The 140,617-nt window shown below is 54.4% G+C and overlaps 1 protein-coding gene across 1 annotated transcript; it reads left to right on the plus strand.

Annotated features, from left to right (window-relative positions):
- Positions 1 to 61,468: 61,468 nt before the first annotated feature.
- BCOR (BCL6 corepressor) lies at positions 61,469 to 99,577 on the plus strand (the record flags this gene model as incomplete). Its single annotated transcript, XM_082004921.1, has 14 exons — positions 61,469 to 61,554; positions 63,070 to 63,148; positions 64,056 to 66,884; positions 67,577 to 67,630; positions 68,087 to 68,270; positions 76,269 to 76,550; positions 76,935 to 77,288; positions 82,810 to 83,138; positions 83,446 to 83,715; positions 89,418 to 89,584; positions 96,629 to 96,774; positions 97,957 to 98,034; positions 98,244 to 98,394; positions 99,283 to 99,577. The coding sequence occupies 14 exons, from the start codon at positions 61,469 to 61,471 to the stop codon at positions 99,575 to 99,577; spliced, it is 5,304 nt and encodes a 1,767-aa protein (XP_081861047.1).
- Between the last annotated feature and the right edge of the window lie 41,040 nt (positions 99,578 to 140,617).

The raw sequence follows: 140,617 nt of genomic DNA on the forward strand, positions 1-140,617 counted from the left end.
AGCCTTCTGTGACTGGGGAGATCATGATCCTCTTTGCACTACTATAAAAGAAGCAAATATGGTACATCATTATTTAGTGGGGGTCTTAAATCGTTGGCAGCAACTAGAGAGGTAAAGAGCAGAGCTCGTTTAAACATAAGGAGCAAAAGCCCCTGCTTGAAATCCGGCAGCCCCGCTTTTGCAGGGCGGGCTGGCCAGGCGCTCTCCTCTGGCAGCCAGATCAATGCTTCCAGCCAGGCGCCGTGCTCAGAGCAGTGCTTCCCAGCAAATCACAAGGCTCCAAGAGAATCTCTTTGCTCATCAAATACTCGGCTTTTTCTGCCAAAGTTTCCCCAAAAGATACCGGTTGTGATTATACGGGCTACCCAGTTCAGCTTAGCTCATTTAACAGAAACCATAAGTTTAAAAAAACTTTCAGGTGATCCTGGACATGAACTTACTAGTGCACAGGTTAGCAATTACCCAGCATAAGAGCCGATTTGATAGCCTCCAAGAACCAGCGTCAACCTTTCCTGTGACTGGGATGCTGATTTCTGCAGATTGTGGGAGACATTGGATCAAGCCAAGAAATCCTGCATCTGCTAAATGTTACTTGCAAGGTGCCAAGTATGGCTGGGGCACCGTTGGCGTTACCGGGGCTGGACCCCTATGCACGGCACAGGAAGGGTCCACCGTTTTGGGGTCAGTGTTTGACCAGGCCTCCCAATTGCATCAGAGGCCAGACGTGATGGTGATAGAGAAATTGAGCACACAAGATTGTCTGAACCAGGTGCCCGGCATGGTTGCTGCTGCAGGGACTGCCGACAGATAAAGTAAAATAAAATAAAATAAAGTAAAATAAAACCATAACATAGTATAACATGGAGGTACATAACACAAAATAAAATAATAAAATGAAATCGCTTGCGTGCTGGGAGGGGTTCCCATCCCGCAGGAAAACATTTTTCCAACAGGAGGAGCTCTTTGCTTTGGAGAGACGATGCAAAGGCGTGGCCACAGTTTTACTCCAAACCCCCCTCCTCCTCCTCCTTCCCCTCCCGCCCCCCTTTTATACGAGAGCGGCAGCTTAATTGATTTGATAACAAAATAAACAGCAGCCGAGGGCTGCCCGCGGGAGGTGGCAGAGCAAGGTGATGGATTCCCGTCGTGCCCCATCGCGACTTTCCCCCCGGTCGTCACCCTCTAGCCCCGGGGGAAGGGGTGAGGGGCGGGGAGCGAGATGCCAAATACCCCTGCGCAGCCCGGTACCCCGCTTCAGCGTGCTTGGCACACCGCGGGGGCGCAAGTTGCTCCTGGCTTGCGCACGGCTTGTGGCCCGCCGGGAGGGATGCGAAAGCGGTGCGGAGCCGATAACAAGGCTTTCCCGTGCCCCTCCTCCCGGAGGGAAGTGGGGGAGGGCAGAAAGCAGAGGTAGGCTCAAGTCCTGGGGCTCCTGAGCGGAGCGAAGGGTCAAAGCCCGGGCTTTCCCGCAGCGCTACGTGCGGGTTGATGTTTTAGGGTGCTGGGGTCCCCCCGCTGCGCCGAAATTTACGGGGCGGGGGGGATAACGAGCAGCGCTGCCCGCACGTCTTATTAGTCGGGGGGGGGTCCTACCGAGTTTGCAGCGTAACTCGCCTTCGGGGCGGTCTCTGCTGCCACCTTAAACTTGGGGTCTAGAGGACCCCAGACTCACCGCGGAGAGAAGCTGCCTCCCCTTAAATTCGGGCGCCGTGGAGCTCGCAGCCGGCCTCGCATCTCCCACCTAATTTCCCACCCGTGTAACATATACACACATGCACCCACACCCCCCTCCACCCCCGCTGTCGAGCAACGGACTTCGCAGCACAAATTAAACGCGCGGCCATCAAGGCGGTTCGCTCTGTTCTGGGAACTAACGCACCGAGCGCACTGGGCAAGGAGCCCGCTGAAGGCTTGCCGCGGAGGGAAGCCGCCGTGGGGGCCGAGCTTGCCCGCGGGGCGTGTTGTGACGGGGAAACGCGGTTCCCCAGCAGACGCAAGAGGAAAAGCTGCCGAAATAACTGCGCTGAGCGGCGCTCCCGTGGGGACTGGCCGCGACCCTCGCCTCCCGCGGGCACCCCGGGCTGCCCCCGCCCTCCCGGAACAGTCCGTACGCTGGCCCTGGGGAGCCCGTCCCGGGCGCGGGAGGGTCGCACCGCGTGTGTCCACACACACACACCCTGCGGTGTCCCTTGGGCAACCGCAGCGCCGCTTGGAGCCCCGTGACCTTGGCCGGGGGCTGGCGGGTTCCCCCGCGGCTGCCCACGCGTGTGCGTGCCGTCGGGCGGGGCGGGCGGGTGCGGAGTCAGAGGGCAGGGCGACGGGCAAGGCAGTTATTTGCTCTGGCCCGCAGGGATTAGCGCAGCCACGAGCAGCAGCAGCGCGGAGTTTCCAGCGCCTTGTCCGCAGTTTCGGCTTGTTTTTCTTCCTAATTATTTTTTAAAGACTCGATGACTTCTCTGTGTGGGGTGGGTTGTTGTTGTTGTTGGGTGGGTTTTTTTTCTGGTTTTGTCTGCTCTTGCGCTGCAATGGGGATTTTGAGCTGTAGAACCCGAAACCAGGAACCGTGACTAATTTAGGGGTGTATTTCTTCAGTGAATTCATTTTAAGGCTGTAAAAGTTAAAAGATGGGCTGGAGGGGCTATGAATCGGAGAGAGGTGGGAGCAGACTGCTGGGGCTCCGCACGAAGTGAGCCACGTACACGGTCCATGTGTGGGGCTGGGGGGCGAGGCGGGGAGGACACACGCAGCAAGTAACGAGCAGGTTGCCGTATGATTTAGAGCCATTATGAGGTTTATCATTTGAACGCTGATGAATTCAGGGAACATGAGAGCTGCAATCGACATTCCTAAAAACAATTAAATCGGTGGGGAGTACTGCTGGAAAATCGATACGGCCCAGCGTAACACGGTTTGACTATAAACAGATTCCTCCTGTAGTAATAAACCACGAAGTGAGTGTGAACTACCGCGATTCCTTGGCTGGAAATGGGTCTTTTCTTCCCCAAAACACATGCCCCCTCGCCCTCAGCGATGCACCCCGGCTCCCGCGGGGTGCCGAGGCGACGGTGCCAAACACCCCTGTGAACTTCTCCCGCAGCAAATCTTCATAACCTCGAGGGGAGGTCGGGGGCGGGGGGGGAGCATTGAAATAGCTTCCCGAATAAGTAGCGAGCGCCTTTGGTCCAGGACGAAAATAAACCGGGAGTTAAGCTTTAAATATCCAGGCTTGATTTAAGAGCAAGATGCACTCGGCTGAGTGCGCTCTCAGGGTGGCCCCCCCCCGGGGGGGCGGGCGCGGAAGGGAAGGGGAAAGGGAACTGTGAAGGGAAGGGATGGCGAGGGGGGAGGAAGAGGAAAGGAAGGACGCCCGCGGGCCCCGCTCGGGCTGTGCTGTCCCCGCTGAGCGCGGCGGGGACGTTTCCCGCGCCCGGAGGCGGCGGCCCGGTTTGGCGGGGGAGGGGGAGGTGTCGGGGACACCCCCGCTCCCACCGCCGCGGCCCCGCGCTGCGCGGCGGTTTCCGACAGGGGGCGAGGGAAGCCCGGCTCCGCGCCGGGGGCCCCCGCGGGACCGCAGTCGGCGAGTGGGTCCGGGTAGGGTTCTCGCCTACCCGCCCCCGTCGGCGGCTCCCGGGGGCGTTTGCGGAGCTGGCTTTTATTTCGGCTTCGGCCGGAGAGCGGGGCGCCGGGGCCGGGGCCGCCGAGGCCAGCCCTGCCGGCGGCTTGGCGGGGGCGGACGGAGCCAGCTGCCAGCGCCGCGCCGCCCTCCGGGAGCTGCCGTCGGGCGGTTTAGCGAAGCAGCGGCTGCTAGCCGGGGGGCCAAGCTCCGCCAGGGACGCCGGGCAGGGCCCGGGGGCCGCCGCCGTGCGCCGGGCGGGAGCGGAGAAGCGGCCGCTCCCCGCCGGGCTGTGAGGGAAACGAGATCCCGCTGCCGGGCGCTGCACGGGAGCCTGTTCCTGGCAGCCGCCGGCTTCCCGGTGCCTTCACGGAAGAGGATACAAGTTGAATATTGTTTGCACGGCCGGGACAAAATATCCAGGGCTGGTGGAGGGGGAGGCGGGGAGGGATTGTGTTCGTCGGCCCGTGATGAATAATCCGGGACGGCCTCCCGGCTGTGGCGGCCAAATCGCTCTCAGAGCTGCCAAGAGATCAGCCGCTACCTCTGCCCGCGCCTCGGGCGCTGTTGGCCTGTCCCCGGCTGGCTACGGCAGCGCGGCCGCTGCGGCCGCCGGGCGCATGGCGCTGCCTCCGCCCGGGCCGCCCGCCCGGGGACCGAAGCATCGTCCGTGGAGAGATGGGGCGGGGGGGCGGCACAAAGATAAAGCGTGGCAGCGCAAGGAGAGCGGGGCGGGGGTGTCCGGCGGCAGGTGGAGCCCCCGCCTCTGCCCCGCGCCCCACGGGCTCCGCGCCCCGCGGGGCCGGCTGACCCTCCTTCCCCCGCCCGCCCGGTGGGAACAAACACGAGCTGTTCCGGACCGGGGCCGCGCCGCCGGCCCGGCGGCAGCGGTGGAGCGCTGCCAAAGGGGCCACGGGGGGAGGCCCACGGATTTCCCGCAAGCGCACACAGGCGGCCGCCCGGGCACGGCGCTGGGGCCGCCCGCCGCCCCGGGCGTGAGCGGCTGAGGCTGCGTGTGTGCGTGCGTGTGTGTGTGTGCGTGGGCGTGTACGGGTGGCGACGTGCCCGGGGAGCAGCCGGGGACGGCGTGCGGCTCCGTGTGTGTGGAAGTCTGTGCGGCGGCGAGCGCCTGCGAGACGATACGCGGTGGGGGGCGGGGAGCGTGTGCCTGCGTGGGAAACCCTGAGCGTGTGCGATGGCGTGTGGGGCGTCAGTGTGAGTGTGTGTGGCTGTGCGACAGAGTCCCGAGTGGGAGCGAGGGTACGTGTGTGGCTGTGCGCGAGCTCCCCGGCGTGTGTCGCGGGTGAGCGAGGCGGTGAATGTGTGAGAGCTGGCGTGCTCCCCCGCGGGAAGAGAGAGGCAGCGAGCGTGCGTGGGAATCGATGCGCCTATGTCGCGGATCGTATGCGTGACACGGCGCGCCCGAGAAGAGGCAGTGTGTGTGCCACGCGGAGCGTGTGCGTGACACGGTGCGCGAGAGGCGGCATGCCCGTGTGACTCAGCGTGCGTGCGTGTGAGTGCACGCGTGGGCGAGAGCTGCCGAGTGGCGCGGGGGGCGGGCAGGGCTGAGGACGCCGGGCAGAAGCCCTGCCCCACTGCCGTGCCGTGCCGGCTCCCTGCCCGGGCGGCCGCCGCTCCCGGGCCCGCCCGCGGAGGCCGCCTCCCGCCGGCGGCCCCGTCCCTTTGCCGGACGGAGTCCCCGGGCCCCTCCGCCCCCGCGCACGGCAGCGCGGCCGGCGCCCGCCGAGGGAGGGAGCTCCCGGGGCAGGAGCCGTGGGCTGGACGGGCAGCGAGCCACGGAGGAGGGACCCCACGCCCTTCCCCCCCCCGCGCAGCGCCGAGGGCCGCTCTGCCCGTCCCCACCTTGTTTGTGCGCGGCAGGAACTGGGATTTTCCATCTGCCGGCTGCGCCGGTCGCGACCCCCGCGCAGGGCCTGCCCGCACCAGCCCCTCCGGAGCGAGGTCGGGCAGGGGGAGCTGCTGCCGCGTCCCCCGCGGAGGCAGCTGCTCCTCGCACCGGCTGCCGGTGTGAAAAGAGAGCGATGTCAGCGGCGGGGGGAAGGGATGGATCTGGCGGTGGGAGGCCCTGGAGACCTGCCCTTCCCGGGGAGCCCTGCCAGTGTTGTCCTGCCTCTGCACGTCCAACTGCTTCGGCACAAGTTTGCGCTTTCCCTGCCCGATCCCTCCTGCCGGGGACAGCATAGGCCCTTAAAGGGGTTTCGGGGTGGGGGATCCCCAGCTTTCCTGCTCCGGAGGGAGTAGGCGACCCCGCGGCGGCTATTGGAGCACTGCCGGGACGGAGGCCCTCTGCTCGGCGCCGGGGGCTGCTCCTGCTCCGCTGGATCCCAGAAATCACGGGCTCCTCCGTGGGAGAGATGCCGCGCCGGCGCCGGTTCCCTCTTGCAGCTGTGTGACCGTCTGCCCGAGGGGGGTGGTGCGGGGGGGGGGACACGGCACGGACACGGGTCCCCGCCGCCAGCGCCGTGCGGGAGCGCCCAGGATCCGCGCAGCCCCGCCGGCCTCCATGTCTCGGATCGCTCCCGGACACGGGCGAGGCGGCGCTGCCCCGCCGCCACGCTCACCCCGGGGGTCCCCCGGGAAGCGGCCGCGGGCGCGAGGGGTGCTGGAGGGCTTGGCCCGGAGGCGGCACGGCAACAGCCCTGCGAGGGAGCCGTGGCTCTCCTCCTCCTGCGCTGGAGAGCAGAGGCTGGCTCTGCCTGAGCAGCCGGCAGCGATAAGAGCCGATTTACAGGTAGGGGTGAAACGTGCTCGGAAAACCTCGTGACGCTTTCCTCCGGTGGATTCAAATAATATATAAAGACCGTGAGGTGGCGATCTCCTGGGTAGCTCCTAGGATGCGTGGCGTTGTTGTTAACACATGTTTCAATTTTGGATTGAGACTGTCAATTACCCGCTGAGCTACGAGCCTTCGCCTCAGGCGGGCTGGGGAGAGCGGGCGGGTGTATTTATTAACCCTCAAGCCTGGCAGAGCAGCGCTTCCAGCCTCTCGCTCGGGCTTTCTGGCACCTTCCCCCCACCCTAGCCCGGTGCTGGCCGCGCTGCTCCCGCTGCCTTCGGCAGCCGTACTTTGCCTCCCCCGGCCTCTGCGGGGGGGCTTGCAAGTCCTCACGCCAGCAGAGCCCCACAGCTGCGGGGGGAAGGCGGCTGGCCCTGGCCGGGGGCGGCTGTCTTGGCCAAACCAGTCCCGGACGGAGCGGAGAAATGCAAGGGCAGCGTTTCCCCGCTTCCTAAACGCGTTGTCTTTCAGAGTCGGAAAAACAGGCCGGCTCTCCTGGGCATAGCCCATTGGGTTTAGTTGTGGGTTTGGTGTTGTTTCCTCACCCCAAGAGGAAGAGACCCCCGTCTCCGCCGGAGCAGACCGCTCCGCGAGCCCGCTCCAGAGGCAGAAGCAGAATTGCCGACAATTACGATTCCATCTGGGAGCGGGGAGCTGCAGGCAGATCGTTCGGGAAGCCCCCGCACCGCCCCCCTTCCGCACCGCGGCTGCCGAGCGCTCCGCGCCGCTTTCGGAGGGAGGGGGGGTGTCTTTCTGGAGGAGCCCGCCCGCTGCCCCCGGCCCTGCCTCGCACCGCCCCGGGGACCCTCGGCCGAGAGCAGCCCGGGCAGGCCCCCAGCATCGCGGTTTGCCCTATTTTCGCCTCCCGTCACCTGCAAACCAGCCCCCCTAACTGCCTAAACGCGGCGCCCCTGCCGCTTGCCCCCTCCCTCGCCGCCCCGAGCTCCCGAACTTGGCTGGCCGGGGTCGAGCCCGGCGCCCCCCACCCCACGGCCCCGCACGCCTCTCCGTGCCGGGAGCCGCGAGTGTGCCTCTCCGCACCGAGCCTCCGTGACGAGAAAGGCATCGTAGGCAGCCTATAAATAATTTCCATTATGTTCAGCTGACAGCGCGAGGCGATTAATTTTAATAGCTGTATATTTGCCTGTTTCTCCTAATGCTCTGTAATGAGATGAGAAGCCATCCAACCCCAGATGGCTCCAGCCGCCTCGTTATTTATTTATTTTGTGTGTGTGTGTGTGTGTGTGTGTGCAAAAGAAGGGAGGGAGGGCAGCGGTTTCCGCGGGGCCGGCAGCCCCCCCCTCCAGCTGCCCGCCGCCCCCGGTGCTGCCCGCGGGCCGTGGGAGCCATCATGACACGGCACATTTCAGCCGCCGGGGAGCGGCCACTCGTGCTCACCTGCAGGGCCGGGGGAGGCAGGGCCAGGGGCCGGCACCGGCCGGATATTTCGGGGGTATTTGTTTATTCTCTCGGTCGCGCAGAGCGTGACTGCGGGAGCGCCGGGGGCCGATCGGCCGCGGCGAGTAAATGCAGCCGGATCGATGTCGTTCGGGGTGATGGGAGGGCGAAGGGGAGCACGGATCAAAGCCCATCCCATTAACCTAAATTTCGGCTCTTGCGTGGCCTGCCGTCCGGGGGCCGGCGGGAGGGGAGAGCTTTGTGGGAACCGGGAAAGGAAACGCGCCGCCGGCACCAGCCCGCGACGCGGCGGCGTGACAAAGCCCGGCCGCGCCGAGCAAGCTGTGTCCCCCCGGGCGGGGGAAGGGGGGTGAGGGGAGATTTCGAAATGTTAGGAACGGCCGAGCGAGTCCCAGCTTCGGGGATTGCAAAGGTGTATTGGCAGGGGAGGGGGTGTTCATTCCCTGGTAGGACGAGACTGCTTAACCAGGTAGAAGAGCACCGAGGCGAGCACCTGTGTCTTTTTCTAAAAGGCGTGTACTGATAATTACGAGAGTTAATTGCCTTGCTTTGAAGGTCATTTGAAGTTACGGGGCTGTGTTTTCTTTTCAGGCTAGCAGACAATGCCCGTGCGCTGTTTTAAATGTAAATCAGAGGGTATCCGCATAAACCTGTATTGTAGGATCGAGGCGTAATGGATTCACTCCGGCTGCGCCGGAGCTCGCCACAATACAGCCGAGCCGCCGAGCCGGCAGCGCGCCGGGGTGTCTCTGCGGAGAGGCAGTTGCCGAAGAACATGAAAAGCATTAAATCGTGACGGGGAGGGGGCGGCGGCGGGGGGAGGCTCGGCACCGGAGGGTGCGTTGCGGCGGCGCAGCCACACGTCGCTGGCAGCCGGGAAGTTTCCCACCTCGAAGAGACACACGGGGCCGGCGTGTCACGCACCGGGGCACCGGCGGGGGCGGTCCCCGCACCCCTCCTCCCGTGGGCGGGGGGGCACGGTCCCTTGTGTCCCGCCGTCGTCCCCCCTCCACCTCGGACACGGCCGTTCTCAAAGGCTGCTTGCTCGCAGGAGGCGGGGGGGTTGGTCCCTCGCCTGGCTGGGAGACGCTTGTCCACGCCGCCTCCTCCCCGGGGAGGGGCGAGGCCCGGCCCGGCCCGATCCGGAGGAATGTGGCACAAGGGGGACCGGCCCGCAGCCCGTCCCCGCTGCCTCTCGGCCTTCATTAATCGCACCGCCCGGGGCCCGGGCGTCCCGCCGAGCTGAACTGCCAGGCGATTAACCCGCCGCCTCGGGGTACGGCTCTCCTCGGCGACGCCGCCAGCCCGGCCCGGCCCCCGCCGCCCCCCGCTCCCGCAACTGCGGGCGGCTCCGCCGGAGGCGAGGACGTTCAGCACCGAGCCCGCCGAGAAGCCTTTCCTCCCTCCCCCTTTCCCCGCTAATGACAGGGCATCGCTCGGAAGACGGTCGCGCCGCACGGAACAAACGTTCATTGATTTCCACCGCCAGGCTGGGGAGGGACGCGGGGCGCCCGGGGAGCGGGCAGCCGTGCCGAGCCGTGCCGAGCCGTGCCGAGCCGGGGGGCGTGGGTACCCACCGGGGAGGTACCCGACGGCATGCCAGACGGGAGGGTGCCTTCCCCCGGGCGCCCTGCGCCCGTCCCCGGGGCCGCCTGAGGGGAGGACGATCTTCTCCCCAAAGACATGCCGGTGACTCCGGGCCGCCTCCCAGGCGGGCAGCCGGTCGGAGGGACCGCGGGGCGAGCGGCCGGGGGACCGCCGCAGACGGTCTGTCCCTTCCCGCGACACCGGGCCACCCTTGTGCGGATCGCGCCGTGTCACCTCCCTGATGGCAACCGCCACCCGCCTCCCCAGAAAAGCCGTCAGCCCGGTACCGCCGCTTCCCCCGTTGTCCACGGCAACCGGCGTATCTGATTGAACCTCGTTGTAGGCAGTGACACCCGCGTAATGGATCATCCTGTCAGAGCTTTTTTATCACAGGCATTTATTTTGGTCACGGCTGGTGATAACTTTGGTGTTTATCCCTTGTCTTTTACCGGCCCGGCCGCGGTCTCCCTCCCGCTTCCCCGCTTCGCGGCGGGCGAGCGGGGGAGGACGGGGGACGGGCCGCTCTGGGGCGGCGGGGACCGCGGGTCCCTCCGCCTGCCCCCGCCCGGGCGCTGCTGCGAGGGGCGCCCCTGACACCCCCCCACACATCTCGGGCTCCCGCGGACCCGTCTGGGGACGGATCGATCTGTTTGGTTTGGTGAAGCGCCCTCCCCCGCTCCCCCCGGCGCCGGGTTATTTTGGGTGATGCGGAGCGCCGCGTGCGGTACGCGGCTCCGGCGGTGCAGGGGGCGACCCAGGGGACGACGGTGCCGTCCGTCGGTCCAAAAGACTTCAAAAGTAAATAACGCAGGGCCGAGCCTCCCGGGAGGGGGGAGACGAGGCCTCTGACAGGCGACTGTCCAGGGCGGAGCCAGGGCTATTTCCAGCCCGGGAATAACAACGCTTGGGCTGCGGTGGCTCCGACCCGCGTGTCCAGGAAAGACCGGATCGGGGTGTTTGTTTTTGTTTCTAATTATTATTTTGACGGCGGGCTGGCGCAGCGCAGGCAAACAATGACCCTAAGCCGCCCGAGAGGGGCACCGGGGGGACAGCGCCGCCCCCAGCCGGGGGGGGTGGAGAGCCCAGCGAGGGAGCGGGCGTGGGGCCAGGGTTGCTGCCCCTGCGCCGGGGCCGGGGCCGCGGGGGCCGGGAGGAGCCCGCGGGGGCGCAGGCTGCGGGCCGGGCCGGGAGCGGCCCCGCGGGGAGGCAGCGGGCAGGAGGGTCTGGGGGGGAAACCGGGTCGGGGGGGGAGTCTGGGGGGGGACCGCTGCGATTATCTGGGTCAATAGGGTTAGAGGGAGCGGCTGATAGGAACAGAGGAACGGAGCTCCCGCTGCTGCGAAGATAGAGCCGCGATACGGGCCAGGCAAGCACCAAGCTGGAGGAAGGGCGGCAGGGAGGGAAAGAGGGAGGAGGAGGAGGAGGCGGCGGCTCGTTCCGGCTCCCGAGCCGAGCCCAGGTGCGCTGTGGTTTCCCTGCGCTCCGCGCTGTGCTCGGCAGCCCCCCTCCCCTCGCTCCCCATCCCCCGTCCTCCCCCTCCCCGTCCCCCTCCAACATTTAACCCTTTCCCACCTCCGCGGGGCTGGAGGCTGAGGCGTGCGCTGGCCCGGCCGCGTCCCCCGCGGTTCCCCACTCCGTGGCGGAGAGTGATCGCGGTAGGGAAAAAAAAAAGGGGGGGGGAGGCTGGCCTTGTGGTACCGAGCACCGCCCTCGGGCAGCTCCCGGGACCCGGCTTTGTACACACACACAAGCGCGCACACACACCCAGCTGCGCCGAGCCAGCCCCGGGGCCAGCCCCCGCCCGCCGCCGCCGCCGCTGCGAGGGCGGCCGGTCTCGGTTACAGTCAGCCGCGCAGCGGGGTTTGCTGCTGCAGCCGCCGCCTTCCTCCCCCTCCCCGGTCCCCGCCGCCCTTTTCCTTCCTGCTGGGGCTGGGCTGCCCCGCAGCTCCCCCGGCACGGCGGCGGCGGCCGGTCCCCGCTCCCGGGCCGCCGCCGGCGGGGAGGGGGAGAGGGGCGCCCCCACCGCGCGCCCGGCCCTGTAATCAATTTCACCCTATTAATTATTAATTTGACGCCAGTCAAGCTTGCCCGGGAGGGGCGGGGGGGGAGGGGAGGCTGATGTCAGCGCCAGGCTCCTTGCTCAGCCCCGGCCCGGCAACTTTCGGCTCCGCTGGTTTCGGGCAGCCCCGGGAGCCGGGGGAGGCGGCGATTCCCATTCCGGTGGATGATGCGGCCCCCCCCCCACACACATGCTCTCCCTCTCTCTTTTCCGCTCCCTCCCCTTCTTTCCCCGCCCGCCCCCCGTGTAGACACATCCATACAAGGGCCCATTGCATCGTAGCGATGATGGATCGTGCCTGGCGGGGGTGATTTGGTGTTGATCGCATATTATCACGGGCAGGTTGGACTGGTTGCTGATGGACGGCTTTCTAGCAAGCCGCTCCTTCCGACGCTCGGGGAAGCAGCTCGATCGAAAAAGCAGCTTTTGCTTTTAACTCCTTCTCTCACCAGCACGCGTAGGGCAAAGCTTAGCATCTGTCACAACAGCTCTTCGGGCACTTTTCCCTCCTCCCACTCCGTTTTCTCCTCGGCAGCCCCGCCGCCGGCTGGCTCTCTCCGCCGCCGCCGGGCGAGCACCGGGTGCTTGGGCGGGGGGGGGGTGGCTGGCGGCGACGGCCACCCCAGCTCTTCCGCGGGCGAGCTGCTTTGCTGAGCGGCGGGGTGCCTCCGCGGAGGGGAGGCATGGGGGGGATCACCCCGACGCCCGCCCGGGGAGAGCCCCCAGCCCCCCGCCCCGCCTCGCCCCCCGCCCGGGGGGTCCGCTCACTCTCCCTCACCTCCTCCTCGCTTTTTTTTATGTAAGTGCATGCAGATACAAAGGCGGTTTCGTAATGCCTGCCGCCTGCAAGAGTCGGGGACCTTGGCTAACCTTTCGGAAAACTGGTTGCAAGTGCGTGCTAACAGTCCGTACCGACCCCACGGGGCACCAGGGGAGGGTCATCATTTCAGTGACAGGCAGCGGGGTAGCCATAGATCCACGGCGAAAGGCCTGCTCGCAGCCTGCCTCCCCAGAAAGGCTTCGTGCGAGCGCTTATTCTCTGGCGAGAGGGGAGGGCGGTGGAGGGGAGGCTTAACCCTTTCGCTCCGCGCCGCCAGCCCGGGGCCCGGGCAGCTCCCGCCGGGGCCAGGGGCCAGGCCCGGCGCTGGCCTGGCACAAACTGTCCCTTCCCCAAGTGTTTGTGCACGACGAGGAGCCCCGATTTGCATTTTTCTTTTTGTGTGTGTGTACACACAGGGCTCGAAAGAGAGGGTGCAGGGAGAGGAGCTGCCGCCTCATCTCTCTTCGCTGCCGGTTTAACTCCTTCCTGCAGCCCCAGCGCAGGTTCCTCGGGCCGGGGATTGTTTTCTGTTTGGAAACCGGAGAAGGGGGGAGGCTATCGGCGGGGAAGCAATAGCTTGCTCTCTCTGGAGAGCTGCTCTCCAACAGGCAGCGCCTTGAAATCTATTTAAAGAGAGGGAAAGGCGGGGGGGGGGGGAGAACAAAGGGGGAGGAGGGGGCCGAACCAGAGCCAGCGAGAGAGGGAGAAAGCGATGGATCAGCCTGTTTGCAGTGTACATCAAGCTATCACATCTGTATATGCTCCGGTCGATGAAAAGGATGGATAATATTTGTCAGCTGCAGACCTTTTTCTTCTCACTTCCCAGGGAAAGGACGGGGCGGGAAGAGAGGTAATAGGGAGCTTCAAGGCCAGAGGGACTTCCCGATACAGCCAAATAGAAAAGAAAGGCTGGGCATTATTATTGTTATTAATTATTTTTATTATTCTACCGCAGCCAAAGGGACGATCAGGGGACCGTGCAGCCCTCTCTGCCCAGTTCTTCATGCTCCCACTCCTCTCCCCCCCTTAATTCTTTCTTTTTTCTTCATTATTTTGTTGAAACTCAGCTGCTTCCTTGCCGGGCTCTGAAGATTTAACCCTTTGCCCGCAGAGGCTTGAGGTGGGTAAGCACAGAAGCAGATTGCGAAAGCCTTGGACTGGAATAAAAAAAAACACAACACACAAACCTAACACGCGCCCAGCGAGAAGTCAGTAAAACGCACCGTTACACACACAGCGACGTGGTTTGGCTTTAGGGAAGACGAGAAAGAAAAAAAAAAGCGAGCAAGAGACGTAGCCTCTCTCTCCACCGCCCCCCGGCTCTGCCAGCCCCTCGCCTGGTGCCTGCAGTTGCACACTGAGTAAATAGTTCCCACACATGGTCCACATTTTGCACAGCAGCAGCGTGTTTCCTCTTGGTCTCTCGTTGCTGCTCTCCGAGCGGGGGGGGGGGGGTGGGGGTGTGTGAGAGAGAGAGAGAGGTTTAGAGGAAGTTAAAAATCAGGCGAGCTGAGAAAAGACTCTGTGTTACACATATCCTGAATGAAAGCGAAAGCCCGGCATTTCGGCCCTCTGAGCGCCAAGCTCTCACCTCCTTAGTAATGTCGCTAACATCCATGTCAGGCACGCCACGGCGACTGCTCAGGCCCAGCGAGGCGGACACTCGGCCGCTCTCGGCAGCTGGGTGGGCTGCGGAGCTCGGGGGAACTGGCTGGGCTGCGGCTGCCCAGGGGAACCGGGCTCCTTCCCCGCTGCTGGCAGATTCCTTGTTCCTGGAGATGGGAGTGCCCAGCAGCCAGGCCGTGTTTGCGGGTGTCCCAACCCTCCTGGCCTTCGCTTTCCCAGGGTGTCCCTGGAGGGGCGGCAGGACAGAGGGAGAGGGGATGCCGGCGTGCCCTGTGGTTCCCCCCGAAGGTCGCGCCTGTCCCCTGCCCTGAGGTGTGTGTCCCCCCGGGCCTGCAGAGGACTGGAGGGCAGGGTGCTGGAGCGGTGTGCGCCGCTGGGAATCCATTATCCAGTGTCCTCCTTTTCTTCTCCATCCAGGCCCCGGCTCCGTCCCTGCCCGCCCCTGAGCCGGGATCAGCCCGATGATCCTTCGGCTGCTGGCTGAGTGGCAGCCGCTCCGTGGGCAGCACTAGGGCTCGGCCACTCCGCGCTCCTGTGACCCCCACTGCGTCTCGCTCCCTCCATCGCGGCCTCCCCGGAGCCCGGTGCCCCCTCAGCTCTCGCTGAGTGATATTTAAAAGAAGGGTTGCATTCTCCCCAAGAGAAGCCCACTCGTTTCCTTGTTGCCAGGAACAAAGCGTACATTCAGAGGGGTGGCTGTTGACGGCTCCCTCTGTATAGCACTGGAAAGCGGGTGGCCTTTGGTTACTGGCAAGGAAAATTCTAATCAGGGTGCTTGTAAGCGGGGCTTTATAGAAGCTTAGTTACAAAAGGCTTACACCAGAGTAATGCAATAACTATAATAACAGCCAGGGAGCCCTAAAGAGGGTGGAATGTGCTTGTGTCTGGATGATTTTCCCCGCTAGCACAGAGAGGGACTGTTTACCGCGAGTGCCATTAAGTATCGCTGGAAACTCACCAACCGCAGACTTATTTCAATATACTTTATTGTTGTATCTGCGCTAAAAGCAGCTTGCTTCGGACAACTCCTCGATCGTCCTAGAGGAGAAGGGGAGAGAGGCCGCTCTCGGAGCGGAGGGGCAGTGCCAAGGGTGAGGGAGCTGCGGGCCGGGGCCCGGCCAGGGCAGGATGGCCGGAGCGGCTCCTGGTGGGCAGCGCCGCCGCCGCCGCCGCCGCCGAACAAAGCGGCGAGGCGAAACGGCCCCCGCCGGCACAAAGCCGTCGGGCTCCCGCCCCCGGGGGTGGGCAGCGCCGTCGCCCCCGCCTGCGGCTGACGAGGCCGGTAAGGGTGAGGGGGCGCCGGCGCGGACACTGGCGGGGTGGGGGTGGGGTAAGCCGAGCATCGCCCTCCTGCCGCCCTGGCTCATCCCGGTTTGCGGCGCGTCTAATGGGATCGGCCGCTGCTCGCCGTGCGCCAGCCAGTTCTGGCTACCGCTTGGCCGCCGGTGAGGGGCCGAGGCTCCGGAGGGCAGGGAGCGGTTTGACCGGGGAGCCAGGGAGGTGACCCCGCCCCGCCGCGATCCCAGGACACGGTGGCGGCCCCGGGCCGGACGCGTGAGGCGGGCACCGCTCCCCACCCCCCCATATCACCCCCCGTATCACCCCCCGGCACCCCCGAGCAGACTTTGCAGCGCTTTATTTTAACGGAACAAGGGAGCGCGGCGAGCAAACTGCTGCTCCGCGCAGGGCAAGAAAAATGGGTTTTTAATAGGCGAGGCCGGCGTGCTCGGCAGCCGGGCGCCGCGGCCGGGGAAGGCACGAACAGACGAGCCGCCGCTTCAGCCCGGAGCAGCAGCCGCACTCCTAGCGAGAGGAGCCGCGGCGCGGCCCCGCGGGGCGAGCATACAAGCCGGGCACGGAGCCGCCGCGGCGGGCATCTCCCGCATCGCCGTGCGGTGGGACGGCGGCTGCCCCGGAGGGTTTTCTCGGCGAACTCCGCCGGCCGGTCGGTCGGGCTGGGCGGTGCACCGGCCCCGGTGGCCACGCCACGGGAACGCCGCGCTCTCGCTCTCGCTTGCGGGCTCGGTGCCGAGCGGTCCCGGCAGCCGCTCACCGGCCTCCCCACTGCCTCCCGCCGCCGCCACCCTTCCTCCCGACCCCGCAGGCAGCGGGGCAGCACGGACCCGCGCCCTCCCCGGCGGCGCTGGCCGCCTTCGCCTCTTGCCGCCGCTCGGGATGGGGGCCTGGGGGGTTCCTCCGCTCGCCACCTCACGGGCCCCTTGCCAAGCCCCTTTGCCGCACCGTCCGCTGCAGGCCCACGCATGGCGAGAGGCGCCCCCGCCCCCCCCCGGGCAGGGGGTGTGCAGCCCAGTGGCCCGAGGCGGGCTCGGCGGGCACAGCCGTCTCTTTCTTTAGCACCCACCGACAAACCGGGCCGGAGGAGCTCCGCCGCCCTTGGGGGGAGGGACTGGCCCGGCGTGCCCTCGGGAGAGGAGGGCGAAGGGAGCCGGGACAGGAGAGCCGAGAGCGAAGTCCAAGCATGGGGAAGCTGGACTAGAGTTCGGGGAGAGGCCGGCAACCTCCGCCCCGGCGGCCACAGCCCTTTCCCAGCGCAGCGGGGACAGGGGAGCACCTTTTGCCGCTGCCCTTGGTTCCCACTGGAGCATGGCTCAGGCTGGGGCCCCGGTATGCCGGGAGGAGGCAGGGGGGACGAGCCACGCACCCCCAAGTTCCCACGGGGCCGCAGCCTGGGCTCCCGGCGCTGCTCCATCACCGCCATACCATGGCCACTCCGCAGCTGCGGGCAGAGACCCCCCCAGTCCTAAGTGTGTCCCCCGCCGCTCTCCGCTGGGCGCGGAGGCAATGGGGACTGCGACCGGCACGGGTGGCGGGCAACGCGGCGGCGGCTGCCAGCAGCGCTCCCGCTCCTCATCGCCTGGGCAGCTGCTGGCTTTTTGGCAGATCACTCGGCAGCCGTCTCCCGAGGCCTCCTGCAAGGGCTGAGGGGGGTCACGGGGAATAGCTGAACAGCGGCGAGAGGCCGGGCAAACGGAGGGCAGCTCAGCCGGGCCGGGGGGAGTGGGGACAGGCCAGGTGAGAGGTGCAAAGAGCCGGGGGCTGTGGGGGGGAACAGGCAAAGCCACCAGCCGGCGAAACGCTGAGCTGGCAGCATGCCGAGGAGCCGGGGAGCACTGCAGTCCCGAGCGCCAGGGAGGGGGCGACGAAGAAGCAGCCTGAGTGGGGCAAAGCCTGTCTTTTACAGACCTGGCGTGACCCATCGCTTAAAAAATCTGGCTTCCTCCTTCTAGTGCCAGGGTGTACCTGCAGGGTAGTCTCTGCCTTTCTGTCTCCCGTCCCATTATTCCAGCACAGTCTAATCCTTGTGTTGTGACCTACAGCAGCGCTCTGATTTATTTTTAATGCGTTCCGATTCCTGTTCCGTTGTCAAGAGATGCATTGAGATTCATTTTCCATCCCCTGCTTTTCAGACTTCTGTTCTGCTGGAGGGACCCACCAATAGAGTTTAATTCGATTTGATATGATTTAATGAACACCTTTATCTTTTGTTTTTAGCAAGAGGATAAAGAATACAACCGCATTCAGCTTTGGCTAAATCAGACACGTTTCCCACCGAAATTCTATCTGGTGACACACACTAAACTGTAACATTTCATTAACAACCCCCTTGATATATTGATTTTTAATATTTGTATTAAATGTTGTGTAAAATTGAACTCAGGCGTTAGAAGAGATTGTGCAAGTCACAAGACATGACTCCTACTTAATTGTTATTTTTTTCGGTCCTGGAACAACAGTTGGAAAGAGGCCAGCGGGAGGGGGGGAATAAATGTAAAATAAATTCTCCACGGGGGGAATAAAGGGCAGTGCCCGGGAAAGCGTGGAGGAGACAGGAAGAAAGCGCAGCCCCTCGGGAGCGCGGGCAGCCCGGCGCGGCCGTGCCCCACAGCCCGTCAGCCCCTCAGCCCCCGCGGGGGCCACCCCCGCCCGCCCCAGCTCCCCGGGTTGCGGCCGCCCGGCTCCCCGCTCCTTCCCCGGCTCGATCCGCATCGCCTCCCTCCCTCCCTCCTGCTCCATATGGTTTCTCCCCTCCTCCTCCTCCTCGGCTCCCCCCTCCATGTTGTCTCCGTGACTCTCCCCGCTCCATCTTACGCCTCCGGCCCACAGGGGAGCGTTTCCCCGCCGCGGCGTGGCGGGGCCCCACAGCGCGGCCCGGCCCGGCCCGGGCCAGGTTGCCTGACAAGCTCAGCCAGGCCAGCACGCAGCGGAGGAAGACCGGGGGTCAGGAGAGGGCCGTGGGGAGGTGTGCCAGCCAAAACTCCCGGCCAGAGAGTTTCCCGGGTGTGCGGGAGAGGAGCTTGAAGAAGTTAATCTCCCTCATGCTCCCCCCCGTAGCTGTTTTCTTTCTCCCCCCCCCGGAATACGAGGCATCCAGAGATCAACATAATTCACCTGCATCAAAAAAAAAAAGGAAAACCAACCTCGCGAGCTATAAACCAGCGGCTGATCCTCCGCTTAGACTAGTGTTTAGCCGTTCATGCATCATGAGTGTCAAATAAATGCCTGATTGAGGCCCTCAGCGGAGGAATTAGCTTTCCTTGTGCTGGAAATGCATAATAGAGAAAGTGCTGAGGCATCCTCCCCGGAGTTTCGGGAGCTCTCCCCCCCCCCCCGCCCCTCCCTTATCAGCAGTCCCAGCCGGCCAGGGGCGAGGGGAGCCCCCCGGGGTGTCCCGGACCGAGGCGGGGGCACAGGGAGCAGCCGAGCACCCCTCCCGGTTCCCCCGCCGCCGGTACGACCCAGTCCTGAAGTTTGGTGGCAAAAGGGGGCGGGGGGGGAGTGAGCCAGGCTGCTGCGAGCGCCGGCCGCCCTCCGGGGCCTTGCACTGGGCTCGCTGCCCGGGGCGGGGCAAGCCCCCCAGGCGGCGTTGAGCTGACGGCCGGGGCAGACGGGGGTGACCGCGCCGCGGCCGGGAGCAGCAGCTCAAGTGCCCGGGTTTTCAGGCCTCGGTGTCTACCGTTTTAAATTAAAGAAAAAAAAAAAAAATAAAAAGCACCCAGCCCGACCATGCACCAGTGACCTGCAATTTCCCCTTCTTTTCAAACAAATATGGCCAAACTATCTCCAAGTTAACGTAGGGGCTGGGGACGGAGGCGGGGGAGGTTGGGGAGGAGAAAATCGCTCTGGGTTGAGATCTCTGTGTCAAGTTTCATCCCCTCCTGACACTTCTGGCTCCGCGCCAAAGTCCTGAAAATGGAAAATTGGGGAAGGGCGGGCGGTGGGGAAGGGGGGTGGAAGTGGAAGGGGGCTGGGGGGGGAGAGCGGGCCAGAGCTCTCTGCGGAGCGGCAGTAGCGAGAGGCTCTGGCCAGGAGGGATGCATGAGCGAGCCCGGCTGAGCGGAGCGCGGCGGCATCTTCCGCCATCCGTTCCGCCGCCCCGGTGCGGGGAGAGCCGCCGGCCGCTGCCATTGTTACCGGCGGGCGATGCGAGGACGGGAGCCGCCGCTCCAGCGAGAGAGAACTAGCCCCTGAGAGCGCCTCTTCGCACCCACAGCTCAGCAGATTGCGCTCGGCGGACGGCCGCAGGTCTGTGTCGCTCCCTTTGGCGGGAGTCCCTTTAAATCACCGCTCTCCCCCCCCACCTCTCCCGGGGGATGCTGGCGACCTCCCCGCAGCCCCGCACACCCTCCTCTGCTCGCTCCCCCTCCCGCAGACGGCTGCGGCCCCGCTGCCACGGCTCGGCACGGCTCGGCACGGCGCGGAGCCCCGCCGAGGCGGGGAGCGAGGGGGAAGAAAAGTCTCTGCTGCAATACTTTCGGCAAGCAGCGCCGGTGCCAGGAGGGGTCTTAGCGCCGGGTTTTGTGTCTTGGGGCCTTCGCCTGCTTTCCCCGAGGTGGCTGGCGGCTCTTCCCCGGGAAGAGCCTCCGGAGAAAGCACCGGCGCGTCCCGGGCTGCGCCGCGGGCAGTAGCGCCCCGGCCTCCCGCTACCGGCCGGTGCTTCCGCAGGCTCGCCCGCCTCCCGGTGCCCCTCTCCGGCCGCGGGAACCGGGGGGGCTTGGTGTAAGCCCTGCCCCCCCTCGAGCTCCGTCCTGCCCGCGCCACCCCTTCGCGTGGTGAGCGTCACAGTGGCCCGAGGGGGGGGGTCCCTCGCCAGCCGCGGTGCTCCCTTCCACCGGCCATCCCGGAAAGGGGGCCGGGGCGAAACTCCGGTAGCCAAAGCGCTACTTTCCAGCTCCCCCCCCGCCCCGCGGCACTGGGGCGAAGCAGTCAGGCATGTGCGCCCCGGAGCCACTGGCACCTCTCCGGGCTGCCTTCCCCCGGGACGCCGGGGAACGCCACGTCCCCCGCGGGCGCTGGCGGGCGGCTCCGGCGTGAGGCGAGCCCGCAGTTTAATTTTTTTTCCAGCATCCCTTTCCGCCTGCCCAACCGAGGCCGAGCCGGTGTGTGTGCGCGTGCGAGGCAAGGCTATCGCCAGCCCGCGTCCAGGCCGGCTGCCGGGAGAGTCTCTCCCCGGTGGGGCCGGTGCGGGCGGCCGGTAGCCGAGGAGACAAAGGCGGGAGCCCGGGCTGCTGCCGGAGCCCCGCGGCGCGGACAAGTGCCGGCTCGGTCCGGCCCCCCCGCTGGCGGCGGGGCTCGGCCGGAGCCGTGGGATGCCGAGCCGTGGGGTGCCGGGGCCATGGGGTGCCGGGGCTGCCCAGTGGAGTGCGGGCTGGGTTTTCCGAGCGCGGCTTTCCAGTTACATTGAATGCACTTTTAGGCGATTGTTTTCCCTTTCCACTTGTTTGTCTCCTGCTAGCCTCGTAAACTGCCTCATGATTTATTACCTAGGCTAAGTGCTTAATTTGTGAATATGAAACAGATTAAAAGGAGATCGGCGTATTTTAGCAGGCAGGCCAGAGCAAAGCCCGGCAGCTGTTTCGAGTTTGTAGGCATCTCCAACCTCGTGTTAAGCAGGCCAGCCTGCTAGTGATCAAGGGGGTATCCCCAGGCTCCCTCTGAGAGGCCCACCGCCGCCGGCTCCCTGTGCACACGGCTGGCGCGGAGACCGGCCGCGGGATGGGTACAGTGGGTTTTTTTTTTTTGGGACACACACACCGATGCCATCCGTCAAAGCGACACCCACGGCCCTGGGATTCGGGACCCGCTGCATCCCCGCCGAAGGCGGGCTTTGCCGGCGGAGAGCTCGGCAGGCACGCAGAGGGTTAACGACGACTCTGCCCTCTCCTTCAAAGGACTCACTCGAGATAGAGTAAATACGGTCGGGGGGGGGGGGGCGCTCAGGCCACATGATGCAAAAGTAAGACAAGCACACTCTGGAGAACAAAGGCTTCCTACCCCCTTCCTCCCCCTCCCCCCAAAATCTGTCTTAATTCTGCAAGTAAACTTGAGCAGCTATAAAACAAAGGGGGACGATGGAAATTATAGCCAAGGGACAAGCAAAATAAATGCCTTTGATGCAGTCCAAGCACGCACTCAGTATTTTCTGGAGACACCCCCCACCCCCAGCCACGCGGGACATCGCGGGCTCATGCCTCAACAGGGTTGACGTGCACCGCCGGGGTTGAGACTCGGCCTGATTTTAGGCCACGTCCTGCAGGCCGGGGAACACCCGCTGCCTGGGGCCAGCACCACCTCGCAGCCCTGGGGGAGGCGGGCTGGGCCGGGCGTCCCACGGGGCCACCTCGCCGGGAGGGCTGTGGGGCCGGGAGATGTCCCGGTGAGCCGTGCCCAGGTCCCCGAGGAGGCCATGAAGCACGGCATGGGGCTGGGAGTGATGTCTGGCCCTGCAGTGAGCCATGCCCTGTCCCGGTGGGAGCCCGACAGGAGCCAGATGGGGTGATTTGCCCCCCGACCCAGTGGTGGCCCCAGCCCCAGGTCACGCAAGTGACACCTCCCTGCCCACGACCCCCTGCTCCCAACTGCCCTGCCTTTGCAGAGCAGGCCAGCCACTTCCATGCTTGTCACCAGCACCCTGGGGCAATTCCCAGCCCCACTGCCCCACCAAGCCCCCGCCTGCTCCCTCTGCCCTCCCAGGCTCCTTGGCCCCCAGGAGGTTTTAATGCATCGTGGAGGGCAGGGGAAGCAAAGGGGGAAAGCAGTAAGCCAGCAGCCTGTGCAGCCGAGCAGACAGCGAGGCCTGCTGAGTACAAAGCACCTCTCCTAAGCCTAAAAGCAGAGAGAGGCAAAATTCTATAACCTGCCTGGTACCTCTGAGTGCCGCTTAAGAACCGGGAGCAAGAGCACTGTGTCACTGCCTCCAGAGCACAGCAGACAGGGCTGGCTACGAGGAAAACGACTCGTGCGCTTGTTACACCTCAAGTGGTTGCTCTGGCGCTGCAGATGCGGCTGGTGTTGGAGCTATGGAAGAAGTGGGAGATGGGGAAGGACTCTGGGCAGAGCATGGGGACCTGGTGTGGGGTATCACATGTCCAGGCAGGCTGAGCTGCGGTCTGCCAGGGAGTGGGAGAGCAAAAGACCATGGACACGGCATTCAGAAAGATCCCTACCTCTGTGTGTGCATGGAGATGTTAAGAGTAACTCTTGTCTGGGGAAAGCTGAATATAGGCTGTGGCTGGGAAGCAGTCCTTTAGGTACATGTGAGTGAGGGCTTGGGGTCACCCCCTCCCACAGCAAGGAAGCACCTGAAGGAAGAGTGCAAGAACGAGACAATAGCGGATATGTGTGCGTCTACGCAACTGTTTCAGGTTGGCTTGAGACAAGGTCCCGCTTCCGTATTTGGGGCAAGGTTTGTGGCAAACTAATACTGGAAGCCATTTCCCAGGGGCCTGATAGGGTTTGGGTGTAGTTGATGGGTCCCTGCCTTGTGACAGGGGAGATACTGCATTGGTATGATACGGCACTGCTGTTTCTAGCCCTGGGCCTTGTTGTTCACTGACTGAAGGTAGGACCGAAACTTTTGAGTAACCTGAAGAGCAGTAAGCAAAAGTGGCCCCAGGGTCTCTGCACCTCCCTGTCAGTTCTGCACAGAGCTGTTCTCTCGCTAGGTACCTCCAGCATTTTAGCAGGGAGAGAAAAACACAGGCTTGTGTCATGATGATAAGATACAGCGCTTTTCTCTTCCAGCAGTATACGTAACAAGAAGCCGGGAAAAAAAGACAGTGGCAGTGGGAAAGGGAAAAAAAACCCTTTCCAACTTGTTCACTTGGCCTTTGCAGTCATCCCTACCTCAGGGAGGGCTGTGGCCGCAACGTTAAGCCTTGGTTACGCTACTGAAATTCACCGCGCTAAAAGTCACCTGGTCCCTTGAGCGCTCTTGTAAAGCACTCCAGGTCCCCACAGAAAATGGTTTGCGTGTGCTTAAAACTATGTGAATTGGATTTGCTTCCAACAGCGCATAATGCCAGTTTCAGCCTGATCCTGTCTGGCTTTCACTGAATTAACGCCTGGATGGATCTAAGTCCAAATGTCTCAGACCAAAGTGGTTCAGATAGTCCTCCTGCTGCTGTCCCTCGCTGCCCCGAAGGCATTTTAAAATCTCCTTGGAAGTGCTCTTATGTGGCGATGGCTAAGCCTCAGAAACAAAGCAACGGAGCAACACTACAAAAGCAGAACAGGCAAACCCCAATGGCTTGGAGCAGCGGGCAGGGACACTGAAAGGTATGAAAACTGCTTCAGTTTGGAGCACAGGTGCACCCAGGCTCCCTGCATAGCCCCGGCCCTTTCCTGCCAGCAGTAGCTGGCTGCAGGCACCCCATCCCTGCCAGCCTGCACCCCTTCTTGCAGCCGGGCTTACACCTTTGATGTTCGCCCAGCAAAAGTTTGTCAAGTTGCAACGTCTCTCTTTTCCACCACTTCGTAACGCCTCACCACCTCCAGAACGCTCCTGAGAAGGGGAAAAATTACTTCAAAAGTCCTGTCGCTGAAAACTCTACATGACCACCTAAACGATGTTTTCATATTCTTATAACCTCTTTTTATGCTGCCTGTCTGGGCTCTGTTTAGACATGGAAACTCTTTGGGGTATGACTCTGCCTTGCATCATCTAATGTACTGTGGCTATCATCTAAACACAAAACAGCGGGGAGAAGTTTTGGACTGGGGTAATGCTCCGGTTGTGTAGAGATAAATGGGGGGGATCAACGCACGCTAAGTTTCAGTGCTATTTTATCTTCCCAGGTTCACAAGTATTGTGTTACCTGACAGCAGCTTTAGAGTGCTGGGCACTCTGTATGCACAGAAGGCGGATTGTTCCTGCCTGCTCAAAAAAGGGAAGCAAAACTGTGAAAGCTACAATGGCAGGTGACCAGGAGTGTGATGCTGGTGGTACAGGGAGGCAGGTGAGCTCCCGGCTTTGGCCGCGGGCTCCTTTGCTGCAGCTCTCCGAGGCCACCGCTCCCAAAACCCGTGTCCTGCAGTTAGAAGAGAACAGTGTGCGTTTGTATGCGCGTGTTCATGTGAATGTAATTTTGTTTCTACATAATGTGGATTATCTTTCTCTTAGCAGCAAATCCGTTCAGGGGTTTGGATAAAAAGAGAAATCCTGCAGTCCTCCCCTCCCTGGGAAAGGGCATGTCTTCTGTCACTTTCTCTGGTCCTTTTCCTGAGCGGTCCACAAGCATCATTTTTCCTAGCTCAGCATCCGATCTCCCCTTGAGAGCCTGCCCACTCCCAGGGTGAAGTGCTTTTAGGTGGGTAACAGAGAGAAAAGGCGAGGAATAAGGCACAGCAGGCAAGGTGCTGCTCGCATGAACAGAAGGAGAAGGGAAGAGGGGTGTAGGGCATAGAAGTACCCCCCAATGGCGTTGCACTGGCTGGTGCGATGTGGGGGTTACACCCCCACAGCCCCCCAGGAAGCCCCCCGGCAGGGAGCTTGGTTGTGCTGTAGGTGCAGAGCACGTAACAGGCTCTCTTCTTCTGAACCCCGGTAGGACTGCTCAGCTTTACAAAGTGTGAAGGCAACCTTGTCGGGAAAGAGAGCTCCATTGATTTAAATGCAAAATTACCCTCCTGCAGTTCTAATTTCCCAGGCGAGGGCCATGCAGGCTCTGAAAACATGAAAGTTGTTGATGTATTGGTTCAATTAATTTTTAAAATAAGTTTGAATGCCATTTGTTTCAGATTCGGTAGGAAAGTGCTGTAGATTTTTGCAAGCAAAGACTGAGGTGAGGGTGAACGGGCTGTGTATTTCGCATAGCCTTGAAAAGAGGGCTTAAACAAGGCGTTCATTTAGTACCAGGCCTCCGCGCAGCGATGAGTGAGACCCACGGTGAAAGAAAAAGACCTGAACATCTGTATTTGCTAAGTGGCACCGGCAGCAGTCAGCCAGCTCGCAGAGAAGAGCAGACATGCGGGTGTGAGGCTCAGCGGAGACTGCTGGGTCCCTGGTGCTTTTTAAAAGGAAATAATAGCTTGTGGGGGAACCCTTTCTGGTGGCCTTGGCTCCTGTGACCCCCCCTCTGATGTATGATATTTAAACAAGGAAATGTCAATATTGGTTTTCCACGTACAGCCTCCTTCTGCTCTCCATGAAAACTAATGGCAAACCCCTCGGAGAGTTAGAGGAGAGCAGACCCCGAAACAGTCGCTCAGAACCAAATACTGTTGGTCGCAGCGGCCTGGAAGGAAGAAAGAGCAAGTTGTCACGAGCGGCTGGGCGATGTGTGCTTGCAGGTAAATTAGAAAGAAGAGAAGCAGTCCCGTCCTGCGGTACGCAGCGCCTCAAAGCTGCAGGTCTGATGGTTTGAATGATTACCGCTTTTTAAAATTATAAATTGCATTTTGGTACCGCGAGTGAGGATAACCTGCTGCTTACCAGAATTAAGTGCAACTCAGGGGTGTTTTGTTATAACAAAGGAGACTTCTCTGCGCTCGCTTTTTCATTGTCGGGACTAACGGAGAATTCGATTTGAACCCGATGGCTATCTAGCAGTGGTTTTGGAAAGGAGTGATGCCAATTGTACGAGAAGGTATCCATAAACTGGGCCATCAGATATATCTTCTGATATGCGCGTCCTCTGAGGTAGGAAAGTGTAAGTCATAGGAAGAGAGGGCAAGTGTGTCTGACTCATAGTAAAACGAGGGCATGTGGAAAGTACAAATGAAGGGAGGGCTGCTGCTAGTAGGACATGAAGGCTGTGCCATGTGTCATGGGAGAAATAATTTTATTGTGGATAATTTAAGCTTAAAGGGGCAGTTGTGGTGCGGCTGCGTGGCACAGCACATGAGGTGGGGCATATACCTTAATCCTGTACTACCCTCCTCTTGGCACTGGTTTATGCAGGCTGGGCCTCTCCAGGTGCTGCAGTAGCAGCTTCACGGTCCTCTAAAATAACATGAACTTCATCATAGTTGACCCTGGGGCAAAAAGCGTAACTACACGGGCCTTACGCTGTAGTGGCACCACGTCCCTGGAGGCAGTAGCTGAGGAAGTGGTGTACGAGTCCCTTAATCAGCTCTGTGCAGATGGAGAATCACTCCTACATGGGGAACCGCTTTCCTGGGCAGGAAAGCTAAAAGGTGCACCCACTAAAAGGTGCCCATGGTGCAGGCCCACTCCGCTCACCCGGGCTCCAGCGTGTGCCGTGACCTCTCTTCGGGCAGAGATGTCAGGGGGTACAGCCTGGGGAACTGAGCGAGCTAGAAGACGCTGTGGGCCAGTCCACTCGCCATTGGCAGGAAGAGCACCTTTGGTCTGATGCGTGACGGCGACATCATGATTAATGGGAATCTGCAGCTGGGACTATGGAAAAAGAGCTATTATTTGGAAGGGAAATAAATAAAGGAGTGTTCCTCGGGTATGAGCCCTGCTAGGAAGCATGGGGGTCATGTATGAAGCTTGTGGCCCAGCCGTTTCCAAGACTGTGTTTGTCCTATACAATTTTCTGCTTTTGAGGATATGAATGATATGGAACGAGATCTTTGGGGCACAGACTGTTTCACCCTCATTATACGAGGCCCAGCACAGCGCAGTCCTAGCTACAGCTGAGGCTTTTGGGAGCCAGTCTCACCCGAGTAATCCAGAGCATCTTGGCTACAACTCAGGCCACCTCTCACGCAGAACAGGGTCCAGGCTTGCAGCACACGGTGCAATGGCACTCACTGCATGCAGCGTTGACTGGTGTAGCTCGAGAAGATCAGAGATGAGGACAGTGCTGGAGAGGTGGAGTTAATGCATCTGTAACACATGGTCCTTGGTGCTCCAATGTCCTGCAGTTCCGCACTGCCTTTGCACAGCAGGGCTGTCTCAGAAGCTGAGACAGGCTGAAAAATGGATGGGCATCACCAGGATGGGCAGAGGAAGAGCAGCTCCTATTTCTTTATTAGAGGACGTGTTTCATCTGGTATCTAGTGGGACAGCTCTACCCTGCTTACCATCCGCCTTTTGGAGCAGATGTTCATGTGAAGGTGGATGGGGAATGGGCTCAGGTGTGACAACAGACCGCTGGGACCATAGTTGAAGAAGCCCTAATGGAAGCCGTCTATGAACTATCTGGGGGGGAGTGTCTCAAAACTGAGCCCCACCATGGCCACTGACAGAAGTACTCAGAGTCTTGCTGGAACTTAACTGGGGTCTCCAGTGCTGCAGGAGAGGAAGAGGGAATGGTGCCGTGGAGCCCTGTGTATGTGCTTTTCCATTAGTGCATGGCTGGGACTAGTGCCGTTGTGAGAATATGCAGCAGTTGCTTCTTACAGACAAAAGAAAAAACAGATAATGAAGCCCTACTGAAGGCTAGGGCTGATGGAGCGCTGAAAAAGCCCCAGCGAGAAAAACTAAGCTAGCTCTGCAGTTTAGTCAAGTGATGCTCAGTGTTGTGAATTTGATGAACAACGCTAGTCTGCGTGAAGACAGGCGACTTTTTAAATGGTTTTTTAATAAAGTCAGTATTGCTAAGGCTATCTATAAAGGTAATCTGCATAGGGTTTTAAACAAGTAAACTTAATGATGCCATTAACGCTTCCAACATGAATGAGACCATTGCTGGAATACTGTGTCCGGCTCTGTTGTGGTGTTTGCATGTTATAAAGTGCATTGGCAAATTAATACAGGATCAGAGAAGAGCTACAAGAGTGGTTCAAGGTCTGGGAATCGTGTCTTATTGCAAAAGACTAAAGAAATCCCATCTATTAATTTATCCAAGAGGAGGCTATGACTTGGTTTGATCATAGTCTTTAAGTGCCCTAAGTGTCTCTATGGGGAGATTTCTGATAGTAGAGATCTCTTTAATGTGGCAGACAAAGGCATAATGAGATCCTATGTTGGAAAATGAAGCTCCATGAATTCTGAGCAGAAATAGGTGCATTTTTTTTTTATAACCAGTGAGGGGACATAACCACTGGAACAACTGAGGCAAGCAGTGGGTTTGCTGTTACTTAAAAGTCTTCAGAGCAAGATTGGATGCCAGGCTAAAAGCTCAGCCAGAATTTATGGGTCTGATACAAGAACGTCTGGCTGAAATTCAGTGGCCCATGATATGCAGCAGGTCAGACCAGCTGATCACAATGGTCCGTTCTTGGTTTAAAAAAATCTATGAATCAGGTATTTCAAGTCCCCCGAGCCCTGATATTACTGGAGGTCTTGAAGGAATGCATTATAAGCTGTCATCGTTTACTTGTAAGCAAGCAGGGGGATTGCCTTTTTTTTTTCTTTTCATTAATAAAACTTCTTTTCCAAGAGCTTGTTAGGCACCAGAGTTAAGCATCTGTTAACAAACATGACAACATTTTTTAAACTAATTCTCCTTCTCCCATTTGCTCAGCTTTATTTTGCAGCGGCACAATTTCATTAATGCTGCATCTACCAATGCTTCTCTGGACGAAATCTTAAATCCCAGCAAAATAAAATGATCTACGGACTTTGAGTAGCCCCTTAACCTGCCCCGTCCTTCACATGCATCCCTTCGTCTCACAGGTAACATTCCAGGCTTTCTCTCCACAGCATACATGAGCAGAGCAGGGAAGAAGTCCTTCCTCATTTTCTGGTGCAGGCCCCTCGGATAGGTGGGAATCCATTGTCTGTCACAGGAGCCGCTTGGCCTCCAGAGCTCCTGGCTTGTCTGAATGAATGGCAGGGAAAGGGAAAAAGGGATTAAGGAGACACCTGGTATTTCTGAAATTATGCAAGCTATTAACCTCCTTGAGGTTGCATAAAATGGCCTCCAGCAAATGGTCAGAATGTTTTTCTTACACGGGAGGAGCAGTTTGCAAGAAGGCACAAACTTTCTTAATATCTCTTCGAAGGGGAAAAAAAAAAGGGGAAAAAAAAAAACCAAAAAATCCCAGTCATGGCTCTCGGGAGCCTTGAAAACTGTATCCACGGTTGCATGGACATACTAAGCCTCTGACACATTCAGTGCCTCGTTAGTCTCCGTTATGAAAACTGAACCAAGCGGTGGTAAGGAGCGCAACAAAAGATGGAGTTTGAAGTCGCTCGGGGACGGCGCTGCCGTCGGCGGGAGCCCTCACCCCCTCCCGCCCCCTCCGTTGCCAAGCCCCGCTGCGTTTGATGTGCGGGCGGTGAACCGGCTGGACGAGGCACCGGGGCTGAGCGAGCAGCTCGGCGGGGCGGCCGGGGCCGGGCCGGGGGGCGCCGCGGCCTCCCGGGGCGCGGGTGGGGAGCCCGGCGAGGAGCCGAGCAGCAGGGTGAACCCGGAGCCCAGCAGGGCACAAAGCCATCAGTCGCACATAACTTGGGAAGGCACTTGGCCTCGCCATGAACCGGCGGCCCGGGCGGCTCCCGCGTCCCGCCACCTCCCCCGGGAGCCCCTTTCCTGCCCCTTTCCCGGCATTTGGGGAATTCCGGGGCTGGAGGGACGAGCCCGGTGCGGGTAACAAAAGGGGATGAAAGGATCTCTGCAGTTCACTTTATGCGCCCGAGAGGCATGTTCCTGCTCCATAAGGAAAAGGGATCGTTCCAAGGAAGTTTAGTTCAAAGGGGAGAGGACCATCCCGGGCATTTGCATGATTCGCAGATTTCGGACCGTGGGCAGCCGAGGGGCAGCTGGCCACCCTGGGCACCCCACTGGAGGGGCTGCTCCTCGCCTCGCTCGTGGCCTCCGGGGAGAGCGGGGGCTGCAGGGCGTGCCCCCGCGGGGACGCCTGCCCCGGCGGCGGGGATACGGAGACCGCGGGGCGCCGGCGCGGGGTGCCGGGGCACGGCCCCGGCACCCGACGACAAAGGAGCTCTCAAGGGGCTCACCTCAGCTGCCCCCCCGCTCCCGCTGCTGCCGCTGTGAAGGCGGTGCTGGTGGGGACCGGCTTCCCGCTCCCGCCCGGCGACATCTGCGCGGCGGAGCCAGCGCGTCGCCTCTCCGGGCGGCTCCCGGCCCGGCGGCCCGCACCGCCACCGGCGAGCAGGGATAAAGGGATTAACCGGCACGCTCGCTGCGCTGGGCGGGCGGGGAGGGGGGCCGGGGAGGCCACTTGGCACTTGGCTCCAGCCTCCCGCTCCCTCCCTCCGCCTGACCGGCCCCGGCAGCCGGGGAGCACCGGGGCGCCCGCCGCCACTCATTGTTCCTCTGACCCGCCGGGGGGGTTGCCGCGGGCGGCGGTGGGGCTCGTCGCTGCTGCTACCGCGGAGGGGAAGCCCGGAGACACCCTTTTCAGCCATTTTAAAGCGGCAAAACTGGCCTCTCGCTGCGGGTGTTTCCCCCCCCCGCCCCGGCGGAGGCCACTCCGCGACCGGAGATGCGGGGCTCCTCCCCGCCCCGGAACCGACACCTGCGGTCCCCGGGCGAACATCCACCCCGCCGCTCGGCAAGGACATCGGGCTCGCCCCGCGACCCGCGGATGCGAACAGCCCCGGGGCCCCTGCTCCTGTTCGGATGCAGGCGGCTCCTGCCCCAGCCCCGGGTCTCGGTCCAGCCCCGTCCCCCGCCCAAACTGCAAGCTGGGACGCACTCTACCCCAAGCCCGGCTCGGGGTGCAGCCAGCCCCAGGCCGGGGTGCAGCCTCCTCCTGCAGAGCCGCCGTGTCCCCCCGCACAGCCGTCGCCGGGGAAGCGAGGTTAGCCTCAGAGCTGGCTGGCGGACGGTATGGTGATGTGAAAAGCGAGCGGGGAAGTCAGATAGGAGCGTACAGGTTCGCCCCGTGACTGAAATGTGTTTATCTGGCCCTGGAGGAGCTGGGCTCCCCGCGGAGGCCAATCTTGCTTCCACGGCACAGCTCCCGTGGCTGCGGACGGGGCTGGGCCCGGCGAGAGAGCAGAGACCGCTTCTGTTTGCTTTTGCTGTCGCTTCAGCTCTTATCATTTGCCTTGTCATTCATCATCAACCTCTCCCCCTCACCCCCCCCCGCCGCCTCCCCCAGGGGTCAGTCGGGAAAAGACTGGGAATCCATCTGAGAAGGGAGACGTGGGAAGAAGGGTGGGATGGAGATGGGGCTGGGGCCGGGGGGGTAAAAGCAGCTGCATGCAGAACAAAGGTGCTGGAGGGTGGGTTTTGGTGGTGGAGCAGAACCTCGTAAACGGGAGATTTCCGTTCGCAAGACTCCGCTTGCACAGTTTCTGTCCTGCCCTTGAACTGACAAGCGAGTATCTGCATCGCAACCAGAAAGTAAATCACAGCGAGCCTGGCTCGGGGAGGGAACGCACGACGCTTCAGTCGGTTGCTAAGTGCGAAAAAGTGGAGGATTTCAGCTTCCCAGCGCAGCTCCCCTTCTCCCATGCAATATTTACTTTGGGAGCCCGGCGAAACGCGCCCGGGGTTTATTAGGGAGAGCGCCGGAGCCAGCCCGCGTTTGCGTGGTTAGCAGCGAGCGGAGGAGCGGCCGTGGTGCGGAATATCAAAGCGAGACCGCCTTGGCAGAGCTCCCGGGCGGGGCTTTACCGGCACCCGTGGGATTCCGCGGGGCGAGGGCGAGCGCGGCCCGGGTGGCTGCCGCTCCCCGGGCATGGGGGGGTGAGGGGGCAGCAACCCTTCGCGGGGGGGCCAAAAGGCAACGTCGGTTCTGCCGTGGGCTCCCCGTTAACGAGGGCGCAGGGGGCCGGGTCGGGCTCTGCCCGCGGGCTCAGCGCTTCGCAGCATCAGCTGCGGCCAGCCGGGCGGTAATCTCATTAGTGCCGTCGCGTTTAGGGAGAAAAGCGCCTGCCCTCCCCGCCCGGCCTCGGGAGAGCAGACAAAGGTCTGCGAGGCAAGGCCCCGCGGCCGCGCTGCGCCGGGCCAGCCCTATTAATGTTCAACCGGGAGCGGGGGAGCCGTGCCTCTCCTCCCGCTCCGTGTCCCTGGGGAGGGGGGGCGGCGACCCTCGCCCACCGGTGCCAGCCGAGCTGTGCTGGGACACCGGTCCACGCCACGCTCTGTCTTGCCCCACCGGGATATTTTCTCCTTGGAAGTTATGCTAAAATAACATTTGTGTGCACGTTAATGATTTATTTATGTGGCTAATAACGCTGGCCTTCTCGCCGATATTTGTCTAGGCGAAAGACCAGCTGCAAACTGCCCCGCAGCTGTAGCCAGTGCTAGAACAGAGTGCCTTGGAACCAGAAATCAATGCTCCTGCAATGAACAAGTGGACAACTTATTAGGCTCAGTCACTCCACACGCCGTCCCCTGATAACGAATAGATGAAGTAGGTGCTTGGAGAAAAGGACGTGTCTGGGAAGGCCACACATGCCCACGCCTTCATGGTGAGGCCGGGTGAATTCCGTGAGGTGCAGCCGGCCGCACGGACGTCCCCGGGCAGGGCAAGGGGCTTCCAGGGGTTAGATGGCAAGAAATACAGCGAGCGCCCGGGAGAATGGCTCCAGGAGTCATTGATAAAAGTGTCCGGTTTCCCTGCTGCTCCAGAAAGCACAACCGACAGGTTCAGTGGGATCACGTAACCCTGGCATCTCTGCCTAGAAACAGTCGTGCTAATTTTGCATTTTTACCATCCGCGGGAAGGAAAAATACCTGTCCTCCCGCAATGCAAATCCTTAGGCGAACAGATCTGCGGGTGCACAGGAGGCCGCTGCCACCCTGACCTCCCAGCCAAGAGCCGCTGGCCGTGGGTTCAGAGAGGCCGACCGACAGCAGCAGGATCGTGCAAGCACCTCGGCAGCCCCTCACAACTCGCTGCTGGCTGAGAAGTCTGACCAGGAGCCTGCGGTTAATCTCCGAGGCCTTCATGCATCCCCGGCGAGCAGCGCCCCAGCGCTAAGTGCAATTAACATAACAGACACTAAAATAGGAGAGCACGGCGCTGAATTTAATTTGCAGGCTTTAAAAAAAAAAAAAAGGGAAAAAAAACCCCAAACAACAATTTAGCACTTGGAGCGGCCTGGTGATGAAGGCTGTGAGCCTGGGGGAAAGCAGCGGAACAGCCCTCCCGTCTCGGAGAAGGGCCGCGGCCAGTCCCGCGGGCCCGCTCCAGGAGCCGGGACCCCCTCGGTGCGCGCAGCACCGTAAAACATTTCTAGACAGGTAAACTCATCCGACGGGGATGCCTCCCGTCGCCTCAGCGCCGCTCCCCCTGGCCCCACCAGCGGCGGCCGCAAGTGCGGCCAGGTCGCCGGCGCGGCCAGGAGCCTATTTCTTGCCTCCCCGACGGCGCACACACCTCGAGCCGGCTCGCTTTCCTGCCTCCGCTGCCTCGGGGGAGAGGGAGGGACTAGATGGGGGGGGGAAGCGGCTGGGTAACCCCCTCCCTGCTTTTCCTTCCCCCCTGCCTCCTGCAAACTACCTCCCGTTAAGCTGCAGAAGTTCACAGGAGAGCGAGACATAAAGAGAGGGAGATCAAGATTTCCGAGAAAAGGGAGAGGCAAAAATAGCGAGATAGCGATTAAAAAAAAAAAATCGTCGCAGCCGAGGGACCTACCGATCGGCCGGGAAGCGGGTGGTATCCGGCCGGGGGAGAGGGGGGGAAGGAAGGGAGAGAAGAGGGCTTTAAAAAACTGGAAGGCAAAAGCTGTTGGGGAGGAAGTGTAAGCCGAGAGGGAGGCTGGGGGAGGGGAGAGAGCGCCATCTTTTCATGTCACAGTCGCAGAGACAGCGATGGGCTCGGCCACAGCGGCTCGGTTTCTTTTTAACAGCGGAAAACGTGCGATTAGCAGGCAGACGGGCGGAGACTGCCAGCACTGCGCGCACACACAGCCCGCAGCTCTGTCTCCGCGCCGTGTAATCCCAGCGCTCAGCCCTGCTGCACCCCCTCATTAAAAACCCGGAGATTTCCTCCTCCTCCTCCGTTCTCCGAGGAAAACAACGCCTGCCACCGCCGGAACCCGGGCCGCGACGCCCGCCCCGCCCCGCCTGCCCGGGGGCCGCCCAGGGGCCCCGCGCTCCCCGTCGGCCCTGCCCGGCCCTGCCCGACGGGCAGCACGCTCCCCGCCGCTCGGCCCCGGCCTCCACCCCCCCGATCCCAGAGGGCTGCCCCCGCGGGGACCCACCACTACCGCCCTCCCCGTCACCGGGGGCGGCTCCTGCTGCTCCCCCTGCTTTATCCACCCCGAGGGCGAGGGTGGGGTGCGCCGAGCTCGCCGGACCCCCCCCCCCCGCTGGGGCCGGCGGCGGGGAGCAGCGCCGGGATCCCCTCGGGAGCTGTCGACGCGGCGGCGGAACCGGGAACCGCCGCCCACGGCCCCGTGAAGGGCGCTGTATTCCTCCGCACCGCTGAAACCCCTCATTGTGTTCGGCGGAGTCACCTGCCTCCTCCGCAGCCGGGCGGTTAATTTAACAGAGCGCCCTCCGTCCCGGCCCCTCCTCGGCCGGGGAGATCCCCGCCGGGCGCTCTCCCCGCCGCCGCCGAGCGGAGGAGGGGCACGGCGGGCTGGCATCCTCCGAGCACCAGCTCTCCCGGCAGCTCTCGGGGAAAATCTTCCCCGCCCGGTAGCGGCAGCTCCGGTCGGAGTCGCAGAACCCGCCGCCGCGCAGAGCTCGCCCGGTGCCCGGGGAAGCGGGGGGGGGGGGCTGCGAGGCGGGCGGGGACCGAGCCGTGCCCGGCGGGGGGATTTGCCAGGTCGTTGGCTGCACCGGGGGAAAGGCGGGCGGGGGGGGGTTGGCTGCGCCTAGCGATGGGGGATTTGAGAGGGAAGGGGAGGGGGCGGCTGGGCTGAGGGGGGGGGGCTGGCTGCCGCGACTGCTGGAGACGGCGGCTGTTATTATTGTTGTTATTATTGCTGTTATTGTTATTTTTAGGGGGTGGCGGTGATAGGAGCGAGGGGGGCTATGTGGAAAGGGGGGCCGCCGGCTGCGCCCGCGGAGGGGGGCATGAGGTGAGGGCGGTGGGAGAAGCGTCTTCTCTGTTTCTAATAAAGGAAACGACTTTTATTGAACGATAAATGCAGGGGAACGAAAGTCGTGTGGGTGCGCCTGGTGGGAGCGATTGATTTGGAGGAGGGAGGGGGGGACGTCTGCCCCTGCTGGCGCGGGGTGTTTGGGGTGGGGGGTGCGCAGGGGCGAGGGGCCGGCTCGCCTCGGCCGCTGCTGCTCGGGGGGGGGAATCTCGGGGAGGGGGCGTTGGCCGCCCCGCTGAAAGGGGGCTAAGGCTGCCCCTGTTGCTGGGGGGGCTGGAGAGGGGGAGAGCGGGATGGTCACGGTGGGGGGTCTGGGGGGGGGCGTACGCCATGAGGTGGTGCCGCCTGCCCCTCTCGGGCGGGTGGGGGGGGACTGAGGGGGAGGTGTCGGCTGCGCCTTGCCAGTTGGGATTTGATAGGGGCGGTAGGAGACACGTCTCCTGTTTCTAATAAAGGAACCGGCTTTTATTGAAGGATAAATGCAGAGAACCAAAGTCGTGTGGGCTGCAGCCGCCGAGCCTCGTTAGCTGCCGATGTGACTGTGAAGATAAAACGCTCCACAATAACTCGAGCGCGGAGAGCGCCGGGGATGGGGACGCGCCCCGCCCCGCCGGCCCCGGCCCTCCGCCCCCGCCGCCCTCGGGCCCGGCCCCGCGGAGGAAGGTGCCCGGGGAGCCTCAGGCCGTGCTAACGGCTAGGCCTTGGGACTTCGCCAAGTTTCTCTGACTTAGGGGAACTCTAGGGATGAGTAATCGCGCCAGGCTAGGGTTTGGGAGGGTGGTGGGTTTTCTTTTTTTTTTTCGCTCGCTCGCTAGCTCTTCTTTTTTTCCCCTTGTCATCAGCTGCTGACCCACTCACTTCGAGAGCACGGCACCGACGGGTTTCTGAGAAGGGCGGCGAGAGGAGACGGGGGATGTGGCGAGCCCGGGGAAGCCCCCCCTCCCTCCCCATCCCGGCTCCCCGCCGAGCCACCTTGGCTCTTCTCCGGCCCCCAACACATCGGGGCTGCGCGGAGTCCCCGCTATCCTGGCTCCCGTGCGGGGCCCTGGATGTGGCTTTGCCGCGGAACGAGGGGAAGCGCGCACGCCTACGCCACACACCTCCCGCTGCCTCGCGTGGAGGTTTCCCAGGGCAGCGAGGACACGGCGTGGCCGCGCCTTGCCCTCGGGGAGGTGTCGGGAAGCCTTTTCTGCTCGGCATCTCGGCTTATCGCAGGCGGCGACGGCTCAAGGACGGGAGGGGGAAAGCGCGTGGTCCTGGCCGTGGCGGGCGTGGGCGCGCCGAGCCCCGCTGCCCGGCGGGCGGGGAGGAGCGGCGCCCGCATCCTGCCCGCGGGCCGCGGGGTGGGCGCGGCGGGGCCTGGCCCGGTGCCGCGGAGGGCAGGCCCGACAACCGTCGGCTCCGGCCGCCCGCGGCCTTCGCCTCTGCCGGCTGGGAAGCGGCCGGGGAGGAGGGCTCGGGGGGGCGTGGGGGGCTCGGGGAGGGGGGGGGAGAAGCGACTTGTAGCAGAGCGCGGCCGCCCGCAGCGGATCCTGCGGCTTTGACGGGAGGGGAGCACCGCCGCCCCGATGCCGTCGGGGGTGCCGCAGTGAAACGTCGTGGAAAAGGCGGCCCGGCTCTCGCTCTGCCTCACCCGCCGGCGGCGGCGTAGAGCCGGCGCGGGGCTCTCCCCAGCGCAGCTCCCTGCCTGCTTGATGGGCAGCGCCCGGGGAGCGCGGTGCGCGGCTCATCTCGGTGGGTGTCAGTTCCCCATCACCTGCGGGATTCGGCTGCCGAGCGCCGCGCCGGGAAGCGGCTGCGGCCCTGGTTTGGGTACCGCGGCGGCGGGGGCGGGGGGGGCTGAAGTGAGGACGGGGTTTAAAAATGGCATTTCTGAACGGAAAATACTTTTATTTTCCCTCGTTTTTTTGAAGCTGCTTTCGAAATGAACATTTTCTGCGATAAGAGGTGACCGATCAGAATCGCTGGGGGGAGGTTGTAAGCAGACGTTTTGCCCCAGCTTACTGTTATCTTATCTTTCACACTTGCAGGGCGAAAAAGTGGCTTATCTTTATACCCACCCCCCTCTCGCCTTAATTGCTAAAAACACTGTGAAGTGTTAAGTACAGGACTAAAGAATCTCTCCGCGTGTCTGCCATGCGAGTGAAGGGGAGGGGGAAAAAAAAAAGGAGCCGATTTGAAAAATTAGGGGCTTTTCTCTGGAAAAGTACACACGTGTACACACCGAGAGCCCCTCCCTGCCCCCGCTCCGCTGCCGCTTTGATGTTGGAGGCTCTCATTTCGTATGCCTGCACCCCGGCGAGCCACCCGCCGCTGCCGGGCTTCCAGCCGGGGCGCAGATCCCGCTCCGCACGCCCGCCAGCCCCCGGGGCCGCGCCCCGGGGCGCGGGCGCGGAGGGCGACGGAGGCCTCCACTGTCACCTCTGGGGCGGAGTGAATAACCCCAGTGTTTACGAACCCGGGCGCGGAATTGGTATTCAGCGCCGAGCCACGGCATCGTCTCCTCGCTTTCTCTCCCCACCCCCTCCGAAACAAAACACAACACAAAAACAAAACCAGAAGGAGGACGGAGGTGATTCATCGACTGTATCCAATTATTAACATACAAGCTGTAGTCTGCACAAACACACCTTCAAACCATGGCGGTTCCCCTGGCCGCCGTATTATATTTAAACTCGGGAGCGTGGCGGCTGCCGCCCCTCCGCCGAGAGCCGCCGCGCGCTGCCGCTCCTCGCGGGCCGCCGAGGGACGGGGAGCAGCCCGCGGCCCCCCGGGGCTGAGGGACCCCACCGGGAAGAGGGGGGTGTAGCCTTCAGAGGCTTTCGCTCAACCCGGCCCACACCGCTCTCCGGCCGGAGCCAGGGTTTTGTCTGGCTTTGCCTCCTGGCCTCCCTCAGCGCCCGCCCCGCCGAGCCCCCCCGCGCCGCCCGCTGCGCCCCGCCGGGTCGGGGGGGTGGGTGAGGGCGAGGAGGACGGCAACCTCTCCGGCGCTATTTTTACTCCTCTCCAGACTTGTGCGGCTCACGCCCCCTCCCCTGCAGGGCCTTGCCTAGCGGCTGCATCTCCCCGCTGGCAGGAGCGGCCGGTGGCCCTCCTTTCACCTCCTCCCGCCAGCCCGCCCCACCGCCGGCAGCCGTGCGCCCGGGGCAGCGCCCCACAGCAGCCCTCTGCGCCAGGGGACAGTGTGGGGCCGGGGCGGGGGGGAACGGGACACACAGGCACGCCGCAAGCAGACAAAATGGCCGAGGTATTGCAAGTGGGAGAGGTAGAGAGGGCAGCTCGCAGCCAGCCTGCCCTCCTCCTGCAGCGGGGCAGGGGCCGTGCCTCCAGCCGGTACCCCTGCGGCCGCCCCGGTGGGCTCAACGCTTCGCCTTCCCCACCCGAGCTGTGCTAGGGCCCGGCGAGCGCTTCCCACGGCCGCGGCGGCGGTCGGCAGGCCGAGCTTCCCGCCGGCGACTACGCGCGGCTGTCCGTCTGTCTGCCCCTGCCGGGCTGTCCGCTGCCGAGCAGCAAACGGGGGACCGCGGGCACCTCCGCTCTCTTGTGGGGCGGGGAAAGGGTGCGGAGCAAAGCAAACGCAACCGGAGCGGTCTGTCATTCGTCTTTTGTAAGAAAGACGGCGGCGCTTAGTCCGTGAACCGAGCGGGTCTCGGGCTCTTCCGGGGAGAGGGAGAGGAAATAATGGATCTCCTGTCAACAGAGTAGCCCTGAACTACGAAGTAAAATTATAGCGCTTCTGCCACGCAAAAGCCCCGTGATTGTGCGGCGGTGTGACAACGTGCTGGCGCCGTGTCGGGCCTGAAGGCGCTGCAGACCCCGCGTAACGCCAAGCCAGGCTTGTCTCGTTTTGTTATTCAGATTTCGACGCTTCCATTAAAAACAGCCTTACAATAAGCAATGATAAAGGTCTGATTTAAGACACACTCAAGCAGGGCAATTCAGAGCTTAGGACAGTGATCTGTTATTTATAGGCTTTTCCTAGCACTCATCACCAGGCTGGCTGAGCACCTCGCTCGCATTAATTCATTTTACCTCCCCAGCGCCCACCTCCCCTCGCTCTCGTTTCCCCTGCCCGGGAGACCGGGTGCCGCGCGGTGGGCAGGCGAGCGAGACGTGGAGGGGGCCGGGGGCCCGGCCTCGCCGCTCCTGCGGTTTAACCCCCAACTTTTTGTGGTGCCCGGGCCGGGAGCAGCCGGGGAGGGGGGGGAGGCTTCCAATTAGAGGCGGTGCTGGAGGTAAATGAGAGCCCGCGTAAAGCCATCCCACTTGGAAGCCTCCTGCGAGAAACGCATTCTGCCATTAACAATGGATTTGTCTTTACGAGGAGGTTAAGTACTGAGCATTATCGGAGCAGCCGTTTTTGCGAGCGCATCCTCGCCCCGGCTCCACAGCCGCAGCGCGGAGCGCCGAGCATCTGCGCGGGGACCCCCCCACCGCTCTCGGGGAGAGAGCAGCGTGCAGCGGCCTGACCCGGGGGTCAGCTCCCTCCGGGGCGTGGGGGAGTGTGTGTGGGGGGGAAGGCGGACCGGTAATCTGTAAGGCAAGAGCATGCGATGAATTTTCCGGGGTTAGCTCGGGGGTGCTAATGGAAAGGGGAAGGCAGTGGGGCGCGCAGCCGGGCCGAGCCAGGCCGCAGGAGGAGCGAACTGAAGCCCCAATGTCTTCGCCGGGAGCCGCCAGCCTCCCGCTGCAGAGCTCGGGGACCCGGGGAACAAAAAAGGCACAGAGGCGAACAAGCACGGTTCTGTTCCTCCCTGCCACGGAGGAAACTGCGTTCACACAAAGAAAGTTTAACTACGGTTAAAAATAAAAGCGTAGCGAGTTTACCCCGAGATAACTTGAAGTCACTAGTCAAAGGAGAAAAAGAACAACAAAAAAAGGCAAAACCGAAAACCCAGCCCCAACCAGCCTGCTGTAGGCGCACTCGTGTGAGCTGGAGTTTGCAGCCCGGGGGAAGGGAAGCGGGCGACTTCTGTGATGCAAGTGTGGGCCGATGGCACCGCGGATCCAGACCCGCGGGGAGAGACAAAGCCCAGACCAGTGCAGCCGCGGCTGCGGCCACCTCGCCGGGAGACGCGACAGTTCTGCTTTCCTACCGAAAGAAGCAATTTTAATGAGGTTTTCCCTAGGAAAGGGGGAAGAAAAAACAAACCCAAAACAACGAGGCCTTTCCTCCAGCTGTGTGCCTGTAACTCACGTGTGTTCAGTCTAATAACTTTTAATGTCTAGCCCTGAAACATCTTTATAAAAAATAGCTTTACAGTGTAATAGACCAGGTGTCCTTCTGCTTGTTATGGGAGAGTAAAAAAACGTGTGGGAGCCGTTTCAGATGCGTGGCCCGGCCGTGCCGGGGGCAAACCCTGCCGCCGCCCGGGGCCGGCTGCCCCGCCGGCTGCCACCCTGGGACCGTGGCCCGGCCGCCGTGCTCGGCGGCTCTCCGGGCTCCCTTGCGAGGTAAGCCGGGCTGTGCGGCTGGAGTTTCGGATTTCAGATGGTGGATATTTCACTTCTGCTTTGAGACGGGCAAGTTTTTTTAAGAGAGACGTAGCGAAAACCCAAAGCCCCATGATGGTAGTTTCACGAAATGCCAACCCTGTGGCCGTGACCCGGCTGTGTGTGTTTGTGTCTGTGGGGTGTGTGTGTACTCTGGGTCCCCCTCCCCGAGCAGCTGGCAACCCCCGCATTTTTTCCAGACGTGGCTTAGATTCTCGGTTAAAAACTTTTGGATTTTTTGGGGGGGAAAGGGGGAGCGCTTTGGTAGGAACGACTTTAGGTAACTCTTGCTTTTTCCGTCTTGGGAGCTAAGCAGCAGCGGTGGGGAGCAGGCAAGCAGCCCCCGCAGTCCTTGCTCTGGCGCTGGATACTCACCGCCCTGCTTGCTGCCTGTGCGCTGTCGGCGAGGAAAGCGTTTGCAGCTCGCAGCGTCTCCGCAGCCTTTTCGCGCAGGGTTCTGGACATGGCGATTAAACTCCCCCCCCGCTTCGGGGGTGTGGGGGGGCGAACTGTCCGCTCCCGCACGGAGCAGCGGCGGGAAGGGCTCGGATGCAGAGCCGAGGTGGCAAAACTCCCCTTTCCCCGGGAAGGCGCCGGGCGGTGCGGAGGAGCTGCGGGGGAGCCTCCACGCCGCGGGCTCCACGGGACCAAACCCGGGAGTATTCGGCGGGATGGGCGTTATAAACGTGAAAATTTACGACTCGAGCTCGCCGAGCCAAAAAGTTGTCTTGCCAAAGTAAATAGATGTAGCCGATAACTACCAACCCGGAGATTAAAGGGCTCCTCAACCCGGGCAGAAATCTTAAAGCAGCCGTAGAAATGCCAGCGAGGGAAACGGCGCTTCAGTCTCCACCCCACCCCGGGTTTCCACACCGCTCACACGCGGTGAAAAAAAAAAAAAAAAAACCGCGTGAAGGGCTGCCAAAGCCGGATCAGGCGAAACCGCTCTTTAATAAGGCCCCCGCGCCCCCCCCGCAATGCAGACGTTGACAAACGAGTGGTTTTTTTTTTCCACCCCGGCTGAGAGCCCGGAGAAGGGGACGGGGGGGAAAGCGCGAATCAGCGCGGCCGAGCCGCAGGACCACGCGAAGTTGGGGGTGGCGGGTGGAACCGCAGAAGGGCCCCGGAGCGAACGGACTCCCCCCCCGCCCCGGGTGGGAGGCTGCGGGCGAGAGGGTCCGTGCTCTGTGACCCGTGCGGAGGGTCGGGACGACTGCGAGCTCCCGGCGGGTCCTTGGGCGGCGGGGATGCCCTTGCGTGACGGGGGGGACACGGCACCCGCAGCCGGTGGGTCTGGGTGAGGGTCGCGGGCTGCACAGCCTCGGGGAGGGGGAGGGGGGCATCCCGGGCGGCGGGACCGGCAGCTGAGCCTGGCAGCGATGTCTGGCAGCCCCGCCGCCGCCGGGGCCGGGGTTTTGACAGCTTGGGGGAGCGGGGCTTTATGGTAATTGCGGTTCTCTGCTGGCCTTGTGGGTAGCGAGGAGGGGAGCCTCGGCGGGGAGGGGGGCGGCGTTCCTCTCCCTGCCGGTCGGGGGGCGCGGAGCCCCCCCGGGACCCGCCGCCCGGCAGCGACCTGTGCCAGCCGAGGGGGGGAGAAATCAATTAGGGTAAGGGGCGGGGGAGCCGGGCGAGCCCTGCCTGGGCAGGGAAGTGCAGCCAGGGGAGGGGGAAACTTGCAGAGGGAAAAAGCGGCGGCGCTGCCGCCGCTGCTGCCGCTGCTGGCGGCGGCTCCCTCGGTGCAGCGCCTGCCCGGGGGGAGGGGAAGGGAGGGGAGGCGGCGGCTGGAGGAGGAGGAGGGAGGGAGAGGGAGGGGGGATGCGAGGGGAGCGCAGCGTGCAGCAGACGGAGCTCGGTCTCCCAGCGGCAAGGTGAGGAAGAGCGGCTTTCCCGGCGGACTGAAGGCGGGGGGGGGCGGGGGGGGGAGAGGAAGAAAAAGAGAGAGAGGAGGAGAAGAGGAGGAGGAGGAGAATTAAATCCCCAGCCACACACACACAAAGCCGCGGCGGCCAGGGCACGGGAGACGGCGGCGCGGGCGAGATGTGGGGAGCGCCGCGCTCGCCAGCGCAGGAACTTCGCCCGGAGCAAGCCAGCAACATGGCGCTGCCAAACCAGAGCCGGCAGCCGGAGTGAGCTCCGCGGGCCGTCGCTCCCGCCGCCGAGCCCGGCCGAGCCCTGAAGCAAAGCCCTTCCCGCGGGCACCTGCCCCCGCGGCGCAGGCAGCGGCCGCGCTTCTGCCCCTCGCAGCTCCCCGCCGGCCCGCACCCCTGTCCCGGCTCGCCCGCGCCGGGACAAGCCGCGGCACACGCACCCCCACGGAGGGAGATCGGGGAAACTTTTCTCGCCCCCCACCTCTCGACGGGGCTGCCCTTTCCCGGGGGAGCAGCAGAGCCGCGGCGGCGGTGTGGGACCCGCGGGGCGGACCGCGGACGCCGCAGCCCCGCGGCGCGGCGGGAAGGTCAGTGCTCCGCTCCGCGAACGGCTCCCGCGGGGGTGGCGGGTCGGCCGTGGGGCTTCCCCCTCGCCCCACCGCGGGGACGGCAGCGTGGCGGCGGACCCGCGGCCCAAAGTTACGGCGCGGGGCTCGGGCGGGGGTGGCGGGGGGAGAGTGGTCTGCCGGTGCACCTCCGGGGCTGCGGTGGCGGAGGGGAAGTTTGGAGGCAGTTTCTGGTAAAGATGCCTGTTTGGGGCGGCGGGGGGGGGGGAAGCTGGCGGTCGCGCTGTCGGCTCCGGTGCGCCTGTGTGGGTGGGTGGTGGTGGTCGTGGTGTTCCCCATCGTCTCGCAGTTTGCCATCGGTGCGGGGCTGCCGGGGGACGGGGCGAGCGAGGAGCGGCGCTGGGGGCGACTGCCGCGGCCGAGCCAAGCGGGCAGGTGAGCCGCGAGGAGAGCCCGCTGCCGGCCGCCTTCCCCCCGCCGGGAGAGCCCGGGGCGCCGCTCCCCCCCCTCGCCCCGTTCCCTCCGCCCCGGCGGGGCGGGAGCCGCCGCGCACGTGGGGCAGGGCGGCCCGGGGCTTTCCCGTGCGCGGAGCGGTGCTGGCGTGGGGTCCGGCGTGACACGGAAGTTTAGTCAGCCCTAAAATGTAGCGTGGAGTTGGAGAGCGAGCCGGCGGGAGGCTCGGCGCTTGCCATCAAAGGGCCGGCCAGGCAGGGAGGCAGCGGAGGCCGCTTTGTGAGGCCGGGGCCGAGCGAGGCGGCTCTGCGCAGCATATGAGGCAGGCATTTGATGTTCGCGGAGCGAGTCCGGGGGCGAGGGCTGCGGAGCGTTCACGTTCCTCTTTCTTTCTCGATGTGTGTGCGGCATTTCCCCCCCCCCCCCCTTTTCCTCCCTCTCTCTCGTTTCCGCGATGTCTGTTGGATCCCGGACTTGGTGATGGCGGAGGGGGCGAGTGTGGAGGCGAAGAGCACCTCCCCCCCTTCCCCCCTCTCAAAAAAAAAAAAAAAAAGCCCCGACCGTAGTGAGTGGTGTAAAACTGACAAAGTATGAGGACTGGCTTTAATGGTAGCGCCTCGGAGCTCCTCGCAGTATTAATTCCCGCTAATGAATCTTTTCCAGAAACTCCGTTCATTGCTTTCATCTGCTCTTTGGAGCCTGCAGCTTTTGTATTCGTGCTTGTATTAAAAAAGGAGGGGGGCTCGGGGGGAGTCCAGCCCGCACCACGTAGCCCCGTAGCCAGGCCCGGATTTTCCAAAGGTTTCTATTAACTTCCCCCCCTACCTCTCCCCGTGGCCCTGCCGCGGGGGACGGTCGGTGCCGGGGGGTCTCAGCCCCCGGGGCCGCTCCCGCACCCCCCCCGCCGGTGGTTCTGCCGGTCGCCGCCGCCGCCCGCGCTTCTCCCGCAGCTTTGTGCGCGCCGCTGCGCGCCGTCCCGCGTCCGCCGCCGCCGCTCTCGCCTGCTTGCGTCCGCGAGACGCTGGAGCTCGCCGGTCTGGCTGGAGCCCGGTGCCGCCGCGCTTGCGACACACCGGTGCATTTTCTTTCGGTTCCGCTGCCGGAGCCGCTGGGTGCGTTGTGTTTATTTTTATTCCACCCCCAGTTCGTTTTTTTTCTTCCCGAGCGGTCGCCAGCGTAGCGCTCACCCTAATTGCTTTTAGGGGGATTAGGAGCAAATTCCTCTCCCCCCCGCCGCCCTTGTGTCCGTACCCCCCGTCCCCGTCCCCCCCCCGGTTGCCTTCGCGCGCCGGGGTTGCAGTTTATCCCTGGTGCAGTTCTTTGAATTGCTGTCACAAATAGGTGACTCAGAGTTAATTAGGAAGTATGCACCGGATCAATGGGCTGCACAGCTCATTAGTTATTCCCCAGCCTTTTGCAGCGTTGGACCTCCGGCTCCTCTCCCTGTACGTACACCTCTTTAATACGCTACCCGGAGGGCTGGCAGGGACCAGGGAGCACTTCGGGTGAGGGAGGCTGGGTGCGAAGGGGCGTGATGAATACGGACATTGAAGTTTCCAGGTTGGGAGGTTGCATGTGGACGAGCGGCCGGGTCCCCTCTGGCTCTCCTCCGCCCCCCCCGCCCCCGCCCCTCCCGCCCCGGCTATCAAACCTGCCTCCCCGCGCGGGCGTGGGGGGCCCTCGCCCGCCCCGAGGTCGGAGGGACGAGCCCGGAATGTTACCAAAAACAAACAGGCACCAAAAAAAAAAAAGTGTGTGTGTGTTTATTGGAGCGTACGCGGAGAGAGCAGACAAAATCTCATTTGTCAGGCATGAAGGTGGGCTGTGTGGAAGGCTATAAATACACCGGGGAGGATTGTATCGCGGTCACTTTTCTGTTCTTCGCCATTTCTAAGGTGAGTGGCGGAGGCTGAGGGACCGGGCAGGGGCTTCTCCTCGTATTGTTTGTCCGTCTGTGATAGATCGGTCTAGACAGCCGCTCAGGCTCCCTGCGAGCTCAGGAACCGGAGCCTGAAAGGGAGAGTGGGGGAGTCGGAGAGGAAAAGGTCACCGCGATATTTTTTTTCTTTCCTTTTTTTTTTTTTTGTTTTTGGTGGCGATGGTTGTTAACCCTTAAAGCCGAGAGAGGATCGCGGCCGGCTGCTCCGGCCTGGAAGGATGCGGGAGCAGCCGCGGTGGCAGGGATGCTGCCGGCGCGGGGGGGACACGGGGCAGCGCGACTCGGGCCCCCGGGGCTGCCCCGTCCATCGGGTGGCTTTAGAAGAGCTGTTTCCCACAACGGGAAAAGAGTTCACGAGGCGAGCGCTGGATTATTTCGTTCCCGGGAGTCTCCTCTCCCTGGAAACTCCGAGGAGCGCTTGGAGCCGGGGTCTGGCTCGGTGGGGCCCCGGGGGTGTCCGGACGGGTGAGCCCCGGCGACGGGGCGTCCCCGGCGGCTCTCGCACCTCCCCCGGCCCCGCCGTGCCCCCCCCGCCCGCGGGCTGCAGTGGAAACCCCGGGGCGGAGGTTCCCGGCCCCGCGTGGGGAGCGAGTTTCCGCGGCTGCCATCACGTCCCGTCAACTTCTCCCCCGGCAGCTGGGCGCCCTTCGCCCCACGGGGCCGCGAGTGTGCTCGCGGCGTGGGGCAGCCCTCGGCTCGTGCCTGTGCGTGCCGAAGCCGGGCGTACCTCTGCCTCGGTGTGTTTTGGAGACCACGGGGGCACGGACACGAGGGCAGGCGGAGAGCGGGGTCTGCGTTGGGGCTCGGATGGGTCGTGGGTTATTTGCAGCTCCTGCGTGCGTGCGTGTGCTTCCTTTTGTACTGAGGCGTCCTCGGTGGATGAGATGCGATCCTGGCGTGCAAGCCTGGGCGGTACAGATTAAAAGCAGTTAAAGCTTTAGAGCGATAGATAAAAGCTGGTTTTGTTGGATTCGCCTGCAGCGCAGACCATTCCCATTCCTCTTTGTCTGAGCCCTGGTTCCGGGCGCTAGAGCCTTATTGGAAAGGCTCCCGAGCAGCCCGCGCAGGCAGGGCAGCAGGCAGCTCCCCGCTTATTTACACGTCACATCTAAATACATCTCTAATTAGATAGAAGCAACGCCGGAAATGGCAGATTTGTTGCATATCTAATAGAGACCAGTGCAAACAGACTCGGCAGGGTTTCCCTCTGTTCCCCCTGCCCGCCCCAGACCAGCAAGACCAAGCTAGTAATCTGAGACCGAACAGAAATGACTTCTCCCGTTTATCAACCACGTTGGCGAATGTCTCTATTCTAATATTTAAAGCAATACTTAGGATGTGTGAACTGAATGCCCAAATATGGACTGGGTCTTGAAACAATACTGGTGCCTTGGCTTTATTCCTGCGCTGGTGGACAATCCAGGCTCCGTGTCACGCACGGTATCAGCCTTTACCAGGATGTGCTGAGAGCTCCAGCTTCTCAGGCAGTTTGAAATTGTCGTCCCTTTCCCCTCCTCTTCCCCCACCCGTGGTAATGCACTTTTTTTAACGGTGATAAGCCAAGCTCCTCTAACATGGATGCCAGAGGCAAGGCGACTGAGCTCCAGGGGCTCCTGTACAGTCCGTGCAAGCAAACGGCGTGGATCCGTGCAGCTGCGAGACCACACAAAGTTGTTGACATGCTTTCGGGTCTCCGTTTGCGGAGAAAATGGACCCAGGCCACCGCAGCCCAAAATAATGAGTGCTGCGCATACCGAAGTAGTCTTGGCAATCTGTGGCTGTCGTTTAAAAGGTCTCTCAACTTTGACCGGTGAGTGGCCCCTGCAAAGATGGGCAAAAGGCCTGCTCCAGCTCAGGTCGTTGCTCTAGCAGCCACGTTGGCCTTGGAGTAAATGTAGCTTGGAGTAAATTGTTGCTTGGTATGGAGGAGAAGTGAGCTCTTAATTTCGGCACGCCTTGACAAAGGTGTGGGGTCTTGGTGGGACTCCGCAGCGTAGTTGGGTTGCACAGGTGATTTGCGATGTGCTGTCTTTCCCCCGAACACTGCAATAGATTACATTTTAGCGCAGGTTTAGAAAGAGCAGCATGAAACTGAGTTTAATACTTCCTCCTTAGGCTGATGTCGCCTCAGAAATAATTGATGGCCAGAGCGGGCCTGCTCCGCTCTTTCTTGGTCTTGCCTTAACCTGGACGGCAGAGTCGAGGCGGCTGGCTGGGGAGAGCCGGGCTACCCCCTTCTAACGACGCTGAGCCGCTCTCGCCGGCCGTGTGTGTGCGTGCGTGCGAGCGAGCGGGAGGCAGCGCGGAGGCCCGGGCTGCAGGCAGGGGGAGTTCCCGTGGCCGTGAGCAGCTCCCCTTAATCCTCGTGTCCTTCCAGGGAACCGGCTTACGGCAGTCGCTGCTCCAGAGGCGACCTTTCCCTCCGACCTGACCCGCTCGGGTCCTGAGGCTGCGGCGGGCAGGGGCGTCTCTCCCGGGGGACTGTGTCTTCCGTGGGGGTTTCTCTGGAGTGGGCAGCCAAGCGCTCCTTTGAGTGGCTGAGCAGACAAGGTGGGGATGGAAAGGAGGCGGACGAGAATTCGTTGCAAATGTGGATTTAGGAAAGTTCTGCTGCTTTCCAGCAGGGAATTAATTTTTCCCTGTTTGCTGGACAGCAGTTCTTGGCTGAGCAGAGAATTTTTTTCCCCTCGTCTCTTCCACCACTGGAAAAGTTAGCGAGTGAGAGAACGCTTCAGTACCTGCCCGCCTGTTTCCCTAAACTGTTGTCTGAATTATTTGGGACTCTCCTTCTGCACGCGAGCACTCCTCGCACCCCAGACCTACCTCGTGAGCTAATAGATTCGGTGCCGTGTGATTAGACATGCAAGGAAGTCCGCTTGGAGAAGATCCTGACAGCATGAAATATAATTTGTGATCTGAAAGACAGTTTCCAGTATAATCTCATTATGCACCACAGACTCCCGGTGTTATTTTGTAGAAGGCGGACAATGATCAATTTACATTGACCTGGGGCTGGGCGAGCTTTTAGATGGTAATTGCCATATTGATTTGCATGCAAAAAGAAGACCTGCTAAAATTAAAGACCGGAAGCGAAATTAAACTAAATTTATTGTCTAGGTGCAAACTAAAAAGACTTGTTAAACTCTAGAGTAGGCTTGGAAAGCTGTGAAATTCAGAGAAAAATGATTCTCATCCTGATCGCGCCGGAAAATGAATCTACATGACGGAGACCAGGGCTGCAAAGACCCCATTGTGAGCGGAGGCACACAAGCCGGGGCTGTTCCGTGTAAGCCCCGACTCTCTAAACAATCGGAGAATGAAATATCTCCTCTGTCCAATGAAAATCTCGGCCTGAATGTTGGGATTGTCGTGCTAAGGAAAACAAAGCTTTATTTGGCTAAGACAATTAAAGTGGAAAGCGCAGAATCCACCAGCCACACTGGGAATGGCTCGTATAAAGGACTGAGTGTGTTCAATAGAGCGCTGGGGAGAGGGGGAGGCTCGGGGCTGCGCTCAGCGGCCGAGCCGGCACTGGGAAAGCCTGGCATTGTGCTTCCTCTGCCTGCTCCTTGGCTGGGAGGGGCGAGAGTGCTCCCAGCCAAACGTGCTCTCCTTTCCGCGGCTCCCTCTGCGCTCGAAGCGCTCTCCCACGGCTGGGACCGCCACCGGCGCGACTGCGGCACGGCCGTTCGCCGTGCACCTCCGGACAGGCCTGCGGTGGGGTTGCGGTACGCCGGTGCTGCCAGCCAGCGCGTTCTTTCTCGAGAGCGTGTTGTGCTTTCCTTTTTCAGCTGGAGCAGCTCTTGCGCTTACCCCAGGTGTTGATTTAACGCTCGGGAATATCTCACCTAGGGGCCTTGTACGTCTTTCAGTATTTGCATATTACAAAACATTTGGGCCTGTATCCTCGGTTATAAAAGTCAGATCTCCTCCTCCACGGGAGTATCGGAGTAGCTGGCGCCTGGCACAGTTGATAGCGGAGAGAAGTATGCCTGTACTTGCATGGGCGGCAGGCAGACCCCACGCCTGGGACAGCCCGATGGCTGTCCTTGTGCTGGCATGGACTGGGTGCTGTGGAGCTGCCTATCCCTTGCCCAGTTGTGTTTCCCCCATGCTCCTCAGGAGTGGGGCAGCACTGCAGCTGGGGGGTCTCCTGGAGGGGTGTGGGAGAGCGTTGCGGGGCTCATTTAGCCGCAGCTTGAGTATGGCATTTGTGCGTGGTGGCAGGTAGGGACAGAGAGGTGAAATCAAAGCTGGAGAGGCGTATTCTCAGCTCTCCTTGAAATTCAGAGAGAACTCGCTAATGGCACGAGAAGAGGTCGGCTGAGCGCCTCTTCTTTCTGGGTGTAAATTCCCTCCCTGAGCCAAACTTTCTCTATGTGAAAGCTCCTGGCTATGGAAAGACCCGACAGGGACCCCTGAATCCCCAGGCAATCCCCTTTGCTCCCATGTCCCGGCACACTGGGTTGCACTCTAAGCCTCTCCAGCTTGCCCGCAGCAGTAGGAGGCCGAGCTGGGCATTGGGGGAAGCCCGTCCCCCAGGCTGCGGTCCCTCTGGCTCACCTTGCTCTGGCCTGGGCGTGCTCCCTGCGCGGTGTTTTCCTTTCCTCCCGTTTCAGTAGTCAAGCACAAAGTGGATTAGCAAAGCCCCGTGCAGAATTAAGCAGCCTGGTGCGAAGTTATGCTGAGCTCTGCCGGGAGAATTCGCCTGCCTTCCTCCCGCAGACCTCCCGTGCCGTGCCGTGCTTTGCCGTGCCAGGGCAGGCCAGGGCGAGCAGGCGGGGGTGGATGCTTCCCGGGGTCTCCATGCCAGCGGTGGGTGAGGAGAGAAACAGCTCCTGCTAAAGTTGCGAGCGGCAGGGGAAGCCGGAACCATACTTGCAAGCAGGAAGTGATCTCCCGGGGTAAACGTTTTAATGGAAGTGTAACCTGGCATTGCACAAAAACCCAACCCAGGGCGGCTGCTGCCAGCTGGGGAGGATGCAGGGCTCGGGGTGACGCGTGGGAGGCCGTGCCGTGCCGCGCTGCGCCAGGGGCGCCCACAGCGGAGCCGTGCGTGCGGAGCCGGGGGCGGCTGCGGCGCGGCCTGCCCTGAGCAGGCGGCTGAAGGTTGTCTTATTTTAGCTCCAGAAATATCTCTCTAGATCCGTTACTGCGAGATCTCGTTTGCAATAAACTGCATTGGCTCTCCTCTTTATACAAATTGCTGGTATGAAAGAAAACCCAGCCTATATGCATGGAGGCAGGCATGAGCTAGTGAGATCAGGTTTCCTACTGAGCTCCCGGAGGAGAAGTCAGCATTTGATTGAAGCTACACTTGGTTCTCGATCCCAGGGGACAGCAGCCCTGAAACACGAGAGCCCTCCCTCCTTTTTTTTTTCCCCCCTTCTCTCTCTTCTTCCTCTAAAAGCCTTTGTGCGGAAAGAGCCTCAGTAGGCACGAATCGCCGGTCTCTCACAAGAGTGCGTTGCAGCCTTTGCTGACATTGTTTTGTTAGCGGTGGTTTTTTACCAGGCCAGCAGATTTCTAGCTACGTATAGGCAATGAATAGTCGATGATACTGACCTGCAAGTACGTACTGGCATCATTTGTCGGTGAATCCGATTCGGAAGTCGATCGGAGATGTATCGCGTTGGTGTGAAGCATGTTACCTGCCTGGGGAGCACTGCCCTTTGGCAGGAGTCAGGCCAAGATGGAGATGCGCTTCCAATGAAATTGGCTATTTTCCCCTCGCTGGTGCCGGCTCCCAAACTGCCTGTAAGCACCTAAAAAGTGTGCTTCCAGCTCCTGTGGCCTCTTCAAGAGTTGGTGCGGCACCCAAATTTTAGAGCAAATTGCCCTGTCGTGGTTTTCCATTAGAGATGTACAATTTGGGTAACACTGGGAGTCAGACTGGGTGAGGGGAGGTTTCCTGGAGTTGCTTTATTTTTCCCTTGCTTCTGTTTGGTAAATTCCACCTCTCCTCTAACTTTGCCTCTGATACAAAAATAAGTAAGGGCAGGGAAGGAGGTACGGGGATTTACACTCAAATTCCAGCTGTGCCCGACAAAAGGCCCGCTGCGAGCGTGCCGCACACGCTCCTTTGCTGCCAGGTGGTCGTATGGCGAGTGAAGCCGGACTCACGTTTTAGGTTATTGGGGGTGTGTGTTCTTACTTTTTTCCCTTACGAGGGAAAGGGCTGAAGGTGGAAATGGGTCCCTGCCGGCCGGCCCGCTGCGAGTGGCGGGGCCGTGGCCCGGGGCAAGGCTGGGGCGGCCCCGCGGCGGGAGGTTTGCTGCGGTAACGGCTCGGGCGCTGTTGCCGCCGGCCCGTCCCGGTGCGGGGCGGCAGGGCAGGGGCTGCGGGTCCGGGAGCCCGGACTTCCCGGGGAACGGCTGCTCGGGGGCGCGCCGCGGGGGCGCGCCCGCCGTGTGCCGCGGAGCGCTGCGCAGCTGCCGGCGCGGCTTTCCCCGCTGCTGCGGGGCTCCCCCTCGCCCTTCCCAAAAGCCAAACCAAGAGCGGAGCTCAACTTCTGATAAGGCTTTTCGTCGGAAGGGGTGCGGATTGCAAAGCCCTCCTCGCTGCGGAGCAAACCCCCCCCCCCCCGATCCCGTCCCGCCCCGCAGAAACCCCCCAGAGAGCAACGGGGCTCCGCCTGCCCAACCGCCGGGAACAAGCACGTTTCTGGCCGCGGGGCGGGGGAGGTGGGTAGAGGGTGTTCCTTGTTTCGAGTAAACCAGCTGCAGTAGTTGATGGTAAAGCAGTGAAGGCAGACACAATGCTGCTGTTGTTGGTTTGATCTCTAACTGGGGATTGTTAGTCTGGGTTTAACTCTGTGGCGCGGAGGGGCGGGGGGGGAGGCGAAGGCTGTTTACAGCCAGTGCAAATAATGTGACAGCTGTTGGAGCGCGGAGAGCCCGCGCCTCGCCGGCACTCGCACACAAAAGCTCTCGCCGCGGCCGGAGCAGCCCCGGGGCCGCCCCGCCGCTCCCGGAGGCACCGCCCGCCGCGGCGGGGCCGGGGAGGTGGGGGCTCGGCGGGCATCCCGGGCGGCGGCGGCGGGGCGCCGAGCCTCGCTCCCCTGCCGCGGCGGCGGCGGCGCTTAAGCAAACGCCGCGGGGCGGGGAGAAGCCGCCCCCCGCTCCCCTCCTCCTCCGCTTGATCTCCAAGCTCCCGCAGGCTGCGGGAGGAGCGGCCGGCTCCCCGGCCGGCTCCGGCGCTGGGAAATCCTTCCCGGCGGTGGAAGCGGCGGACGGGTTTTGCGCCGGTCCCGGCCCGGTGACTTTGCGGGAGAGGCGGGCGAGGCGTCCCGAGGGCCCCGCGGGAGGAGAGCGCAGCCTGCCCGTTCCGAGCTGCTGCCTGGCCCCGGGCAGGACAAGGTGTGGAGCTGGCAGCTGTGCCTCCTGAGTATGCCTCGGCGGAGCAGAAGTTGTCACCTCTTGAGAGGGCAGCATGCACCCCCCGATAGCCTGGATGTGCAGGCACCCCTGGAGTAGGTCCGTGGTGAAAAATCCCTCCTGCGTAAATAGCCTGAGCGGTTATTTTCTTCTCCAAGCTGCTGCATCTTAAGCCCCTCGGTTTGCCTTATGAGCATAGGCTATAAAATGCTGTCTGTTCTTGAAGTTTGTGCCGGTACCCAAAGTGATCTCCCGGCCCGTTCAGAAGAGCCTCTGGAAAGTCGAAGGGACTTGGAGAACTGGGTTCCGGCCTATATTTTGTACCTGACATAGTTTTGCTACCTACGAGAATCGCTATGTTTTATATAGTAAGCGTCCTCTATGTGCTACTGTCTTTTTGATGGGGCGACTTTGGGGTGGAAGGCAGGTAGGAAGGAGGGATGCTTAATTCCTCCCCCACCGCCCTTTTTGTAATTTTGGTCGATGGGTTGGCCTTTATCTGTTTCTCTCTAGTCAATCTATTTTTTTCTCTTTTGGCCTTGACTGTCCCCTCGGTCCTTTATGGATTATGCTGTGCTATTAGTGGCGAAAGCGCGCCAATAGTCATTCAACAATTTTAGCATCAGTTCCTATAAACTGGTGTTTTATATGACATGTGCCATTTCTCTGCAAGAATACTGCTTGCGAAACTAGTTTCGCCTTGGAGCAAAGGCGGAAAGATAAACAAGCGCGCATAGCCAAAACACTGGCAATCTCTGCCTCCTTCCAAATCTTTTAAAGTCACGGAGTAATATTTTCAGGATTATGCTGCTGCCTCTGAGGAGGGAACGTCGCTGGTGTTTAAAGAAAAAAAAAGAAAAAAGAAAAAAAACTAATGCAAATTAGAGAAAAATAATTTTCTTTCAGCGATATGCAATGTATTAGTCACTTGTTATCATGCTTAGAGGCAGACCTCATTTGCGCGTCTGCCAACTCGTTCACATCTGCTCAGAGCTGTTCAGGGCATTTTAACCTTGGCGGTGTCGTGTCGTAGTCCCACGGATCAAGAACGAGTAATTAAAGCTCTAAGCAGCAGCAAAAAATTCATAGCCGCCCATCTGCATCGCAGTTGATTCGCTGCTTTGTTTCGGTGCGGAGCGCCGGGATGGGAAGGCGGCGGCGGCCTCCCCGCTGCCCTCCTTCTCCGGCGGGGCATCGCCGCCACCGGCAACTTTATTTCCTTTTTTTTAATTTATTTTTTTACATGGGAAAACTGAGCGTTGTTGTTGGGTTCGCTCCTCCCCCCCGCCCCGCGGTGTTATCCGCACGCCGAGACGGGCGGTGCGCGGCGCTGGCTGTGCCGGGCCCTGGACGTGTGTTTTCTTCTAAAGGTCTGGAGAAGGTGATTTGAGGCTGGGACGACCCAGAGTTGCGGAGCCGTTTGCCGAGGTGCTTGTAATCCTGCTTTCGTAACCCAGGGCTCGCCAGCGCTTTCCAGAAGTGCTCGGGAAAGCGTTTCCCATCAAGGAGAAACGTTAGCGCCGTAAAACCCGACATAAACTTTGGGGCGAGGCATTGCATCTGATGCATTGTTTAGCAGAAACCGAGCTGTTTGTTTGTTGTTGGGAGGAGGAAGGAGGGGGAAAGGAGGAAAAAGCCCCAACTTCCCAAGCACTTTTCCTTACATTCGGCCTCCGGAGGTCTCCGTGCATCCGGGGCGGCCCCGGCCCCGCCACGGCTGTGCAGACAAAGCCCTGCGGGGAGCGGGAGGCTTTCAGGCCGGCCGCGGTAGGTAAAACGAGAGACGAAGGCACCTAAGTTTAATATTTCGCTGTTGTGCGCCGGCCATTTGCTGCATAAGGCGCGGAGCCGCCGTCCCCCGGCGGGGCTGCCGCGGGGGGGGGTGGAGTTGGGGGGAGCGGAGGGAGCGCTCCCCATCCATCAGCCCCTCGAAGCTGTTGCTCCGTAAATGAGGGAACCACAGGCCCTGTCAGCCGCAATTATGCAAAATGAAGTCGTCCGTGATCAATATCTCCCAACGTCCCCGACGGATGCGTGGGGGGGCCGCCCCCGCCCGGCGTGGCGCGGCGGCTCCGCGCCGGGGAGCGGTGCGCCGGGGTGGCCGGAGGGAAACCAAGGGCGTACGTCCCATTAATCACGGCACACCCCCCCGCCCCGCCGGGAGTGCGGCGGGGGCTGGGGGAAGGAAACGGGGGCCGTGCTCCGGTATTTCTGCAAGGATAACGTTGCGGAAGTGAGCGCAGGCTTTCGCCCGACTCGCACGAGCGCTGGGACTTTTGTATTCAAGGGAGGGGGGGGACACGATACCCCTGTAAGTTTCCCGGGCTATCAGAGGGGCAGGGGGGCATGGCGGGGCTCGGCGGAACCCGGTGAATGGCGAGCCCGTGGCGCTGCGCTCGCCCAGCCTCCCGCGGCCGAACAATAGGGGACGGGCGGGAGGAAGGGGCTGGCTTGGTGGTATTTTTCTTCTTCCCCCCCCCCCTTTATTTTCCTCCTTTCTCTCTTTTCTTTCTGTCCCCCTCCTGAAAAGCAAAAGCCATACGGAATAAAAGCAACAATGAAGGGCTCCCGGGGCGCCCGAGTGCGCGGCGGGTTAATGGGGTGGGGGCTCGCAGGCCTGCGCTCTCCTTTCCCCGCGCCGGGATTGCGGCCTTAAATTACCTGAAATGCACATTTCTGCCCGGGCCGTGGTGCGTGGGTGTGCGTGCGTGCGTGTGTCCCTCTCCCGCTGCTGCCGCTGCTCCTCCTTCGCAGCCCGGGCTCGGCTGCTGCCTGTTGTCTCTGGCAGCAGCAGCGGAAACCTCGCTCCCGTGCGTGTGTGTGTGCGCGAGTGTCTGTGTGTGGGTGAGTGTGTGTGTGTGTGTCTCTAAAATGGCGCGGACGGCCTGGGTAGGGAGATGCCGCGGCGGGTGGGCGAGGGAGGGAGCGGGCTCTCGCCGGGGGGCCCCAGCTGCGCGGGGGCCCGGAGGTTTCTGCGGCAGAGCCGGTTTGCGGTTCTCTTCGCCGCCTCCTCCTCCGCGGCACGGCCGGAGGGGCGGCGGGCTGAGCCGCCGGGCTGCCCAGCGTGGCGTGCCGGGGAGGAAACCCCCGGCCCCCCCGGAGAGAGCGGCCCGCCCGCCGCCGCGCGCCGGGGAACGGGGGCATCGCCCGCGCCGGGGGGTGGGGTGGGGGGGGCGGCGGCGGGAGCGGAGGGGCGGGCGCCGTAGCGGCGGTGCGGAGCTGCCAGTGCGGCAGACGCGGTCGGTGTTTCCCGCGAATCCCCGGGAAATCCTTCATGCAGCGATGCCTCAAAGTTGGGTACCAGCCGCTTCGCTTGCCCCCGGTGTGCGGGTGTGTGGGTGTGAGCCTTTGCAGCCCCTTTATCGCACCCCCTCGGTGCGTTTTAACCGGGGGGGGGGGGGGGAAGCATGTGTGTGTGAAATGGGAGCGAGGGCCCCTGCCCTGCAGCTGTCCCATAGCCTTCAGGTGCGGGCATCGCCGTGTGCCGGGGCAGCACTGTCTCCGGGGGTGCGGGGCTTCCCCCGGGGCTCCGCGGCAGGCAGCGCCGTGTGGGCTCCGGGGAAGGCGGCCAGGGTTATTTGAAGGATCGCCAGCCATTTTAACTTTCCCTTATTGGCCTCCTCCCCCGCCCCCTTCCCCAGTTCCTAGGCTTATCATTAATTGAAAACTTTTTTTTTCCCCTTCTGCCCCCCCCCCCCCCCTTTTTTGGCTGCCGCCGGCGCCGAGAGCGATGCCGTGATTCGCCCCGCAGCATATGGGAGAGGGGGAAGCGCCGCTGCTGCCGCGGCGCGGGGACTCTCTGTGCGGGGTCCAAGGCCTGACAGACGGCGCGGGGGGGGGGAGGGGGGCGCGGGGGCCGCCCTCTTCGGGAGGAGGAAGGGGGGTGTCTCCGGCGGGCCGGAGCCAGGCGGTGCCCGGGGCGGCGGGGAGGATGCCCCCGGCAGCGCTGGTGCTGGCGCTGGCTCGGCGGCCCCGGCTGCACTCCCGACGGCTCCGCCGCGCCGTGTTTACACGGCGGTCGCCGTCCGACACGTGACGGTGTGGGAGCGGCGGGGGCGGTTTGTGTGTGTGAGCGGGGAACGGGGAGGGAGGGGGGCGGCTGCGGCAGGAGACTTAAAATAGATGCCGACCCTCTTGCGCTGCCTGCACACTGCCTAAACCGAAATGCACTACTGTCGTGCATGACTCAATATGTATTTTAAATCGGTTTAGCGATCTCGCTGGCGCATTGTGCTTAGCTTTATGGTTAAATGAAATGCCACACGTCCCGGGTAAAGGTCAAACTTCTTCTCTAATCCGCGGATCCGTGCGGCGGCTACTTAGTCTGCAGCTTCCTCCTCTGGTTTACAAAACGTGTCACTAGCGGTGATGCCGTGTGGAGATTGCAAAAAATAACTCACGGTGTTTTTTTTCCTTTTTTTCCCTTAAAAAAAAGCGCAGCCGCCCCTGTTCCTTAAACACTTGTCTAATATTAGATGGCAGGCTGATGCGAGCGCTTTATACGGCACATCGTAAGCGATGCAGCAATACAGTGTCTTTAAAGTCTCCTTTCTACCGGTGGCACAGGTCGTTGTTTTTCTAACTCGTAAGTATGTAAGTCGGAGGTAGAAGATAAACGAGGCAGCTAAACACATTCATAAGCAGCTGCCCGTATTTAAGCTTATAAATACCCTACGAGCGCTGCCCTTTAAATCAAACTCCAGATGAACGGGTTGAGGGCTAATCGAAGTAGATGGCTAGGAGTCCCCGATTGCTTTTCACTCCTCTCGCAAGGATTTTCACAAATCTAGAAATGATCCTTTCAGTGGCCTGGAACCGTGCTGCGACGGGGGCGCGGGGGGGTGGGGGGGGCAATGAGAGCCGGGTAATTTATTGCATCGGGTTTTTTTTTTCATTTCCGAAAGGCCGGCTTGTTTGACGAAGCGCCTTGCCGCTCCGTCGGTGCCACCGGCGCTCGCAGACTTTTTTTTTTTTTTTTTTAATACCCCGCGAATCCCTCCCCGCCGGCTGCCGCTGTCGGCTTTGCCGCTGCTGCTGCTGGCTCTGTGGCTTGTGCAGTGGAAACTGGCGGGCTGCCAGGCGGAGCTCGGAGGTGGAAAAGAGTAAAGGCGCCAAAAGGGAACTCGTGCGCCGCTGCAATTCTCCTCCCGCCCCGCTTCCTGGCTCGCTGCAGCCGCCGGCCCCGCCGGGTTTCCTCCAAAGCCCCCCCTCCTTCCCTCCCCGCCCCGCCGAGGCTTTCACCTCGCACATTCGCTCGCTGGGCACCCCGGGGCCGGGGGGTGTGTGTGTGGGGCGAGAGGAGGCTGCCCCGGCCCGGGCGGCGGTGCCCACCCTCCCTCTTTCCCCCAGAGGCACGGAGAAGCGGCGTCTTCCTCCTCCTCCTCCTCCTCCCCCCCCCTCCCCGCAGGCATCGGGTTTTTCTCGTTTCCACGCCAGGAGCGCGTTAACAAAACTTTGCTGCTGCTGGCGTCAATGGCTGCCAAAAGTCTGTTGACGTTGCGAGGGAGACCCAAACGTTTCCCTTTTTAATCAGCTGCCCGAACAGCGCGGTGTGTGTCTCTGCCTGCCTCTGCGGCGCGGGGCCGGGGGGCGCGGGCAGCGCGGGGCGGTGGGTGTTCCCGGCACGGCACGGCTCGGCGCGGCCCCGCTCGGCAGCACGCCGGGAGGCAGGTTAGTGCTTGCAGGCGCTTTTCACCGCTGGTTTCACACGGCGGCATGGCTGCGGAACCGCCTGTGCGCTGCGCGTCTCGCCCTCCTTCCCGCCTCCTTCCCCCCCCGCCCCGCTCCGTGCACCACCGTCTATATTTAGCCGCAAATGGCTTTATCGGCCAGACACTCCCGGAGGAAATGCCGGGCGCTCTGCGGCGGCCGAGCCCCGCTCCGCGCCCCGCCGCGCAGCGGAGGCGGCCGGGGGGGCGGTGGGAGCGGCACCCTGGGGCGCGCTGACAGCGACGGGGTGCGGGCCGCGGGCCGCGGCGGCCCCGCGGGTTGACGGGCGGGGAGGAGGAGGAGGGAGGGAGAGAGAGAGACGTGTCCTCGGTTTCCTCCGTGCGCTGGGGCGCTCAGCGCGCCGTCGGGGTTGCATAACGGGGCCGGCTGCCGCCCGCCCCCGCGGAAGCTGGGTATAAATAGGAGTGGGGCCCCCCGCCCCCTCCAGTCTCCCCCCCCGCCCCCCCCGCAGCCTTGAGGGTTTGCGGAGCTGCCGGCGTTTGGCCGAGCCGCTGGAGTCCGTGCGAGCCACCGGCCCCGATGGGCGGCTGCTTGCGGGGAGAGAGAGGAGGGGGAGGAGGAGGAAAGGAAGGGGCATGCGAAGAGTTAAAAGTCTGCTGCTTGTTGCAATGAAATTATGGCTGGCAGTGGCGCCGCTGCTCGTTCAGCAGACCTCCACTTTTAAACAGTTCACAAGAAGTTCATCAGGGCGGCGATTATAACTGCACACACGCGCGCACCCGGGGCGGCGAAGGCCGAGGGGTGGCTTTGGGGAAGGGGCTGGCAGCTGCTGGGGCGCGGACTCTGACCCACCGGGGTGTGCCCTGGGGTATCCCACCGCCTCCCCGCATCCTGCACCCTGGTGGGCTTTGCCCTGCTCCGGCGGTGGTGGTTGAGACATGGGGCCTCCAGATTACTCGCTGTGGCTGGGGAAGCTCCCCAGCCCCCCGTGCAACTTCAGCGTTTCGCTATCGGCACATGTCAGGGGATTGACGGGCTCTAATTCAGGCACCGCGCCTTATCTTAATGATACACTTCCACCGAGAAAACCGGGCGGGCACAGGCGGCCCCTTTGAGGCGCGGCGTGGCTTGGCCTTGAAGGAAAGTGGGGAGCGGGGCTGTGCACCCCTGAGGCCTGTCTCCTCCGAGTTGGCGTCCGTCCCTCACCGGCAAGGCAGCACACAGGGCGGCTACTAACCTTACGTAAAACCCTAAATCACTCTCTCCATGCTGCTGCTGCCTCTATTGAAAACATTACGAGCGGTGCATCTGGAAACCAGTAAATCTGTCCAGAAACCGTCTTTCCAGTGAAATAACTCCTCTTGAATGATAGCACAGTATCTAATCTCCGTGGATTTTTGTTTCCTTGCAGCGTTTTTTTTTTTGCAGACTTCATTAGGGAAAGCTAACCATTCTGGAGAGAGGAGGGTCAACACGCCGTTTCATTAATATACATTTGTTCCAGACGTGGAGTTTTGCACAAAAGGCCTCTCTGAGGGGAGAAGAAAGTGTTGGGGAACAAGGCTTTCCTGCCGTTTCAGCTCTTAAACCTCTCTGAACGTGTGTGAAGTATTGTGTTAAAGGCCCAATCTGGGCTTCTTCCCCATTAAATGCCAAAGCGATCATTTGCATATTTTGTAGCCTGACAAAGGAAATGAGTTTGCTGGGGAAGCATGGATGCTTTGGGAGACGCTAGGCATTAAACTCCCAGTGGTCAATCGCCCGTTACTGGCTTGTATGTGTGTGTGTAAAAGGAGTATCATGCCTCCCGCTTAAAGGCTTCTATTTTTGTGAGAGAGGAAGAGCTGAGGGATATCCTGTGCATTAAAGGCTCCCCCTACTTATTAACCCAGCATTTAGCAGCAGGATGCAGGCTGAAGCTCAGTCAAAAGAAACGACTCAACCTCCGAAGAGCAATTAAAATCTTGCACTGGAATAAATCATGCGCCGCGATAATCCTGTTAATAAAACGCAGCTTGTCCTGACACTTCGCTCATGCAGCAAACTAGAATTTAGTGCGAGCGGAGGTGGGGTTAGGCAAGGTAGAGGGGAGGAAAAGCCGTTCCCCCTCCGCCGCTGGACACGAAAATGCGGTTACCTTTCACCTGCCTCTCCGCTGCACACAGTGCCGATCCTCTTGGACTGCTAATACTTCTCCAGCGAGCTTGCTAATGATTTCTTTCCCTGGAGTGAGCAGGCATCATTGAATTACTGAAAGCACTCGCAGCAGCAGCAGCAGCAGCAGCAGCAGCAGCAGCAGCAGCAGCAGCTCCGATGCAGAAGCCACCAGGGCTCGATGCTTAATCAAATCAAGGAGTGGGGAGCTCGCCAACCCACTTACTATTTTTAACCCCTTTCTCCAAGTTAGTCGTGCAGTCATTAAAGGGGAGGTTTTTATTTAGATCCCTTCTGTAACAGCGTCTCTTCAGTTTTAAGTCCTGGCGTGAAAGATTTATCAGCAGTCGACGTACCTGATACACACACACGGTATGTGGCTGTTTGTGCGATGCGCTCCTGTTCCTGAGCGTTCCTAGTGCAGGGCTTTTGTGAGCGCCTCTGGGTAGTTTTGCGTGTGCTCTCAGCCCCTGTGGGCTGAACCCTCCATGGTTCAGCCTGCGTGAGGTGAAGGTTTGGGGACTGGTGTGCGCTTGGACGGCTGAGTCATTTCTTCTTCAAGTGAAATGCAGTGGAGAAACTTTTATTTGTCGATAGCCTGGAATGATTCTTAATTTTCTGGATGTGCGCGGGGGAAAAGATCCATCTCCTCTGACCTATAAATGCCCTCAATTTGCTCCTTTATTGCAGGGTATCTCCCTTAGCGGTTAACGTAGGCAGCTCACTCCCCGCACCAATCCTGCATTCATTATTAATTACCCGGAGGGAGGCTGGCTGCTCTGCCGTGATGTTTGCATTTCCTCCTAGACAAATCTGCTCAACTTTTTTTCCCCCCCTTTTTTTTCTCTTTTTTTAAATAGAATATAAAACCGTGAAGAAAAGCGGCGATTTTTAAGAAGACGTCATGCTTTCTGCAACTCCCCTGTATGGCAACGTTCATAGCTGGATGAGCAATGAAAGGGTCCGCATGTGTGGAATTAATGAAGACAGGTAAATATTTAAGCTTCTGGCAAGTTAAACCACACTGTAATTCTGCAGCGTGAGGTCTCGGAGTTCGCTCGCTTCCCTAATGCCGGAGTAGATAGCTGCCGCCTCGCATCGAGATCAGCCCAGCTTGGGGGGAGTGTGTGGGGGAGAAACAAGACGTGCCTGAGAGCGGTAGAGCAGTCGCTGATTTACTATTTAACAGGCAACCTGGGTCACTGAAGCGGGGACGCCCTTTAAAGAGATTACTCCCCAAAGCAGCCTTTAAACGCGCTTTCACAATTAATTTACTATTTCGTATTTGTGAAGGCGAATTAAACGAAATAGTGCACGTGTTCTTGCGGTGGCTCCGTACGGCAGAGGGGCTGCTGCCTTCGGACCAACGGCTTGTCCCGTGAAACAGGAACAACGGCCTTCCTGTCTCCCGCAAGTGAATTTCTCTCCCTCCCCACCTTTTTTCCTGCCAAATGTCATTAGTTCGATGATTAAAATTACAGCCTTTAGTAATTTTTAATGGGGTGATGCGGGCACTGGCTGGTGTCCTCTTCCCGTAAATCCCAGCTTTTTAAAAAGCGAAATGGTGCTGAACAGGAGCTGCAGGTACGCCTGTGGTTCTCTGTGCCAATTTCGTGCAGTTCTAGTGTTTTTCTGTCTTCTCTTTGAGCCCGTGTTCTCACTGTTGTGTGAAAAGCCTCCCAGAAGCTGGGGAAAGTTTTTGGTCTTTGCAGGGAGAAACTGTTGCAAACATAAACTGAAGGAAAACAGCCAAACATCTCACTCTGCCTTCGCACCCTCCCTCACCTCTTTCTTCCCTGTTATTTAGGGATAATGGTTGTACATGCTACTTGCAGAAAGGGTGACTCTTTAAAAAATGAGTAAACAAATACATTAAAATCACATTTCTGCTTTAAGGTGATGATGTGCCTTTAAGCATTTTGATTGAAAAGAGTTCTTTTGGGTAATGCTGAAACTTTCCTTCCGCTGCATGTCAGCGGTTTTTATCCCTGGGATTTGAAATTTGGCACTAAGATATATTCTTTATCGGTACTTTCTGTGATAACAAGTCCCAGTGCTGCAACACTGGTATGGCACAGATGTGCAGCTCCCTCTTTAGCATGGAACAGCTGCCGTTCGTATGATATTAGCGTGTGTCTTTTAATTTTCTCTTCAGCAGTGTTTATGGATGGTACACACATAGGGTATGTTTAAAATAGCTTATTCTCTCTTTGGACAAAAAAAAAAGGGCAAGGGTCAGAACAGAAAACGTTGACAAGGATCACTTGCGTTGGAAGAGGCTGCTCTGAGATGTGCTCAGTGTGTTCTCGCTGTCGAAACCCTTCATACTTGTTTTCAAATGGTCATTGCTTTCTAAAGTAGTCGCTGTGCATGGGTACGGAGGAGGATGAATACGGTATCAATACAGGACTTTTCTGGGGAATCAAAACATGGAGGTGATATAATCTTGTACTGACCTGAGGTGCGCAGGATGCCTTCAAATAGTAAGTTTCTGTCTCTTAATAGGAAAATTCCCGTTAACGATGGCGACGCACCGAAAAGCAGACTGGAGTTGAGGGAAGAAAATCACCTGAATCACAGTGTGGTAAGAAGTTAATGGCTTCATGCTGCAGCTGAATCTGTGCCTGTCTTCCCCACCCTGTCCCCCATCTCTGGGTGTTATTACATGATCCATTTGGAGAAATGACTAAAATACCTTTCTGTTGCAGCTGTAGCCAGGCTTGGGCGCATACAAGCTGTTTCTGTGAAACAGTGAAATAGGACTTTCTTTATTTCTCTCGTTAATCTCTTGATGCTGACTTTGTGGTGTGTGTTGTATGACATCATATTCTTACTTTCGCTCCGTTATGGATAATGTCATGCAGCATACCGGCATGTGTAACAAGAATCGTTCACGTAAGCGTTAAGTACATCAACTTTTCAGCAAAGCTGATGCTTTTCTTTCTGTGGGCGTACGTGGGGAGCGGCGAGTGGGGAAGAAGTTTGATGGTGGACCTTTCTTCGTGCTGCGTCCTCAGACGCCTCGCCCTGTGAATTGTGTGGCGGTGGCGAGCCCCGGGGCAGAGCTGCGGTGGAGGGAGAGGTCCTGGAGGAGGAGAGAGTCTCCATCCTTCCCGTTCCGCGCTCCATGCCCCAGCCCACATCCTCTTGCTCTGGCAGGGCTGGGGCTGAGGAGCCGGTAGCTGCATGTGAGTGGTGCCATCGAGCATCGTCCCTGGGCCACTTCTGGCTGCTTGGGCTGTGGGTCCTCAGATCTTTGCTTCTTTCTAGCTGATGAATTTTGGATGCGGAGAGATTTGTATTGACGTTTGCAGTGATATATATTGCTCTGTAGGTTCCTGTTCTCCAACCTGATCAGCCTCTGTATGTTTTCATGACGAAGAGTGTGTTTGCATTGGTATTGCTTCTCTTCCAAATGCTGACGTGTCTGTAGCTTGAGCGGTAGTTGTTGTATTGAAATGTGAAAGTAACATACTTCTTGTTCTGTAAAGGTGGATGCGACTACAGCACATCGCATTGACAGTCTCGCAGCTCTGAGTATGGACAGGTCTGGACTCATGCGAGAAGGACTCAGAGTCCCCAGTAGTATTGTCTATTCCAGCTTGTGCGGACTCGGCTCGGAAAAATCACGGGATGCTACGACTTCGATAGCCGGGCTTGGATTTACTCCTGAACGAAATCCAGAGATACAGTTTAAATCTAATCCCCCCGAAGCGGTAGAGAACGCAGCTGTCTCTGGAAAAGCCCCCAATGGCTTCAGTGCTATATACAAAACGCCACCTGGAATACAAAAAAACTCTGTCCCGACGGGGGAAACGCTGGGTTTGGACCGAGCTGCAGGTGACAAGCAGAGTCCCCTCGGTGTCAATGGTGCTAGTTACCTAAGGCTCCCCTGGGTAAACCCCTATATGGAGGGCGCGACGCCCACCATATACCCTTTCCTTGACTCACCAAATAAGTATTCATTGAACATGTACAAGGCATTGCTACCTCAGCAGTCCACTTACAGCTTACCGCAGCACCTGGCGTACTCGCCCGTATGCACGAACGGTGAACGTTTTTTATACCTGCCGCCCTCCCACTACGTTGCCCCCCACATCCCTTCGTCGCTGGCGTCACCCATGAGACTCTCAACTGCTTCAGCTTCTCCGGCGATCCCGCCTTTGGTGCACTGTCCGGATAAGAGCTTGTCGTGGAAGATGGGTGTCAGCCCCGGCAACCCCGTCGATGCACACGCCTACCCCCACATCCAGAGCAGCAAGCAGCCCCGGGTCCCCGCCGCCAAGCCGGCCCCTGCCAACATGCCGGCGGACCCCGCGCTGCTGCTGCCGCACTCGCCCCGGCCGTCCCCCCGCCTCCCTCTGCCCACCCAGGTGGGGGATGCCTATGCCGATTTCCACAAACACTTCCCCAGGATCACCACCTCTCCCTCCTCCGCCGTTACCCTCCCAAAGCCCTACGTGAATGTCGGTGGTGAATTTCCACCCTCCCGCCTCTCCAATGGGAAGCTTCCCAAAGGCAGCGATGCCGGGGAGGCACCCCCACCGGCCGCCCCCCACGTGCGGAAAGCTGGCCACGACCGGAAAGATGGCAGGTCCCCCCCGCTCCTGGAAAAGCAGACCCCGACCAAAGACGTCACTGACAAACCGCTGGACTTATCGGCAAAAGTCGTCGACGCGGAAACCGCCGGCAAGTCGGACCACGGTAAGAAAATGACGCCGACGGTGCTGGTGCACGGCAGGGCGGGAGGGGGGACGCACTTGCCTGGGAGCGACATCGTTCAGAAAGAAACCATTTCTCCTGGGAATGGCTGCCCCATCTACAGGCCGGAAATTATCAGCACGGCGCCCTCCTCCTGGATCGTTCCCGGTCCCAGCCCCGGCGAGGAGAGCGGGAAGAGCGTCCAGCTGAAAAACAAGGCGCTGGACTGGGTGATCCCGCAGCAGCGGAGCTCCTCCTGCCCCAGGATGGGTGGCACGGAGGCAGTCATTGGCAGCGTTTCGGGGACGGTGTCGGCGGGGGGGCGGCCGGCATCGGCATCGCCGGCTCCCAACGCCAACGTGGATTGCGCCAAGACGGCCAGGAGCTCTGCGGAGAGCACCGCCTCGGTCATACAGCATGTCGGGCAGCCTGTCGCCACCCCCGCGAAGCACGGCAATAAGGTGGCCAAATCCTGCAGCCAAGAAGCCAACTTCAAGGCGAGCGAGACCGCCCTGGCCTCCAGTCCCATCTTCCTCCCGCCCAACGAGGCGTTTCGCTCCCCGCCTCTGCCCTACCCCAGGAGTTACCTCCCGTACCCGGTGCCGGAGGGGATAGCCATCAGCCCTCTCTCCCTCCACGGGAAAGGACACGTGTATCCGCACCCCGTCCTGCTGCCCAATGGCAGCCTCTACCCTGGCCACCTGGCTCCCAAACCCGGCCTCCCCTACAGCCTGCCGGCGGGGCGGGGGGAGTTCATGACCTACCAGGATGCGCTGGGGATGGGGATGGTGCACCCCATGCTGCTGCAGCATTCGGCTTTGGAGATCAATAAGGAGGAGAAGGCGGAAAGGAGGTCGCGGTCGCATGAGAGGGTCCGCTACGAGGACCCGGCTCTGCGGGGCCGGTTGCCGGAGCTCCTGGAGAGCAGCGGGAAGATGCATTTTGAAGTACCCGGCGACAAAAACCTGAAATTGCACCAGAGCTCGGGCCACGGTAAAAACTCGGCCAAAAGCGACAAACACCTCTTCCCGGATCTTCTGCGAGATGAGCAAGAGGCTAAAAGTGAAGCAAACATAACGAAAGCCAGCTTTGCTACGGAAAGCAGTAATCAGGCTAATGACCCTACAAAGCACAAGGTAGAGCAGGCGTCGCAGCACAGAGATTTTATTGTAATGAGAGAGGAGTTTGGAAGAAATAACGATCTTCACGAAACCTATAATTTCAAGCAAGCCCAGAGTTCATCAGTGTTCGGCTTAAGGAAAGAAGATTTATCTGTGAGCCAGCCTAAAGAGAGAGTGACGGTCCAGCCTTCGCCCGCTTTCTTGGAAAGCGCTCATGAGAGCGATGCTCCGGCTCTGGCTTTTGGCAAGGTGCAGGAGGACGCGAAGCCGTTCTGCATGGGGACCGCGCCGCCGAGCATCGACGCCAGCCAGGCCTATACCAAAGACGGAGCTGACGATGCAGAATCTGCCGATGGCAAAATACTGAAACCCAAGCCGTCTAAGTTGGCCAAGAGGATCGCAAACTCTGCTGGTTACGTAGGTGATCGATTCAAGTGTGTGACGACCGAACTGTACGCAGACTCCAGCCAGCTCAGCCGGGAGCAGCGGGCGTTGCAGGTGAGTCCGCGCGGTCCAACGACCGCCGCGCTTTTTGTCGTTATTTCTCTGTTGCAAGTCGCAGTCAAGTATTAAAGTTGAGAGAAGCGACGCAGGTGGGGAAATCAGAGGTTTTTTGTTAGGACGTACTTGCCAGAAAGAGTTTTAAATAGCAAAGTTTGTTACTGAGAGCGAGGCAATGTAAAGAATAGTATGTGTGGCTTTTAGGAATGTACGTGCTAGTAAGCGTTAAAGGGCTTTTGCTAAGATCTGATAAAAATGTTAATGTACATATGAAATGTTTGGGCAGTTACGGAGGGGAGTTAGAGAGGCATGCATGTTACCCTGGCGCTAGCGATGGCTGTAATTTCTCAGCTGGCCTGTAGTGCCAGCCAGCAGAGGGTACCCAGAAGTTGTGATTAGTATGCCAAACGTGCCGTTTGATGGAGAGGAGTCGCAGCCATGTATTAGCGGGTCTCAGGCAACGTTTGCGCCAAGCGAACGCGTAGGGAAGAGTAGGAGCGGTATTGAGGTTGTTGCTGAGGGATGACAGACAGATACTGTATAGGAATATCCTTAAGGTATTTTACTTTTAATGAAGGGATGAGTTAAGCCAAATTGTTTTGCATTGTTAAGAAAAGAATTGGTTTATGCTTATAAAAATGGATGAAATTATCTAAATGATCCATTGAGTGCCCATTTTAATTACATAGATGGAAGGATTACAAGAGGACAGTATTTTATGTCTACCTGCTGCTTACTGTGAGGTCAGTTCTTCAAATTTTTATTACTAGACTCTTACATAAACCTTTGAGTTAAATTTCATTTCCAAATACACAAAGGGAAGTTTGTGGGCCATGGTCGTCTTTATTCATTGTACGGTTTTGTGTTGTTTTGTTTTTTTTTTTTTCTTTTTGTTTTTGTCTCTTTTACCTCCAAAACGGAATGTTTTTTTTGTTTTGTTTTATATACAGTGTACATTTATATATTTTTTTTTATATATATACTTATATATGAAAGGATTGTGTGACTATTTGCATATAGATGCTAGAACACTGTTTAACAAGTCAGGTGTGTTAAACTCCTACCCTAGCTATCTATCTCAAACCTTGGTTTTGAGCCGATTTTTCTTTGGAAATGCTTTCATAGAAGGTAAGGTAAATGAAGTAGCTTTTATCGCAAGACTTTCTTTTTTTTTTTTTTCATATCAATTCTCTTTCTAGCGTGCAATGATGCGCTTCTCAGAGTTGGAGATGAAAGAGAGAGAAGGCCAAACAGCTACCAAAGACTCAGAGGTCTGCAGATTCAGCCAGGCAGACTGGGAAAACTTGAAAGGAAACAGTGAAAAGAAGCCAAAGTCTGTCGCTCTGGAAGATGCCATTGCTGACCAAAATGACAATGACAGATGTAAGCGAATTTAGATGGCTTTCCGAAGCGCGTACGCGTCTCTCTGCTGCCGCAGCTTGCGGCAGAGCCGCGCGGGCAGCGTAATCTTCGCGTTCTTGCGGTGTTGCTGGTTAAAGTCGCTGACCTCAGCCTCTGCAGGTACAGAGCAGCCACGGCTGGGGCTCCCCGTGCTTGTTTTGGGGTCAGCAAGTTACTGGTACGGTTGTACCCGCTTTTCAGGAGGTAGTTTACTGTCATCAAAGTTACTGTCTTAAAGAGATCGTCTGTTTAATTGATGGAAGTACCACAGCAACCAGTGAAAGCAGAGGTCTAGGGCTATGTTTTAAATGCAGAGGGCAGGTGGGGGAAGAGTGAGAGGCAACAAGGAGTTCAGCTTCCTGAAGGTGCTGTAGTGCTGGGAAATGCCGATATTGCAGCTTTCCAGGCAAGGCAAGGATGGAGAACAGAAGGGTGATGGGGAGCGGGGAAGGACGTGATCTGCCAGGCTGGCTTACCCATGAAAGCTGGCTGTAAAGCTCCCGACGATGAGTTTGCCTGGGTGACTCCTTGCTGCAGCGGCCGGGGGGGTGCATGCAGCCGGCTGGCAGAGGTCCCTGCGGGCAGGCGGGGGGCTGCGGAATTCCCCATGGGGCTGGCTGCTCTCTCTAGGCTGTGGCAAGGTGTCAGAGGACTATGGAAAATGCGTGCAAGCGACACTGTCCTAAAAGTAAAATAAACCTAAATAAATAAACGGCATCAGTGTTGTTTTTACTGTATGCAAGAAAAATCACTTATTTTGGAACTCTTGGTAAGCATATGGCTTCCTTCAATGTCCCATTTTTTTTTCCTTTTACGGTCTATAATTAAGGAATGGATCAGTTCCTCCTGCTGCTACTTTGTTTCTAACAACTCGGGGGGGAAATTAGGCTGAAAGTATTGCAAAAGAAGAGGAAGCACACTGCAGACTGCGTGGTGTGTGTGCCTGTGCGCGAGCACTGTGTAACTTGGTGGTTAAGTGTGCTCTTCCGTAGGTGGAGATTCATGAGTAGGGCTAGTAGAAAATTTCATTCAAGCAATTTAATAACTTTGAATTATTGTTCTGGTCTTTGGTTAATGCTTTTGGCAGAGAGCATGCTGGTCAATCGTACTTCCTCGGCTACTCACCTAAATCAAGTTACTGTGGTATTGCTGTCACTGAAATAACAACCTCAACAAAAATCAGCCTGGCAAAACAGCGAGGGAAAGTTTTAATTGTGGAAGTGGAGAAGGCACCAAGAGGGGCGAGAAGAAAGGCTGAGCCCCTTGAAGCTGAGCGGGCTTTCCCTTCTCCAAGCTATATCGCGGCAGCTTTGGGGAGGAAGGCACCGCTGCCTTTGCAGTCCCCATGCTAAGGCTGAGAGCTCGGCAGGCTGCCGCCCCGGCTCTCCCCCTTGCAGCCCCCCTTGCTCCTCAGAGGGCTCAGGGTGCCCTGCTGATGGCCTCTGTTAAATCCCACCCTGGGTGTGCTGGAAAGCGTAAAGAGCACCAGCAGTGGGGTCCTGCCAGCTTGCTTGGGGCAAGATGGGTCTGGGGGGGCGAGAGGGGGATGGTGGTCTGCGGGGTCAGGGATGGGCACAGGGGAGGGGGGGAGAGCCTGCTCAGGGGCGTGGGGCATGCTGCTCGGGGCGCTGCGGAGAGGAAGAGCGTTAGAGGATTGTCGCTTATTGAAACACACGCCCTCCCATCCTTGCAAAAGGCTGATGATATGGTGTGTCCTTAAATTCATAATTTAGTGAGGTCTCTGGCACTTGAATCTGCTGGCTAAACCGTGTTTGAGGCTATTAAATAACTGTTGGAAGCAGGGAAAGTGTGTTCAGTCTTATGTTCGTTTGTTCCTCTCCTCTTCTAATTAGCTCTGACTTAACAGGCTATTTCAGAGTTTGGCCGAATGTCTGAGCTCCTAAAAGCACAGATCTGTTCTGCTGCGGGAGCTCCTGTGTATGCCCGCGCGGACAGCAGCAAATACTTACCAGTACAGATTCAGGTCTCAGTAAAAGTTTTTTATTGTGATGGTTCACCTCCTGCCCCTCGGGATAGCAGCTGATAAATCTGATAAACTGACGACTTTCACGCTCCTTGGATGCCTCTAGTGTTGTGGCTTGGGCTCCGGTGGGGTTTGAGCTGCCAGCGGTCTTGACGCATCTCTCGACGAGCGACAGGCAACAGGGCAACGCACCCTGCCTGCTCTTCCCCTTTCTTTGTCACCGGCGAGAGCCAGGGCTGCTTATCTCTTTCTTTCCCTTTCCCTCCGATTTCTAACCATGCTGTTGGTGCGTTTGGCTTTAAAGCTCTCGAACGGGAACTAGCTGATGGTTTGCAACCTCTTCCGTTTTCCTGTCTGCCTCCTGCAAGCGATCTTGCTGCTGGAATGATGTTTCAACTCGTTTCACGTAGCGTTCGCCCAGCGCTGGCTAAAAGGAACGCGGCGTGCCTTTACGTGTGTGAATGGGGAACTTGGGAGCAAAACCGGCGAGCTGTTAGGCACGACTCCCGCCGCGAGCGCTTCACCTGCCTGGTGTCGGCGGGGAAGAGGAAAACCGCAACCGAAACTGTGATTGCGGCGCGGAGCCGGCTTGCAGGGCTCCTCCGCTGCCGCCTCGGTGCGGCTGCAGCCATGCCTGGCGTGGAGCGCGGGAGCCGATCGGGACCGTAGCGGCTGCTCGCCCCCTTGGCTCCTCTAAATCTACCAGGTCTGAAGACAACAGCAACGCAAAGCTAAATAACACGAGCAGATGATGCTTACAGAGGCATCTGATGGGCTGGAACCTCCTTTTTTCAGCTTGCCCTGGGACTTACCAGTTTTCCTGCTTTTGTAGTGTATGTACTGACTTTTTTGGAAGCAAATGAAGGCACAGTATTCGATTCCTTAAACTTTTCCTCTGACTTGGTGGTGCATGGCTTTCCAGTACTGAGAGTCTTCTTAAGCTTCATCGTGCCTTCTGGAGAAGGATAAAAAAGGTGTTTTGTTTCGTTTTTTAAAAAGCCTGATGTAAGGGAGGTAGCTGTGTTAGCTAATTAATGACCAATTAAAGCTAAGGAATAAAGTAGAAGTGCTTTAATTCTCTCCCACCTCCTTTAGGTTTTGTCGGGCATTCTGAGAGCAGCTGCGAAGCTGCTTTGTTGCCAAGGTGACTTGTAAATGTTGCTGAGGCGATGCTGCTCCAGTGCATTTCCATAGCACAAACATGATAAATTATGGGATGCATATGTCATGAGTCATAGGATTGTTCAGAGATCAAGTGATTTAAGCGATTGGCACGGACACGCGCATCAATACGGGCATGTGATGATCGCATGTCGGTTTGTAACAAAGCTCTTCTAGTGGTATTGAAAAATCATACCCAAGTGTGAAAGATTGAATAAATTCTACAAGCTGTGAATTTCTTGATCGAGGAGTGTAATTACCTGTTTATCTAATTTTATAGGCGGAAGACACTGCCCGTTTAAGCCTTAGCTGGCAAAAATAGAACCCGATACATTAAAAACCTGATCTTCAGGCATGAGGTCATGGGGAAAAAGTTATAGCAGTTTCTGCCTGTGAAAGTAAATGGTGTAATGTGCCAAAGCCTTTAGAGCTGATCTTCGGCATTGGGAGCGAGCTGCTGGTGTCCCTGCTTCGCTTTTCTCGCTGGGCTGTGTGTATACCTGAACAAATGAAGGATGGAGACAGTAAACATGTCCTTTGCCCTGGTCAGTTACTGCCTTCCGGCGACGTGACATAGGAAAACAAAAAAAAAGGGAGAAAAACAAAAGTCTGTGCAGGGAGAATGGCAGTTGCTTGTTTGTGCAGTGCGGTGGGGCTTGGGCAGAAGGAAACAAATGTGGAAAGCTCCCAAGCAGAGGCACTTGGAGGGAAAAATGAAATCAGCTGGGTTCCCTCTGCTCCATGGGACGCTCGGAATTGGATGCTGAAGGTGGCTTACGGAATTTCTTACTGTTGTTGTGATCTCCACGCTGAATACTGGGTTTTAGCATTTGGATAGTCATTACCCTACTCGGATGAATAAAGGTCTTGCGTAAGTGAGTGCAATGAGAGGTTGCTCCGGGGAAGAGGAAAGGCTGTTTTTAGCTGCCATGTTATTTGAACAAAAGAATCGCAGCTTAAACACTGAGATGTGTTTCCTTGTTTGCATTGCATGGGAGGGCCTGGTCTCAAGCAGCTGACAGCAACGGGAAGATGGAAAAATGAAAGTTTTTTTCGGGTAGTGTGTTTGTGCGTGCGTGTAACTGTTTCTCGTGAGATTGTAACCCGTGCACTAAGGAGATAGTGCTTCAGGCAGAAACCATATGGGAAGAAGCATCTTCTTAATTCTTCCTTGTTTCCAATTGGGTGGGACAGTGAGAAATGGTTTGAGTTGTTGGTGCCGGTTCTTACAGCTGGTGTGAGACTGGCAAATGCCAGAGGCTCGAGGAAGGAACACGTTTAAGAGTTTAATCTCCTTACTCATAGAGGTGTGTTGCTATGAGAACTCAGCATTTATCCTGTGTTTCTGGCTACCTCGTCGCTGTTTGAATAATGATCATATGAAAACTCCCAAGTATTTTGTTGTTGTTTTCTTCCTCGGGCAGAGAAAAGGATGTTGTAGATACATGGCAGGGGTGAACAAAAGCAAATAAATTCCCCTTGTCCTTGTTGGGCATGCAAGATATGCTTATGTTGCTGTGCCTCATGTTGACATTTATATCTTAATTTGGGGAGACATTGCGTCTGATCCGGGTTGCTTGCAAAACAGTTTGAGGACAGAGTGGAGTCCGGTGGTAAAATATTAATAGAGGCTGTGCTCCGTGAGGCAGTCGCCGCTGTGCCAAGGGGAGAAACCTCTGGGCGTGCGACGTGTCCTTGGAAGCTGTGTAGAGAGCCTGACAGCCTGTGGGTTATGCCGTGTCCCTAACAGCGACTGACCTTTGTTCTTTCACGGTGAAAATCCGGCTGTAGAAGAGGCGGGGGCAGCGTCGGTGGCGGAGCAGATAGGCAAGGACGCGTCCTGCGCGGCTCCCCGGCTTCGCCGTCGCTGTCCTCCCGTGTCGGTGCAGGATGATTACGCAACCCGGATTAATGTGCAGCGATGTCGCTCCTCTAATGGCCTTAACCGCATCTAGCGGGACGGATTTCAGAGACGCGTGTGCGGCGGGCAGTCCTCGAGAGGGATTTCTGGCTCGGCGGGCGAGGAGATGTAGCTCTGGTCGCCTGAGGGGCCTTCCTCGGATGTGACCGGACCGTGGAGGCAAAGGTGTCAGAGCCGCTGGCAGCGAGGGCTTTTTGGATAAACTTCAATAGGTGTGTGCTGTTCTCCTCGGCACGCGGAGCCCCGGCGGAGCGCTGACAGTGACGAGCTGTTAGTGAGGCTGCAGCACACGTCTCTCCCCTCCTTTTTATCTTTTAACACGGGCGGTCTGAGCGAGCAATGCTCGGCATCCCTGTGCCGAGTCCGCTTGCAGATAGAGGAGGGGTGAACCTGCAGCGGGTTGCTTTTGGTGGTGGCAGGCTGGAATTAGCTTGCTGTTTCCTGCAAGCCCCAAAGATTAAGACCATCAACCCCCTCCCTACAGCCTGCTACTTCCTCTGACCCTGCGAAAGCTTCTCTGGGAATTGGTCAGGATGTGCCTGCCTTTTCTCAGGCTGGACTCTGTCAGGAGCAGGAAAGCTGTCCCGATCTAGCAACTCTCAGTGTGAATCGGTCGTGGCATGTAGTTGCTGGGACGACTGGAGACGTGAAGGATATAAACTGTGGGAGAGTGTCAGAGAGTGCCCTTACCCGATCTCTTTGGGCAAACTGAGCATATAAAGATCATGTTTCCTTATGTAAGGGAGAAGAATAGCAGATTGCACCAAAAATGTTCAATGAAATCTGATAGAAGCGTTTCTAAAGTGATACTTAAACGGTGGCTGGTCCAGCATCTTCTATGCTGTGTGAAAGAGGACTGCCGGGGCTGTTGGTGTGGTTGTAGGGTACAGCTGTTGGGCAGCATCCTCAACCCAGATGTGCAAGCGTGGGGTGCTGCCAGATGCATCCTGGTTTGGAGGGACACTGGTGATTTAGAGGCACAGTTGTAGTAAGCGGAGATACCTGTTTTCTGGAACATGTTAGCGTTGCTGGCCAAAAGCAGTGTGACAAACTGCATCTTAAAGTCTTGAAGGGAGCAGATGTTGGCCAGACGGCCTTGCGGAGAGCAGCATCGCCAATTAGCAGGATGGCCCGAGTGTCCCGCTCGCCTGGAAAAAGTCAACTTTTGTTTCGATTTTTCTTGGTTAAATATCTTCTGCTGTTTTATAAAGCAGCCCTGCAGGCAGCTTTCCAAGCAGTGTAAAAGTTATGTGGATGTGTTCCTGGGGTGTTCTCTGGTGCTCTCAAACATCTCCAGAACCCTCGGTGCTACTTGGGGCCATTGCCAAGTTGAAGAAAAATCTCATCAGAGAGGATTCTCCCACCCCCCCTTCCATTGCTGACAACAGGTATTTCAAGGATGGTCATGAAACCAGGTGGTGTTGGCAGAGCTGTAGGAAGGTGCTCTCAAGATAAGGTGGGATAGAGTTCGGCTGCATCCAGGGGCTGCCAGTGCCTGGACACTGGTGTGGTGGGTCTTGGACAGGATGGGAGGGGAGAGGGGGCTGCAGGGGAGCAACGTCTGCCCTGGCGAGGGGGAAGAGCAGAAGTTGAAGGCCAGGCTGTACAGTGGAGGAGGCTGAGTAAGGATGGGGAGGATCAGGGGGAGGGAAGGGAAACAGAGCTGTCAGGAGTCCAGGTAGGAAACCAACAGACGTGTTTGCAGGAAAGGAAGTGGAAGGAGGGAAGGGCAAGGAGGAGGAAGAGGAAAAGGGACAGTGAGCCATGGGGGAAGTAGGACCGAGCATACAGACAGTTTGCCAAACAGCGGCAGACGTGCAGGAAGAGTATAGTGGTCAGCCAGGAGGGCTAAAACGCATGGGAAAATCAACTTGTTTGTGAGAATTGCAAATAGGAAGCTGATTAACCGTGTTGCAGTCTGTACCGCACGTCTGCCTAACCATGCCTTGGCTAGTTTGTTTTAAACCCCCCAAAAAAGGCAAACTATTCAAGATGATAAGTGCCATTTTAAGTCTAGCATCCATTTAAAACTGCTTAAGCTGTCTCTAATTGTGGGGGGAGCAGTATTGGAGAGGGGAAGCTGGAGGTAGGGCACGCCTGGCAATATAGTTTTTTGGGGGCTAGTTTGTCAAACTAGTTTCTAGTAAGCTTTACGAAGCTCACCCAATCGCTGCTGTTGGAAACATTCCCTGAAAAAAGTGAGGTCTTTTTTAAAAGGAGGTGACAAAGATCATGTGATGTACAGTGGCTGGCTGGTTACTTGAAGTGAGGAAGAGCTTTTTATAACCTTGGATTCAAGTAGTGCTTTTTGCAAAATACCACAGCTATTCTTAGTGGTATTACCGTGTACGTGTGTGCGTGCTCCGTATCCCATTTGTATCTCCAGAAGGAGGGCCGAATGCTTTTAAGTCAGATTCTGCAATATGATGCGAGAAGTTAGGGAAGGATTAGGAATTGGCGAAAGACTAATACTTTATTATCATGAGAAGGTATTTTTGAAAAGAAAATCATTGCAAAGTGAAGCTTGGATTATTACCACAGTTTGGGGGGCAAAGTCACTTTCTGAAAAGGGTTTGTGCTTTCGATATCTAAAGATGTTTCTTTACTTTAAAAAGCATAATGGGATGTTTCTATGGCTACAAGTATTGTGAATGTTGTACTTAAATCAATGTAAAAACAACACAAAGTGTTGTGCTTTGGGGAGGGGGGTGTACTTAGCTGTTGAGAAAACTCCTGCCTTAGGCTGACCAGAGCGAGACTTCTCCTGAAGTAAGATTTTGTGTTTATTTGCATGCCTCATGAACTGTTAAGTCATGGTGGAGATGACACTGAAGAGATCAGAGAGCATAGCTTTCTCACAGTGAGTTGCTTTGTATTTATTGGGTCGTGTGGTGTTTGGTTTTTTTGTTTGTAGGTAACTTTACTAGTACAGAAAACAACCAAGGTCACTTTATCGAAACTCCGGAGGAAAAAGAGCTCTCAAATGAGAAATGTTATTTAGAGAGACATTCTATATATGAAAAAGCGGAAGACCAGCCAACAGAAGATATTGGCCAACATCCATGTCCACGTCTGGACAGGAAGCGTAAACACTCTGGTGAGAGAGTGCAAAATGATGGCAGCCAAAATGAAAACTTTGTGGATGAACTGCAGGATGAACTTATATCAAAAGCAAAAAAGAAGAAGAATTCCAAAGGTAAGACAGCATTTTGCTTTGGTCTCTCTCAAGGAATGTCTTGTGAAAGGAACGTCCCTTTGGCTTAATGTGTTTCCATTTTTGAACTTGATAGTTACTAATGTGAGCACTGTCATTTCACTTAAAATTATATATATGTATATATATGTGTGTGTATATATATGTATATATAAAAAACTTGGCATATAAGGGTAAAGCACTAGTCATTGGACACTGTAGCCACAGCAGTGCAAGTTACTGTAGTGCATGTAACCCTTAATGAGCGAACCTTTAAAATGCATAGTGTGGTGGTAAAGCTGAGACTATATGCCCCGAAAGTGAAATGTAGCTTTTGTTTTAAGTTGAGGGGGCTTTTTGATTAATTTTTAGTTATTTTTCCATTAGATGACTGGCCTGAGAGGGAAATGACAAACAATTCCTCTAACCACTTAGAAGAGCCCAATTGTAATGAGGTGACCAACCTGAAGGTGTGCATTGAATTAACAGGGCTCCATCCCAAAAAGCAGCGTCACCTGCAGCATCTTAGGGAACTATGGGAGCAGCAGGTGTCACCAGAGAGATCCCCGTCCGGCAAGTTGGGCCGGCAAAGCAGGAAAGATTTAGCTGAGGCTGTTCAGCCAGAGGCCACTGCAAAGGTCAAAGACTTCACAGAAGAAAGGCACACCAAGAAAAGGTCAGAGGCCAAAAGCAATAGAAGTTGGTCTGAAGAGTCCCTCAAAACAAGTGACAATGAACAAGGTATGCAGAGACTACTAGGGAAACCAGCCGGCTTTAGCATTTACAGTGACGCATGCTGCCACCGATGTTAAGGAATTGTCGAGAGCTTTTTTTTTTTTCTTTTAAAAGATTATATATATATATATTTCTGTAGATGTCCATTTGTATAAGGACTGACACCTCCTCTTTAAGAATTGCACTGTAGCTGATATTTGGCAGACAAGAAAACATGTTTGTGCGTGCGTGTGTAACTATGTGTTTGTGCGTGCGTGTGTTCTGGCTTTAAATACTCTTTCATAGATAACGTGAAGATGAAGTTTATGTCTCTAGAGGAGAGCTGGGGGGGCATACAACATGGGCATGCTTCTGGGCGAGGGAGGGAGCAAACAGGCTGCTAGTTGATGTAAGAGCGTTTAACCACACGTAGGATTTGAGGGGCTGTGACCCTCTCAAACAGTGTCAGCACAGCTAGCAGCTCTTGATCTTGGGAACCCAACGCCTCCAGCACCCTCAGCACTGCTGAGTTTCCCTGCCTTTCCCAGGGCATATGCTCAAGAGCAAAGCTCATCCTTCTTCTGAAGAGGATGCCTTGCTGATTCATCCTGGGCATGTCCTGTAAAAACCCCTGTGGCCCTGCTCCCTGGCACTTTGGCAGAAATCTTCCCAGTGGCTCTCTCCTAAGGGGTCACTTCCTCAAAGCACATAAGCTTTCCTTGACTTGTTTCTGGCTGCTTCTTCCCCCTCTGCTCCGCTTCCTCCTTTTCCCCATCTTCTCCCCCTTTCCTGCTCATTCCTTGTCCTGGGGGAGAGCCCGTGGAGGCAATCTGCCAAATTCTCCTTCAGATGGGCAGGTCACTCTCCTGTCCCAGCCATCCTCAGCCCCTGGGCACATTGTCCGCTCTGCTGCTTTTCCCCTTCCCTGCGACGTTTGCTGCTGTACCTCGGCTGGAGGGCTGGTGGGGAATGGCAGCACGCAGCCCACGTGGCCAGTCCCTCTCGTGTGTCCCCCACACCTGGTCGTGAATCCCCATCTCCTCTGGGCACAGCAGGGAGCCCTTGTCTTCCTCTTTCGCCTTTTCATGTAAAAGGTTGCAAGCAGTTTCTTCCTTCTTCTCCTCCTCTTGCCCTTCCAAGTCCTCTGCCTGCTTTTGAGGAAAAGCTCGCTCTGGGAGGGGGAGCTCTGGGTTGGACGTTTGGGCTCCTTCCTCCTTCACAGACCTGGGAGCTTCATCAAACGGGTAGACATTCATTCTTCAGCTGGCCTAACCTGTAGTTTGGCTGAAATTCCCTCAAAAGAGAGAAGCACAAGGAGAGTGGGTCCTCATGTCCCATGCCATGGAAAGGACCGAGTCCAGGTCATCCTGCACCGGTGAGAGTTTTCCTGGATAGCATCTCCGAAATGGTCGCAGGCAAAAGGACTGGTTTCCCTTCTGTCCTAAAGCTCCTCACCCATGTTTCCCCTTGGTAGGATTATCTGAGGGCAGAAAACCCCAAACTTTGATGCTTATTGATGGGGAAGGTTCTACAAAAGGATTCTTGGAGCAGGAGATCAAAACTTAGTTTAAAAGGAGCTTTGACTCTTACTCCTTTGCTTTATGTGCTGCCTTGGTGAGCATGGTATCAGCTCAAACATCCCTGCCCATCACCTGCTCCCCTTTGTACTTTCAGAAAGAGATACCTTGTAGAGATTAAACGAGGGTCACTAACAAGAAGCCGCATTGTGTAAGGATGCTCTAGCTTTCCCCTGCAGTGCCTCCTGTGGCTTCTCTAACGCATGACCTCGGGAAAGAAAAAGAGGTGGCTCCGGATTTATGCACCGTTCCCAAAGGCATTCAAATTCAGTTGCCCCACGGCTATGAAAAACCTCTTGGTTTTGGAAACCACTATAAAACCATAAACCTTACTAAATCTTGCCTTGCTGTTCATTGTGCAGAGGCACTGGAGATCATTCAGATGGCTTTGCTGATGCTCCTCCATCCCTGTTGAAGCGTAAGCCTTTGAATTGCCTTTTTCTTAGTTCACTAGGACGAGGACGTTTTTCCCCATTGCGCGACAGAGCATCCTCTGTGCGACAGTCGCATGGGGATGGAGACTTCCAGCTTGTCTTTCTTCCCCGGGACTACTCCTCAAACTTTCCTTACACAAGTGGATATTGTGAAGATGAGAATCTACCTTGTCGCTTGCAGCTTTTTTTTTTTGCTCTGGGGCTGCGAACAAGCTGCTCCCGGTGCCCAGGCACTGCCTGCGAACGTGGCAGTCTCAGCTGCTGGGAAGCTGGTTGTGTCCCAGGAAGCGGGCTGTAACACGGCATCGAGCTCTGCCCCTGCGCCCATGAAGCCTTGGTCTAACAGCAGGGTGAGTTGCTGCCTGTGCCTGCGAATCTCTAGGAAGACGGAGGGTGCTGACTTCTGGAATTGTTGCTCCAGTCGCGTTCAACCCGGGATTTTAGTGTGGGAGCCATGCGTTGCACTGCAAGCCACCACCGGGCTGTCACCCTTCTGTCCCCTGGTCAGTGCCTGCTGGCTGGGTGACCATGCAATGGCCACTGGAAATGTTTCCCTGGTGACTGTCACCTCCTTGCAGCCTCACTTGCGGGTCAGAACCATGAGAGCCAGGGTGTGGCTTGCCCGAAATAATTTCGGGGCCCTGCCTCATCCCGCTCGCGAGGTGATGTTGCCCGTGCTGGCTATCCGGGGCGTAGCAGGTCCGTGAGCGTGGGGATGCCTGCAATCTCAGGGCATCGTGCCGCTCGCCCGGGCCCGCGGCCGAGGCGGGAGCCACAGTCTCTGCTGGGGTCCCAGCTGAGCAGTAATCTCCCGGCGCTGCTGGGGGTGCGGTAGCCAGCTCTTCCGAATAGTCCCCCCCCGGGGAGCCGCAGCCGCTCAGCCGGTGCGAGGAGAAAACCCGGGCAGTGGAGAAATAAAAGCCCTGAGGAGAGGAGCCGGGAGGATCTCGCCCACCGGGAAAGCCGCTGGCTGCCCCTCGGAGCCGCCTCCGGTTGCAGGCAGCGCGGCGGCCGCTGGCTCGGCAGGCAGGAGGAGGCAGCTGCCGGGGCGGGAGCCGAACAAGCGAGCATTCAGGTGACGCGGCGGCAGCTGCTTTTCCGCGTGGACCTCTCTGCAGCCCGCTCCTGCGGGGAGGGAGGCAGGTCCTGCTCCAAGTCAGACTCGCCACAACCCCCATCAGTGGGAAGCCGGGGTTTTGGTTTTTTTTTTTTTTTCTTTCAGGGTTGTTTTTATTTTTTTCATGGATATTTGGGGATATTCCTGCTCACTCTTGTTTTTCTTCTCCCTTCACGTATGTAGTGGTCAGAAAGGTGGGGTGGGATTCCAGGATCGATCGCTCACCTTTTTTGTGCCCCTGTGTCTTGCATTTCCCAGGCTGACGCTCAGCTTTTTCTGGATAGCGCTGGCCTCTTGCAACGTTATTGATCCCAAATCTCCTGGGCACAGTGTTGCTACATCATCTCTTAGCTGAGGTGCACGTTTAGCCTGGTGCCTGCTGTCACCACTGTGGAGGGTCAAAGTGGAGCACAGAGTTTACGTGGAGCTTGCACTCTGGAGTACACATTTTTTGTGGTGATTAAACTTCTGCTTCTGATGCCTTGGCATCCCTGCATGGGAAAGCCTCCAGTCCTTTGAGATAGGCTTCTCTTCCCGTGTTTTTTTCCTCCATTCTTTCGGTATTTCTGTCCTTCTTCAGACCTGTGAGGTTTTTTTCTTTCTATTCTAGTTTTTCTACATGCAGTGGTTCCTTACTTCCCTTTGCACTCACCAGACCACGTTGCTGCTGCTTTCTGTCTTCGCAATTCTTTTAGTATGCGATTAAGTACATAATGATGATAGTTCTGTGTTGGAATTGGTCTTTCGATGTGCTGCTCCAATTAGGTTAGTTGGGAACAGGAGAATTAAACACTCCTTACTTCACGCTGTCTGCAGAGTTGGAAAGACAGCCTAGCATCCATAGGCTCAGCCTACGACTAGGCGCCTTCCTTCAGGGTTGCAAAGCCTGAAAAACTTAACTGGATTTTTTGCTGAACAATCTGCACATCTTGCGTCCCGTAAATTCCCTGACATCTGCTTGGCAAGCCGCGATACGCATCTTTTTCTAGAAAGTGGCTCGGAAGAACTGAGGGATTTCTGTTTTCGTCTTTAATCTAGAAAGCCTTCTGCAAGTTGCTTTCACAGATCTATTTAAAGGCAGACAAAAATGTGAAGCTGCCTACCAAGAGGATTCTAGATTTTATTTTCTTTTTTACCAACTGGCTCTGGATCGAGTCTTTTAAATAAAGGTCGCTCTTCTCTGAGCAGCTGCCTTATTTGCTCCTGCCATCTCTTCTGTTCTGAAAGTAGCATCACTTCAGAGACTTTTCGGAGCAAAGGAGCCTCTTTCAAGTGCTCAGGGTTTTTTCCACACCTTCCCTCGGTGGTGTGGTATTGTTTGGCTGGAGTGTCCCTTCCTTTCCAGCAACCTTTCATTTTTCTGTAGAGGAGTTGGTTCTCGAGTCACCTCAATTCTCTTCCCAAGGGAAATTCGGACTATAAAAAGTCAGCTTTCCTGTCCTTGCTTTGTTGTAAACCCGCTTGCACTCTGGAAAAAAGAAGGAGGGGAAAAAAAAAGTAACCATGCTTTTTGCATGTGGCCCAGGTTGTGGGATCCAGCTTGTTAGAGGTAGCCCCCGGAGAAAACCCGGCCCCGCCAGTCGCCCGCCGCGGGCGGCAGAGCACTGGCCTTACTTCCCCGACGTCCCAGGGCTTTCTGGTCTCTCAGAAAGACTCACTTCTGGACGGAGTCCTCCGGGGGAAACACGGCCCAGTGCTTTTCCTGCAAAATGCCAGCGCTTTGTGATAGGGAGTTTGCACCGGGCTTCTGTAGGGACGGCTCCTTGAGTAGCCTTCCTTCTCTTGGTCTGTTTTTTTAAGTAAAAATGCTGCCAAGGAGGTGTTCCCCGTCCCATTTCCACCTTAGGGCTAAGCTCAGCGTTCCCCCCGCGGTGCTGTCCCGCGAGGACCTTGTCCACGCTCCCACCTGCCTTGCTTTCCCCTCCTCCCCCGCCATCCCTGTGCCACCACACCTCGCCAAAGGCGGACAAGCCCGGCCGGGCCCAGGCTGCCGGAGGAGTTGGTTCCCCTTCAGATAAAGCAGTTCCAGGTAAGGAGGCGAGTTTGTCCCCCGGCGAGGCGGGGCGGCGGCGGCTTTCCGCTCTGCCCGTGGCGTCTGGGCTGCGGCAGCGCCGAGCTGGCACGGCACGGCACCGCGCGGCCTTCGCGGTGCCCCGGCACCCGGCGCGGGGCATTTCGTTGAGCGTTTTTTGGGTTTTGTTTTTGTTTTCTTTCTTTCTTTTTTATCGGAGTGTTATAACTGTTAGCGTAACTGGCAAGATGCTCTTTACGATTTGAATGCGGAACGCTTTAAAATATTAATGATTTGAAAATGTAATTGGTAGGTCTTGTAAGCAGGCGAGGAGCTTGTGTTAAGTGCTAGCAATGTGTTTTCCTTTTAACACACCACGCAACGTGTAATGCCTTTCCTTCCCATCTAGGCTTGCCCGTATTCCCAGTGTCTCCGCACATGAAGAGCCTTTCATCCACCAATGCAAACAGCAAAAGGCAGGCTCAGCCAAGCTGTACTCCAGCCTCGAGGTTGGCTGCCAAACAGCAGAAAATTAAAGAAAGCCGGAAGACAGATGGGCTGTACACAGACGAAGAGGAGGATTTCCAACATGCATCTCTGCTGCAGAAATACAGCGAGTGTGAGAAGCCATCAGGGAAACGTCAGTGTAAAACAAAACACTTGGCACTGCAGGAGAGGAGAAGGAGGTCATCTCTGACAGGGGATGACACCACAGATATCGAAAATGCTGAAGATAAGGTATCTTTATTTAGATTTAATTGTCCACCAGCCTCTCAGAAGGCAGAGCCAGCCTGCTTAAAACTAATGCGCTGTCATGCATGCAGGGTAGCCGGGATTGCATTCAAATTTGTCCGTGGATGCTTTGCACATTCTGTATTTGCTTTTCTTAACCCCTGCACTATTGCAGGGGGTGAGGAATCTTGCAGGTCCTTCTTAAAAAATGAAACAGGAGTAGAAAAGTGTAATTCTTTGCTGGCAAAATGTAATCCCATTGCTGTATTGTAAAAACGAGGATAAAAAACCCCCACAATAATGGTTTTGACAGGTCACGGTAACCAGGAAAGTCAGGAAGCGACCAGAGCCTACTTCAGACTGCGACTCCTCGCCAGCCAAGTCGTACGAGCAGAAGCTGTACGATCGCCTGCAGCAGACTCCCTCGTTGCTACCCGTCTCTCAGCCCTCGCAGCTGCCGATCGCAAGCCCCCCTCAGGAGACCACCCCGAGCCGGCCCATGCCGCCCGAAGCGCGGAGGCTTATTGTCAACAAGAACGCGGGGGAAACGCTGCTGCAGCGGGCGGCGCGCCTGGGGTACGAGGTAAGGCTCTCTCGCCGCCCTGCGTGAGGTTAAAACCCTCTTTCCAGTTTTATAGGTGGAAATCATGTGAAGTGGCAGCTTTGAGTGTGGTCGTTGAAATTTGTGGGGTGGCCCCCCCACCCCCTGCTGCATTCCCTTCCCTGTCTGGGGGTCTGGGGCAGTTCGCTGCCGGAATGGGTCCCCATAGCTGGCGGGGACGCAGGGTATGCAGCATCCTGCGTGAACGAGCAAAGGGTAAAGTTTTATTGGTAACCCTTGCTTCTGCTTAAATATGAGCCATTTGCAAACAGAATGAATGTCTCTTTCTTAAAAAAAAAAAAAAAAAAAAAGTCTTTATGGTGATCTTTAATGAGCTGTATGAGTTTCGCTTTTATTATTTGTGAAGAGCGTGTAGTTTAGGAGAAGGGTTTTATTTTTTGGCCTTTTCTCCAAGGCGTATCTGGTATGTGACACAGGATGTAGCGCTTGGTGTGTCCTCTTGCATGATCAGATGCAAGGAGGAGCACTCTGCATGCTTTATGCTGGGAGTCTGGAGCTGCTTGGCATAGCTGGAGCAACGTTGTCTAAGGAAACGGCCCCCCTCTTGCTAAAAAAAATGAGAAACTGATGAATCCCCTAGCCCTGCTGTTTTGAAGCATGCTTTTATTGGGGAAGTACGGACACGTAGGTATGAGTGTCATTCTTGCTCAACTTCTGATCTCGCGAAGAGGTGTTACACTGCAGAGAGCAATTGCTGCAGGGTTCGCCTTGGTGGTGGGCGGTTCCACATGGACCTCGGAGCTGGGGCTTGAGGTGGCATCAGCTCCGGCCCATGTGGGACCTGCCCAGCCTCAGGGTTTGGTTGAAACCTCGAAATGCTCTTTGTACAATTGGAGAGCTTCGTGGTGGAGAGAGGCCTTCTCCATCTCTGGAAGGCAGGGTTTGTTGGAAAGGTTTTGTTTACCCTAGTCAAAGGCTTCTCCTAACCCAGGGCACTTCAGCACTGGCTAGGAGGAGGAGAAGTGGTTGTTACAACATTGCTATGGTAATCTCCATAATTTAAATGATTTAATTTCCTACGGACCTAAAATTTCCTACGGATCCAAAATAAAAATGTGTTGTAGCATGTGCTCTAAGCTCTCGGAGTGTGTTTTCTTCCTGCGCAGTGTCTGTCGGGGCGAGTACAGCTCGCATGGTGCAGGTTGCCGTGGGATGCTTGTGCACTTTGCTTTCGGTGCCCGGTGCGCTCCGCTGAGCACAGCTCAATGGGAGCAGCTCCGAAACTTCGCGATGGGCTGAGGTCTTGCTCAGGCAGGCGCCGAGGGCTCTCTGTTCGCTTTGCTGGTAGTGGGAGCTCTCTGCAGCATTGGCCCTTAGCGGGCTGGTTGCAGAAGGCTGGGGATGCCCAGGCTCCCTGCGGTGGGCGTCCTGGGGCCCTGGCGTAACCTTCTGTGCTCACCATGCCTTCCCGTCTTGAGCTGATGGGGGGGGTTTTGATTTTCTGACTTGGATTCACCCAAAAGTTCAAGCGAACACCGTGTTTTTAATAGGCTTAAATATTCTGATCGTTTGACTTGATGGTTTGCCTGGCGTTGACAAGTGCAGCAGCAAGGTCCTGTTGCTGGCGGAGCAGGGGGGGGCGGTCCGTGCACCCAGGCTGCCGCCAGGATCCGGCATCGTCTGGTCTTTCAAGGCTCGGAGCGGTGGGTGGCTGCACTGCTTGTCAGGGCTTCATGTGGCCTGTGGCGAGCTCTGATAGTTTGGTCAGCTGTGGAAGCTCTGTAGCTGTGGTGTTTTTCTTGCTAGCAACCAGACTACCGCAGTTAGTAGAAAGCTGATTTTCCTCTGTCTCCAGAAAAATCAGGATGGTCAAGAAGTTACAAATTCCTCCGTTTAAAAAAAAAATAAAATTTAAAAATCTCTATGGGTTGAGGTGATTTTGCTGGCCTGTGACTTGCGGCAGCTGCACACGTCTGTTTTCTGCCATCCCCGTTAGTGGGGCAGCAGCCTTTGGTGGCTGCAGTGTGATGGCGGGGGGGCTGATGCTGACATGGGAGCACTGGAAGCCCACAGGCACGTGGGGGCTTTTCTCGTGGCTGCTGCGGTGGCAGCAGGCAGCCCCGTGGCCCCTTGCCAGCCCGATGGCAGAGGAGGCGAATGAGCCCGTGCCGCTGGGGGCCGTGGCTTCCAAAGGGACGCCAAGTGCCGGTGCAGGACTCGGCGCTGGAAGAGGCTGGCACCGCAGAGCCGTGATGGCGGCAGGGATGTTCTGTGGGGCAGAGCAGCAGCGACAGCTCTGCGCTGAGAGTGGGTGAACTCGTGCCTGCCCTTGGCTGCTTGCCTGCCTTTGCAGCAGGGATGCCTGGCGGCCGTGCAGGGATCCCACCAGAATCCCAGAGGCCAGTGCTGGCACCTTTGACGTGCAAAGATGCTGGTGAGCTGTATATATTGCTCCTGGACCCGTGAGGAGCCCAAATGCCACTAGCTCAGGTGCCTCTGCCCTACTCTCAACTGCACAGAATGGATGTGCCCCACATAGCTGCAGGAAGGGAGGCCACAGGTGGTTACGATTTTTCGTGTAAAAGCTGACGTGAGAGTGAAACATCGAAGGACAAATGCGGCTTGTGTCTGGTCAGACAAATTGCAGGGCTGCAGCCAACAAGGCTACTTAGAGGCAGTGCGGCAACTGGTCTTCGGTGCTGGAAATCCATACGGGCTGAGCAAAACCCTGCCGAAGCTGGTGGGAAGCTTTCGCTTTTCTTCAGTAGGCTTCTGCACCGGGCCTTGCTTCATCAGAATGTTCGCAACCCATCCCAGGGTATAGGAGCTCTCGAATCCATTCTGTTTTCCCCATTTGAAACAAATGACTTGAGGTAATAGTAGTCTTAAAACTGTAATTTACTTTTTGTGAAGGGGGAATTATAGGGAGCGTAAAGTTTTTTTTTTTTGGAAAAAATTACAAAAGGCTTGCATAATGCATTTGATGGGAGAGGAAACACTGGCTGTCTTTGTGCCGCTTGTTGCTTTTTGGTGCGAGCCTGGACTTGGAAAGTTCTCTGGTGAATTTGGGATTAAATCCTGCCTGGGAAGGCAGTGAAGTTAGAGGAACGTGTGGTGTGTGGTAGGGGTGGGGGAAAGATGGTGTTTGTTTCTGCGGGGGGGATGTTAAACACTCACGAATACAGGGTTTTATCCAGGCAGGGGGAGAGGGTTTGCCCTGGGGATGCCTCACGCGAGGGTCCAGCCCTCATGGGTCGCTGGTGGCACCGCCACAGGAGCTCCTGAGCATCGTCCTGGCCCTCGCACAGCTCCCTTGGGGCTCCCGCACCCAGCCAGGGGACGAGCATCACTTCTGGAGTTTGGCACGGTGCTGCGGGGAAGCCTTACGGCTCAGCTTATAACGCCTCGCCCAAGGACCGTGTTTCGAGGTTGGGTGGGATGGAATAACGCTTCTTGGTGGCAGCATGCTTGCCCAGGGCATGGGGGATGCCCAGGGTGTGGGGGATGCACAGGGCATGGGGCATGTGCAGGAGGATGCTGACCCCTCCCCTTGGAAAAGGGGCAGGAGTTGCTGCAGAGCACGGGTGGGAGAGACTAAAGCGAAGCGCACCTCTTTGTAGAGGAGGGTGGAGGATGCATGTTTGCATGCACCTTCTAACCTTGTTGTTTGCAATTTGGCTAACAAACTGCAGGCAGCAGAAGCGGCAGTGGCACATATCTTGGCTGGTGACGTGCTAGCTTGACTCTTTGGATTAACTGCGAGTGATTTTCAGATTGCTGGTTTAAATGGAGCACCTGAACAGACATTAAATTGCCCCGTGGCACTTTCACAGCCTTTGTCTAACGTTAGCGAGAGATGCTTATGAAACCAAAAGTGTGTTTGCGGCACCACATGTTCCCGTGTTCAGCAGTGATGGCTAATTTTTTTGTAAATTGAATAAATCATGTTAAAAAAAGTTAATGAGGCATTTAATTAATTAACAATGTAGAGTTTTATGGTCTTTATGGTTACATTTTGTGGTTAATGGCATTTTTCTTATAGCCTCTTAACACAGAATTGCTCGACAAAATTAGCCTTTTCGTCCAGTAGTAGGTATTCTGCCCTAGGACGAGCCTTTCCTTTTTACAGAAATAGATGAAAGTTGTTCCTTTATTTTGAGTTGCAGAATCTATTTTAAATGGTAACTGCATGCTAAAAGTGGAGCTGAATACAGCAGCCGCTTCTGCTACCTATATCCATCTGCTAATTTGCTTGGCAAGGTGGTCTGGTTTTGAAGGAAAATTCCTACCTGCGGGGTATAATTTCACACAACCCTTTTTTAAGGGCTTGACCGAGTGCAGGGTAAAGAGCATCCTTTCTGGACCGATTTTTGGCCTTTGGGCTGATGAGCAGGAATGTGAAGAGCCCCTGTTCGGTGAGAGGGGGGACGGTGAGGATCCCAGGTTAGACCTGTGGGTGTATCACGTGTGGGTGGTGGACCGCTCCGTCCCGACAGCAGGTGAGGGGGATGCTCTGGTGTCTGGGACGGGCGGCTCATTAGCTCCCCGCTTTAGCCTGGTTAGTGCGGGCCTGCTAAAAGAGCAGCTTCATGCTGTATCCTGGATACCAGCTCTCGGGTCAGGTATATCCAGAGCACAGATTATTGTGGGCTTTCCGGGTAGATTTTGAAACAGGAAGAATAAATGCATCGCGCCTGGCGGTTGTTTTATTCTCTTGCTTCGGCAAAGCAAACACTCGCCCCCTCCACGCCGTATCCCGCTTTGCAAGGATGTCGCTCAGCCTTCGAGAGGAGCAAATGCAAAATTAATAGCTTGCCACTAATCTGGGAATGTGGGGGCTATTTTATACGTGCAGCATCACTTAGAAATGTGAGTGGGTTTCTTTTTTTCTCTTTTGCATCTGAGACAAATCGAGGAAGACTCGCACCATCCTAAATTTTTGGTTGAGTGATGGAGCAGTCATTGTTTCAAGGCTGTGCGACAGCTTAGAGCTGAGTCTGGCCTAGGCTTTCGACCGTGGTATATTTGACTGCAAGATGAATTGTGTTAAATTCACATGGCTTCCCACGGCGCCGGGCTCGTTATTGGAACCTGGCGCCTGGCTTTAGTTCTGCATGCAGAAAACCAGGGTGGGTGAAAATGGGATTTCCCTCATCTTGATAGAGCTGGGCTTTTTTTTTTTCTTTTTTTTTTTTGTTTGCCGACAGCAAACCGTCCTTTGTGTGTCTTAAATGTGTTTTGTTTCGGGTCACGCGCTTTTTCTTTTTAAAATCAAACTGACGTCGGCTGTGCTGCTGTTGTGCTTGCAGAATTTTCTGCTAAAAAACGCAGATGTAAGAGTAAAAACCTTCCTGCTAGCTTTACATATGGAAGTTTTGAGAAGTGGAAAGCTGTTGAGTTTTGTCTGCAAAATTTGCATGTTCCCCCTCTGCGACAATTCCTGACGTTGGGGGCCACAGGCAGATCCCTGCGTGGCGCGGAGCGCTCTGTGCTGCTTTGCACGAGCTCGTCTGCTCGTGGTCTCCGCTGTGTCTCCTGAAGAAGCAGGACTTTCAATGGCTTCCCCTTTTCTTTTCCTTTTGACTGACCTGTCTCAAAGAGGGTAACTTACATCGTAGGGGGTTTGTGTTTTGCCCTTTTCCCCTTGCCTTTTCCTTCAGGAAATCGTGCATCTCTGCAGCAAGAAATAACTCAGTGTATCTGTTTTTTCCTCCCATTTCCAGGAAGTGGTTCTGTATTGTTTGGAAAACAAGGTGTGTGATGTGAATCATCGTGACAACGCGGGTTACTGTGCCCTGCACGAGGCCTGTGCCAGAGGCTGGCTGAGCATTGTGCGGCATCTCCTGGAGTACGGGGCTGACGTCAACTGCAGCGCTCAGGATGGAACCAGGTTAGCAGCACCCCTGGCCCAGCATTGGGTGGTCACCACTACCGGGCAGTAGTTTCTTCAGTCATGATGGTGGGAGAAAGCGCTCCTTCCCTTCTCGGCTTCTTTATCCTCCCCTTGTCCCCCTTCCCATCCTGCGTGGAACCCCCCGAGCGGGTGACGTGCCGTGGCCTCCTTATCACTGTTCCTCGGGCAGGAGCGTGCAGGGCTCGGGGACCTCCTCCATTCGCCGGTTAATAAAGCGGCGGGGGCACGCTTTCGTTGTGACTTGAGTTCAGTGTAATTTTTTTTTCCTCAGGGAATTTTAATACGTTTGTTTTGGTGTTATTAAAAGAGTTTGTGAAGTTCCCAGCTGCAGGGCAGGAAGGAGCGATACTTGAGCTGCAGCCCCGCTCATATGCGCTCCAGGTCCTTTGAGTTGTGCCGGAAGAGTGGGCTTTGCCTTGTTAGCAGGGTTACTTTTAAGAGCACTTCAGGGTTTTGCGAGGATTTGGTGTGCGAGTCCTATATACACTATATAAAAATGTTGTTTTCCTGAACTGTTATAAACTGTATCTGCTCATTTGATATTTTGGATTTTTTTTTTTGATGTCGAATTAGGCTTTTTTTTCCTTTCCCTCACAAAGTAGCAAGGTTCTTTAGCTCCTGTGCTCGCAGAATAGACAGTGAGATTTTTTTTTTTTAATAGAAATGCTGCTCCGCATCTTTTTTAAGCTGCTTGTGCATCTCTTAAAGTACCTCTTTGACCTTCTCTGCGGGGCTGACCTTGCGTTAACTTTTTCCACAGCATACGCAGAACATTATCCAGTCTATGCATTTTGGGGACGGCTCGCTTTGTATTCTGCGAAGCTCCTGCAGCTTGTTATCTTAAATGGTTTATCGCATTCACTATCACCATCCGAATAGCCAGGGAGGTAAAATTAGCATAACTAAGAGTCTGTCCCTTTTGTTTCTAAGCTCTTTATTTATTAACTTGGGAAGGGAGGAGTCAGGAAAACAAAAGTCCCAAGAGGGCTGGTTAGGATGGTCCATTAGAAGTTCATGATGGTCTGTCGTTACCGGCCCATCACGGCCGAAAGGAAACCTTTCTGGAGAAACATTGAAACTCTGGCTGGATTGTCAGATTCCTTCTCCATCTCCCACTTCTTCGTGAGACGTCTCGCCTCTCTAGGCTGACAAACAGCCCCGCATTTTCTGCTGTCTCCAACTTTACAATACATGACCTGTGCAACAGCAGCGAGTTGCCGTAAATTATTACCTAAATTATTTTTGTCTCACCAGAATAACCTGTAGAGAAAATTAACCCCAAGTTTCTGACCAGTCTTAATCACCTGCCAGTTCAGAGTCCACCTTTTGATTTCGATTCACAGATGGAGCTGATTTTCAAGAAAGAAACTTGGCTTATGTACCGTGAAAAGTTGTTTTGGGGAAAATGCATTTTAGAAATGAACATAACAATGATCTGATCATAGATGGTAATATCATAACTCAGCTTGTGGTCCCCTTTATTTTCTGATGGGAGACTTTTTTTTTTAAAGCTGCCCAACAGACAGCGTGAATCCAAAATGTATCTAATATACAGATAAAAGATGGTCTAGCTGCCCTGAATTGAGCAGGACAGAGAGCAGAAGCTTCTGATCTGCATTGTCCCCTGCCTTTTGGTAGGGCCAGACTTCTCTGACTCTGTAGAGTAAACCATGACTTTCATAAAACAAATCCCATTTCTGTCTTGAAGCCTCAATAAGTTTTTCTCCTCTAACTTTTAGGAGGAAAGAAGTGTCAGTCTTCCTCAATTGTATTGCTTTTAAAATGCAAATTCCTGAACATGTTCACCCCTTGGTAAGAAATTTAAATCTCAAAAACAAAAAAAACCCAAGCAAACCTACCGTCAAAGACTTATCCCCCTCCCCTGCTTTTATGACTACACTGGATATGTCTTATTGTTGCCCCCTCTGCCACCTCACAGGCCCACTAGCCAAAGATCTTTTCGGTCATGCTGGAAGCTTTCAAGTCTCCAGATGGTAGCAGCGGACGTGTTTAGTTTTGTTCAGCCAGTTTAACCTAAATCTGCAAAGAGCTGTGATGTAACTGCACGAGCTGTGATGTAACTGCATATGCTGCGTTTGTTAGTGTGGCAGCCTGGGGCGTCACTTGGATCACACCTGCCTGAAGCTTTGGTCTGCGTTACGTCGATGCCTGCTTGCCTCTGTGGTCAACTTTCCGGAGGGCACTCTGTGAAAAGTTGTGACAAGTGAGGGTATGGCTTCGCTCTGAACAAAGCATCCGTACGAACGTGAAGGATGTAGGAAAGTTCTGCGAAGTCCACATCGTCTCTCCTTGCTGTCCCCCCCGGCGTGCGGCAGGTGCTCCCGTCACCGTGGTGGCTTTGCGTGCGTGTTCACGTTTTGAAAGCGAAGCAGAGACCCGAGCCTCTGGCTTTGGCGTTGCCTTTTCCGTCCCTGCACAGCCAGTCTGTCGCGAGTTCAGTACCTAGGGCTGGCTTTCGGCCTCTGGTTTCTGATGCTGTCGGAAATCTTGGTGAAGCCAAACCCAAATGAAGCGCCAGGCTGCAGAGGCAGGGCAAGGAGGTGGCGGCATGGCGGGGGGGGGGGTAGGTACAGTGCGTTCCTTCCCTTCACCCTGGGCTCAGCGCTGGGGCTCTGCTATCTGCGGCACACCGTGGCCTCTCTCTGCCCTATACATGGCGCATCTGGCCGGGCTAAATACAGCGCTCTGCTGCTGTTGTCCCCCTTAAACTCAATGCTGAGCCTGGCCCTCCAAATGCAGCGCCTGCAGCCCCTGAATACACAAGTGCTCTGCTGCTGAATTAGTAGCTAATCAAAGATTATTGTAGAACGGGGCAAGATCTTTAAGACCTGTCTCAGAGGTGCTACAGTCACTAAGGGCTCTTAATCGTCTTACCTATAAATAATAATAGACTGTGCTTAAAGAGGTGAGCGCTTTCCTTCCCTGACAGGACCCCAGTGAGTGCGGTAGCTCAACAAGGGGCATAAGACGACCAGCGCCTGACATTAGCAAGGATGGTTGCTGGTGCATTTGGCCTTACGTCCTTGTTCTTCTCTTCTTACCTCCATGCGTGCCCTAGCTGAACCAGCGCCGCTTTAAAAACAAAGCCAACGTGCCAAAAATACAGGCATCTCCTGCCTGGTAGCAAGGCCTCTCCATTGCTTCAGAGTCCGTTCGCTAGATTCACCCTCCGCAGCCAGTTTTGCTTTATCCTTCTCGCTGGCAGCTGATGAGCTCAGCCCTTTTTTATTTATTCCTTGGGAGGACCGTGCCAAGATGGCTCTCTTCCTGCGTCCTTTCAGCTGGTCTTGGCAGAGCGATACCCTCCAGCAGCTAATTGCGTTAAAGAAGAGGCAGCCAGTGTAGCTGCCCTCCTGCAGCTTGTGCCTTGCCTCTTCCGTGGGGCAGGGTTGCATAATAGAGTAGATGGAAATAAAAATAAAACGCCAAGATACGGTATTGCTCGGCGAGTTACGAGACCTCTTTTCGCAGCGAGGAAATTCTGGTGGTGCCTGAAAGGCTGAGAGCAAACCCTGACTGGTCTAAATAGTTTATAATTTTGGTGATGGAATGATAAACCCCCAGTGAAATGTTTTCCTAACTCTAGTAGCGGTAAAAATAGTAGGAAGAATTCGACAGTACACAAGAGAGGGTTGAGACGTGTGTCTCCTGTAGGATATTGCAGCTCTTGAATGTCCCCAGATCCTTCTGGGGCCTTTTGAAGGGTTTGTTTTAGAAATGAGCTGTACTCCCGTTAACTGTACCATTAGGGATAGAGAGAGTGTTTATTTCCACGATGCTCAGGGCGGAAAAGATTATATGGGCAAACCAGCCCAGTGAGAGGACTCCCAGGGATCTTTTTTTTCCCATCGGAAAAAGTTGCTGACTCCAGTAGTCACTTTTGCGTGCTACGAAGAGGATGGTTAAACTCCGCCAAGACTGAAAAATACTCCATCCTCTGCCAGTCCTGGTGGGAGAAGCAAACATGAGTAGCTGTGCCTTTGCATGGTCCCGCTCATGAGCTTGCCAAATAAGCTGTGCTAGCCAGTAAAAGAGTCTGTCAGCACTCTGTTATTGCTTTTGTCCCCCTGCCTTATCTATGGGGAATCTCCTTTTTTCCCCCCTCCCCACCAGTGTTTTCTTTCCTCCCTTTCCTTCCTTCTGTTTATTGTTCTTCCTCCTTCTGCATGGCTTTACTGCGCCTTTCCTTCCCCTTGCCTCTATAAAGTCCCGTCTCGGGCCCGGGGCGGCCTCCCTGTGCTCTGGCAGGTGACAAAGACGGGTCTCCCTGCCCCACTGCCTGCTCTGCTGCCTGGTCTGCTGCCTGCTCCGCTGCCTGTGCCCCTGTCTGCACTGCTGTGCTGGGCTGGGTGGCCCCAGGGAGAGGGGGGTCCCATCCTGGGGTTACAGCCCATGCGCTGCGATGTTTCTTTCCTCGGGAATGCCCAGGCGCCCCTTAATAAACTCATCCGGGTGTCGTTAAATCGATTGAAACAGAGGGCGGTGATTTAGATGCTGTTTTTAATAAGTTAAAGGATCATCTTGAATTCATTACTGCATCAAAAACCACTTAGGTAAGTCAGTTTAAAAAAAAAAAAAACCAAAACAAAACCAAACAAGAAAACCCACAAACCAATAAACCCACAACACCCCCTCCCCCGCCCCAACCAGAAAATCCTAATTCTGAAATAAAATGGAAAACAGTTCAAAATTAAAGACTCTAGTAAAATGAGGGAGCGGGGAGGAAAAAGCGTCCCTAGCATTTGGCGGCAGCTGAAATTCTCATCTGTTCCTGGTGCCTGTTGCCAGACTTTCAGCCAGGGATGCTTCATGCCCAGTGGGGGACAGGAGGGTTTGCAGCAAGGCTGACCTTTCCCACTGTGGATGCTCGGAGTGTCGTGACCTGACAGCTCGGGCCTCAGATGCTTGCTGACAGCCAGAAACACCCGATACTTCTTCAGCCTCCGTGTCGGCACCCCTGTTATTTGTTACCTCTTGGCATTGTATCGCCTGGGGTGTTTAACGCCGGCCAGGTCCTGGATGTGCGGGGTGCTGCGTAGGCACGCGGTGCTGCGGCGGCAGTCCCTGTGCAGAAGCACTGAGTTCATAGGTGGAGGTGGGAGGGTGAGGCTTACGGGGGCCCCGGGAATGCTGGCTTCTCCAGCGCCGTCTGTCCCAAGGGCATCAGATTGTTTCAGTGATAAGAGACTTTACCTGAGAAATTGAGAAAGGGATATTCTGACCCTTTGCAAGACCTCACAAACCTCCCTGGTCTTTGAATTTGAAAGTGGCTTTTCTAAAGAGCGGCCCGTCGGGCTTTGAAGGCATGCACGTGTTGTGCTCTCCGGTGCTGGGGGTCTGAGGGGTGGCACGAGCTGGACTGAGGACTGTGCTCAGGAGCTCGAGGATCACCTGTTTGCTGTGTTGGTGGCCTGGGGCACGCAGGAGACGGGCAGCGCGGGATAAGCCCTCTCTCTATAGGGAACGAGCCTCAAACTCTTCAAGTGCAGCTCCTCGTGTCAATACAGCGTGCATATGCCAAACCCAAAACTGCGTACAGCTTTCCAGCAAGATGGGGGCAAGCGAGAGTGCTTCACGTGTGACAGATGTTAATTGCCCTAAGTCACAGCCCACTGGAAAATACTTGAGTAAACACACCTGGAACATAATTCTTTTTGAGATGGATCAGAGTCACCCTCCTACCCTCGGCGCTATGTGGTGTGCCTTCCTCTTCTGGCTGTTTTGCTCTGCCGCTGCTCTGTCCTGAGCTCACGTGGATGCCAGCCCGTACAGAAGCGGTGGTGACATAGAGGGGACATTGCTGCATGTGGCCGGAGTGGGGATGTGGCCTCTTCGCAGGAGGGAGTTTCAGCTCTGGTTGTTAGCCGAGCATTGCGTGGCAGATTGGTAGACGGAGCTCAGGGGTTTGCTAGTCTGTGCTTCCAAATGACTTCTCCTTGTAATGTCATTCTTGAAAGCTTTCCAGGAAGACCGTATGTGATCCTGGTTCAAGTTCTTCCTTACTTCTCTTGCGTTTTAATACATCTGTTTGAGGGCTTGAAAGTTTGTTGGGGTGCAGTGGTGTAGACAGCCTAAAGGAGAAGGAGTGTTTAGTTGAGTTGAACTGCCATGATTACTGGCCACTGCATTTGACTCCCCTTTCAGTTCCCTGCTCATCACCCTCTAAGGAAAAGATGGGATTTTAACACATCTTCATTAGTCTAAAGGGTAATATATTCTACTTTCAGACAACTCCCTGTTACATATAATCAATTTTAAAGGCAAAAGTTAATGCGATTTATAATTAGCGATAAGGAATTCTAAACCTGGAATTACAGGCATGTGCATTAATGAATAATCCTTCTGTAGGCTCACAAAATCTATGTCTGAGCTTGTATAGATTGCTCGTGCCACGTAAAATGCATTAACTTCTAGGTGGACTAAACTTAAAATAACATGTTTTTCTATTCTCCAAGTAGAAAGGTTGAATTGTGCTGCAAATACATTTGCAAGTACTATTTAAAGAGGATATAGAGCGGAGGTTTAATTCCTAGCAAATTCTCATAACTTATTTCTGTGTACATAATTTAGGAGCTTTGGGTAACTGATTTCTGTGCTTGCCCAGAGGCAGGCTGAATGAGCCCTTACTCCACAGCATGCTGTTAAATTGGCAGAGATTTGGAATGGTAGAGTGACTTGCAGCAAAATGATGTTTGTGAAGCTTCACGCAAACTCCTGCTTTCTGTTACAGCGGTGTAATTACTTTACTGGCCCTCGAAATACGTACGGCAATGAATAGATGTAACAGAAATACCTGCCCCAAGCAGCCTGACTGTCAAAAGACAAGAGGGGAGGAGATGATGTGCAAGTAAAACCGACGAGATGATTGGCAGCTGTATTAATAGTGTTATTTTCTATAAATAACTTTGATCCGAAGTCAGAAGTTTCTTGTCAGACACATTTGCATAATAGTATTGAGTCAAAATGTAACGCCGTGATTTTTTTTTTTGATTTCCCTAGACCAATCCATGACGCGGTCGAAAACGATCACTTGGAAATTGTCCGCCTGTTACTGTCTTATGGTGCTGATCCAACACTTGCGACCTACTCTGGAAGGACCATCGTGAAAATGACCCACAGTGAGCTCATGGAGACTTTCCTCACAGGTGCGTGGCCATGTTGCTCGGGGCTCTGCTCGCTGTGGTGAATGGGGGGACATTCCTCGGCCGCCCAGCGGGAATGGCTTCGTGCTGAGGAGCGCTGGGGTAGGCTGCAGTAGCTCCCTCTCTGCCTGCAAAAACGCGGTGACTGCAGGTGGGAAGCGTAGCCATGCATGGGGGCTCCTTCTAACCGAAACTCATTTAATAAGTCGTAAGGATTATGCCACTATCAGACTTGGTTCGTAGGAGGTCAGCTGGCTGTTTCAGTGCCTTTGGTTTTCTGCTTGAAATGAAAATAAGAAACTTGCCAAATCGAATAGCTGTTTGTTAAACATAATCACGTTTTCCTGTGGTCTTGCTTTTTATCATTCTAGTACTTGTTTTTTTTGCAAGTTCTGCCTCGTTTTATATCTGAAATGCTGTAAAACTATATTAAAGGCTCTTGTCTTTAAACACGTCCATGTTGTAACATGGTTTTAGGTTTTTTCCCTGTTAGTTTTGGATAAAGACACTTGCATTCCCTAATAACTTACCTCTGAAAATGTTTGCAGTGTTCATAGTCAATGAGTTTAAGTACTCATCCACTTATCTGTTTAAATGGTGCAGTGTAGAAAGCACATAGGTGTATCAAGACTCCAGTAAAGTCTGGTATCTTGGACTTCTTAGCGTCTTGAATCCTAGTATCTTTTCATCAACACAACTAGCAAATCTCCCAAATGACGTTTGTAGAAAAGAATTACATCTGAACATATCTGTGTGGAAAAGCCTTTTCCGTCACTTTCTCTGGGGCCACTGTTTCACCCCCAAGTTGATATCCAGAATAACTGTGCAGGCGAAAAAGTGTGATACATCCTATCTTTCACAAAAATGAAATGCCGCTCTCGGTTGCTGAAGCTTAAGGTTGGGTCCATCCATGTTAGACCATGGGTGATTATTTGATGTGGTGGGTCATTATTTGATGTGATGGGAGAATGGGTGCGGGAGAAAAGCGAATTCCAGGAATATTTGCAAGAATGGTGTGTGTATACGCTGTTTTTTGTAGCATGGGTATCAGGAATACTGTGTGGGTTTTATTTGATGGAAAGGATGGAGCGTGCGTAGTGAGACTCTGTATGACATACAGTCTGCTAAACTTGCCAGCTTTATGTTCTCATCAGTATGTTTTTGTTGTTGTTTTTTCCTCTCCAGAATATTTAACTGACCTGCAAGGTCGGAGTGTTGATGACCCTGGTTTGTACTGGGATTTCTATGGCAGCTCTGTGTGCGGTGAGCAAATGTTACCCTTTATTTCTTTGTATGCGGAGACTTTCAAAACATGCGGCACGTGGGGGTGGGGGCTGTTTTGTTTTTATGGTAGAGGAGGCTAGGAAGGAAGCAAACTGATTTTATTTACAGATCACGTTGTTGGAAGAAAAAGCAAGACCTGCAACAGTCTCTTCAGTGCTGACTTGGCACCTTTATTCGATTTTATTTAGATCCAAAAGATGAATCTGGATTTGACATCTTGGCAAATCCTCCTGGACCAGGTGATGAAGACGAAGATGGCTTCAGTGATGTGTTTGAATTTGAATTTTCGGATGAGCCCCCCTTGCCGTGTTACAACATTCAAGTGTGTCTCTCTCAGGGGTAAGAACAAATACAGGGTTTGGGGTAAAAATAGCTGAGACGATCTGCTTGGGAGCAGCAGTTTGTGTCTGAGGAAATACATTTGCATTTATCTAACGTAAATGAGAGCGCAGTACTGTAACTGCCAGGCTTTTTAGAAATAAGCTAATAGGAGGTGAGAGGGGGAAAAGGCTGACTTGTCGGGGCTGTGTTTTGAGTGCCATACTCTTGAGCTGAACGAATGATGTTTGAACACAAATGCTTTCCCTTGTCCCAGGTAGGCACCTTGATAGAACACCCCAAAATACAGATGCTTCTAGCATTTAAATTTGGGTATCATGTTTGTAAGGTGTTCTTAATTTTATTTAACTTCTGTTTTGCTGAGTAGACATGCTTTTGTGGATGATGAAATGACACTGTTACTGCTGTTCAGAGTCTGCAGCAAAACACGTTTAAATTAAAAAATTGTATTCTTAATCTGAGAAAAATCCCTCTGTTGACTTGTATTTAATGTGGGCATCTCTGGAGGTCAGAGGTGCTGAAATTTCTGATTATAACTCTAGGCCATCCCCTAACTTGCTAAATGGGAGCTGGGCTCAGCCAGGCAAGCCTTTAACCACGTGAGCAGCAGGGATGGCTGCTGACCCACGTGTGCGCCCACGAGCCCTGGGTTTGTATAGGCTCCAGTGCCCCGGCATGCCTGGTCCCTCTCCTTCCCCAAAGCTGCGGAACTATGAGTAAATACGTACGCGCCTGTACATCTGTTATACTCGCCCCCCTGGGCAACGGTCTTGATTTCAGGGAGGTTGTTTGTGCGGGAGGGTTTGGCACACGGCAATACAGTGAAGAGTCGAGAAGCCCGTCACTTAACGTCAGTTATTGGAGCCTGTTTCTCCTTCACTTCCACAGACCACGAAACTGGCTTTTGCTCTCAGACGTGGTGAAGAGGCTAAAAATGTCATCTCGCATCTTCCGCTGCAACTTCCCCAATCTGGAAGTTGTCACCATCACGGAGGCAGAGTTTTACAAACAGACTTCCCTCAGCCAGTTGTTCTCTTGCGCTACAGAACTTGAAGCTTTTAATCCGGAGAGCAAAGAGCTGTTGGACTTGGTAGAGTTTACAAGTGAACTCAAGACTTTGCTCGGCTCCTCGCTTCACTGGTTGCATCCGCACGAGGACCCTCCCTTTGACATCCTCTGGTGAACCATCAGGCCATTTAATGTACAGTGCTCTATACAGTTACTTCTTTATGTATATGTGTTCAAATGCAATTGTTTCTGTAAAGAAAGGACACTATTAAATATGAAAATATCTTTCCTTTATATAAGAGATCTGAATTCCAGTTGGATGGATTTTGGAAGAATTTTTTTTTAACTTCAATCAGTTTTTACAAAATTGTTATATAATGTTTCTTTAAATGCACACAGGCTTTGGGATAAGTTTGTTATTACTCGGAACACATTTTTTTTTTAAAGAATACACCCACACATTGACTTTGTTTCATACAAAGCACTGATTACACAGAACATACTTTTTCTAGGTGATGTGATCAAAGTCGTGTGGCTTGTTTGGGAGATAGAATTCGGTAAGGCACTTGGTGATATTATTTTTGTTTTTTTGTTTACAGAATTACCTGCTTTGGCCAGGTAAGCACTATTGAATATAATTCAATAGTTTGTAATATAAATTAAACCATATCCATACACATCAACTAATTGTAAGAACTTTTATATCCTAATTTAAAAGCTGTGAAATTTAGTTTTCACACATCAAACCGGATTGTTTATATATGTTTAAACATTTTATGCTCTTTATTTAAAGAAGACTTTGAACTATTTTTTCTGTACCTTGTAAAATATTGAAAAACTAACATATGTTGAAGTTGCTTGAAACTGTACATAAACTAAATTTTCTGAATTGTGTGTTTATGTTTGAGATCTGTGTTTTAACTTTGTAAGTAAATCTCCTGCCTTTGTATTTATATTTTACAAAAATTTTCTTAAAAGGCAATAAAACTGTTGAGAAATGAAGAGGCTAAAGTGACTCCCATTAATGCTGTGCCTGGTTGCGAAATGAGCTCCGACTCATTAATGTTTATGAAAGGAGGCTCCGCGTGCGGCTCCCGAAGCGGAGCAGAGCTGGCACAGGTGCCGGCGAGCAGCTGATGAAATCTGAGGCAGAATCAGCATTGGCTTTCTAAATTCAAGGTTACAAGAAAACATCGGGCGGGCGCCTTTTGTGGGACAGAGGTTTAAAAGCGGTATTCACAATACTGTCTGCATTGCCTTTTAGTTAAAGCTTTAACTGTGAATAGGTTCAATTATTTTTCCTCCTTTGTCATCGGTTTAAGTTGAATCAACCGAATTATTTTTTCAGTGGCATCTGCAGAGGGGAGGAAAATAGTACCAGGGTAAATGCTTTAGTTTTAATGTGGAGCATTAAGGCTATGAGCACCCTTTGGGGGGGGTCTGAAGGGACAGTGGACAGAATGTCACTCTTGCAGAGCTTGGGAACGTGCATCTTAAGAGGCTGGGCTCCCAGGGCGTGGGAGGGGTCTAGGTCTGCCTTTCCCTTGTGGAAAGACGTTCCTGCTGTGAACCCAAAGTCTGAGTTTTGCTTTGGGGTTGTTTTACCAGTCCTATGATAGCCAAACGCTTCAGCTGAGATGTTTAAATTGCGCTGCTTTTCTGATGAGGGCCAGGACACCCACCAAAAGGGTCTCGAGCAGAGCACCTGGTCCGTCTGAGAAAAACATCTGGGGGAAAGTTTCTCCCTCTGGAGCAGTGAAGCTGAGAGGTTTCAGTTAATGTAGAGTGTATTGCAGTTTGAATCCTTGCTCTTGGGGGAGCTTAAGGAAGGGTGTGAATTACCCTCGTGCTGAAGGTGAGGGAGAACGACACCTCCTTCCTGAAGGTGCCCTAGAGGGAAGATGCAGAGCGGATGCTTCTCCTGGTGTGTTCCCATCGAGTCTTTTGCCAGACGTTCGCACTGCGTGGCTTACAGTGGGGCTGCTGCTGGGGGCAAGGTGGTTTTGTAGCTGAGCCAAGCGGCAAGAGAGGGGTCCGACAGCTGTCTGCTGCTGGCAGCTGAAGTCCCGTCTCCCCACAGGGCAGGGAATTTTTAAGTCCTAACGCAGCCACCAACGTCCTTCTCCAGGCTTCGGCTAAGGGTGACGATGCGCTCTCCTGTAGGGCTTACAATGTGCAGCCTGGGTTTCCTTCTAAGCCAGCTTCCAGCTTCGCCAAGAACTGAAACGCAGGCATCCCTATTCTCCAGCGCTGGCTGCTTTTCCCCCCAGATTTTCCCAGAAAGCAGGGATGGGCCAGAAAAACTAAGGCAAGGGAGAACGTTAAAAGCCATTGTTACGGTCGCTTTTATCTGATCAGCTGTGTCATGCTTGGATGGTTTGAGCGGAGCATAAATCAGCTTCGTACCACTCCCAGGAGTGCGTGGCAGACACCTCGCTTCTTGCCGTGCCCCGCAGGCAGACAGAAGATTGACGCGGCTTCCTCTTTTCGGCCGGCTCCTCCTCAAACGATCCCGAGCACGTGCTCCCCAAACGTCTCTGCTTAGTCAGCTTTCCAGTATCTCCCCCGAGTACAGTTGGGCCTTCTCCATGCTGGCGCTCGCATCCGTGCTCAAACACAGCAACAGCCTCATGCTGTTGTAACGCAAGCGTGAGCCCGCCCCGGGGCCCGTCTGCGCTCTAGAAATAGGGCCGCGGCGGGGAACACCTGATCGCGGTGCTGCCCCTTGACATAACGCAACCGTTTTATCTTCTAGGATGTACTTTTATTTTTTTAAAGAGACTTTGCCACGCGAGGGTGCTTGAGAGAACGCGGAGGGTTCAGCGAAGGAGCTGGGCAGCGTCCCGCGCCGCTGGGCGAAGGAGGCTGGTTTGGCTGACCCTGTTCTGGGGGGTTTGAGAGAGGCTGTCGTGCGAGAGGCTGCCTGCACGCGTAGTTTTGCAGCAGGCAAGCCCAGGGGATAGTTGCCTTGGGGAGAGGAGAGATGGCAGCATGCCGGCAGGGAACGAACTGGGTGACAGTGTTGGCAGGGGAGTCGAAACGCTGCCAGCGCTGGGACCGGCTGAGTCCCGCACGGCGCAGCGCCGGGGACTGAGCTGGCTCCAGCCAGCACAGCCCGGCGGGGCTGGGAGGGGGCTGATGTCCAGCGTTTCAGCTTCTGGGCTCACGCTGCTCTCCTTTAAAGCACTTTCTCCGGCATCCTCGGTGGGCCAAAGAGACTCGCTTCAGGCTGCTGGCGTTGCTCCAGGTTAATAAAAAAATAAAGAAACAGAAACGCAGCCTTTGGGGGTGGTAAAAGCCTGCCGATCCCGTGTCGTGCCTTCTGCAAGGTGAAAGGGCAGCGTCGATGCGGTTGGGGCCCAAGCCAAGGCGTTTCCTTGAGTTTCCCCTGCTTATCACTTGGGTTTGCCTGGCTGGGAGGTAGTGTTGCCCCATGGAGGTGTTGGAGAACCGCTGGTGCAACGGGAAAAAACATATCTCCAGATAGAGCAGGCAGGTGAGCCCCGCTGAAGGGAGTTTCCTTTGTCGAATTTTTACTTGGTGCTGGCTGGGAAACCCCAGGAAATACCCAGCTCCAGGCTGGCTGCCCGGCCGGCGGGGAAGCCACAGCACGGGCAGCGCTGGGACGTTTCCCCCGAGATAAGCAATGCTGCTGAGGACCGGAAAATATTGAACTCCACCTTCTTGCCTTACCCAAGGCAACGGGGTTCTGTGCAGTGGGGTCAGCCCTGGGAGTTTCCCATTTGGGTTATTTCTCCCTCCGGACATTCTTCTCGTTTACTTCTGCTTTGCTGGTGTCTCCCCTTCTTGCTCTGGTGGCCTCGCTGGAGACTTGCACCAAAGGCACTGATGAGGTGGGCGGCAAGCTAGGGCCAGAGGTGTTTGGTCCTTGTTCGTGCTTGGGGTTGGTGCTTTTTGGGGAGTAATCTGTTAAAGGGAGAGCCCAGATGCCCACTGGAAGCCCGACCCAGCTCCTAGTTTGCAGGATCACAGGAGCAGAATGGAAATTGTCTTAAAAACTGCTCCCAGGGGCCAAGCTCACTCCATGAATCAAAGAGTTTGAAGCTGACTCCTCCCTTCGTTTCTGCGCTAAATAACGAAACTATAGATGAGACCCATCGCTTGTGCATTAATATGAACAAGGTGTCAGGGAGTGTTAAATGCGGGCAGCTGCTGTTCCCGGGCTCTGCGGGACTGCTGGTAAACATTCAGCATCATTTCTTCAGTTCGTACAGGAAAAAGGCACACATGGCTACTTTAAACTGGTACAGAGGCAAGCTAACTGAAAAAATACTGTCATATCTATTTAAAATTGTTTGCAGAACATCATATTTTCATTTCAGTATAGGTCCAATGTTGGTAGGAGAGGGCTTGGCACTATTACTCAAGACAGAAAAGTTGAATGCTACAGTCATGAAGATGTATATTAGGTCTTTACTTGATGTGCTTGTTCCCCATTGCATTTCTTCTAGGAGGAGGGGCAGGAGCAGAAAGTGACTGGAATCCAACAAGTTTCACCTTGTGAGCTTGTAGTGTTGTCAGGGGGGAAAAAAATCCCCAAACAGATCTGAAGAAGATGAAGTTCTCTTTCAGCACTGCGTCTAGATGGCCACGCGCTCTTCCCACCTACATCAGTCTTGCTAGTTCTGCATTTCGCTGGTTTAGTGTGCTTTGCATGGGTTTACTCCAACTGCAGAGTGAAGAGATTGTATTTTCCTGCAAGTTAAGTGTCGTGGATCATTAGCAGCAATGCTGCCTTCTACCCTTGGGGGTGAAGGCAGAGCATCGCTTATTTCTGGTTTACCAGCCCTGAAGCAAACCTTGCCCACAGCACGTGCACATTTTGCTCCAGCAGCCCGACGTGACTGTAGACGGTTGCTCTCTTGAGCCAGGTATGAACCACAATTCTGCCACTAAATAGATTTTCCTTTTGTTGTCACATTAATTTGCAACTCATTAATAGTGACAGCAGTGAGGTACTGCACTGATGCAGATTTGCATATTCATGATCAACTTATTATTAAACAAATAAGACTTCCCTAGCTTAGGAAGCACCCAGAGTAATGCTACATTGTGCATCATATCAGCCTGGTTGTTTTATTTTCTCTTTAATATGTTAATAGATGCAAGGGGTGCTCTTGTTTTAAGTAAATGTGCATCTATAAAATAACATGTAATTTAAAACATCAGAATCGTTTAAATAGTAATCTGTTAACAAACCTGTCAATAATTGAGTAGGAATACCTATTTAACGTGCAAATCAATTAATCAATTCTAACTGCTGGCTTTGTCGCCTGAGGATCGTAACGCAGGCAGTACCAGCAAGGCACGACCGAGTCACTGGACCGGCGAGGTGAGCGAGGGGCAGACAGCTGATCCTGTGATTTGTGGTTCATTACAGTCAAACTGTTCGGTTTTCATAGTTGCTCCTGTTTCTTTCCCCCACCCGGAGGAGCGTGTGGGAGAGAAAGCGAAGACTGTGCCCGGCGTGGTACCCGCTGTTGCCCTCTTGTCTTATGCGCAGCTCTCCGGCAGGGCTGGGGAGAGGTGGCCACGGCGGCTTGGCAGGGCCCCCCGCTCACCCGTATCTCTGCCGGCAGGCGCTCCCTGCGGGTACCGCCTCGACACCAGCTACGGCTCAGCCCCGAGGAAGAGGAGGGCAGCGCTCCGGTCCCCGGTGGTGTCACCGCGGCCCCGCAGCGAGGATGCTGGGGCTGGTGGGGGCCGTGAGGGGTGGCCCTGCGCACTCTCCTCGGCGTAGTGGGGAAAGTGCATCCCTGTGCCGAAGAATCCGGGGGAAAAGCCCCGGCAGTTCAACAGCCACTCAAAATCTGCAGGCAGGAGGAACAGGAGATGCAGGGCACGGGGCCATCGTGCGGGCAGGTATTTTGGTTTCCTTGCTGGTAATGGTGAGAGGTCCTTTCCCCACAAAGTAGCATGATTTTTTCTATCAGGCTATACAAGGCTAGCTGGTATGCATATCAAAACCCTTTTCAGCTCCTTGCTACATCCATATTTTTCATTGCTTTCTGGCTCTTTTAACAATTTGTAGGCTACTGGGCATAATCACACGTGTGGGGACCGGTTGGTTATTGCAGAGTTCCCCATAGTCCTCAAGTTATTTTTTTTCCTGGCTTGAGTTTCCAGAGGCTTTTGACAGCATTGCCTAACCATGAGGCCAAATGCGGTTCTTACTCCATCCTGCTCTTTCCTTATGAGTCAGAAGCCACCCCTTTTGAACCGCTGGCCTGTGCTCCCTAGGCTCAGGAGCTCCTGTTCCTGGCTAATTGCAAAAAGCCTATGGCCCTGAAGAGACACAGCTAAAACTGAGGATGGTGAAACGCAGCCTTAAGTCACCCCAAAGACCATATCCCTGCAGATACAGAGCAGGATGAGGCTGCTTTCAAAACCTGTATACAGCAACCTCCCAGTGCCCTTCTCCAACAAAGGATAATTTCATTCTCTGATGTGGGATCTGTCCTTACCCTCATCTTCCTCTCCCCAGTCCTTCCCTGGCAAAATGAGGGGTGCCAGCGGGGGCTGTAGCCTGATTTCTTCTGCTCCGTGGCCGCAGCCGTTGGCACGCAGTGAGGATGTAGAGGGTTAGGCAACACATGTGGTGGACACTTGTGATGTCAGAGACAGTGTTTAGTATTTGTAGCTGTCAAAATTTCAAGGAAAAGGCTCCCTAATGAAAACCCTTTTCCAATATGCCATAAAACTCCTGTTTAAGTAAAGCCTATGTGAAGGCAAGTCCTGACAGGCCTCCTGAAATGAAAAGGGCAGATTATTTAACAGCTGATCAACACTAATAACCCTTGGCAAATACAGTATGCAAATTTAGCGCTGGAGCCAACATGCACTGAAGGGACTCTTCTCTCACAGCCTGACCTGGCTGCTCTCAAACCGCCGCTGTAAATCACGGAGCCCAGCGCCGGGAGCGGGGAGACCTGGGCTGCGACTGCCACGTGTTAGGTCAGTGGTCCGCGGGTGCTTGCTGAGGAGAAGTTCCTCCACCACCACAGGAATCTAATGGGCGGTTGGTGTCCGACCGCTCGGTGGGGCCAGGCTTGGGCTCCCTTGCTGAGATGCTGAAACTGGGAGGATAAAGCACCGCGAGAACCGAAACAAATAGTTTGAAGCTGGATATCTTATCTCCCCTCTCTGTGTCATCTTAGGGGAAACATCACTTTTAAGTATCTTTGTGATACATCAGTCTGCACAAAAATTCCTTTCTGAATTGGGCCAACCCATGGGCAGACTTAAGCTGGGCTCTGCTCTGGCTTTCCATGCAGAGGAAATGCATGGGATGGGAGCGGACGCAGACTGAGGAGTTCATCCTTTTGCCCCTTAGCTCCACGTCACAAGGGTGGCTTTGTAGCTGCCCGGCTGCCCTGGCTGACTCAGCTTCCCCACCCCAGGGACCCTACCTGCAGCTACCCGCTGGCTGCTGCCGGCACCTGGGGATTCGGGGCTGCAGGGCCAGCTCTGCAGGGCAGCGATTGCCACAGCTGCCCGATAGAGCGGGGCCCGTCTCCGGGATCACTGCTGCTAGATGGGGTGGTCCCAGCTGGGACCCCCATGAGCTGGTTTGCACTCACTAGCTCAGCAGAAGCCAGACCCAGGAGACCCTTGGGGTGTGGGGGTACAGGGTGGGAGAGCACCCCAGCCCCCTGCAAGGGGAAGAGGCAGCGCTGCCTGGCCACGGGAGCAGGGCAAGGGGTCAGGGACGGGTATCGAAGTGTTGCCCTTTTGGTGGCAGTGTGGCGTTACCTTGGCTCAGAAAGAAGGTTGATCTCCTGCCGCCAGAGCCTGGATGCTCAGCCCATCCACCAGCTCCCCACGCAGCTGTTAACAATCTAGTGACCAAAAGTGCCTGGTCTCCAAGGGGTTACCTTGCCTGAAATGGCTGTCATGTCCGCAGAGCCAGCGTGCCTTTGATTACCACAGTTTTCAAAAGGCTCAGGAGTGAGGTTGATTAGCAAAGTCAACAGAGAGATGCAAACAGCGCACAGCAAAAAAGTGCCTTGTTAGTGTGGGAGTCAATGCCCTGGGTAGCGGCAGGCGGGCGAGGGTAGCTCTCGCTGTCGGGAGACTTTAGAGAAGGGAGGGTGTGTTATTCTGGAGAAACCAGTGGCTCACACCAGCTCATGGCTCTGCGGACACAAAGCAGTGTCTCTGTCTTCAAGGTTATTTAACAGTAAACAAGAGCTGTCAGGAGGAAAGCAACCCACCGCTGCCCGAGCGCGCGGGCTCTTTCGCGAGTGCGGCAGGAGCCGCGGCAGGGGCAGCGCAGGCTGGAGAAATCCAGAAAGCCCCTTCCCGGGCTTATTTCTACGGCTACATACCATCCCGGAAACGCAGCCTTGTGCTCAGCCCATGTTTGACTTGCCAGGGCTTCAAACATCCGGCTAACTTTCTAACAACTTTATAGTCTTTCCCGCTCAGTGTTTGCCTTAACTTCACCTGTAGTAACTCCTGGTGTTTGGCGGGGCCCCCGGCGTTGCTTTGGAAGCAGAGCAAGGTGAGCTAGCCCCGTCCCTCACCCAGCCGGCACTGGAGGAGGAGAGCAGGTCTGCTCAGTGGCTGGTGCCGAGTCGCAGCAAAACAGCCCCAAGGACGTTCGCGCACACGCACCCCTCTTCTGCTGCTGGCGGCTCCCGAGCGCAGAGGAATGCAGTATCCCAGGCAGTCTGTGAAGGCGTAAGGCATTTTTTAAAAATACACAACAGAGACTTCTGCAGGGCTCAGTCTTTTTGTAAAGTAAATTTATTTGACAGGTTTATTTCTTTATCAGGTATTTGTCTAACCCTGTGACACCGAGAGAGCTGATTTCCTGGTACAAATGTTAAAATGTAAACTCCCAGTGATGTGTACTGTCACAGCCAGTGTCCAAAATATCCTCACCCCAGCTTCACCTAAGTGTCCTGGAGTGACAGCAGGGGACCCCAGAGATGCTGGGTAACCTACACAGTGATCACACTGGGCCACCATGATGTACAAGCGCCAGGAAAAGAGATGGCCCCAGTAAGAGGACAGGAGACAGGCTTCTGGCTGGTCCTGGCTGGTGGATTCAGGGGTTAAAACCAAGCCTTTTGCAAGTGGTGCCTCCATCTGACAGGATGGGGAGATTAGAAACACCTTAAGCGCCTGAAGGTTTTGCAGCACCGCTGACTGATCAAATAAAAATACATGAATCATAAATCAATGTAATTTAAAGCAGATTTATTTAGAAATTGAGATCGGGCACTAAGGGGCTTATTCAGATCACTCTAGCTTGCCATTAGCTGCCTCCCCCCGACAGTGCGTACTCTCTCCGGTTAGGTGAGGTGTGTGTGCAGATGTGCTGCCTGCTGTTTAAATCAGGCCTGGGCAGGGGTCTGGGGGCTGGGACAGGGTGACTGGGGGGGTACTCAGGGTGAGGGAGGGAGTCATCTGCCTGCTCCCCCGGGGGTGCTGCCTGACGCTGGCCACCAACAGCTGACAGCCAGACAGGCGGAGCAGGCGTGTGGTGCGGCTGCAGCACGGCGTGAGGTCTCAACGCAGCCCAGCGTGTCAGAGAGCACAATCCCAGCAGCGATGGACAGGCTGGGGAGTCCCCTTGTGCGCTCGGACGCTGGCTTACCAGGGAGCCTTTGCCGTGCTCCTGCCATCGCCTGCCGTCTCCCCTCCTCTGCGTGCAGCAGCCCCAAGCATCCGATGCGGGGAGATGCTGCAGTTCTGTGCAGCGCGTGCGGGTGCGTGCGGGTGGGCGTGCAGGGGAGTGTGGGCTGCTTGTCCCTGGCCCCAGCTGTGCAGGACATCCTGTTACCTGACCTGGCGCAGGAGCCAGGAGGGGGAAGGTCGGCTCCCTCTTCCTATCAGGCCTGCAGTCACCCTGCAAACACATTAGTTTTCCAAAAAAGGCACCCAAGGGCTTGAACAGCAATACCACGGTGGCATTTATTAATTTTTTTAGCATAGCTCTCCCTCTCCCACTCACTGTGATTTGCATACCTGTTAATCCTCTCCCTCCCGCAATAATTCTGTGAAGTGTAGGGAAATTATGTCTGAGCAATAACTCCTTGACTCCAAAGCTGTGGAAGACCCCGTGTGCCAACATGCTCGGAAGAGAGACATCCAGCAAGTGGAAGCAGGAGGTTTAACCTCCTAAGAGCTGGTTAACCTCTACAAGACCCAAGAAAAGCCAGCCATCTTGAGTATGTGAAACCCGGCCCTGCCACTCGTGGATGGCTCTGCCCCAGGGAACCCCCTTGCCCCTGGCAAAACTTTTCCTCTAGAGCCCTGACGATGCTGCTGTTCCCTACCAGCAGTGTCTTCCCTGCAGCAAAGCAGCTTCCTGGGGGAGAGGTGAAATGAAATGGAGGTTTCATTGCTGCCCCCAGCCCTGCCTGGGGATCCGGGGACTGCACATGCTGGGATTGAGCATCTGTCCTGGTTTTGGCTGGGATGGAGTTGTTTTTTCTTCCCAATAGCTGGTATCCCACAGCGGGGCTGTGCTGCGGGGCTAGCTCTGACCCCACAGGCTTCGGATGGCTTCTGATGAGCTCTGCCAGTTTTAGCCAGCAAGAAGCTACAGATAGATGTGACCCTAGCAGTTTAATTCATCACTTTTCTTACTTCTGTCTTTATACTCTTCCCCCTGACTTCTTATTTCCTTTGGGTCTGTGGATGAATGACATCTCTTCCAGTAAAAATCCTAAAGATGAGCCAGTCAGGTCTGGGGAGAGAAAGAGAGCAAATCCTTCCAGAAATCCCTGGAAAAGTCCAGCCAGATTTTCCTGTCCTCCCGCCTCCTCTGTGGCCGAGAGGGGACGGGGCAAGTGGGCAGGGGAAGAAGGACAATGGGGTGATGAGTAGGTGGTGGAGAGATCTAGGGAGCTTGCTGCTATTATTCGGGGCCAATGGCATGGGTGAACAACAGAGGGAAGCACAGGAGAAGGGCAGGAAACCAAGCTTCGCGAGGAAACGTTTATCACATGGTGATAAGCCCCCAAACAGCAAGCATCTCTCAGTGGGAGAGCGACTAAAACCCCAGCAAGCCGCAGCCCCATTAAAATTGTGCGATACTCCAGCTCTGCTGGAAAAATAAATAATTTTACGGTCTGAAAGCTGCATTTTTGAGGGCTCTGGCATCAGCACAGCATCCTTCTGTGCCACGCGTGCCTTTCCTTGCTCCCTGCCCTGGGACAGCTGCACAGACAGCACGCAGTGGTGAGGGAGGCGAGAGGAGAGAGGTGACGCTTATCATCGTATCTGTCCCGTGACCCTGAGATACAGCCCCTGTTGCTTTTTGCCAAACACAGGCAGTGGCTGCTGGATGGGGCATCAGGGGCATCAGGACAGCAAACCTGGCGCATGAGCCAGGGTGAAGAAAGACTACACCACCGCCTCGTACACCCACGACCGACGGGGAGCATCCCCAGGCTCTCTAGGGACAGGCGCCGAGCTCAGAGGCTCAGGGCACGGGCGGGGGGAGCCGGCAGGGCGGGCAAGGTGCACCGGGAGCAGGCAGGCGAGCGCAGGCAGGCTGCGCGCTCGTCCTCACGCCGTGCACAGCCTCCAAGGGCGCTGGGGCAGCCGTTTGCCAGGCACATCGGTGGCTGTCGGGCAGGGCTTGCTTCATCAGGCACTGACAGCGAGGTCTAGGAGGTTCCTCTTTCTGGACTATATTAAGGCGCGCACAACGGTTTGAGGGTGGGGGTGAGAGGACAGCAAGAAGTTGTGAAAGGGCAGCACGCCGGAGCCCGTGAGTAACTAAGGCCTTTTGGCAGTGTTTCAGAAAATGGGGTGGTCCAGTTAGGGAGTTCAGGAAATTGTCTGAGCTAGATTAAACATTTTCTAAAACCTTCTGGGTGCTTGAGAGCTGACTTGAAAGTTGGCAAAGTTAAATAAAACAAAAGTTAACACATTCCCCTCAATTTATTTTGTTACAGAGCTAGTATAAAGTCAGCCTATTTTTCATTAGTTTCAACATCCCCTTCCCTCTAAAGGCAGGAGTATCTGCACAGTAAAATCCCGGGACGCTTGCACAGCCATGCAGGAAGCCGTATGTGACACATAAGAGCTTTAGTACACATTTCAAAAGCCATAAAACACATAACTTTTAGGCATAAAACTGAATCTCTCTCTAGTTGAAGCCTGGGTGTAGAAGAACTCTGTGGGTCTGCTGCTCACTGGAGTCTTCCTTCAGCCCCAAATCCAGGGAGTGCCCAGTGGCAGGCAGCCTGCCCTGGCCCTGCTGCTTGCTCTCCAGTAGCTGCATGCCGTTCCGTAGGAGACAGGGCTGTCAACAGCTCGGGCAAGAGAAGCATCAGATTCACATCAGACCTGCGCAACAGTACCGATGGAAACAACAGTGGGGTTTCTCTCTGGAGAGGATGGGGGGATGCTGAAATGCCTGAAGTGCCTGAGCAAAGCAAGAGCTCCTCTACGCTCACAACCACCGTGGGTAGCCTGTGAGAGGGCTGACATCAGGCTACGTGTCTCCCCTTCCCTTCGGAGAGCAAGTGGTGTACAAGCTGCCTGGAGCAAAGGTTTTCCACTGCTCATGTAGGCTCCATGCGGCTGGGAGCTGTAGAGCAAACCCATACCCCGCACCTATCTATCTTCCTGGTAGAAACAGAGCCCTTGATACAAAAAACCTGCCAGCCTGGGAAATTACTTGCTCCCGCTTCTTGGGAAAAGTTTCTACTGGTATAATCTGAGTCAGTATCAGGTACAGAGCAGATGTTGGCAGCTTCCCTGCTCCATGTAAATAAGGAAATAGGGAACCCATTTAATCACAGAATCATAGAATACTTTGGGTTGGAAGGGACCCTTAAAGGTCACCTACTCCAACACCCCTGCAATGAGCAACTCAGAGCAGGTTGCTCAGAGCCCCGTCCAACCTGATCCTGAATGTTTCCAGGGATGGGGCATCTATGACCTCTCTGGGCAACCTGTGCCAGTGTTTCACCACCCTCATCGTGAAAAATTTCTTCCTTATATCTAGTCTAAATCTCCCCTCATTTAGTTTTAAACTTTTACCCCTTATCCTATCGCTGCAGGCCCCTATTTAGACAAACAGTCCCACATAAATCTTAGCCCGACATTTCTTGCCTGCGTCCGATTCTGTATGATCTCTGCAAAGGGTAAATTGAACTCTTGCTTCATTGATGGAGCCCAGTGCTATTAGTTATACCTGTCTTTACAGCACAGCTGCTTTGGGTGAGAAAAGAAAAGCAGTATGGCCCCAGGAGAGAGAGAGAAATCAGAACATAAATGTAGGTATCAACACAGAAAAATGCAGAGAGCGGTAGTAGCCCAGGGTATGTTGGAGTAGAAAACAAACTCTTATCACAGTAAGAGCAGAGGAAGCCATCCCACTGAAGGGAGGAGACAAGGAGGATAGCTGACATCCTGCAGAGAGGGAATGTAAGGTCTGGGGGAGGGAGAGCACAACCCCAAAGGCATGGCGTTGGGAAAGGATGCAGCTCTTAAAGACACAGCTTCACCCACCACCTCTGCTGACCCGCAGCCAGAGCCAGCCAGCTGAGCGAGCAGCTCCTGGGCAGCGAGAGAGGTTGAGGGCAGGTGGATGACATGGGTGTTTTTAAACGGTGTGGTTTACAGGCTCCTTGCCATCCACCGAGTCCCAGGAAGAAGTGAGAGTCTGAACACCCAGCTGGAATCTGGTCGGATGAAAATGAATTATTAAAAGAAGTGGAGATTTATTGCCTTTAAAAAATGTATTAACAGGACAAGGACAACTTTCTGCTGGAGCAATGTCGAGAGGCAGGGGTAAGAAAGAGTTTTGCCTTTGAAGGCGGTTGGATCCAGGGAGAAGCTGTCTCTGACCAGGCAGGAGTCAATAGCACACCAGCTTCCACTCAGTTCCCAGTCCCCTTGGGCACATGCCTAGCATCCAAAGGACCAAGCAGAAACTCTAAGGACACTTCCCCTTTCCGCGTTAAAACCTCAAGAGTGATGGGAATTTTGGCTAAGCCCTTTGAAAGCCAGGGAAGCCTGTTTGCTCTGCTTTTGGAAGGAGCAACTGCCAATCCTCCCCTAGGCACTGGGTTTCTGAGATCTCACTTTTTTATAGCCAGGAATCAAGAAGTGTGCTCTGACCTCTAGCAGAGGAAGAGTGATGCTATGGGTATGAGGAAAAGAGGAATGATCCAAGGGAGGATTCCCAGCAGTGAGTCAGAGGGGGAAGAGATTGAGGTGGAACTGGTAAAAATAGTTTGGAGAACAGGGACAAGTCCTAAAAGAAAACAGTCTTTGTGCAAAGAGGATGAAATAAAATCAGAAAGGGCTGGAGCAGGACTACAGAGAAAGAGCTGAAACTGAAGACCAGGAAGTAAGGCAGAAGGGGAACACAAAGAGAGGATCATTGTGTTTTATGAAATGTTTTAACACCAGGGCTTATTGGAGGGATCACTATTTCTAGCAATCTCTGAGTGTTGTCTGCACTGGCAGGCGGGGGTGAAGACACTTTCCCTCCTGGCCGTATTATGATGCCGGAAATAAGCATAATTTTTCTCTGGAAAAGCTGCCAATGACATTCTTCATGCCAGAATGGGGATACTTGAGGAAGAAAAGCTAAAGGAAAGCTGGGTCCCCATGTGCAGATACACACAGCACACGTAGACCCCTACCCTCTCACAGCTTACTTATGGCTGAGTAGAAGATGGAAAATTACCAGTGTAACCTTCAGAAAGCTGATTGCAAGAATGTTTTCCCATTAACGCTGCTAGCGGGACTGTGATTGCATTGTTTAAGATAGCCACAATCGGCCGACAAGCAAAGTGAAGTGTACGTGCACTCTATGTAAAAACATTTTGCTTCACTTGCTGCCTGAAATGTGGGTCTTGCTAAGAGAGGTGTTGAAGACAGCCCAGTGGTTTGGGAACTTGCCCTGTCTGATGACCAAAATTCACCTGTCAGTGTTCAATTGCCCGACGTGAGGCTGACCAGGCAAGGATGCATGCAGTGCTTGCTCGCAGATGGAGTGGTGACCCTGTGTCACAAGCATGGCCAGAAGTGTAGGTCCAGAACCAAACCACTACTCAAGAGCATTTGTGTACATCTCTCCATCTCAGACTCTCAGACTGATTACAGACAAGGTACATGGCAGCACAAAGAAGATGTATTTCCTAAAATGTAACCACTTTGTCCACTCCGATACTAGTCACACTCCGGTAAGTATTCTCTGGTGGGTCCACCTCGTGTTGGAGATGCTAGGGAGTAAAAAAACCTACTTGCACCCCTACCCTGTGAAATACCACAAGACAGCAACTACTCTGAGAATTTGGATTCCTCCCTTCAGTGCCCAGACCTATGACAATGAATGTAGCCATTTGTCTTGTCACTTCCCCCTCTTTCTCAGGCGATCTGTCACACGAGCACATTACAATTACAGTGAAAGGGACTGAACGCAGCATGCTTTTGGACTTCCCAGAGATTCATCCCTGCTCCTCACCTGCTGTCCATCTCTGATTGCCCACTTCTGTACAGGAAGGGAGAGAGAGGACCCTGCTCTGCTTATGTCTTGCATTTTCTTTTGAACTGTTATTTTTCCTGCTTGTGGTTGAACGTCCTTGCACGCACGTAACATTTCATTCACGTGTGTAACAGTGATGCTGGCCCCACCATTCTCAATGCAACAGAAGCAATTTGCTCATGTTGATTTACTGTAATGGCTGCTGTCTTTTCTCAACCCAGACATGAACCTTTGCTCGTTTTTACTGAAACATACTACAGCTCAGAGCTGTGACCCAGTCCAGAGGAAGGCATCTTGGAGTTCTGACAAAAGCTGCAAGGGAAGTCCCCCTGTGATCCCCGGGGCTGTGGTTTACAAACCAGATGGTAACTTTTGTGTATGGATGGCCTTTAACCACACTAAGAAGACACATATTTGCAGAAGACCCAGCCTGCTGATAGAGACTCTGTATTTGCAAACAGACAAGCTCGTCAAGAAAAAAAACAAAGTTCTGCTTTAAAGTGTGTTTCACTGGAAACAATACCAAAACCAAGTCCAGCCATTATATTCAAAACCCAAGTAAACTCTCTCCCCACTACCCATATCTTGAAAATCCCGTTATCTCTGGAACAAAAGCTGACAGGGACCAAGCTCTTTGTCAGAGCTGTCCTCTTAGCTCTTAAGTCACACACTATCTGCATCAGGGTGCTTTGGAGGTAGGGGAATACCGCTGTTCTGTACTGGCAAAGAGCTTCTACTGTGAATGCAGATGTAGCAGTAAGGCTGGCTAGATAAAACTACAAAACCAGCCCTGCCAAACAGCAAAACAAATAGCTTCAGCAGCCAGCCAGCTGACTGTGACTGGTTAGCTTGATGTGAACATGCCTGCACAAGGCAGGATCACACTAACTCTCTCACAGCTGGCATGGCTGTGGTGGTAAACACACTTGGTGCAGAGCTATCATCTACCTTATAATATCGTGTGTTATACTATCTCTTGCAATGGTGCGTACAAATACATACCTGTAAAGTAAGTTAAAATAACAAATTCTGTGGTGATTACTGGACACTTGGTGTGAGAAGAGAAAATGGGATTTCACCACATTTAAAAAAACAGGATAAGACACTAACTCATCGATATTCTTATTATGCTAGTTAACCTACCTCAGACAGGTACACAACAAGGCCAAGCAATTGTGGAGCACGGTTGAGCTGAGAAAGGAAAAAAGTCAAAAAAAGAAAAAGTTCTCTAAAGGAAAGTTCAGATACATTTCAAAGCACTACAGCTCTAAAAACACCAAAGGAGTTTTATCAAACTTCCCAGAAAAACTTTCCTCAGAGAGGAAATAGGGCAAGTGTGATTTCAAAGGGAAAGATTTTTTTGTCTTGGGGCGCAGAGATGGTGACTGAAAAGAATCCAATCATGAGCTTCCTGAGTGTGCATTTGTCCTGAGCTGTACGTAGCACGGCTACTGTCGGGCTGTAATTAAGATGAGAATATGCACTAGGTTCACTGACTAAAGTTCTGGATTAATCTTGGATATGGTTGAGACCCTAGATTCACCCAAAGCATCTGAGTTACCACAAAGCACTGATTCACCAACCCTTAAAAAAAGTGCAGCCTTTTTTTTTTATTTTTTATTTTTTAATTCACCCACTAATTAACAGCAGGTAGTGAATAGGAAAGTGTTTATCCTCCCCCCCTCAGCTCACTACCCTGCTGTGTTATGACAGATGGAATGTTAATTAACATGACCTGGCAGATAATATTTAATTCAAGACAGAGTATCACGGAAACATCTGACTGCCTCAGGGCTGGTCACCTACCAGGTACACCCTAAAAAACCTGTCCCATGTGCCTTCCTAGGGGCACTGATGGCTTTTAGTTGAGGTAATCCAGAAACAGACTCACGGCTGTGCCTGCACTAGGTTTTCCAGCCCCTTTTGCCCTTGCTGCTGCTCTCCGCGGGCCAGGGTGCGGGCTAGTTGCCTGGCATCAGTTGCTGCTGCCCCCCGGCCCCTCCAAGCCGGGCGGGCCTGGCTGCTGGCTTGTCCAGGCCGTGCATCCGCCCGAGGGCTCTGGAGGGGCTGGAGCCGCAGGCTGAGGGGAAGGGCCTCCTCAGGGAGGAGAGGTTTGCAGAGCTGCCGCAAGACAGTCAGTCCCCGCTCAACAGCCAGGTGCCTCGAGGCGGGGAGAGCTGTGTCCCTGCTCCACCGCCCGCGTGCCTGGCCTCCTTCTCTCCCTCCTCCCTTGCGCAGGCCCAGCACGCCTCCTCTCTCGCCAGGCGTTTCACTGAGCCAACACCGCTCTCTTGTCGGTGTGTCCATGCTTGCTCAGCGTGCCCAGTATATCCAGCATGCCCAGTGTGCCCAGCTGCAGTCAGCTCAGGGCTGGAGGCCAGGCCTCCAGCTGGCCTAGTGAGCTACTGGGGGACATGAGCCTGAGCATAGGCCCCGCCGCCCCAGGGCAGCCGCCATGACAGCCTGCCTGCTGCCCCTGCCCATGGCTGACCGGGCAGGGCGTGTGTTGCGAGTGGACAATGGGCCCACTGGGCGCTTGTGTGTGTGGCAGGGCCTGCAGCCATGATGGGAACTGGGTGAGGGACGGCGGCATAGGGGTCATGCTGTAGGCACGGGGCTGCATGGCTGGTTGGGACATACCTCCTCTGGGGCAGAGCCGATGCCATAGGCGTTGAGGTCGACAGGACAGAAATGCGTATTTTTGTGTACTCAGGTGACACTGCTGCGTGCAGCCCTGTTGCACTGACATTAGTGCCCCTCGGTGCTGCCTGTAACGCTGTGGGACCGTTTAGCTGTCCCCTGCACAGATCGTCCCTTTAAGACAGAGCCAGCATGTAAGGCCATCTCCTCAGACAGAAAGCACAGGGAGTATTTAAAGAGAAACCACACAGAGTATGACTTTACGCAGCCTCAGACTAGTGCCAATACATCCACGTGGTCGCAGAGCAAAACAATAAACAAACAAACATTCAGCAGAGGCTTTTTAAAGGTCTGCGTTGCCACAGAAGGACTTGAAAGGGAATGTGACTGAAAACCATCCATGAAGAAAAGCACCTGACGCCTCTATTCTCACTCAGTCGGCTCCAGCCAAGAGAAGGCAAGGAGGAAGCAAGCGCTGAATTACAAGTTACCGTATTATTTTTGTAGTAATTGCTGTATGGTTATAAACACAAGTAAAAGAAGAAACTTGTTCCCTAAGCCTGATGTGGGGACCAGGATGACAGCTGCTTGGAGACTGAGAGATGCTGAGCCTCTGTGCGTTCCCCACCCGCAGGGCGACGGGCCGGGCTCAGCGGGAGCTGTGAGTACACAGAGCTTTGCACATCGCGCAATTTTTCTACCAGAGTCAAAATGTGAGTGCTTCAAAGTGAGGTGCTGAGTCTGAGCAACTCAGCTGTGATTGTAAATTGAGGGTATTCCTTTAAAATAATGCTATTCATTTGCAGGTACAGGAGGATACTGACATGGTGAAGAAGATTTGCAAAGCTCCACCCGGCCCTGTAAGTAAAAGATTGGACTTTCTGTTATCTTTGAAAATATTAATTTAGCAGACGAGTAACCAGATGCTCTCTCTTAAGAGATTTGGGCCAGTGATTTCTAATAATTTTAACAAAAATAAGCAGTATCGTGCGCGCGTATGCACACATACATGCACACAAACACATGTCTTGAAATGTAGGCATCAAAAAACTTCTCCTTCCGCAATAAACTATATACTTTTATTGCCAGGACCAGCCTTTCTGACCACAGATATCTAAAAGACAGAGTGGTCTTTGGGTACTATTTAGTTCCAAAGGGACTATAAAAGGCAGATGGTCTCATTAGAAACAATTTATGCATATATATTTCTAGGAGTTGAACACTGCCAGAATAGGTTTAGCTCTTTCACCATACTGAGGAAAATATCACCACTTGCAAATGTTTCCAGTTTGCAAAATAATGACCTATCCAAAGTAGCTAAGCAACTAATTACTCAAATACTAGAAGGTTATATGCCAATATTATCACATTGTTGGTCTCCTGGGCAAACAACTTCACATTCCTCAAACTGCCATATAGTGTCATTATACTGTGCAGGAAAGTCCTTTCTTAATAGTAGAGCAGCAGCAGCCCCAATGCCCCTGTGCTTATGCCATCATTTCAACTATTATTTCCAATCTCCAAGTCAAATCACTTATTAATTAGAGAGGCAACTCTAGCAAACCTAATTACCCGCAGGCAGTTTCTTCCCAGATGTGAAGCCCTTCTTGGAGATGGACCATGATCCCAGTTGCTGAGGAATGTTTGTGATTTTTCTCTCCAACATATCAGCTTTTACACTCAACACTGGCAATACCTCTCCCAGGCCCTGCCTGTGATGTCTGCTGCATGCATTCCTCCCCCAAGCTCCAAATCCTAGAGAATTCAGCCCATACAGCCTCAGAATGTGTGGAGACAGCCATGTGCAGGCATGTGTACTTTTTAAGGCCTGTACTCAATGTCTTTGAACGTTTCTTGGGGGTAGAGCAGGCAGAGCACAAAGAAAGCAATGATGAATTGCTTAGAGAAGTAGGATCGGCTCAGGAAATTGCAAAAGACAGCAGCTCGGAGACTTGGTTTCTGAATTCACTTAAAACAAGTAAATACTTTTGATGATGGATTTTTCACCGAAAAGGTGGAGAGAAGCTCTGTTTTGGGAGGGAGAGTGCTTTTGTGGAAGATGTGAGAGGGACTATGTGGAACACGGGGTTTATGTGCCTTCATCCCTGCTTTTTAGGATGGTCTGAAGATAGCACGTGTAGCAACAAACATGAACAGTTCTCCCCTGTAGATTGGTCGCTAGAGGGGCCATCACACATGTTTAAGTGTGCACCACATGCAAAGACTCCTTTTGTGTGACTTGTGCATTTGATTGTATGGTGGTGTTGGAAGAGTGGATGTGGTGCCTATAGCTAGCCTGTAGTGTGTCTTGTGCTGTGTGCAGGGTGCCAAAGGAGAGAGCTTTTTGGCAAATATTGGGTCTGTCCTTCAGAATAGTTGAGGAACTAATGAGTACTTGGGTCTGTATGAAAGAGGTTGTATATGGGATATGGGGATGGAGAAAGAGAACAGGTAGGGGTATTAGGAAGATGTGCCTGTTTTCTTCAGATAACCTTCTCATGATATTGTGTCTTCAGGATGGCTGCATTCCAGTTCAGACACTCCCTTGGGAGATGGTCACTGGCACTAATTATGCCTATACAGAACAGAAGTGTCCTCAAGACATGAAACTATAGAAAAATATGTGTCAGCACGAGCAGCTGCAAATTATGTTCTAGCTTCCTGAAAACAGCCTTGCTTTTGCCAGGCAGTTGTATGATACCCATCCCCACAGCATCCAACAGCCTTGGTTTGTAATATATGTGTAGACCACCCCAGGACTGTAACAAAATGTTTTCCCATCACCTTCTCTCCCACGTACACTTCACATATTGTCATCTTCTGCTCATCCTGCTGCCATGGACCTGCAGCCTCCCTTGTAGAGAAGCTGAGGTTACCCCAAGGAGGCCATGTGCCTTCATTCTTCTTGCCTTGCCCTTAGAGACAGGATGATGCTATTCTACAGTCTGTGAACTCAAGCACAGAGGCTAGTGGCCATATTCTAGGATATTTACGCATCAGTGTCACATGGAAAATCTGCAGCAAGCAGGGGCTTGAATCCATACCTCTTAAATCCAATGTTAGGAGATTAATCATTTCCTTTCAGCCATCTGTCCAATAGCAAAATATTCCTGAATTTGTGTTGGATTTCTCTAGGATGAATTAACCACTAACATACTTTTACCTTACAGGTGACGTAAAAATAAAAAAAAAGAAAAAAAGAAAAAAAAGAAGAAACTACTTAAAAAAAACTACTTTAAAAAAAGAGAAGAAACTACTTAATTACATCATGGATATGTATATCTTAAACCCTTGATAGTCAAGGAGTCAGGAGTCTGACTCCTCCAGGACTGATCCTCAATTTGCTGCAAGTTGTATTTGCTAGAAGAAAACAGAATGTATGACACCACTGAAAATAAGTAACTAACTTACAAAAAAGTTATCCTCCCCAAACGATGCAGGAAAATATAGGGAAAAAAGGGATGCAAGTTGAAGTAAGCTCTCCCTATGAGTTTATGAGTCAGCCTACCAGATTTCTGGGAGCAATTTCCAATTGCACAGCACCATTGAATAGGTGCAGCGCAGAGCACCCAGTATATCTTTATGTACTGGTTTGTGCTCTTGCCCATGTGAGGTGATCCCCATAGCAACATACTGCCACAGCAATACAGAGCCTCTAAAGGTCAGCCTAGAAAACAACAACAGTATTTCACAAAATCTCTAAAACAAATACTATTTTATTTCAGTGACATGGAAATTAAACACACTCTACATTCTATTAGACCAAGGACATTTGGGCCTCCTTTCAAAGCATGACAAGGAAAGTTCGCCAGCCTTTCCATACTATGAAGAATCCAGCTGATAGACACAACCCACCAGTGAAATTTCTGATAAAAAAGAATTGGACAGAGCATAACTCTGTCCTTCTTGCATAGGAGTAAAAGCTGCAGGTCTAACTTTTGCAGACTATCATGCTTGATGAAATAAAGATACATGCAAAAGATCTTCATCTACAGTTCTGCAAGCAGTTACTACTTATCCACAGGGAGGCCAGCAGTGGCAACCACAAAACGCAACCATACTGATCCTTTCTCACACTAAGCACATCAAAGATGACACAAAATCCTTATCTAAAATTGGGAAGCCAGCTAAGTAGCATTTATTCCAACAACTATAAAACAGTGCCATTTACAGAAAGTTCATACCTCTTTTAGCAATTGTGCCAAGGGGGCTTTTTAGCTTTTAAGGGACCATCAGTCATTGCAGCTCCAGATATCTGAATGATTGGGAAGGTGCAGGTGTGGGCACAGGCAGTACAAACTTCCCCTGCATGATGGTTGTGTCTTAGGAGTGGGGAGAACAAACTTTCAAACTTTCATTCACAGAAGAAACCTCTCCTGGCATCTTTGACCCATGATCAACCATTCATATGCCCCACAGAGCTACCCTTCCCTTCAGAACCATTCACTGCTCTTCTGGCTGATGAGGATAGGGAAAGTCAGGCACGATTATGGGAAGACCAGCTATACCCTATAGCATCTCATGCTGTTACCTCCCTCTAGCAAACCAGTTGTAAGCACCTAAGGAGAGTTTCTGAAAGCCAGTGTGCTTGGTTCTTGAGGAAAGCAAGTGCTCTGGAGGGAGAGATCATTGTTCCCTGGTGCCCCTGGAGATGGGAAGATTCACACACCTATCTATTTTGCACTGGAGGGTTATCTCCAGAGAGGTCTGCTTTCCCTGTTCTTTCTGCTCCTGTCAGATCTGTCTCTGTTAAATCAACATTACTGGCTCAGGACATGAGCTACAGCCAGAGGCAGGGGCAGCCAAATCAGGTTAGGACAATGCAAAATTAGGTCTCAGCCAGGGGAAAAAAAAAAAAAAAGAGTGAGTGAGTGAGAGAGAAAAAGAAAGGAAACCCTGTGCATTTCAGTGCTTTTAGCACAAAGTATTAAAAGGGAAGATTCTTTCCCTTTTTTTCATCCCTTGTATTCTGGGTGTGCAGGGGCTGTGAAAGCTCCAAAACCAGACATTGGGCTCTCCCCTGGTTAGGACATTACAGCAGGATGCTGTAGTCCAAGCTGCTCTTCTTTTCTTCTCCTCCACCACAAGGCCCAGGAGTACTATGGGACTGAGGAGTTTCTTCAGGGCAAACTGTAAGGTGCCTGGGGAGTGAAAGCCCCCTTTATATTGGAGCAACTGATTGTCATGAGAGGGCTATGTGGTTCCTTACTTCAGCCTGGGATTAGAAGGGAGCAAACCCCTCTTTGTCCCCTCCTTCATGTCAACTGTGCGTCCTTTTCTGCCACTCCCAAAGTCAGAGAAGAGAATTTTGGCCCAAGCCTTTACAGAAGATAAAGTCTAAATGTCAGGTGTCTCCCTAGGCAAGCAGCAAACACTCCTTTCACCACAGAGCACTAGAGGATGAAAAATTAAATCCAAAAGAAAGCATGAACCATCCATATATCACTCCCTAGGCTTCACAGTACTAACCTCTTACCAGTGCAACAAACATCCTGTGCTCAACCTGAGAAACAGTCAAAACACTAAAACATTTAAAAGGCAATAAAACAGGTCAAGGAAAACAACCTTGACCACAGCAGGTCACTTGTAAGGAAGTGACCTGACCTTGTTACAATGGAAAGGGCATAAAGTGGGGTGAAATCTCACCAAAGGCACTACCCATGGCCAGAAACTGGAGATGGAAGCCAGGGAAAACCAAGCCAGAGCTGATTATACCACCAGTGTGACAAAGAGAAAAAAATCGTTCTTTTCTGGTGTCCAAAGTGCAGAAAGGCATAAAGCAGCCCACTGCAGTGTCAAGAATGGTAAGAAATTTTGAAAGTAAATTCATATGGTAAAGCAGGAGGAGAGAAGAGGCTCTGCATAATGCCGTCATCTCTAGTACTTACTGGTTGTTCTGTCTTCTCGTTTACGTAGAGTATATTCTGTTTGGTGCAAGGGTCAGCTCTTCATCTGTTTTCATGCAGCATCAGACACAATGGGATACTGATGTATGTTTTGCTGCAAAAATATAAATAAATATTACAGTGTTTTTTTGCTAATTTATTAAATGCAAGTGGACAAATGAATAAGCTGAATAAAAGCCCTAAGCAGTCTGAGTCTCCATTCTGGGCAGACTGCATCTACCTCTAATGAAGATCTAAGGGATCTGTTTCTTGATTTGGCAACCACAATGTAACTTGCCCTGCCAGTAAAGCATTATTGATTTGGCTAGTGTGAAAATCCATATGGGATGTGTGGATGTACTCGTCTGTGTACTGACTTGCACAGAGAGTTTGGGAAGTCAGTTTTGTGGAAGTGTAGGGGCTATATTTGGGATACTTATAGAAGTATGTATAGAGGATAAAGTATATGTCTGTAAAGTATATGGCTATAGAGCTAGGCAGGGAGTGCTTGGGAGATATGCAGCACAGCCCTGGAGCCAGGAATTGTGTGTTTCCATATGCAGAGCAAGACTGGTGGAGAGGTATGTTTCATATGGAGCAGTTTTTTCTGCCATAGGACTTGTCCATTACAGCAGTGTTTGGGAACAGTCTGGATGGTAAATATCAGTGGGATATGGGCAAGTGGTGAGTACAGATGAGGAGCTTGTGACACAGTGTATAACGGAGCTGGCGTGTGACTGAGGTGAATGCAGTTGCACGAGTGGTAACAACATTTCCTAAAAGTTAGCACGCTGACTTGTGACTATGAAGCCTTGGGTTTTTGGGCCTCCCTCCACCAATGGTCCAATCATACCACCTTGCTGTCTCTCCACTCACTCTCCTGTCTGTAAAAGATGGATTATAGGTACCTCCGTTATTAGTGCTTCTGGATCTACAGGTATGTGCACGCTTCAGCTGTGTGTGGCTATACTGGGGAGCGAAAGGGTACATGTAGCATGTGGAGTAAGTCTGGTATACAAAGGAAGACAAAAGAGAGGCAACCCTTTGCATGGTGTGAGGTGCCATCTTTGGCAGCATGTGGCTAAGGGTATGTCTCGTTTGTATTCTGGCGAGGCTTGTGGAGGCTGGCCCTCGTGTAAAGGATTGCCTGAGCCCTGTGTGTGAGAGGGGCCATGTGCAAGGGAAGGAAGGCATGCGAGAGGCTGCAGAGGGTGAGGGGAAAAAGTGTGCAGAGGTGGGGTCTGCTGGGCCATGTGGCCAGGTGGGGTGTGCCCATGGGAGCGAGCCCTGGTGGCGTGCACGGGAAGATGTGTAAACCCTGACAGCATGTATGTGGATAACAGGCACTTGGGAAGCGCTGACTCTGGAGGAGTTGGTGGGGGATGGCTGGAGAGGGGCAACTAGTGCAGAACTAGAGGGTGTGGGGGAACAGAAGGCCGTGGGGGCCTCTGGGGAGGCAGGGGAGCAGCATTGCCAGGGTAAGCAGTGCTACAGGCAGGGCATGGGCAGCAGGGCAGTGTGAGCAGGGTGTGGGCAGCCTGGGCAGAGCGGGCAGTGGGGCAGCGTGGGCAGCAGTGTGGCACGGGTGGGCCAGGCAGGGTATGGGCAGCAGAGGCAGGCTGCAGGCAAGCCAAGCAGTAGGGTAGCACAGGTAGGGCACAGGCTGGTCCAGGCTGCACTGAGCCCCACCACTGTGCTTACGGCAGCACGGCAGTGGGCACTGAGCCTGCCAGCCGCCCTGGCTCTGCAGCCACCCAGAGCTGCGTGGGCACTGCCCTACCCGGAGCAGTTGTGCGGCTCAGCCCTCTTTGGAGAGCTGCCCTGACAAAGAGGGGTGGCCGTGCCCTGTGCCATGCATCACTGCAGTACTTGGCGGTGCTGTAATTGCCACCTCAGGAGGCTGTGTCCCATCTCTGGCAGGAGTAAAGGAGACTTGGCAAGCCAAGGAGAGTACTCACTGTTATGCATCTAGGAATACAACTCTCATCTCCTCCATATCACGTGCTTTAATCCACATAGCCATCCCCATTAAGTACTGTTTCCCTTTCATAAATGGGAACTAGAAGCTTGGAAAGATTGAATGATTTGTTCAGACTATTGGGCAGATCTGGGAATGGAACCTCAATCTTTGAGGGCCTCCTGCTGTGCTTTAACCACAAAAGGAATCCATCCCTTCCTGGTATGCTTGTGCAATCCATTGTTTTTAAATTATGTCCTTACGAGGTTGCACAGATGTTGCTTGGGGTTGCATTAGACCTCTAGAGTGATCAGTAATGGGGAAGATGTGGAGGAAGGACAGAACTCAACTTGGGTCTCCAAGTCTCAATGTATTTGCAGGAAAGTGAAGTGGAATCATCGTATAAATGCTCCAGGTGCTAGACCCTTTTCCCCTAGGAGTAAACCAAGGCATAGAGAAGCCCAGTATGATTTCAAGTCATACTGAAAATCTGTGCCAGAGATTAAAGCAAAACCTACTGCTGCTGATGTTCAGTTGTACATCACAAGCCCACCTTCTTCCCCAGGTATTTTACTCTCTGTAAAGAGACACAGTCCCTGTATCTGCTGCTCAAGAACATTCCACACTGCTACACACTGAGTGTCCCTCACCATACACAAGATCACTGGGAGGTTCCATTGAGAAAGTGGTGTCAGTAGAAAGATACTTTGCCTCATTGTTGCGTCTTTTTCTACTGACTTTTCCCCTTTAGGGGGACGTTAACTCATCGTGAACAAAGTTGTATGTTCTCCCCCACCAAAAGAAAAGAGAAAAGAGGGATAAATAAAATGGAAGAAAAATGAATGCTTACGTTATAACACAAATAGGAAAAGGGACTGGGTGAGAGTGAAGATATCCATCCTATAAGAATAAGAAGTTAGCTACAGGGGAATGCTGAGCAGATGACTTGTGTCGGCACTGTGAGCTGCTGGTCACATGAGTAGCAAGAGAATAGATCGGGACTTTCATCAAGATGTCTTCTGCTGGTGCTGTGGATGGCCTCCACTTGGCTTAGTGGAGGATGGGGAGGAAATTCTGCAACTGCTTACACTTGAGGTGGGAATCTTCCTCCTCTCTTCTCATAATGTTACTTGCTCTTAAGTTTGTGGCTTTTCTCGGGCAGTAGCACAGCAGAGCATTCCCCTGAGAAGTACTGGCTTTCCCCACCAGCCTGCTCAACTGTGGTTGAAAGGGATGATCCTGAACTTTTCCTTGTCATGAGCAGCATTCCTGGCCATCTATGAACCTCAGCCCAGTCCAGCAAGGCACACAGGGCCCTGGGCTGCTGGACATTGGCTTACTCAAAATAGCTGCTCTTGCAGACCTGTGACTCTGTGGCCGTGACAAACTGCAGCCCAACCCAGGAAGAGCAAACCTAGCCTCAAGCCTTGCTTTGCTGCTCTGCTTTCCATGGCCCCATATGGTGATTCACACTTCCCCATTGCCACTGCCTGCATAGGGAAATCGAGACCAGGGGCTGGCTTGAAAGGGCCCTTGACCTGACCTGCTCCAATAGCCATTTATGTTCTTACAAGCAGCATTAAAGCAGTGGTATCAGGTCTCTTGGAAAGACTTCTTCTATGCTTGACATTTTTTGACCCATAGTTTCCAAAGCAGAGAAAGTGATTGTAGCCTTTCTCTTGCCATTGCCACCCATTCTGGTATAATTATTGCTAGTGTCATGGTACTGGAGCACTATGGAACCCCTCCTCTTCAGATGGCATTTGTGACTTGCCTTTCAGGCAACACCCTGACAAGAGAATGGAAAAACAAGAGATCAAAATTCTATATGGTGTGTTAAATTTTATGGAAAAGTGGAAGGACCAGCTCCAAACCCTATGCTTTTTGTATTCTGTTTTGTTTTTGTCTTCAAGGCCTGTTTGAAATCCTCCCACAGAAAGATATATCTTCCAAGGAACTCCAGTATCTTGAACAAGGAGAAAAACCTTGGTATTCGTCATTCCCTACTCTACCCTCTGTCAGTAAAATCTGTGGGTACAGAGCAGTAATCAGAGAGGTTTTTCTTTGGGGTAGAGGGTGCACAAAGCACACAAGATCAGAAAGCTCTCTTAATGTTGAATTTGAAGTTTGGCTCCATGGTAAATTAAAAGAGAACTGCCACCCAAAGAAAAGCAGATAAAGAAACCAGCATTTGTCTAGTGTGTTGGTCTTTACAACTCATGAGTTCAACACTAATGAGTTATGGGTTGGCCCATGAAAACATAATGTGTAAATTAGGAATTTAATGATGTGTAAGATTAAAAGCTGTGCGGGGTTGCATTTATTTAAGGCTGCCATCTTGTGTTCAAAGAGGAATTACTTTATCAGACAATGTCCCTTTCACTAGGTTTAAATTGATTCCGTTATGCATGTTATGGAGGGTACTCAAGTGCCCGAGACTGCCAGCTGACAATATTTCCCACTAAATGCCCTTTCTGTAGCTCTGTTTGCAGCTTCATAATAGCAAACATACCGTGCAAGCCATAATGACTTCATCTTAACTTCCAGAAATAAATAAGTGCAGATTTCCCTCCCCACATCCCTCCCCATAAATATAGTTGCAGGAAAGCTGGGGTTCAAGACTAGAGATGTAGAAACTGAAGTCCTTACTGCTTCTCTATTTGACTTGCTTTTCTGATACTTCACTGCTAAGTCTTCTACGCTCACCCAAAACCTCTTCCCTTTCAAAAAAACCCAAAAACAAAACCCCAAAAACCAAACCATATTAACCAGTGATGAGGACCTTTACATGTCCATTTTCATTGCAATGTGTGTAGTTAGCTTCTAGCTACTTGCTGGATGGCATCATGGCAGTTTTTTGCAAACCAGGAATCCTAGTTCTCAAGTCATATTCTGCTGACGTTGGTAACTGACACGAGCTCTTTTAGTGGCTTGACACCGAGCCAAGCATGCATGCTAGAGCTTCCTGGGATGGCCAAGGGACACTCTGTGGAAAGGGCTTGGTCTGTTTTGTATACCCTGATGAGTTTAAAGTTGCTTAACTTGTTCTTGATGCAGCAAAGAAAAAGAAAGATGATGGTTGAGTGTCCTGCTTATCTGCAGAGCCTTGATGGAGAACAACTCCAGTCTGATTTGGTTCACATATTTAATAAAGTTTTAAAATAAAGCCTAAATCAGCTAAGGCATTCAGGCATCTAGTTAGGTATGTTGAGAGGCCCGTGTTCTCCACTCAGCTACTTCCTGAGCTTGTGGGCAAGTTCCACCCATTATCCATTGGTTAGAGCAATCTCAACAGATGGAAAACCTGTTTTCAGAGCCTCACCCTGCCTAATTTGTGAAAATCAAAGTGCTTCTCCTAGCAAAGTAGCCTGATCATCAAGCTATTGGCTATCCCAGGCAGAACCCATCACGACTGTATAGACTGATGAAATACTCAAGCTAAGATGGTTGCTAACTCTGTGAGCTTGTGGCTAAGGCATGTCCCTGAGCTATAGCAGAGCAAGATGCCAGTCTCTGCTCAAGGATATGTGAAGGAAACAGCAGCACAAGGAGGGGCTGTACCCATAAATGTTCAAGGCTGGGCCAAGCGGAGTTTTGAGACAAGTGTCCCCCCTACAAATGAGTGTCCTGAACTCATGGCTATTGAGGAAAACATGATGAATGGTTAATGACGAGGCATTGATGTGGATCCGTGAACCTCTAGAGAGGATAAGCTTCTGTCACCAGTCTGAAACTGGGAGGTTGATGCCATACAAGGGATGTCATCTAAGTCCTACCCCTTTCATTAGCATTTCCTCCTGACTAGTGGATGGGACTTTGTATTTAGCATTTGAGCTACTGTGAATGCCTTTTTCAAGCCACATATGTTTTCAAAGTTGGGTTCAGACAGGAAAATTTTGGATCTATGTTTTCAGCTGATCAGATATAGATGACCCCAGCCTGAAGCTGTCCCTGTGTTTGTGTGCCATGCTTGTGTGCCATTTATTCCTCACTGCATATTTACAAGAGCTGTTATTTTTAATAGCTGAACACTATAGCTTTTCATACTTGTCATCTTTAACTGGAGTAGAGACCATGCCTTACTATCTGTTTATACAGTGCTTAGCATTGAGTTGCTTAGAGTCTCAGGGGCAAGTTCAACCGAAATATTAGCAAGAAAGATATCTGTAAACATGCTAACAGGACATAGCTCATATTCCTGTTTTCAGCCTCCTTTCCTAGGGACACAAAAGTTACACAAACACACTGTTTATCTGCTAGTCCCCAACTATGAGCTTTTGAGCTCCACTAGTCAGCATGGAATCAAATCTGGCAGAGGACAGTGGAGATGGCAGTACTTTGAGAAAAAAAGACAATAGTTAGAACTCCCACCAAATAAAAGCTGGAGAGAAGATGTTACCCATATTTGGCATCTGACAGGTCCCCAGTTCAATTCTATGTATTTCTGGTTGAGTCACAGCATGTGCTGCCTCTTGCCAAGCTGAAAGGCTGGAAAAGTGGTGTGAAGACATATGTGGGCATGGTAGGCGTCACACAGGACAGGAGGAGGGCACTGCAGAGATGAAAAGATGACCTAGTTTGGGTGTTCAAGGAACATGGAAGAGGCCTGAAGCTATAACAGGCTGGAGACTACAGGCTTGGGAAGGATTTGGGGTGCTACAGTGGAAAATTCATAGTGAGATGAAGTCTTAAGTGTCATAAGGAGGAAGTTTTGGGCTGTAAGATCCAGATTTGCAAGGTTTCATTAGTTTCCCTGCATATAGAGCAAACCACATGTGACAGGTAGTTTTGAGATAATTTTTTTAAAAGGTTTGCTGTTCTGTCTGTAATCTAGTGACTGTTGTTTTATAAAAGTTCTTATGAGGGAGAGAATTGCTCCAGAAATCTCACAGTAATACTTATTTGTTACCTGCACTATGGGAGTCTGATCCTCCAATGCAGCAGGCGCCATGCAAATATGCTACTGTTACAGTGAACGCAGAAACACTGGTGGAGGAGGAAGGGAGGAAACTTTTTCCCTTGAGTACTTTATACAAAATAAGGATTTGGTGGTAAAGCAAACAAATTTAAATGATGCCCACAGGAAAAATCTTGGGTTTGGCCAGGAGAAGTTGGCTTCAGTACCTGCTATATATAAAAACCAGAGTCAACCAAAACATTCCTCTGGGTTTGCTTCTGCCAGCTCCTGAGGTATCCAGAGGAAATTCAATGTGGACTGAAAACCAGGTTACTACAGAGGTTGTTCCCTTGCAAGAATAGCCTGAAATCCTGTTCTGAAGCTGAACACCAAAATGCCTTGAGAGTTCAGCCATTGACTGGCATTCCTACTCAGCCAATGTATGTGACTGTTGCTCTGCTGCCTATTTTTAACAGGATGCAACTATTTATCATGTTTCTGGCTGAGATTTTTATAGTTGAGGCTCCTGCCATCCATCAGCTCCAGAAGATTTATGTGGAATAAGGGTTTCTCTCAGGATCGCTTTGAGCTCTCCAGTCTAACAAACTGGCATATGACTTTGCCATCAGATCTGGGGAGAAACTCGAATGTCACAGTGGAGTCCAAAGCTCCCATCTGGTCCAGCCACCGGTGTGTGTCACGTAGCTCTTCTCTTGCTCCTAATGGCAGCAGCATCTGACAGGCAGCGTGCCGTGCTGATGGGAGCATCTTACCTGCTGTCTCTGTTCACGCAGCGTTACAGTTTTGCCAGTGCGTAGGGCCAGGAGCAGACCACGGTTTCCTATGTGTATCCAACTCTTTGATGTTGCATCTATAACATTTTATTTTAAGTTTTAAAAAGATTTGGGTCAGAGGTGAGAGAAAGAGAAACATCATGGTTGCTGTTTCTAGTGTAAGACAGTGTCAGGGGACATGGTGAAATCCAGCTCCTCTGTTTCCTGTCCCTCACTGAGAGCTTCCCATTGACTTCAGCAGGCCGAGGGTTTTCAGCCCTCTGCTTTTAAAGCTTTGCTGGCATGGCTTTAACAAGCTTTGAGATCCATGGGCTGTGCAGAGGATGGGGTATTCTTTTGCCTATTTTGCTCTAATTTCTTTTCAACAGATATAATATTGCTGCTGTTAGAAATGTAGGGAAGAAGGAAAACCAAATAATTCTGCCATGACAGACTGAAATAAAGCTTTTAGCAAGCATGAACAGTAGAACCTTATCTTTTATGCATTATAAGGCCAGACTCTGATACCTTTTTTGCGTCTGTTCCTTATTCTGCAAAATAACCTGCCCTGCTCATGGTGTAAAGTATAAAAAGCACATGTGAAAATATGAAAATGTGGTTTGTATCTACCAGCAAGAATCAAAATGTAGGTTTATTTTTAGTAGTACTTTCCTCCCCCCGCAAAATGGCATGATGATGGAAAAGACCGTAAATTTCTCATCTGCTTTAAAAAGTCAAGTATAAAACGTTTTTATTTTACTTCATTACACTTGCAGACTCTCAGCACAACACTCCAAATACAACTGAAACCGCTGCTGACAAGCTCTCCTTTGGTGTTACGCACTATAGAAAACTCATCCCTGCCCCAGTCCTGCTCTCTCCACATCGTTTTCATGTATGGATATTAATTTATGTGTTCACTAGAATACAAACGGTCCCCTGTCTCTATAAGTTATAGAAGCAATCATCCAAGGAAGCATCAGAAACTCCTAAAGTCAATTCTGGTGTCATAATTCCATACTCTAACCTGAGATGCCAAATCATGGGCCTTTATAGATGAGAAGCGGGTGTGTGAAAGCACTCCCTTTTCAGAATTGCAGACTTTATTTCTCTATAAAACATATTTATGCTGGGAAATAATAAGTGGCTAACATGGCAGTGCAAAGGGGGATCTGTGTCCCTGGGGACAGCTTTGGGAACTTGCTCCGGTTCTGGGGAAAGGGAGCACCTGGAGTGCTCTCGGGCAGGGCTCCTCTTTTTTGCTCTGCATCCTGTGCACGTAGCACAGCGAGACTCCCAGGATCAGCCACGGTCTCTGATACAGATGCATTAATAAATAAACAACAGCAACAGCAGTAATAACGTTGAGTAACCCTCTTAGCCTACCCCATAATGTTATGAGCAAGCTCGGGAGGGAGGGTCCATCTGTGCCTTCTCAGTCACATAAATCAGCCAGCCTGGCAGAAGGTTTCTGATGCATGCAAAACCCCCATTCATTAAGTGCTTTGGGTTCCTGATTTTGCAGCAGTTGTCCCTTGGCTAAACTTGACCGTTTCTTGGGCCGCTTCATCCTCTCTTAGCTAATTTTACACCACACACTTTGGCGTCTTGACTTATGATACCTTTCAGCATTTTCCTCCCCAAGGTAACACAAAAATCCTCTAGAAAGGAAGTCATAGAGCAGTAAATACTACCTGGGATAACATTTCAGTAAGAAGAGCTCTTTTATGGACCACCTAAAACTATGTCTAATGCAACTGTGGGCAACCCGTTCCCATATTTGATTTGTGCAGCTGGGAATGTAATTTTTTGTAATGGGGAAAAGAAAATGTCTTCTGGGACTTTTTGTGTTTCATTCCTTTCCCTTTTCTTCCACACTGAGCTCCTGAAGACGACCAGCTCATTGTGCTTTGTCTTCAGGTGTTTCTAGAGTCCCACCAGCCACTGGCCACAACTTGTGTCTCCTGAGAGTCACTAGGTCTGACCTCGCTCCTGGTGTAGATCACACCTTACCCAAGGCACACCTGAATCCTGCCAGTTGAAGGTGCTTGTGACTGACTTGCATTCCCAAACTTAGTCTGCAATCCTTTTAAAATTATGTCCTGGCTAGAAACTATGCAGCACCTTCAGTCCCAGCATTCACAGCTTTTGCTATTAGAGTGCTCATGAGAACCAAATAATTTTGGATGACAAAATATGACCCCGCTTACAGAGCCTGGTTTAATTACAGTGTGGGTGTGGAGTAAGCAGGGGATGGGACACAGAAGCAGAATCTTTCGTGTAAGGCGAATTCCCAAGCAACCAGCTAATAGGAGAACATCGAAGATGTTAAGTAGATTAGACACATCAATAGAATCTACATAAGTGATGCCAAATTTAGTAGCAGCAAAGGGGAAAACAGTTTTATTTTAAGTCAGACTCTGCTAAGCAGCGGCACCAGGTCTATTCAGGGTTATGGACTGTGTTGCTTTGTAGCACACAAAACATTAAGTGCAGAGGAAGAGTTAACTAAAGTAAACGGGGTTGAAATTTCTGCAAAAAGAATGATGTACTGTACCTGTGCATTTTATAGCACTAGGTAAGTAGTTTAATGTCTCAGCCAATATCAAACACTTCATTTGCAAATCTTAGTGTGCTGGGCTCCCTAGCGGTTTGTGTAATAAAATGGGATGGTTAAAGGGCATGTCCTTGCATTAACTATTCCTTCTAAATTTGAAGGGCCCAGCCGTTATGTAAATATTTACTATAATTAACTGCCGGAGTTCACTTGTTGTCCTAGTTCGCGGGAGTTGTCTGAAGTTACTGTTATCCATAGACAGGGAGACGCTGTCTGTAAATAGTCACTTTTACCATGACCGAGCGTGGTGGAAGGGAAGGTTTGCCTTGTCCTGCTCATCACGTCTGACCACTACAGTCATCATCGCCCTGTTTTAGTATCCGCTTGCAATCAGTTCCTCAGTGTCCGTAGCCAGCTTAACTGGGTTGTGGATTATCTGTAACAACGGTACGAAGCTAGAACTGCCCTTGTGCGTAAGAGCCTGAGCTGGACTCCAGCACAGCGCTGTGAGGACGCAGCTATCTACTTCCAGACCAAAACAGGCCTGGACTCTGTGTGTTCCCAGCGTGCTGAGTCTGCACTGCTAATCTCTGCAAAGCCAAGGAGGCTTTGTACGTAGGGCCATTGGGATGTCTCTGCACTGTGTTCCCAAAAACACAAGTCGGGGCCGGAGGATAAAGGCACCTGAGTGCACTGCATAGAATCAGCTCAAGCCCAGCTAGGTTTAATAGCTCCGTCTCAGTATGGGCACCGCTGCATCCGGGTTGTTTTCTGAAGAGCCACTTGGATATCTCCACATCGTGCTCTGCAGTGCTCTTCACCTAGCTGAGGGGCTGCTGCTGTAGTGAGCCACGGTGCCAGCAAAGGCTGGCGCTGGGCCGATGGGGCAGCCTGGAGTCCAGAGTGCGGCTTGGAGACACCTGGGACCTCGTGCTACCCCAGGTCTGGCAGAAGTAGCCCCAAGCCAGAGCTAATGAGCTCTGCTGGATCTGACCGATTCTTTGTGGACTGTCTCAGCTGTCTTCATGTCATGCTGACTAACATACTTGGAGGATTCTCATTACTTATGTTTCTTCATTGCCTGGGGTGCTCCAGCTTCTTTGACTACACCGCTCTGTAAAAAAAAGAAAAATCAATCTTGAGCTTACAGGTGGAAACAGGAGAGGCAGGGAAGGCAAAGGAGTAGCAGATCTAGCACAAGGCGCCATGCTTATCTTTGCGCTGCATGCCAAAACATTCTGGCTGTGCTTGTTATTCCCCCATTCTCCCTTAAAATCTCGTTTGACGCGTTCGGCTGCTACGCTGTGCTGGTGTGTATGTGTGGGCTTCTGGAGCTCTCTCTGAATCTATACCCGGGAGGAGGAAAGAGTCTTTAAAAATTAATACTTCGAGGCAGCTTTAGCGGCAACGTTGGCAGAGCAAACGGAACCGCTAGTGGGGAGAGCCCGGGATCTGCGGAGGGGGAACAGGACCCATGGCTCTGTGCCAGCAGAGGTGACGCACTCCCGCTCCTACCGAGAGGAAAACTGCCTGCTAGCAACATTCGTGTTTGACTCTTCTCTGAAGATGTAAGGGTGAAGGCTCTGAAAATAACCACTAAAATGTCCCTTGCCTGCCCCCCGTGATAGAGGCCCTCTCTCTGTCTCCCTTCATCTGCTAAAAGAAGAAATCAGACATTCAATAGCATTTCCTAGTGTGCTTCGCCTTGCGCTCCTCAGTGTGTGCCACAGTGCCCGGGAACACAGACTGGGGCGGACTAGATGGTCTTTCACCTAACGTAGCATTATCTGGCTTTAGTAGTCTAAAGGATTTAAAAGGATTTAAATCTTGGCCCTCCCTTTACCTCACGTTCAAATCTTTCCTCCGTGCCAGGACACCAGGGCAGCGGTTTGGCCCTGCAGATGTAGCTGCAGCGGTGGGTGATGTCCATGCTAGGCTGACGCTCGCTCTTGCTTTGGCCGGCACTGTTTATGTTTTGCCAGCTGCAGGTGCCCTTTGGCTTTAGTGGATGGGGTCAGCGCTGAAGAGCAGAGCGGGCTGGGAAGGCAGGAACGTAACCACATTTCCCCCCCCCCCCCCTTTTTTTTTTTTAATCTCAGGCATTATTAAAGCTTCTAGCATTTAATCTCAAATACATCTAGAACACCTTTAGCAGTCCTGGCATGAAGCTAAAGCACAGGGACATTGAATCTTCTGTCTAAAGGATTCTGGCTGGTGTGACCCCTGCATGTCTGATGACTAGGCTGCGGAGGGAGCCGCAGTTTTATGACATTAAATATTAACAGCTGGATATTAATAATGAAGGCTGACAGCTCCTTTCCCAGTTCCTGAGGTTGTTTCTCCCCCAGATGGAAGTCCAGCAGGATTTGTGTTTTTTCACTGCCTGAGCATTATGGTCAGTGCCCCCTGATCTCAAAGGGTCAGGGAAGGTAAGGAAGATGACACAGAGGTGTCACTGCTACGAATAGGAGTCGTCACTGCCTGCCTGGGCCCTGCGCTGCACGGGCTCTGGCTGCTTCTGGTTAGCCTTGTCACAGCATGCTGATTGGAAAGCAATTTACTGTTAAAGGCAGAGAAAATGTAGGAGGCTAATACTAAAAAGGGGAAAAAAAGTGGCATTGGGAGACCTAACAGCAGATCTTCCTGCATTGCTCGAAGCCAGAGGAGATAAGCTATTCCAACATGTTTGTGTTTTATTGCTGTTTGGCCTGTGCAAATAATGCAGTTAAAATTTTCATACCGTGCCCTCCAAAATTACGGTTTTCTCTTTTCCTTTCTTTTTGCCCTTTCTTGCCATCAGCTGTAGCTTCCCTCCATCCTAGGACAGCTGAAATGCTGCTTTAGTCTGTAGCTATATAATCTTGTTCCTAAGATAATTTACAGGAGATGCTAATGCACAAGGCAGACTATTCCCTCCCACCAGCAGCGTCACCACAGTTGAATAAGTCATGTCTGTAGCTCAGATCAGGTGGCTGGAGGACAGAGGAACACAAGTCCTTTCAGGAACTCATGACCCTCAAGCCCTGCCTTGCAATGTACCAAATGTTGCTGAAAAGTCATCTCAGAGGAATTTGAACAGGGCTTTATTTGAATAAAGAAATGCGGCACAGAGCACACAATAGTTGCTAATAAATCACAGGTTGGTTTTATTTCACTAGTGCAACTCTGCCTTATTTTTTTCCGTATTGGACTTTTCTCCAAATTACATTTTCCCAGTTGTGCACTTTGTTCTTTTTACTATGTGACAAATGGAGGTGCTGTTTATTATTTATTCTTTGGCTTTAATGTTGTGCAAGCTAAATCAGTTCAGTTTTTGATAAATAAGTCTGCTTTTTGCAGAAATTACCTAGTTGGATCAGTACTCTTTTTTTCTTTCTCTGCAAAGGCTGACCTCTAACCCTGTCTACTCTACAGTGAAACCCCATTTATCCAGACCACTTTTAAACTCTGTCTTGGTCAAATCTAGACCACGTCCTCTACTTTGACCCCTGTATCAAATAACAGCCTAGTACACTTTTATGGTAGTTTCTAATGTTGCCCATGCCTGTAGTTAAACAGAGTGAGCCAATGCTTTGGATTGACAGCACATAACTTGGAGTAAAACTCGGTTTTATTCTGAGTAAGAGTAACTTACAGCAGATGGCTAAAAAGACATGCAGGGAGGGCAGGACAGAAGGTTCGGGCTGCGTGAGGTGTATCTGGGCCGTGACGTGAGATGATGGGCATGAAGAGAGACCTTAGAAAGAGGTGGTAAGGATGCTTTCACCTTCTTAACTCTTCTTTTTAACCCTCTTCTGTGTGCTAAGGTGTACCCTCAGTTCAATATTTCCTCACATCTGAACACAATTGTGTTTGCTGTGTTATTCAACACAACATTAGACATGGCTTTTGGGTGATAGTTGGCGAGGAGAAGGCATTTTGGAAGTGTAGCTGTTGTCTGTATTTGAGTTGCTGTGCTTATAGTACTGCTGAGTCCAACCAGTGTAGAATCAGAAGTCCAGCTGCTCCCTTGGTCATGAGATGAACAATCTCAGTGAGGGTGTCTGTTTATTTTTTGAAACTTTGACGATCACAAAGTCAGGAAGGTATATGAGGGAGACAAAAAGAAGACATGAAGAAGTGCATGTGGAAAAGAGACTGAGGTGAGATTCTCATGGAACCTGAATCTTGGAACATGGGCTTTAAAGAGTATTGGATATCACAAGGTCTTTGGTAAAATGGTGAGACTTGGCAACACAGGGGTTAAAATTGATCCCAATTTGCTCTTGCCCGCACTTAAAGCTAAAATGTGTTCAGTGGTAGTGATTTTTTGGTGGTGACCATGTTCAAACACAGTTACATGCTGTAGTAAGAGTAATCCTATGGACTTTTTTCTTCTCTTTTCCATTCATGTACCTGTACCCTGTTCAGAAGAGGTACAGACTGTAATGAAATAAGCACTGGCGTCACCAGCCCTCGTTACAGCTTCAGCAGTAGTAGGAACAGTGGCAGCTGGAAGGAGAAAAAGATGATCTGTGGTACATGGAATTTTCTGTCAGACTAGGGAGGGCTCCTGAGGCAAAAAGTAGCCCAGGGGTAGGAGGGGGAGGCTGATCTGTGACCTCCTTCTGCAGATCTCTTGGGAATTGAAAGCATGCCCAGGTGCTCAATGGACAGAGCAGGTGGTGGGTAATACCAGTGAAGTACTGGACACCTTTCCTCTTCTTCTGTAAGTGTTAATGGGAGCCTCAGGTCGGGAAGGGTCTGACGCAGCAGGGTCAAACGTATTCTGAGGAGAAAGCCAAGGCTGTGGCCTGGAAGGGACAAGTACTTTGGGGAGGAACAGCTTTTGCAGTTCTGACTGCAGGTTTTGCCTCTCCACTTAGCTCGAGGGACTCTTACCCCACCCACATCTTTCCTTAAACAGCAAAAGGCTGCCTTCCTTGCTGGCAGGAGCAGTCTAGAGCCTGTTCCCTGGAGGTGGAAGTGGCAGAAGAAGCAGGATGGGGAATGTGGGTGAGGATGATACCCATCCCTGGTGAGACTTTTGTTGGAAAGCTTGGCCACAGTACTAGAAACCTTGGGAGGGAGGGGATGGATGGTAGGGTCCTAGGAGGGTACATGGCAGTCCTTGGGGGAGGACAGGAGGAAGGGGACAATCAGTCTGATCCTTCCCAACCTAGGACAGGAGTGAGCTTATGGAAGAACCTCTGAGACTGTGCTGCTCTTCATCAAGAAACGTATCAGAGAGGACAGATGCTGGAGCAAAAGCAGTTTTTAAGTTAGGTCGAGACAGAATGTTTCTGTAAGTAAACTGCCCTGGGTCAAATCAGTATGAAGCCAGGGAAGCCCAAAGGTCTGCAAACTAGAGAGCGACAGAAGTTTCTTGCAACACTCTATCTCTGAGAGCCTCTGCTCTGGGTCTAGATGAGCAAGGGCAGCTTCAGTTGCCCTATGGTGGGAGGCAGAATCGGTCAGCGGGGAAGGGGTGGGCTGCTTCCTTACAGTCCTGGGGTGCTTCACTCTCCTGTGTGAATGCCCAGGGGCTGAAAGAGTTTAGGCACCATGTTATAAAGGTGAGTGGATGAGTTCATGCATCGGGAGATGGCTGTCGTGGATTTCTGCTAGGCGAGCTGTTCCACCGGCTGGAGGTTAGGGATGAGAGGCAAGGGGAAGCTAGACGTGTTTAATTGCCTGTAACTAATCAGGCATGTACACTCATCTTTCCCCTACTTGTTCTTCTGAAGAAGTACCCTCTCAGACTCTCCTGATCCCTGCGGAGCCAGCGATGAGGCAGCCTCTCCGTACATGGACCCTGTGAAGCGCAGAGCATGGCTGGCCTTGTGCTCAGTCCATGCTGTCAGGATGGAGCACTAGGACAGGCACCATCAGGATGGTCATCATTTCTGTGCCCACTCAGCAAAAGGGGCTGTTAAAAATGAGTAACAGCTGTGACAAAACCCAGGAATTGTTAGGAGAAGAACTTAGATCTATTTATCATAAAATCATGTAGCATTGCTGGGGCATAGGTCTTTGCTGAGACTCTGGTGGGAAAAGGATGTAGGATGAAGGGATGTTTGTTTGTAGCAGGAGCTTAAAATGATGTGCAGTGAGTTCCTTCATACTGGTTTTGAGCATCTTGGTACCTGGATTTTCAGTAGAAATAACTATGACAAACTACAAATTTTAAATCAAGTTGGACAGAGAAAATTTGGGATAAAATGAGAGTTGTTCTTCACAGGGAAAATGTTGAAGGCACAATTCCCAGTCCTTGTAGTGACAGTGAGCAAAAGGCGATTAAGAAAAGTTCTGGGGAAAGCTCCTGGCACCCATTCATGTACTTAGCTGCTCCTCTTAAAAAAATTGCAGTTTCTCAGTAGAAGGGGTGCCCCCTCAGCAGGCAAACCTTCCTCAGGAGCCCGCCACAACGGGAGCTCATAGAGGGAGAAGGAATTTGCCTGGAATGAAGCAGCGGGCAAATCTCTCTGCATCCCCTCTAGCCTTTGAGCTGGCTGCTCTTCTGAATCACTGTGCTGGAGAATTTGAACCCCTGGGCTTAAAGCAGTGATCATGATCCCCTGGTTTAGGGTGAGACCCTGGCTTAGAGTGAGACACGAAAAGCAAACATACAGCGCTGCCCTAGGGAGTCCAGTTGGTTGGCAGCATTAGCAGTTAGGTGGCTATATTAGCATTTTAATCAAATAACTAGATATCCTAGAATTATATGTTTGAATCTCTGTAGGCTAAACATAGCTTCAGAGGCAAATAATTTCCATGTAATTTTAGGGTGGAGAATGTCCTTTGGGTAACAGCTGCCTGCTCTGCATGGGCATTAAAAATCCTGTGGCACTTTATTGAAAGCAGAGGTTTGTCTCAGAGGCCTTGCTTAAAACATCCCTCAGCACACTGGCTGTCTGCCCAGCTGCAGTCCTGACACCCAGGAGGGCATGCAGTTCAGGGGGAGATACTGCAGCTCCTGTTCACTGTATTGTTTGTAGAGTGTCATGGGAACCTTGATATAAATGTGGACAGCTTGCCCA

This window comes from Phaethon aethereus (assembly GCF_964289735.1).
Source record: "Phaethon aethereus genome assembly, chromosome: 1".
NCBI classification, from domain to species: domain Eukaryota; kingdom Metazoa; phylum Chordata; class Aves; order Phaethontiformes; family Phaethontidae; genus Phaethon; species Phaethon aethereus.